Source organism: Phasianus colchicus, chromosome Z (genome assembly GCF_987193195.1).
Source record: "Phasianus colchicus chromosome Z, bPhaCol1.hap1.1, whole genome shotgun sequence".
In the NCBI taxonomy this organism is placed as follows: Eukaryota; Metazoa; Chordata; class Aves; order Galliformes; family Phasianidae; genus Phasianus; species Phasianus colchicus.
Genome location: NC_143476.1, coordinates 65,987,322 through 66,109,217, shown reverse-complemented (window position 1 = coordinate 66,109,217; position 121,896 = coordinate 65,987,322). Strand labels below are relative to the sequence as shown.

General features: G+C 43.2%; 1 protein-coding gene across 13 annotated transcripts; it reads left to right on the top strand.

Annotated features, from left to right (window-relative positions):
* Positions 1 to 1,135: 1,135 nt before the first annotated feature.
* On the top strand, positions 1,136 to 118,803 carry KANK1 (KN motif and ankyrin repeat domains 1). 13 transcript variants are annotated; one of them, XM_090132149.1, is made up of 14 exons: positions 1,196 to 1,212; positions 28,389 to 28,440; positions 29,326 to 29,458; positions 68,229 to 68,345; positions 89,936 to 92,581; positions 103,340 to 103,558; positions 104,353 to 104,461; positions 105,977 to 106,186; positions 106,529 to 106,616; positions 109,241 to 109,460; positions 112,085 to 112,227; positions 112,785 to 112,985; positions 115,028 to 115,126; positions 115,760 to 118,802. In XM_090132149.1, exons 4-14 carry the CDS (start codon positions 68,309 to 68,311, stop codon positions 115,820 to 115,822), a joined length of 4,035 nt encoding a protein of 1,344 aa, XP_089988275.1. In that variant the 5' UTR covers positions 1,196 to 1,212; positions 28,389 to 28,440; positions 29,326 to 29,458; positions 68,229 to 68,308; the 3' UTR covers positions 115,823 to 118,802. The 13 variants fall into 13 exon arrangements, with proteins under 13 accessions (XP_089988277.1, XP_089988275.1, XP_089988278.1 ...); XM_031610315.2 differs by lacking the exon at positions 1,196 to 1,212 and adding an exon at positions 4,538 to 4,554; XM_090132151.1 differs by lacking the exon at positions 28,389 to 28,440 and having other exon boundaries at positions 1,136 to 1,212.
* Positions 118,804 to 121,896: the final 3,093 nt, after the last annotated feature.

Genomic DNA, 121,896 nt, shown 5'->3' with positions numbered 1-121,896 from the left:
GAAGAAATACTGGAAATGATGTGGATGGAAATATCACTGAGTGTGTCAGCTTTTCATGGAACAAGAAAAAAAATGTAATTTGTTGTCTGTTCTGCTTATACTGCTCCACTGGGAAAAACAGAGACATTTCAAAACTTCCTAAGTGTCCTCCTTGCTGTATCTTGGGATCAGTACTCATGGCAAATATCCTTGCTGTTCTTCATTCATGAGCTTTGGGCATCATGTCTGCAAAAACAAAAACATCTAGAAATGGGCAGGTTTTAAGGAGAATTACCTGGAGAAGAGCAGAAGGAAAGCAGAGCGATAAGGGAGGGATGTGGGAAGGGAGGACTGGGAGGCAACAGCATAGCACAGGGAAGGCTGCAAGGAGCATGGAGAGCACCAGCATGGCATCACCACAAAGCGCAGAGTGTAGGCATCCTCTGTGCACCAATCCATACTGAACGCCCAAGTAGTTAAACCAAAAATCAGAGTCTTGTAGAACTGGGACTGTACCCTTTCATAGCTGAAAAGGCCCTAGGGACAGCCTGTTCTGGCCAGTACAGATCAAGGCAACAGCTTAAGAACACTGCTCTGAGCTGCTGAGCAGGTTTTCATAGAATCACAGAATGGTTTGGGCTGAAAGGGACATTAAGGATCTCACAGTTCCAACCCCCTGCCACCAGCTCAGGCTGCCCAGGGCCCCATCCAACCTGGCCTTGAGCACCTCCAGGGATGGGGCACCACAGCTTCTCTGTCAGCCTGTGCCAGTGCCTCACCGTCCTGTGAGTAAAGACTTTCCCTCTAACATCTAATCTGAATTTCCCTTCTTTTAGTTTAAAGCCACCTCCTCCTCGCCCTATCACTGGCTATCGCGGTCATTTCCTAACACGCCGCGCTTTCCTACAGCCCCGACGACGATCCCACTGCCCACATCCCAGTGCCGAGTGACCCCGGCTGCAGGACGGAGGCAGGAACCCCCTTTCCGTCATCCGACCCCGGCCCAGCAGCGCACTCGCAGAACCGCTCCGAGGCGGAGATCCTCGGGGGCGCCGCGGCGGCCGGGGGCTGCCGGGGGGGAGGCGGCCGCGCGGCGCCCGTTTGGGCAGCGCGCAGCCGCAGTGCGGCCGCCGGCGGGTACAAAGCGGCGGTCGGAGCGCTCCGTGCCGGCGGCGGGGCCGGGCGGCAGCGCCCGCCCTCGCGGCGGGGCCCCCCCAGGTGCGGAGCCCGCAGGTGAGCGGCGGCAGGGGGGCGGCGGCAGGGGGGCGGCGGCAGGGGGGCGGGAGGTGTCCCGTCCTCCCCGCCCCTTCACTCCTCGGGGCAGGGCCGAGAGGTGGGGCGGGCGCTGTCCGGCGGTGCGCGTTCCGCGGGTCACGGCGATTCCCTCCGCGCGGCTCCGCGGGCAGCGGTACGTGGCGTGCTGCGCTGCGCCGCGCCGCGGGGTTCCTCTGCGCGCTGCTTTCGGCCGGGTGATGCGCGGAGCTGCACCTTGCTGCTGGTCGGGTACCACGCGCGCTCCTTCCCCGCCTCTCTGCGCGGTGCGTGCTCGAACTCGGAGCTCTCCGCCGAGCGCGCTGATGGCGGTTTCGCGGCGACCTCCGGGCGGTGGGTGCATCGCTTCTGGGCGGCTCGGCGAGCGGCGGAGCGGAGGGGCCGCGTGTGGGCGCGGGGTGGGGTGCGGTGGCCGCTCCGGTGCGGGTCGGGTCCGGTCCGTGAGCGCTTTGGGCGTAAAGCGGTGATTTTTACTTTTCTTGCGGTGGACGTGGGAGGCTTGGGGGCTTATGAACGTGCGTCAACTTTGGGCTGCTTTTCGCGGATCTCAAAAAGCGCTCAAAGTCATCGTGATGTGTTTGAAAAGTGTCTTATCCTTTCTGTAACGAAGACCATCTGTTTTTGGAGCTCCATAGGCAGTACGCTTAAAAACTTACTCAGGCATAATTGCAAGCCTCCGTGCGTACAGTGACTGTCCTGTGACTTCTCCGTCCCTGGGCTTTGCATAAAGCCAGGTGACGTTCAGTCTTCTCGCTAAGGTCAGCGGCACTGTGCTTTTTGTTGAAGGGAGCTCTCAAACATTTAATTAATGCTGTGGCCCTTCCAGCAGTTCCACAGCATGGTTGATGAACTTGAATATTATTTGGCTAAGAAAGGGGACCGTGACAGTTTGCTAATTGAAAACATCAGATGTGGTACTCACTGATTTCCAGCCTTCTGGTGGGTGGACTGGACCTGATCCAGGGATGTGTGTGCACTGCGTGGAAGGGAAAGCACGTCAGGTGAGAGGAGACTGATGGATGTAATGTGAATTTCAGGAAGGCTGAGCCTCAGAACAGTAACTGGGGCTGCAGAAGGAAGCCCTGATGTGGTGTTCCAGTGTGTCTTTAGACTGGAGCTGGGTTTCCAGGGGCATTGCAGGTCAATGAGGATGGCCCCTGCCCTCCCAGGGTGGCTTTTCCTTTCCTATTGTTGGAACTCTAACCAGAGGAAAATAACACCATTAGGGTGGATGACTTTCCAGTGGCAAACCCAATACTGCCTTTAAATTGCTGATGATTGCTGTGGCTAATTTGTTGATGGCTTCTGTAGCATTCTAGCCTAAAGAGGAGATCCCACTTACTAGTTCTCAAAGTTGCATACACCAGCTTTCCTTTGACTTCGTGTCTTTCTTAAGAATTTCACTGGAAATATAAGGGCAAAGCTCGGTCCTTATGTTGAAACAGCATGGCTCATGTAGGTGGCACTTCAGCAGGTTTCTACATGATGCTTCCATGGGCAGGACTAGCAATGGATGTATTTCTCCTACTGTAAATGGTTTCTCTGCAGGATGAGCCTTCCACATCACTCAGACGCTTGCATTTTAGGCAGTTTTCATGGTCTTGTGAGCTCCTGATAGTGCCTGTGGGCTCAGTTTCTGTAGTGCCCTCTGCGTCTAAATAATGGATGCTAACAGTGAAATGAAAACTTCTAAATGAGGAGTCTCTCTTGTAAATGACGCAAAGCTGTCAGAAATGGGCAGCCGGCTGTGCTTTTAGTTACCAAAGCATTAGTTAATTGAGGATGGTTGCAAATTTTCTTGTGGTGTCAGCACCTATTGTAGTGGTAGGTCATGGAGAAGGAGGCTTTTTTCCTATTTGTTTAGCTAATGGAATTGGCTAATGGGGCATGGTGGGAGTTTCAGGCATCACTGGGCTGTTTGATCCATCTGCACTTGCCCACGCACCTTGAAGAAGGAAGAAGTGCAGAACACCGAGGGTGGCTTGAAGGCTCTGTGTGCATGTGTGGGTATAAATCTTATCCAGGTTTTCGTGCATTGTGGCTGGATGGCAAGAGTTAAGTTAAAAGAGTTAAGCTAATAATGTGCCTCATACTAATGAGTTCAATTGGAATTGCAAAGTGGACAACTTGAGGAAACCTCTGGTTTCCCTAACATTCTGAAGGTGCAATGTGTACAGCTTATGAATAACTTGATATTTTTTTAGGATTTACTCAAAGCTTTTTTTGCATCATGTTCTGACTTAAAATCTTATGTATCTTTTGTGAGTAATGGGATCAGTATGATCATAATTCTAGTCAAGATGAATCTAAAACATGTTTGGGAAATGATTTGTCTTAAGCACCTTAAAAGTCTCTGGTTTTGAGGTTGAATAATTGGCAGTGCTCTAAAAAAGGCATCTCAAGGAGGCATCTCATTTAAGCATCATGGAAGCCACTTAGGCTTGTCAGCTTTAATACTCCACCATTATCTTGTGCTGCTGTTACAGATGCTACGTATTGAGGTGCAGTAATGTGTGTGCATATGTACTTGTACATATGTGATGTCCCAGCTTGTAGAAGACTGTGGTATAAGGGGAAGTAGTAGTACAAGTCAGGAATAGAATAATTGATTATTTTGCAATTCAGGTTTTTTGCAGTTCACTCCTTGCAGCTTTGTATTATGAGTTATAGTCATCATTCCTATTTCATTTGCTGCCTCTGAATGTTGCCTGTGTATTTTGCTCTGGGAAGCTGTGTTTGTAACAGTGATGTTGAGACTGGAAGAGGAACCTGAAGACTGGGTTAGAGCATATTCTTATTCCTTCTTATCCTTCGCAACCTCTGCAAAATAGCAGAAAGATGTACATTGTCGTAGTCATCTCTTCCCCATTAAAATTGTACTTTTCCATGCTTAGGAAACAGAAAATGACTTCTTGGGTGCTGTGGTGAATTCTGGAAATGCTTTCTGAGCTTCACTGGTAGTGTAAAGACTTCCAGATCAGATGCTCTTGCAGTTCCACCCCCGTACCAGGCTGCCGCAGTCCCGAAGCTCATACCTGTGTATAAAACCTAGCATGTAATACAGCTAAAGTATGAGTTAGAAGAAGGCACCCTGTTAGAGTTAAAATGCTCCTGCAGGCTTGCCTTGTCAGCTTCTGCATTCAGAAATGTTTCTGATTCTTAATTAGAGTTGTACTGGAAAAGGACACCTGACAATTAAATGTAAATCATAAGTTTGTATTTCAGATGCCCCTTTCATTCTTCAGATGTGTGAGCAGATTAAGAACAGAGGTGTCAGACACCAGCAGCTGAAACTTCCTTGGGGTAAGTAGATCTGCTGGCACAAGTCAGGTCCATCTGCAACCCAGACGAGTGTTCCCTTAGTTGTTTGACATGCGTGTTTCCTGTGGCACACAGAACCCAACCCTAAACCCTGATATCTCACCTGAGAGGTGGTAACACTTCCCAAAATAAAACAGGTTTTCTTGAGGAAGTGTTCTGGTGTAGGTGGGGCTGTGGTTGGCTGTATTGGGTCACCCTTCCTGGCTGTAAGAACCTGAGCTCTGCTGGAGAGTGCTGGGTACCTCTTGTTTTCTTTCTGAGCTGCATTCTTCTATGTCTGGAGACCCACGGAGCCATGTGAAGCAGCAGTGATGCTGTTGCTGTGCTTCCTGCTGTCCTGTTATTGGTCTGTGCCAACATGCCACAAGTGTGGCTTGTGATGGATTTGGTGGTTCCTCTGCTGAACCTGGTCCTCACAGCAGAAGGCAGTTGAGGAACACCAGGGAGAGGGGAAGGGTGGCAGTGGGAAGATAACAAAGAGGATGTTGGTTGAACTGTAAGGCTCCAGACCCAGTAAGGCTGCTCAGTGTGGAGGGATTTTGTACAGAGGCTTTGAGAAATATGCAGTATTTAAACACTCTGGGCTGATAAATGCTAATCTGTCCTCTGCCTTATGTCTTGTATAGGTCTGTAATTAGCCAACATGGTCTTATGTAGCATTAATTCCCTGGGCTTATTTGTTTTTTTTTTTTTCCTGAAGACTCCAGTTAGTATTTCTGTGTGTAGCTCCAGATAGTGCTGTTACCCACATATGTCCAGTCCTCAGCCTCACCAAGCTGGTAGCCTTCATGGATGCTTTGCAGTGATGATGACTTTGTAGCATGTGGTCTGTGTGCAGACTTGAAGTGGGACCAGTCCAACAGTTGTCTTATCCTGTTATTTTCACCTCCTCATTGCATAGCTTGATCATACTTTGTCCTTGTGATAAGAACAAAGCTGTGTTTTATGTTTCATAGCCGTTCCATTCCTTATCTCAAAACAATTTGCCAGCTTCTCCTGAATGCTGCTTTTTCTTTCTATTGAAAGCTGAAGGGGTTTTTTAAGCTTTTTTTTTTTTTTTTGTTATTTCTGTGAGTTTCCAATCTCTTTCCAATTCTTTGCTATACTCAGGTAAGCATTGCTGAGGTTGGCCGTGATGGTTCTGCACCCACTGATGGGCTCCTGGAAGCTAGCATAACTTGTTCCAAGGTTTGGTCCATAAATGAACATCCTCTCACATGACAGGTGAGAGCGTTCTGCTCTGCACGTGAGACTCGGAAAGCCTTGTCCTCCCCTCATGTCCTGCCCTCATCGTGCAGCCATGCGGAAGCAGAAGAGCGAAGTTTAAAATAGTGACTTCTCAAATTATCCTTTTTGCAGTGCAGTGGCTGGGAGAGCTGCCCCCGGCGTGAGGCAGTGTCAGAGATGTGTCTGGGTCTTCTGTCAGGGATTTAATTCACTTCTGAGCTGTTAAATGAAGAAAGGAGGGGTCTCTTTCCAGAGCGTTTTTGGAGCAGCTGCGTTAAGTATCCCCAGTGACTGCAGACAAGTAAACTTTCTGCAAATGTTTCTCTTTTCATCCCTGTCTCAGCATATGGTAACGCAGAGGACCTCTGAGGGTTACTCCCAGCTAAGCCGGTTTGGACAGAAAGAGCGATGCATTGGGGCTTTTTGCAGCTCGTCAGTGCTTGGCTGAGAACCTGCCAAGAGGTGTTCTGGCTGGAGGAAAAGGGGGGGGGAGTACATTCAGACTGTAGTCTCTTTTGGCTTTTATGTTGGCTGTCCTTTGTTACTTTTTATATTCCGAGTTGTTGATTTTGGACAAAAGTAAGGGGACGTTGCCCAGGCATAATTACTGACAGAACAGTATGGTGAATTTTGCCTCTGGTTTTCCAGGCTTCCAACAGAAAACCTGGAACAATGAGAGTTGATGGGTCTCTTCTGTTTTACAGTTTGGCAAAGTCAATTTAAGCCCGTGGGGTTTTCTTTCTATTTTTTCTTTTCCCTTGTCTCAGCAGTGCTTTGCTATTATGTGAGGTTCTACTCTTTCAGCTCCTTCTCCCGGTCTCTCTGATGGCAGCTGGATGCATTACACTGAGGCTCAGCCTGCTTCCCACGGTGGTCCTGGCTGTGGGAGGGCTGCATTGGAACAGAGCCCTGCTTTCTCCCATGTGGTGGTGCCCGAAGAGATGCAGCAGAATACATTGAGAGGTGCTCAGCTGAACCATTCTTCAGAGTGGGAGCTGATGCTGGAGTTGGCTCCGCTGTTTTCCTATCAGTGTGCTGTGGTGAATGGTGATTTCACTCATTGGAATCCAACTTCCAACTCCAGTTACCCACAGAAAGAAAAACAAGCTGTATCTGGTATTCTGTGGTAGATAGCTTCAGCACACCTTGTTGCAGTTACCAAACCAGGGTGAAAACTGGGCTGTTAGTTTACTGCAACTTGTTGTGCAGCTGAGTTTCCCTTCAGGCTCCATCAGTGTGTGTTGGCTGTGTTACTGGGTGAGCAGGGACCGGAGGCAGAGGGCACTTAGCATGCTAGGCTTAGGTCTTTCATTCTGCCCAGTGCAAAAGAGCAGAAGTAAAAGCTCAGAATAGCAGGAGGAATCTTAAACGTAAGTGCAGGATGGTTCTCAAAACTGCATGTGGATGTTGGAGGAAATCATACAGGTATTCCAAGTTGGGATTTAACAGCTGTGTTGAAGGATTCCTATAGCTCCCATGCTTTCTAGGACCCTTCTCCTATTTTTTTTGTACACTCCTTGACCTCTGTCACTATTGACCTCTCTGATGGAGCTTAGCAACCAGAAGTTGGCTTGGTGAATAAAGAGCAGCCATCACTCAGCTCTGAAGCCACCTCACAGAAGATGTTAATAGAAATGTGCATTTTAAGCTGGATAAAATTCTGTTCTTCTGTTTTCTACAAACCAAGAAGCAGAAAGTTTCCAAGTTGTCAGTCATCTATTGTAATTCTAGCCCTCTAGCCATAGCTCTGTCATAGAACAAGTTGTTTTTTCTAAAAAATATTTTTTTTAAGTGTTAACTTGGTAAAATGTTGAGGTTTTAAGTAGAATAGTCAGTATCTTGGCTTTTGTGAAAGGCATCTTTGCAGGTTTTAAGTGTGGATTTCCATGAATGAGATTAGAATTAACCTGCTTCATGGTGTGTGAGTATAAATATATATTTTTTTTAAACACTTAACATTTTTTCATTAGACTTTGCTTTTAGAACAACAGTCTTTCTCTGTCTCAGAGGAAGATTTACAGACAGGCTGGAAAGGAAAAAATAAAGTATTTCTAAGATTAACAGAAAGCAACATGAGATTTAAGTTCCATTTCTTCTCCTGACAGGTGGCATTAAGAAATTCCTAAACTTTTAACCAGTTTTTTCTTTTTTTAATGGAAACCTCTTGACAAGTTTCCGGTTTTTTCAGATGAATGCAAGCCTTACACTGACCTGTGAGCTGGGCTGGCTGTTTTTTCCACAGATGCACTGTGGTGGCAGTCTGTTGGGATTCTCTTCCATGCATGGTCAGTTGGTGACATTGCCAGATGGCAGAAGTCACCAGCAGGGATACCCTGGCAGTGAATCTCCGAAAGCAGGTGTTGCTGGAAGTGATGGAGGTGCAATTAGCTGCAGTTCAGTTTGTCCCATTAGCATGGTTTAGCTGGGCTGACAAAGCTCGTGCACATTTCTTACACTGTTCTAGTGTTGTGGCTTTTCTTTTTTTTTTTTTTTTTGAGCTAGACAGGGGCTCATCTATGTGGGATATAAGCTTTCCCAGTCTCTGTCCCGATACCCTCTGATTTACTGCTCATTGCTGATTTATTTGTCTATGTGTTCGCTACTCCGGTTCCTCACCCAACACCACTGCTACTAGTGAACATGTCACATTTTTAAGCAGTGTGTGAGATCAGTCACATCCACAGAAATACTCGTGGCTGCTAGGAGCTTTCTCAGCTGGGAAAAGTCAAGGCAAACAAGGCACACAAGCTTTTCATTGTGCCAGCACACGCACTACAGCTGTCACGAGTTGCTGGGTGGGTGTGCAGAGGAGATGCGCTCAGTGCTTGTGGCAGCATCGAGCCTGCTGCTGGGCTGGGGCTTACTGTGGGAATGATGTGGAGTTCTTTCATGAAATAGCAGGTGACCGAGTGCCACTGTCCTGCTATGAGGGATTGTTGGTTTTTGCCAGAGTAAGTCTGGGAGAGTGCCCCGCGTGGCAGTTCCTCCTGTCAGCGTGGGAGAGAAGGGATGGCGGGGTTGTGCTTGCAGAGCTGAAGGTAGGCTTGCTGCCTGTAGAAGTATTAGGTGTGTGCGACGGTTACTCCTGATGCTGGTATGCCTTTGATGTCGGCAGCCAGCCAGATGCCGGGGGGACCTGCAGCCCCGGCAGACAGCAGGGATGCCGTGTCAGAGCTGCGTGCGGGCTTTGCACGCTGAAACGCACACGCACGGGCAGGGTGGGACGAGACGGCACTCCTCCGTCCCCCGGGACCCAGCGAGCCCCGCAGCAGCCACAGCTGCCTCCTGCTGCCGTCGTTCCCCGGTACCTGCCCGCCCTCGGCCCGCGCCGCTCCGCATTGCTCGCATTCCTGCGTGCGGGCTCAGGGCGGCGGGGGCTGCGCTGCCGTGTGCGGGAGCCGTGGGAGGTGTCCGTCCGTCCTCCCCGTGCCCGTCGGAGCCCCCCGCCCGCATTGCTCGCATTCCTGGCTACTCGCGCTCGGAAGGCTGACGGGGCTGCTCGGAGGAGCGGTAGCGGTGCGTTTCTGGCCGCGTCTCCGTGGAGAGGCGGTGATTTACGACCCGTCGCCCCCGGGGTTTAGGAGCAGCTTGGCGTTTTGGCACAAGTCTCGGGTTTTGGCACGGCTCTTCTTGGTGCGTGCAGGTCAGCGGTGTGGCAGGGGCACGGGGGGTGAGAGGAGAGCAGGAGGGAGGGCTGTGCGGGGTCTGGAGGAGGGCGGTGGGTTTGGGGGCACGGTGCGGCCCGAGCTGGGTGCTGGCGTCTCGGTGACTGTTGTGCAGGGAGGAAACTGCCCTGCGATTTCACTGAAGGCCTTTTTTTCCTCCCCTTTTTCCTCCAAGCAACTTGTTGATTTGCATCACAAAGCGGACCGGGGCTGTCTCCTTAGTGAGCTGCGGGAAAAAAAAGATCATTTCAACTGTTGGAGTAGCTATGGGGTGACTTGCGGGTTTCTTTATGCCTGCTGGTGCCTTTGTGAGCAGCTGCTAATTGAGACGGTCAGTGCTGTATTAGTGAAACATCCAGTTATGGCCATTGTGGTACAGCGCCTGTGGGACTCACATCTGCGGAGGAGCAGGGCGGGGATGGAGGGTGTGCTGCCCTGCATCCCCCCTCCGAAACACCAGCTGGTGTTCCCCGTGCCCAGCTCAAACTGCTGGAGGTGCCGAGTGAAACGAGAATTGCAGTTAATAAATTTATGTATAGCTAGCAGAACAACAGTGCTCTTGCTACTTTCTGTCATCCAACAGCTCTTTATAAATACGTATATATATATATTTGTATTGCCATGGGAGTTGTGTTCCCATGCTGCATTGCAAAATTGTGTCATTATGCTCTTCCTAAACATGTGGAAAGTGTTCCTCCAGTGACCCTAACAGTTTCCTCCCTCTGCAAGATCTTCATTTGGACTTGTGCTTAAATACCTAAGCAAGGCTGACTGCATTCTGTCAAAAGCCAGAGAGGCTTTCGTTGCCAAAAACTGAGGTAAGACCCAAATAAAACTTAACATGTGATGAGTTATCTAATTCCTTTAAGAATTGTTCTCTCACAATGAGTTACTCACATAAAAGCAATCGCTAAACCATGTCTAGACTGCAGAGTCGTGGATTTGACTGAATCTAATTAAAGTGATAGTGGCTTGCAGGTGAGGTATTAAGTGCAGTACATCATCCTAGCTCCTGCTGTGAGGAGACCAGCCTTATCTGGGATGGGTTTGGACTTGCATGCAGAAGTAAATTAAAGTCAGATAGCTGAAATAGTGCTTCCTCACCTGCCACACAGTGAGAGGCATCTGCCTGCAGCAGAGTGACTGAGCAGCCTGTGGAGATGCCATTTTCAGCACAGTGTCCTTAAAAAAAAAAAAAAAAAGAAAAATCAATTTCCTGCTAGTTCTGGGGAATTAGGAGGGTAATAGTGGAGTACCAACAGGATGCTTTTGCCTACATTGTGCAACTGTGCATAGTAGGGCAACTGGAAGTATGGGATCCATCCTTAGGGTTAAGCATGCGGCCCTTGCCATTTGGCCACCTTCCTGATTAAGCCTGAATTCCTTTGGTCCATCTGTGCCATTGCCTCATGGTGACCAGTTAAGCCATACTGATCAGCAGCTATTGGCTGAGAAGGATTAGGAGAGGCGGGATGCCCACACATCTGGTTCCCCAGCTCTGATGCAACACTGATGTGGGGGCCTGCTGGGAGCTGCCCAGGGCAGTTTCCTTGCAGAATGAAGCACAGAGCAGCTCTTGGTTACTTTACTGCTTGGCCTTGAATGTTTGCCCAGAAGTGTCTGTAAAACATCTCACAGCTCTGCTGTTCTCATGCCTTTGCTATTCCTTTCTCAGCTCTCCTAATCCATCTACTTTGTGTAACTTCTCTGGCACGTTTTATTTGCTCCCCATCAAGTTGTGTTGCTTCTACTCTCCATCTGACCCTGAGGAAGAGGATGCAGGGAGAAAAAGAGCTGGCTCTGACTGAACTCTGGTTCCTCTGTCAGGTGAAAGTAAAGTAAGGCTTTGTCTTGAGTAACTCTTCTTTGCATTTTCAGTCTGTCATCAGATTTCTGTTAATCTTGAATTTTTGTCTGAAGGGGATATCACAGAAGTGATGACTAGACTTAGACTATGCTTTCCTCCTCATTGCAAGATGGGGGATGTGAGGGCAGGGCAGACACAGGTGCCTTATTGTGACAGCAGCAGGAGGCAACTGCTACAGCATCTCAGGCTGATGCAGTGCTAAAAGATGTTCTGGTTTGGTTATGGAAAAAAAAAATGTACTGGGCTATTCTTGGTACCAAGTTCAGCTCTCAGCATTGCAGGGAAAATTTATGTGTACCTAATAAAAGAGACACGTGCTACTGTATGGTGACTTGCAGAGAGAAAACTTTTCCTGGAAAGGAATGTTGACCTGAATTTTGCCTTGTCTGTGTGCCTGAGAACTTGCATTTGTTGTCATCTTGGAAATAGTGCAAACTCAGACTGGTAGGGACTGAGGGGTGGGGAAAAAAAAGTTATGCAGCTGCCAGGAATCATAACCTGTCAATGCCTTACATGTCACAGGTGCTTCCATCAGTTCTCCTCTCAGCTGTTTGCAGCTGAGCAGTGTGAGCTGTCCCATCTGTGTCCGCCTTAGTATGCTGCACTCTGGTGTTTTCTTAGCTGTGCATACTGATTTATATTATTTTGAGCTGACCTGAGTTCGTTCCTTTCATTAGCATGTTAACTGAGAACTGATTCCTACGAGGCTGCTAACATTCCGGGGGAAGTGTAGTCACAGTTCGCTTTACATTCCTGTAGGAATTATGGTGTTGGTTTTTTTATTGTGGGAAAGAAAAGCTGTTGTGCTCCATGGCTGCCTTATGATTCACCTTGGATGGCCAGTTGGGACTGAAGTCAGATGAGGTGAGTGGCGGTAATGGTACTGTCAGCACTGGTGTTGAAACTGAAGCTACAGGAAAAGAAGGCTTCTAGTTATCATGAGAAAAGGATAATAGTCATCTTGTTAAGCTGGGATGCTGACTTCTCCCTGATGTAAGAAGCCCTTATTATCTCCATCTGTTTCCTTGGCTGCTTCTTCAAAACTTCATTTAAAAGTCCTAGCCCATGACTCTTAAAAGTTAATTTCTGCTTGTGTGGAGGATTGCCCTTCTTGCTGCTACCTTGCAGACCATCTGCAGTGGCAGGAGTTACACCATGAGCAGAATGCCTCGTGTGGATAAGCTTCTTTGTATGGCTCTGGTGTTCATCCACAGGTTGCTGCAGTACTTTAACTCCCAGTTCAGCATCTATGAGCAATCCCCCTACTCCTGCTGGGCTCGGTTGTCTGGCCATCAGCTGGGGAGCTGGGCTGGCACTGGCTGTGGGCTGCATGCCGGGTGACATGTTGCTGCTGTTTGCCTTGTGACCAAGTGTTGGGCTGAGCAGGAGGCTACAAGGCTGGAGAGTACCATCAGTGCATGCTCTGCATGGGGAAAAAGGGAGGAGGCTGCGCTGTGCATGTTGCCTGTGTGTGTACTCGTGCTCAAGTTGCTGTGAGGCAACCATTTCTAGCCTTCTCCTCTGTACGCCTTTTCTCAGAGATCCTTCTACACCTGCCTTTGCCCGATCTGTGTGCTTCTAGCTCCTCGTGCTGGCATGGCGATCCTTCTGTGCACAGGGCTTGTATGATACTTGCACAGCAACAGAGCCCTTGTGACTTGTGACTGATTTGTGGTGTCAGTCCTTGGTCTAGCTGCAGGCAAAAGTTTATTAAGGTTTTGTGCTTTGTGCGTGGGGCTTCAAGACAGCATTCAGTCAGACCTAGACAAGTGGCAGGTCAAACTGCACATCTCAGAGCTGTTCAGCCACCAGAACTTGTCCTAAAGAGGTTAGGAGAGCAGCAGGTTTGTCACCAGGAGAAGTTTCAGGAGAAAAGAAAGTTAAACATCAAGGGCGTCTCAAGGGTTCCTTTTGTCACACTTTGTTTTGTGTTCTGTGTTAATTCCATCCAAGATTGTAGAATCAATTTCTCAAAGCCTGGTGATAAAATGCCTCAGTTAAATGACAGTGAAGGCTGGGAGAAACTACCTCGTATGTGGACTGTTTCTTTCAACACCCTCAATTAATAGTGTTTTTAATTAAAGGTTCATCATACCAGAAACTATGTAGCAAGCTATACCTCTAATCTGCTTCTCTTCAAGCTGCATTTCTTTGTAATTGCTAAGTTTCATATATACTGGTAGAAACAGAGGAAAATATGAATATATCTGTACCAGTATGATTTCTGAGGGAGGATGTTAAAAACAAGCGTCAGCTTTCTTTCATTTTCTAGGTTAGTTATGGGTAGCCATGAATGCTCCCTTTTAGGTGGGATAAAAGGAGAGGGCTATTAAACTGCGATTCTGCCTTTGCTTTTCCCATCTGGTGTCTCAGATCTTTGTTCGGCTTTCTACTTGTTTCTCTCAGCTCAGGCCCAAAGGTCCCAGAAGGGTCACTGTGCTGGGAGCTCTGTCGGTGCCTAAGCATCCTCTGGAGAGCAAAGACAAAGGCAAACCATCTCCCCTTCACCCCCTGCTTGTAACATCCAGCAGTGTGTGCTGCGTTTCAGTGATGTCAGAATCCCCTGCAGCAGCTGTTGGTGAGTTTTGGTGGGCTCCCCTTCTGTCAGCTTTTAGCAAGATGCTACATCTGAAGAAGGAACACACTGTGAATGCAAATGGCTGTCTGCTCCCCTCCCACCATCTCAGTCTTCTCCCTCTGGCAGTGCTGCTTTAGTGCCAGCTCCCCACCCAGTTGTGACAGCTGGTTGATGTCCAAGGTCCTTTGTGCTGTTTCAGCTCCTGTCAGGAAATGATTTGTCAGAGGATCAAAGCGCTGGTGGCCTGAATTAACTTTTTTTTGCCAAATCACAGGCTTGACGTTGTTGTGGTCTGGTACTTACAGGGGTTGCCAGTGCTGCTGATAAGGAGTGATTTCTGACTTCCCCACGAGTTGCAGTGATGTTGGCATGGGTGATCTCTGCAGAGCCTCTAGGGTGTGGAAGGCTGGTGCTGTGGGGTCTGCAGAGTGGGGGCAGTAAGATTGCTGGTACCTGGTAAGCTCTGAAGTGTTTTTTTGTCTGATGCATCTGAGGGCAAAGCTGTAAGAAAATGGTAGTGTCAGGATGCCCCAAGATAGGAGCAGGGAGCTGGTACTGAGCTGTTAATCAGTAACAAAGTAAATTGTCCTGCAACAGCTTGTGATGCCAAGTAGTGATGTACGCTGTATAAAAGAATGTGTTTATCCCAAGTGGAGAAGGACTCGCCCTTGATCTTACCCTCAGAAATAAGAGGACTTATCTGTTGCTCTTGAGAAGGAACAAGAAGGGAAGAAAGGGCTTCACCTTTATGCCTTCTCTTCTGTTCTGCCCCCTGCTTCAGATCTCACAGCACTGCAGCAAAATGCTCAGTAATCATGAGGATAGCTGCATAATTTTTTCTCACCTAGACTGCCTCCCAGCCACCAGCAGTAGTCCAGCTTGTCTTCATGTCCCTCTGGCTGTTCTGGCCATCCTCTTCCAGGTTACCAGCATGGAGAGGGGCTTGTGAGCAGCCGGTCTGCCAAGAGGAGCTTTTTCATGGGAACTGATTATACTACAGCAGAGCATCCTCAGTAGATGGTCTCAGCTCAAAAAAAAAAAAAAAAAGAAAAAAAAAAGAAAAAAATCCCTTCATTTGCCCAGAGCAAAATTTGGTGTGATTAAGAGAACATCTGTTCCTGACACTTCCATTCTTCTTCTGTTAGCTCTGAATAGCACACCTGAGGGTTGAACCGCAGGTGTCTTCAGATTCAAACAGAGTAAAACATTCTTGCTTCTCTGATTTCATTGATGCTTGTGTTTGGTGGTAAGGCCAGAAACTGCCGTCCTTTTCTCAGGGAAAGAATGCATCTGAGACTGCTTGGGTGGGAGGGAAGAAAAGCCATTTGAGGAGGGGCACAAAAGGATAGAAAGCTGATGCGAGAAAACACAGCTGGCCAAGCTGCACATCTGCTGCAAGCTCAGTGTGATTCCACGTAGTAAAGCCCTTTGCATTGTGATTGTTTGTCCAGCTGTCCTGCTGACTGCTTTGACCCAAGCAGTGTGAAGAGAGGGATCTCTGTTCTCCGTCTTTGCTTTGAGCTGAACAGGTAGTAAAAGGGAAATTTGTGCTGAGAGTGCTTGAACAACCAAAAAAGGATGATGGGACTAGAGTTGCCCTGAGTTTGTAGGTTGGAATCATCGGAAATCCCCGAACAAATTCGGGTAACTGCATGCTTCATTGTGTCCTAGCCAAATGGAGGGACAGCAGTCACAAATAGAATGGGAACTGTGAATGTTGTTTGGATTTTAGTGTGTGTTCTTGCAGGTGGATTTGTTCTTCAGATTTTCAAGTGCTGCTTGGCATAGGGCAGTGTGTGCTTGGTGACAGACAGGAGTTAGCTCCTGCTGCTGTGGCTTTTCTTGTTGGTGTTGTGCTTGCAGAGCAGCTGTGCTGGGCAAGCAGACTGCTGCCAGTTGCAGTCAGCTTAGGATCTGTGCTGCTGTGGGCTGAAAGCTTTGTGAAGCTTGCTGGTGTTCTTCCATTATTTCTTCTCATCTCTTGTCATACTGCTAGTTCCAGAGGTTTTGTGGACTCTTGTTAACTGAGCACCTATGACTGCAAAGCCATCTCTCCCTTGCTTCTGGCTGCTTTAGCTGCTCGTGTCTTGCAGTGGCGTGCACCTGCAATCTGTGTGGGTTGTGCCCTTGACAAGCAAGGCCTTTCTCCTTCCTGCAACCTGTCTACAGGCTGCTTATTTCAGGGCAATCTGTTTCCCCAAGAGACAATGCAAGGGCTCTTCCTCACATAGTCATCCTCTTAAAAGCATCTCTGTGCTGACTGACCCCCTAATCAAAATATCTGTGACAGATTAAATTAACCTGCTTCAAAATGAATGTAGCCAAGAGTGATGCTGCTTTTCTCTCATCTCTTCTTGCAGCTGATGGTGGGACTGATTCTTGTGAAATGTTTCTGTCCTCTGATGCTGTTCTTCTGAATAAGTCAAGCCTCTTAACTTGCGGTGTTACTGAGCACTTGTTCCTAGATCAGCACACAGTCTGCAACCAGAAGCTTTGCACTTTGCATCACTGGGATGAGGAGGAATTAATTAGCCTTCTTGCTAGCGGGTGTCCCCTTTCACGCTTCTCAAGTTGCAAAGAGTAAGAATGAGGAGAAAAAACCTCATCTGATAATCTCTTTTCATGGCCTGATGTTAGCCACCCTGAGGCTATTTATACCATGCAGGCTGATTGGAATTCAGTCTAAATTTTCACCTGCTGTCCTCCTGGGGCCCAAGGCTTTTGCAGAGCACAGCAGTGGCAGTCACACCCTGACTTTTCTGCTTTCCCCAGTGCAGTCCCTGTGGGTCACTGCTGGGGATGGCATGGCCACCTCAGTATCAAGGGCAAGAAGTAGCATTACTGCTGCCAGGCGGTTTAGTTTGCATGTATCAGGAATATCCAAGGATTTGCTTTGATGTGCCTAAGAAGAAAGGCTGGGGGCTGAGGGGGGCCTAAAACAACAATAAGAACACATCTCCCCCTAACCCTCCCTCTCTCTCCCTACCACTCGACTGTTGGAACAAGAAATAGCTTCTCTGCTTCATTTTGTTCATTAGTAGTTGCTTTAAGGAAGCACTCCTTTGTTTCTTTTACTGTTTTGATAGGGCACGGGTGTTTGTTGAGAATAGAATATGGGAAGTTTAGAGTCAAGTCTTTCTGCCTAGCAAAAATGGAATTTCTACCACTGTCTTTTAGAACAGCTTTTCATTAACAGCCGCATAGATGTTTTGTGGCCCTCTTAGAGAGAGAGTATGTGAACATCCCCTGCCTTGGTCCCCCTGGAAACTTGTTGGTCCTGTTGTTACTGGAGGCTTACGCTGATAGCTCAGATGTATGTGTTTTGCTACAATGCTGGTATAAGCTTCTCTTGACCCCTGAGGTTTCTGTGTAAGGTCACAACAGAGAGGGCTGAATTCCTGTGTTAATCACATCACAGCGGGCTATCCAGGATGGTTTTCCCAAAAGATTAACTGAAGGATACAGCATTGCTTTGAAACATGATCGTAGAGCATCCAGCTTTTGAGGACAGTTTCTTTCATGTTTAATCTATGCATTGATTTCATGTATTTTTAAACCATGTATTTCTCACTGCAGTAAAATGTGAATGATGGCCTGTCACGTTAGCTGGCTGTTTGCTACTGCTTTGTGACGCCAGCAGGTTCGGTGCTCTTCTGTTCAGCAGCACTGCAAAGAAAGCTCTCTTCCTTAGTTCTGTAGAGGGTATGTTCTGAGGTAATCAAAGTGCATCTGTTAAGCAGTTGTTGAAGCATGCAGAAACATACAGCTTCTTTACACTTTCAAACCTATAGAGAATTGTGCCTAGCCAGCGAGTAGCAGCTGTGATTCTGCAGGCATTGTAGCAGATGAGGCTGAAGGTGCTGATGTTGTTCTAGGACTTTGGGATGGTTTTCCAAGGAGGGCTGTAAGCCTTACCTTGCTTATAGCTTGATTTATGCAGCAAGTAGCTCTTGGTTTAAATCCAGATGTGCTGAGAACTGTAGTACCAAAGTATCTGCTGCCTTTTGAGCAACTTGCTCATTAATTATGGGCTCTGGCATACACAGAGGCCTTCAGTGCTGCAGTTGTTGCATGCAGATACTGTGGCTTTCAGAGCTCCTGAAAACCTATGTGGAGGTGTACACCAGCATGACTTCAACACTGTCTTAGGTTCCGCGTGCTCAGAACACTTCCAAACAGGACTGTACCTCTAGGGAGATGTAAGTAGGTGGTTCTTGCTGCTGCTGCTGCTTCCCCCAGAGCAGTCATCTGTACCGTTCTGGAAACAGTCTCTTACTAATGATGTAAGGCTCTTTCTTCCTCTCAGAAGTGAAGCACTGATGAGTAGGTTTGGAAGAGTTTGTGCACCTGAGAGCCCCCCTCCCCCTTTCCTCCCCAAGCCCTGGTGTATGTACAGACAGGCTATAGATTACAGCACTGTTGGATGGACGCCCTCTGTAATACTGTTTTCTTTCTCTCAGGGAGAGGTTTATGAAACAGTGTCATGAAGATGCATACTGCAGGGCTAAGGGGGAGGTGTTCACATTTTTAGTGGGTACTCCAGATGTTTATGTAATGTGCCTAAGCTTGCAGCGGAATATGAAATATTTGTGTAAGGCCCCCAGGTCTGTCCACGGATAAGGTATTTGTCTGGGCTTTGTGAACAACGCAGGGGAGAGAGTGTAACTGACAGGCCCAAATTAGTTCTGTGTTCCAACTACTCCTTCCAGGCAGGATGTCTTGAAGTTGTTATCAAATCACTTCTAAACTGGAATCTTAAAACTACAGTATTGACTTTCCCTTCTCCAGTATTTACTTGAAGAGCAAATATTGAAAAAGGCTGTAGAAATTCCTGTCGGTTGTAGCAAGGAAATGATTCCAACCAGGGCTTGTTGTCAGCTTGGGCCTTTGCTCTGTAGGGATTTCTGTCCTGTAGGTGCTAATTGTTTCTTGGCTACAAACCAATGTATGGCTCAGTCACTTTAAGCAGGTAGCCTAGGTGAGGCTTAGGAAGGCTGCTCAGTCCTCTTTTTACTAAGTCATAAGAAGGAAAGTGAGAAATAAAGCTCCATTTGGTTTCAGAAGTCTAAAAAAAAAAAGTGTGCATGATCTAACTTCTGAACAAACCACTCTTTGCAAAAGCTAAAGAAAAAAAATCCCCAGTTTAAGATAGCTTGACAATCTTGTCTTGCATTTTCAGGTGCATGTGAAATGAGCTTCTTTTAAAAACAGAGTTTTTACTTTTTATGTGATCACTGTGACAACTGATGTTCCCTGACAGCGATGCTTACCCTGCATACAGGAGAAACACATCTTGGAAGCTGTGAGTTGTATCCAGAGCTGACTCTGAGACCTTGAGAGGCAATTCAATATGTTCATTGCTGTGACCTTCAAAAGCTTTGGAAGTCTACAAACAGAAATGGAAGAAAGAGTTGAGCTGTTTGAAATACAAACAAATTGTTCTAGAATAATTAATCTGTCCCTCCTGAACTGGTGCTCCACAAGGACACGTTGCCCACAGAGTATGGGGAATTAGCTGAAATAAATACTGTGCGTCCCACACTTGTATTTCATTCTCAAGATGGGCTGAATTAAGAACACAGCCTCCTTTGTGGGAAGAGGATGAGCGAGCGAGCTGCTCACATCAACAATATGTGGATGTGACTAAAATAAGAGGTGAACTGAGATCACGGCAGCTGTAGGTGTTTCTGCATCACCCTAGTCCAGGAGCATGACGTAGCCTTGATTTGAAGGAGTAGGAGGACTTAATGCGGCAGGAGAACTCTGGTTAAACGTGTGTGCAGTTTTCCTCTGTCACTGGGAGCTGTTGAGGGAAAAAATGTGTTGTGTTCTGTGAGACACCTGTAAAAATTGGGAAAGCATGCATTTCCCTGGACTCTGACTGGAGCTACCGGTTCACAGCAGTCAGCCTTCTGGTTCTGCCACCCAAAACTCGAAAGTGAATTCTGCTTTCCTAAAAGGGAGAGGAAGGCTGCCTGCACATGGCTGCACTGAGGAGAAGGTAAAGGTGTGTGGGAGAGATGACACCGTGCAGGAAGGGGTGGATGATTGGCGACAGGATGGGCGGTGTGCTGGCAGGAGTCCCTGCTGGCACTGTACCCATGTGTGTCCGTGGTCACTGAGGAACAAAGCGGTGGGCTGAGCTGTCGCTGGGCTGGGGAGCTGCAGAGCCCTGCTCTGTGCCGGAGGTGCTGGCATTGTAACTGTGAAGTCCAGGGAAAACTTCTGCTCTAAAAACTTTTGTTCTCTCTCAGGGCCTCGTGAGAAATCTTCCTAATTGATGGTTTGGACGTCATCATGCCTGGAGTGTCAGTGTGACTTTTCCATTCGTATCTGTTCAAGGATGAAAGGATGTGTAGCAAATACCCGGCGTAATTATGCATGTTTCTAATGTTTCAGCTTGTATAATACCGCCCACCTTCCCGGGGAGGTCAAGTTACTGTTTTCAGGCGTTGCACTTCAGTGATGCACCGTGTGTTCAAGGGAAACGGTGGACTAACGACCCTGTGAGTTCAGTCGTTTTTTCTTCTTGTGAAGTAGTGAGAACTGGTGGATTTTGTGTTGCTGAGTAGGTTTAAGCGTTGCAATCTAACAGGCGCCTTAATTATACCTAAATGTGAACATGCTTGTGGCGTGGAGTGGCTTGTGTATGAATGGCTGTACATTACCAATGGAAGTATTGCAAACTGTGTGTGTGTGAGAAACTCTCAGCAGTGCTCTGTGGGGACCAGACTGTGCACAGCCCCGTGCAGAGCAGCCTGTGGGGTAGGAGCCGGTGCACAGCCATCATGGTGTGTTACTTTCCATCTGCAGCACTCTGGCACAGTAAGCAACACTGCAAAGCTCTACGCTGCCTTCTCTCTTCCCTTGCCCTCTCCCTCCCCCAGCTCTGCTGGCTGCAGTGAAAGTCTAACGCTTTACAGGGAGAGTGGGTTGGGGCTGCTTTGCTTTGTCACCTCTGTATTGTGTGGACTGTGTGCATAAGAGAGGATTTCTGCAGTTTTGCATTACTCCTCCTGGCTGCTTGAGGGAAGTGTGTTTTAAAATCAGTTTGTGTATGTGTTTCCTTCCTCCTCCTATCTAGTTTAAGAGGTTAGGTAGTGTCAGACTACAGCCCCCAATGTTTGGAACCTGCAAATCCAGTGTGTAGTGTTATTATGGTGCTTGTCTCCCTATTTTATATTTTTATGAATGGTACAGGAGTATTGAGACTTGTGCTGACCTTACTTATGAACAGTTTCTGATCTGTGGCATTGCTGAACATGCTAGACATGATAACAGTTTCAGTAAGAGCATCCAGACTGGTGCTGCATGTGTTATTCCTATTGCTGCTCTTTTCACCTTCTTTTAGGACTAAGACTAGCTACTTGCTCTCATACTCAATTTCTGAAGGATGGACTCAAATGTCTCATTGAAATGTCAAATTTCCCTTGAAATGCAATTGGGGAAAACTTTTTTTAAGAGCTGGTGGTGAGACTCTGGAGAATAATCTGTCTATTCCTTCAAAGGCCATGCATTTATTTGCTTACTGCTTCTGGTCACCAACTACATAAGAATGCCCCCTTTTTTTGTCTACAACCCCTTATTGGAAAACCCAGCTTATCTAATTAATGAGATACATGCACATTTCTTAGTCTGAATTAGTTTTCTCCACAAATGATAAATGTGGAATGAGTTTAGTCTTAGCTTTTCTTACTCAAGCCATTGATTCAGACCATCTCATGAGACAGCTGTCTTGTTTCTTTTTTTCCTTTTGCACAAGAGAAGCAGCATTACCATGGCAGGAGTCCTCAGGATGTATAATTGTTCATACTTCTGCAGATTAGTTACTGTGCAGCTCAGGAGGTTCACTAATTCTCTGTCTTCAAAGGATTAGGCTGCAAATATAACATACTCACATCTTGGTTCAGTGTGAGATGTTTCTTTGAAACGTAACAGAAGTGTGTATACGATGGGGTGCTGAAGGATTTTTTTCCAAGAAGTGCTTGATCTGAGACCATTCAATGGCCCTTCTAAAAATCCTACCTGTTAGTGATATGCCAAAACATATATTCCTAAGGAGATGGCGGTACGATCTATTGGAGAAATCCCACGAGTACCTGAGGAAGATAAGTATGAAAAAGCAGAGTGACTTGGCTGAGGTTTACTTTAATGCCAGAGGGAGACATTAGTCCTGTTGCCTTTTCCTGCCAGCTTGAAGCCTCGGGATGTTGCCAGAGCCAAGGCAAAGGGGAGCTTCAGCCTTGGGAGCTGAATGTAGAGATGCATGCAAGAGACATGGATTCCCTACTGTACAGCTTCTTGAAATGGGTAACCCACATTAACTGCTTTATGTATGTTTTATTTTTAGCTGCAGCTGTGTTACACCCATGAATATATGTGGTGATACCTGAAAGCTTGGAAGTTTCTCATTTCCCTTGGGTATGGGGAAAAGAGCACAAAGGAAGGGCAGTTTTTACATAGGGTTATTTCTGTTGCTTGAAGTCCAACAATTAACAGCTCAAGCTCTTGTAAACATTATGGGCCCCAAAACTGTTATTTCTGGAGATAATGGCAATCAGCTCTTCATTATGACTGTTAAGATTGCTTACTGAAGCATCTTTACACTGACAAGCTGACAGAGTTCTTCCCCTCCCCTCCTGTTTGACCAGCTCTGATGAGACCAGGGGTTATGCAGGTGGGCTGCAAAACCCCTGTCATCAGGAGCAGCCCATCTCCCTCCACCTGTGTTTCAACTGCATGCAGTAATTGACCAAGCAAGATAATGTTTTATAGCTCCTTTCGTTTCATTCTCCACCCTCCCAGTTCTTTTTCACTTATGGACAAAAGGATGACCTTCACACCCTTTACTAATCTCTGGTATCCTCAAAGAAGCAAAACCAGATTTTATTAGGTACTCCTTTGCTTGTCAGAGGAGTTTCATGTTATGGTAATGTAGCAAAGCAACTGATATAACTAGATAAAGGGTGTTCTTAAAAAAAAAAAAAAAAAAAAAAAGTAACTAGTGCATAGATGCTGAAGACAGATTAAGTGAAGATCATCTCAGTTTAATTTATTTCTTGAACCACTTCTGGGCAAATTGTTTCAGTTGTGACACTCCTGAAGTATCCTGTGGATACTTGTGATGAATCTTTCCAGAAGTTACTTTTTTTCTGGTTAAAGCTGAAGATTCTGTTTACCTTAACTTCTCTTAGCTTAAAATCTCCCCCAGAGCCCTAGTTGTGTCTCAGAACAGTTTTTTCTTGTCAAGTGAAGATCACACTTCAGAAAGACTGAGATGAATTCTGCTTTTCATCATGTGGGTTGTACTACTGAATCTGGACCAGTTTTGTTGATTAGAGACCAGCCCAGACCTAACACTTTACTAAAGTGTTATTGTGTATCATCTGCAAATTTTCAGCCTTTGGTTAAAAAAAAAACCTAGATCTCTTCAAAGAGACAGTTTTTTTTTTCTGTTGTCTCTGTCATACATATGCATTAAATGCCTGTGGAGTGAAAACTTCTTGAGAGTGATCATGTAGCAAAGGTGTTTTTGACATCCTTCAGTTTTTCATTAGCTGATGCACTTTGCATCCAAGTGTTAGAAGTGCTACTCTAACGCATACTTATCAAATGTTATTTAATTTCTAGTAAACTAATGATTGTTTTTTCCAATGATGATTTTTCCAGTAGCGTAGGATTGGTATTTGACAGTGCTAGACCTGGTGGTTTTGAGTGCTTGTCCTATCTGATAAGAGCAAAGAGAGCTCAAGAGTTTGATGTGGCTTATGTGGCTCCATGCTGTAGGAAAGCGGGGTGCTTTCTGAGAATAACAGCTGTCTCAGTGCTTTTACTGAACAGCCTGCTTGTTCAAACTGATCACTTTCTCTATGGGTCTGGAAGGTTTCAGTTGGATACAGTGCAAACCAAAGACCAAGATGAAGCTGTCCTTTCAGACATTGCAACCTCTACCTGTGCAAACTAATTGAAATGTTAGAACCTGGCAGGCAGGACTGGCTCTTGCTTGTGTATCCCACTTACCAGCAATATGAGTCCTGTTGCTAAAGTAACTCATGCATAAATTCATGGGCTGTGCTTTGCAGAAGGTATGCTTGGTTTGAGAGAGGCCATCCTTCCAGTCCTGGACTTAGGACTGGCCAGGAAAAGTCTGATTTTAGGTGTGGATTGAGGAGTGAGGTATGGGTCAGGGGCTGTTCAGACAATGAAACTGCTTGTTCAGATAAGCAGTAAAACACTTTTCTCTGACTTATGCTTGCTTTGTGCCGCATTAAATGACCTTTGTATATCCATTCTGTGCTATTAGGCTGGCTGTGTCCTGTTGCAGGTTGTATTATGTGCCAAATGTTCCTCTTTCCTCTTTCTGGTTGTTCAGAGGCTAGTTCCTATTGGAGCAAGTGCTTCAAGCTGCTACCAAGCATGTTATTCCTTATGGTGTGTTCGAACAAGTAACAAAAGGTTCAAAGTCCGTTTGCAGTATGTGAAGAGCTGATCTCTGTTCCAATAGGAGGCATCAGTTATAACAGATAAGGTAGCTTTGGCTTTAGCCCAAGACTTGTTTTATCACCATAACATTAAAAGGAGAGCCGTGGAGTTTGGCAACACTAGTTTTTTTTTTTAATGCACTAACAACTACAGCGGCTCCTTTATCTGCTATTTGGAATGTACTAGCGTGTGAACATTTACATGAGCACGTACGAGCATACCACCTCGCTCTGTCTTGAGATGGGGAATTGAGTTGCCGTGGAGCAAATGGCTGTAGCTGAAGGATTGGCAGATTGTCTGCACTGTTAAAGCTGGCCTCTGAGGTGCTGCCCTGAAACTTCAGTGCTGAGGACGAGGAGACTGGCCACAAGCACACTCTCATGACCTTTCTCCTAGTTGCCCAACATCCTTCATGATACAAATTATTTTGCTGTTTGGTAAGAATTAATGTAACATAGGTTGGTGTTGTCTACTATGGATTTTATTTAAATTTGAGACCTTTGTGGCATCTCCTGAGAGGAAATGACCTTCTGTAGGGGCTCGTCCTTGGTGTGAGACTCCTCTTTCATGAGGAGACAGTGCTTGGAGGTGTGTTTGACCAAACAGCATGATACCTTGGCAAAGGGAGGTACCCAAGGCATCAGTGTAGTTGTGTTATCATGGCAGCCTGCCCAGATTAATTAGTGTCTCCAAGATTAATTAGCATGGTGCTTTGTGCCATGCAGACAGAGCCTTTGTTATTTTCTTTAGCAATTACAAGGTCTTATGCCAGTGAAGTATACCAAAATTGAATATTGCTTTTGGATATGTGGTGGCTTTCTGTCCATAAGTACCACATATATTCAATAGGAGACAGTGTCTTTACCTTGGGAAATGCTACCTTCAAATATGAACTGATTATATCAACTGACTTCAAAATGCTTATTCCTCAGCAAGAGTATGATTTCCCATTTGGTGCTACGCAGTGCATCTTTAACTGACTTCAAAGCGTCTGACACAGTATCTAAGGCATATCTCAATATGTTATCCAGGTGCGTCTCTGCAGTTGAGGAGGTTGGTGTTATTTTAGACCAGCATAAATTCCTTTTCAGGTAGGAGAATCTGAATGTGGACCCCTGGAAGGAGCATGTGGGAAGAGGTGTTGAACAATATTAAAATGGAAAAGACGACTGAGCATGTGTGTTACTGATCTGTGGAGAACTTCACAAGCTGGAATATGCCTGTGAAATACGTAGATTTTCCATGAAAAGTTGTCTATGCAAGTTTGCAGAATCTCTTACATAGCCTGATTTGTTTAAATGCGAAGTATTCTCAAGGGTAGAGCTTCCTGTAAAGATGACAGCTTTATCAGCAGATTTGCTCCTCTTGGTATATGTAATATCTCTGCTTAGTTGTTTTTCTGTGTCAGGTCTCATTTCTGCTTTTCTTTGCCTTTACTTAGCACACAGTTCTGCTAATCAGTAAGTCAGTTTTCTTCCTGGGGTTGCATTTAAATTGCCATTTGCAACGCAGTTCAGAAGAACAATTACTTTTTGATACAAGAGACATAAATCCATTCTATACAGATTTAAATCGTGCTTGCAGTGTTGCATATATATTTTTAAATCTCCATTGTGTCAGAATGTTTTCTAATGTTTGATGTTTTGATTAACACCTGTTAGGTGTGGTTTATTCTGTCCTTAAGGGAAAATGGGTGTGCAGCACGTTTTTTGTTTTGGTGGGGCTTGGATGTGTAGGAGTCAAATGATTGCATTTGTTGTGATTATTTGGGCTAAAAGGCAAAACTGAAGCTTTTTTTTCCCATCTGGCATGGAAAATGACAAGGTATGTGATAAATCTCATCTCCCAAAGGATTTCTGATTATCTTTTCCAGTCTGCTTTTTGGGGAAGCATGATTCTTAAAGTTGTCACTTGTTCATCTTGAAGCTGGAGCTACGGAGTCCTGGCTTTTATGGTCATGTAGTTTTGCTGTCAAACTGATCTGCCCCAGACGCTGACATAAAAACTTGCTTCAGCTGAATTACACAGACTACCTGGTACAGATTGACCTGATATGGATATGATGGCTGTGGGAGGACAGCCAAAGAGAAAATATTTTGAGGCAAAATTGACTCATGAGTAATATCTGAACAATCTTGACATCATGTTGTGGGCACATAACACTCTGGGTATGGTAACAGATGTTTGAAAGACAGTCCTATTGCACCCTTTAAACATCAGCCTGCATGTGTAACTGTGACTGAATCCTCTTGAAGATGAAGGTGGAAATCTTGAAGTACCAAACTGACGTTCTTACAGGAGTGTGTTGTAATATTGTTTTCTACAAAACATGACTAGGAGGTTATACAGAAACACACTGATTGGTGCTTCCAGTTACGTATGTAGTTCCAAGGATGTAACTGTGTTCTGTGGTCAAGTTTCCTTGTGCATTACACTTCTTTAATATTAGGTGGATGAATATATTTTTAAATAGTCTTGGAATGCACTCCTATTGAAATGTAACAACTATTTTTAGAGTGAGTAGGCAGCATGCATATAAGCATTCATATTTTGCATGAATGGTTGAATGTGTATTTGAACATACTGCAGAATTGTTAAACGGAGGGAAGAAGAAATGGACTCTCACTTCCTGAGGGTTACTTAAGAACACTGAACACCATTTTAAAGTCTACGTAAGGGAACATCTGGGACTTTTGGATTCCTGTCTTTTTTTTCTTCAGCAGATGTTGCATTTAGGGATTGCTTCCCATGTGGAAGGTCTTCACCTTGAGTTTTCCTGCAGACTTACTGCACACTCCCATCTTCTCAGACAGACCTAAATGAAGCTACATCATTTAAAACTATAGAATCATAGATTTGATTGGGTTGGAAGGGACCTTAAAGACCCATCTAGTTCCAACCCTGTAGACACCTACCTTCAATAGAGCAGGTAGGTCAAAGCTCCATCCAGCCTGGCCTTAAGCGCTTCTGGGTTGGGGCACCCCCAGCCTCTCATGCAGAACGGTGTCAAAGGCTTTGCGCAAGTCCAGGTAGATAATTCCAGTTGCTCTTCCTCTATCCACTCTCCACCAGTGCTGCTCCTGTTGCAGGAGGCCATGAAACTGAAGGTATTGTTTGTCCACAGTGAAGTCATGTTGGCAGTCACAGATTGCTGCTTTGTTCTGTGCAGATCCAGGATAATCTGCTCCATTACCTTTTTCTTCCTTATTAAAAATGGGTTATAACTTTCCTTTTGCAGTCATCAGACCACCACAGCTTTTCAAATATGAGGGATGGTGGCATAACAAGTTAATCCAACAATTTCCTCAGAACCCTCAGATGCATCTCATCAGATACTATGGACCTGTACGCACTGTTCTTTTCTTGCAATGGCAAGTTCTTCATTCTCGCAGTCACTAGAGTTCAGATCCAGTTGCACCTTCCTTATTCTCTCCCTGCATTCTCAGACCACATCCTTATAATATTCACAAGTTATGTATTCCTGCCAGCACTACCTATGCAATTTAGTTTTGTTTCAGTTGGAGTTTGACTTAACCCCAGTTAATTCAAGGCATTGACTTAACCCAGTTGATTTTCTGCCACCCCTGTGCAACTTCTTGCATGATAGGATTGAGTCTTGCAAGTTGGGATTGTCAGCTTTTGTGTCTGAAGAAAAATAAGTGGCATTTCAGCTTGCGAAGACAGTTTCCCTTAGGCTGTTCTGTAAACAGTGTGGGATTAGAACAGCCCATATGTGGATGCACTGATATGTTTTGAGGACTTGTTTTGAGTGCCGGTGTATTATAGTAAAAATAATTATTTTGTATTCCATAAAACTACAGAAATGTAAACTTAACAGGTTGGGTCAAAAACTTATGTTCTCATACCAAAGCTTTAGTGAAACATGCAGTTAAAATGTGGATGATAAATGTCTTCTGCATGGAGGTGGGGGGAAGGGAAATCTTCAGAACTCCTGAAGCCATACTCAACAGAGATTGTTCTCCTGTCTCATCTCTAGGTAGCTATCAGATGTCCTCCCAGCATTGTGTAAATGTCAACATTTGCATATGGTGAGTCTCCAGCACTGCCTTGGTGTGCAACTGCCTTGGACTGTACCTGTGAATGATTGCATGGTGGGATGCATCAGTGCCAGAACAGGGGTCTTGGTGTCTCTGTGCACCCATGGTTTTGAGAAGTTTGCTTTTTTGAGTTAAAACAGGCCAAGCAAGTTGGAAGTCAGAAATAAGTTGTCTAAACGTTGTTGGCAGAACATCTTATCTGAACTGCTGTGGAAGAAAAGGAAAGAACTGTCCTACATTCCAGAGAGTGGTGCAGGCATGAAGTTAACTGCAGTCTAAGCGTCTTTATAACCATTGGAAGTATGTGCAAATCCCTGTAAGATAAGAATTCTAATAAAGGCTGCTCAGGGAAATGAGACAGCAGACAATCATCTCCTCTTTTACTGCAGTCTATAAAATGCTTCCATGTCTTTCATATGCAGAGACATCCTAAATTAAACTGTTTTACTGCTTAGCTCACATGGCCTTCTACATTTCCCAGTTCAAATCAGAACTCGGTTGCCATTCTGTACGCTGCTGTGTTTCCCTAACTGACATGGCTGGTGTATCCTGTCGTCTCCAAGCTTTGTTTCTGTGCATTCACATGGACTGTTGTTTGAACAAAGAGGATTTAAACTGGGAAAGCACTACAGAATGATGTCTTTTGCAAGATGTGTGCTTTCTCTTTAGGGTGTGGTAATCAAAATACTGCTTGTGTGCGCTACATCTTGGAAGCCAAAAATGATAGGACAGTCACAAATATGAAAGGTTGATTTTTTTTTTTTTTATTTTTTATTGTTTAGTAGCATGGCTTTACCAGGCATTTGCAGCTTTAAGCATGTGATATATTGCCCAACATGTATAATGACTACTTGCTTTTCATTTCTCTTCTTGTAGGATGACTTTCGGGTTCCTGAATGTGCTGTCAGATGCTGAATTACCGAACTAGATGAATCTTCTGCATTTATTTCTGATCTTCAGAGAGGCCTAAAAGAAAGCAGAGGACTGGCATTTGTTACAGCATTTTAAGGTAAGATGTGACTTCTTTTGCTGGGGGAAAGAGGGAAGATAAATATGAAGATATGGTCTCATGGACTGTTCCAGTCCATCTCTGACTCCATAGTAAGTCTGTACTGTGTGTAACACTGGACCGGACTGTCAGTATTTGCCTGTAAGGATAAAATATCACCTCAGCAAGCTAAGAAATGATGCAGTGAAGAAATAACTTATCTTTCCCTGGATGACCAGTTCTATTTATACATATACCCTTCCATTAGACTGCCTTAATGCTTTACCTACATATTAATAAAGTTTCAGTAGTGAAAAGATTTAGCCTTCTGTCTCTGTGGGATGTTGGGTTGAGAGATGTTCTTCACCAACAAAAGTACAGGCAAGAAAAGCTTAAGACACTAAAAATCAAATGAAACTATAGAACTATAGCTGACTTAATTGACCGTTCTACTCTAACTAGAGGTGCTGCATTGTCATCGCTTTCATTAATTTATACATGCCTGTATTTTGCTCCTGTCAGTTCAGGTTCATATCTGTATGTTCTGCTCCATGGTAATGCTGCTGTGCTTTTTGACCAGCTGTGTTGTGCACATCATATGCACAACACAATCTTTTCACTGCAGAGGCATCTGGGTAAGCAGGGGCTGTGCCTGAATTAAGCTTGTGGTAAGCCAAGTCCAGAGAATTAATTGCTTCATGAAGGGCCTCTTTGCTACTGAACTCCTGGGTTCCCTCTTGTTTAGCTGTTTTCTAGAGTAATCACGGACTCCTTATTTACTTTAAGGAACTACTATCTCCCTCTATGTTGCATGCAATGTAATGTGCTGTGGGTTTGTGTGAGAGACCATCTAGAACTTACCTCTTGAAGGGTAAATGTGTCTCTGGTCACTGCTTGAGGTAGCTCAATGCAATTTAAGTGGTGTCTTATGCGGGCAGACAGACCTCAGGCTAGCTCCTTTTGCACCAGTTCTGGGTTCTCACTATTCCTTTTCTTTAGGAAAGATGCTTAAGTCTCTTCTGCTATCAAGTAACTGCTTTCTTCTAGGTCAAAACACCCACGACTGCTTGTAGGCCCCATGGCGGGGCTGTATCTGGCAGGGAGAAGAAACTCCTTAGAAAAGGCTAAATAAGGAAACTTGTCACTGTGCTGAGGTTTCTCCCAGTTCCTGTGTGGCTGTGGGCCATAGCCATGCCCTGGCTGTGGAGAGGTGCACACAGCCAAGCACAGCCTTCTGGGCAGAGGGGATGGGGATGTGTTGGATGGCTGTGCTCATCCCTGACCTGACACCCTGTGCAGAGTGGGAACTTCTTTACAGAAAGGGTTGTTAAGCACTGGAATAGGCTCTCCAGCGAGGTGCTTGAGTCACCTTCCCTGGATGTGTTTCAAAACCGTTTGGATATGGTGCTCAGGGTCATGATTTAGCAGAGGGTTGTTACAGTTAGGGTAGTATGGTCAGGTTGTGGTTGGACTCGATCTTTAAGGTCTTTTCCAACCTGAATGACTCTATGATTCTGTATGATATGAGTAGCTGCAGCTTGGTTGTGGGGGGGAACGTGGGAGGGTGTATGAGGTGCAGAGTGGGAAAGGAAGAAATTCTAAGGAGGTATGCAGACCAAGGAGGAGTGTGAGTGCAGAAAGGCTGGAAAAATTGTGCCAGCTGTCACAGAGCCAAAGTAGCAGTGACTGCCTGGCTCCTCCTTGGGAATGATGGAATGCAACGTCACAGCTAAGGAGCAGACTCCTCCAATTTCAGTTCTTGTCACAGGACTGCAACTCCAGAGTGTTCATCTCAGGTCCACACAGGTGTTCTGCTACTCTGACATACTAGCATGGCTGCTGTAATGCTGGATCTGTGAGTTGTTAAGTCAGCATCCCCCTTACAGAGTGCTTAATGATGGCATTTGGTGCTTCTCTGAACTGTGCTGAATTCCATGATCATGTGTGGTAATGAGGGGAGAAACAGCAGGCTTCATAAAATTAACTTTTATAAAGCCAAGGTTACCTCACTGGGATTGTCTGGGGCTTTTCAATGGCTTGCAGCCTTCATTTAAACAAGTATTTTATTTCATTCCAGTCTCCTCAGACTTCAGATTAACAGTTTTGTTTTTCACAACAGGATCTCAATCTACTAAATGACAAAAACCTTGTGGGTTCTTTTCCTGGCCAGGTTTAACTAAAAATACTAGCAGCTACATTCCTTAGTGTAGGTTTTTACATTTCGACTTGTTCATGGGGAAAACAGACTTAATAACAAACATGACTAGATCTTGGTACAACATAATCCAGGGTAATTTCTGCCTGCAGACATTGTGCTTTCACAGGGGTACAGTGGAGGAGCAACTTCAGCAAACATGGAGTCATTTGTTGCTGTGGCACAGGCTGTACTGAAGTTTAGTCAAACCTGATTCCCTGCTTCCAGAATTTTCTGGGCTCACTGGAGCAGTTAAATCCCTTTCACAATGATTAATGAAGCTCTGGTTATCTCCAGAGTTCTCTGAGTTTTGAGAAAGCATACCTATTGTAGGTGAAGTTAGATTTTGTTACATAACAGTACAGACTTGCATTAGAAAATTCAGTTTTGCAAATCTAGCTGTCATTGATCAGTTGTCTTCCTCTTCGTGCCCACAAATTCAGTGACATCTCTTATTTGGCCAGACATATCCACACAATTAGCTGGTAAGAGGTGTGACACAAGTACTGTCCTTTGCATCCCTCCTGCTCATAGCTTTGGCTGTGCTCAGTGTGCCACAAACCTGTTGCACAGCCCAGCTCTGCTGTATTACTCTTCACCTTCCCACACACAGAGTTTTCCAGGCAGGGATGTTATCTTATCATACCAGCTATCTGGAGAGACCTGTGGGCTCCTTTCTGAAGTGGATCATTGCTTGTATGAAGACCATCCCAAATATCCTTGCTGATGTTTCTGGAGAGATGATGGGTAGCAGAAACAGCTGCGGAAGCTTGCAGTGTGACCCAACCCACCTCATGGTGAAGCTGCCATCCATGCTGTGCACTTGACTAGGCACTGAAAGCCAAGATAAAGAGATTTGAGGCTTTTTTGGTGGCTGCGGTAGCAGAGCCTGTGTGGAACCTAGATGCACGGACTTGGTGGCAGCATCCTTTTGCTGCAGTTGTCCACTCTTGTGCTCAGAGTGCTTTAATGCTCATGTTTCAGATACGCAGTGTAATTCAGTTACGTGCTGAGACTGCTATGGCATGAAGACATAGGACCGGCTGAACATAACTGCATTGTGCTGTACCATCTTTTGCATAAAGATGCCTGCTGAGGAACCGCACTTCCAGCTTGTCTACAGCTGCTGTAAATGTAATGAGGAAACTTCAGTATGATAACAAGTTCTTTATGCTAATAAAAGCCCTTTGTGTGCTTTTCTGATTTATGATGTGTGAAGGATTAAAAAAAAATCAGTTATCTTTAGGGCTACCTAAAGATTCTTAGCTCTCTTGTTGTCAGGACTTGAGCAGTTCAGGCCCTGTCTTAGGATTTCTGGAGACTTGTAATCAATTTCTAGTACTGAAAATAAATTCTTCTCTTGCTTCAGGTTTTAATCTAAATAAATTCAAGGTTTTGAGTTGTCACATGTATATAACCTTTTAAGCTACATAAAGCTATTTATATATGTAAAGCATAAGAGCAACTGATCTCGCCTTCTGCTAAATGTACTCTTACTTTTCAAAAGGAGATGCTTTGTCCACTGAGAGCCATGGCTCAGCATGCTAATAAAATTCACTTTATGCCTTTAAAATGTTTATTCAGAGTGGCCTGGCTAGCTTACAGTAGCTGTGTGGGTGGACTGTCCTTGAATTTTGTAGACTTAATTTAGTACTACACAATACCTAGTTATGGAAAACAGCTATAAATTGTCTGTGCGCAGCCATGCATTATTGATAAAGGATAGAATGAGCTCCACAATTCCTTTACTTGATGTTGTTAGTGCAACAGCTGGCTGATTTAAGATTTTTTTCTTCTCCACTGGCTGCAAAATGTCTCTGAATTTGCTCTTGAATCTTGATTTGTGTGGGTGGGAAGTTTGCTTTTTCTCCAGTGCAAGTAAATACAATAGAAGTGTATCCACAGAGAAGAAACAAGCTCAGTGCTTGTTTCCAGTGCTATGAAGACAGTAAGTCTGATTGTATGCAGAGGATAGAACTTAAAATTGTCACAGTACTCGGAAGCGCACAGGGTGTTACAGTAAATTTCAAAATAAATAAATCCTTTAATATACATTTGACACATGCTTGGAGAAAATGCATTACAATGAGCCAGGTGTGCTTTGTAATTCCAGTGTTCTTTCAGAGTTTGAGAAATACCAACAGTCTTAAACTTCTCAAGATATTTTTCCCTGTTGACATCTAAGATCAGTAGAGTGTCTTCAGAACTTGATTTACATGTAGAGCAGTGCTAAAAACTGAATGGTTCTTTCCCTGTAGTTGAACAAACATACAATGAGCTGCTCAACAGACTGGAAGTTGATAAATAAATGAAGTAGTGATAAAATAAATAAGAAACTTGCTGGCAAATCTATCGAAGTCTTTCTAGCAAATAACTCTGAAGCATCTTATGGTATAATTTCTGGAATGATAGCTTCTCACAGATTATTATTATTCCTGTATCACAGTAAGAATGTACAATTTCTGGCAAACAAATACTGACTTTGAGTAGTGATTTATTTTGCTCTTTTTGTCTGAGTACTTCAGTATTCTTCAGTAGAATCATATATATTCTTCAGTAGAAGTGTTCAAAACCCCTGTGAACAGATTTTTTTTTTTCCTTATGGAATGTTAAGATAGCAAAGCACAAATGTACATGATCTTTAGAAGCTATACTGATGTTTATAATGCTTTATTCTGTAGGGAACTGCTATGTATTACTTTAGCTTTCTCTATTTTTACAGCCTTGAAAGATGAAAAGTTTTAAATAATGAAGGAATTAGGCTGGTTGCGTAGCTTCAAAAAGGAGGTGGGAAAAATTAACAGAGGGAAGGCCTGACATCAGTTTGAGAGTCCTGCTAAGGATTTACGTTAAGAATAATTCATTCTTAAAGTTTATTTTCTGATGGAAATTGTAGGGTAAATAAAATGCAAATGATTAAAAAGCAGAATTCTTACCGACTTTGTAAATCTTACTCCTTCAGTAATAATACAGTCATTTACCTTAAGGAGGTCATGGGCTGTGAGGATTTAAACAAAAGCTTCAACAATTTCAAGTAGATAGTTTTGATGACAAAGATAATGAATTCTGTGACTTGTTTAGAAGGGTCTTGTGGAAGGGGAGTCAGGTTTTCCAGAGATCATCTGATTGAATCCATTTATTGCATCCCACAGATGAAATATCTGTAACTCACGCACAGTGTGGGCAACTAAAAATTCTGTACTGGTAGAAAGCTGATTTGATTGTACAGAAGATACAAGCAATTGGACACTCGCATGCTTCTAAAACACTGCTTGATTTTTTTTTTTTTTTTTTTTTTTTAATGTGGTATTGCTAGTTCCTTTTCAGCTGCATCAAAATATAGGAGACTGACTTTTTTATGTCTGGTATAGGAATTGAAGACACACTTCAATTTTTTTTTTGTTTTTTTGAAAGACACTGAATCAAAGTACTTTTAAAAGCATGGGGTAGGAGGGTAAAACCTGTGTGGTCGCATCCATCCCTACCCAGGTGTAGCACCAAGTGCTCTGTCTGTGACAAGTTGCTACATGCTCTAATACGAGGGGGAAAGCACCTGCTTTTTCCATTCTCCTTTCTCTGGGTACAAAAAGATGCATAAAACTAGTTTGGGTGGGACAAATTTCAGCGGTCTCTTTCTGGCTTGATCAGCACTGCAAAACCTGTCTTGGTTGCAATGCAGCCGCCTTGTGCACTGGTTGCCTCCCTGTTTTAAGCCTGCAGCGTGGCAGCTTGTTTCTTTACCATCACGTGAAGCCCTGGGTGGGATCGGTGCTTGTTGCAGAGAAGAGCTCAGTTCTTGTCTGCTGCCCAAGCACCAGCTCTTCCTGCCAGGTGATAGGGTATCTTGTGTCTCACAGGTACACCTGCAAAATCTGGTCTTTTTCTTTATATGTTGCATTCCTCTCCACTAAATTTGCAGGATAGTGAATTGTCTGCTTATTTTAGGGAATTATTATGACAGTAATGCTGTTACCTGCTGAGAGGACTCCTGCAGTGATGTAAATTGATTCTTAGTAAGAACCTTCAGTAAATACATAGCCCGAACTAAATTTCAGCTGTGAGAACAGTGAATTTTCTGCAAAATTCTGTCCCGTGACCTTATAACTAACCATGCTTTGTCTTTCAAGAAGCTACATTTGTGCAGTGAAGTTGGTGAACCCTTTCCTTTTGTGGAGAGTAAAGCAGTTCTCAGCCTTGGAGACTCACTGGTCTGCCTAGGAGCATTACCCATCTGCTAGGTAGTACATACAGCCTCTGGGTGCTCTCTAACTCCTCGTTTGTCACCTTTCCTCCTTTTCATGCTACTTTTAATGAGGTGTGCTAGAATGGTTGCACAGATTTTCCCAGTGTGCATTAATACAAACATGGCTAAGCTGTATGTAGTATAAACAAACGTGGTTAGAAGTAGCAGGAAAAGTGCTGCGTAGATAGAAATTGAGCTGTGTTGTTTGAGAGAAGGGCTGCACCTCCAACTAATTACAGAATAATTGAATAAGCAGTTATGAGTTGCCTCACTGCAAATTAAGTATCTAGAGCATGATCTATATTTTTTAGTTGCTGCAGTTTGCTTTCAAATGGAAGATGAGTAAGTAAGTTCTGGATCTAGCTTAATCCTCAGATGTTTTTCAAGGTTTCTTACTCATTTCTAGTTTAATCCAGGATATCTTGTGCACCTGGAATATTGTGCTGTCAGTGCAGACTTTTATTTATGTTGCTCTGTTAAAACTGTGTTTTTGATAGGTTTCTGTAGTACCTTTACAAGAAAGGCACAGGAAAGTAAAGCTAAATACAGAATAGATTTTTGAGGCTGGAAAAATCCCATGTTAAGAGAACATCAGTAATGATAATGCTTAGTGCGTTGTGAAGGAAGTTCTTTCCCATTAATTTTGAAATAAGTACAATTTATGTGGAGTCATTTACCTGGGCAATCAGCAGTGGTAAAACATGTTTTCCTTGATAACAAAGGCTATACAGGGAACAGATGCATGCTGTTGCTTCACAGATATCTGTGTGAAAGTCCAGATGTTAACAATGCCACATGCATGCCAGAAAAGATCTAAGCACAGGGATTTAAGAGTTGTCATACCAGAGTGCAGGCAAGTCACCACGGACTTGAGGCTCTAGCTGTGTTCTCCAGTAGCTTCTTTGTTAGTGGTGTGTGTTGCTCTGCTAGTTCCTCTTGGAGGACAGAGAAGAGGAGCATTTGCACAACAATGTGCAAAGGGCTCAGTATTAGGAGTGACTAGTAGCCACTAGGCTTATAACATTCTCCAAAACCTCTGGGTTAATTCTCTGAAAAGTGAGTAGGTTAATACTGTCTTTCTGACTTTCTTTTTTCCCAAACTAATTTTCAAGCTACTGAACGCCTTCAAAAGAGTGGGTGGAAAATATATTTTCAGAGGTGCTGGAATCTGGCCATGACTCCCAAAGGGGAAAACAGTTCTCATGCCAAATGCAGAAGGGTGGCAAGACATCTCATTTTAAATCTGCCTTTGGGGAAGGATGGATTATTGCACGTTCTGGCCAAATTAAAAATTGTAGAAAGGAGGGGAAGGTGTTTTCTGACGGGTTACTGCTCATTGGTGAGTAATGTTGGTATCTCAACTTGTTTCTGTCACATCACTTCATGTTAAGTGCTCCCTTCATTTTGTTCTGAATTCTTTAGTATAAAATTAAGTACCAGCTTCCCTCTGTTTTAAGAGGGGGAGAAAATGATGTATTTCAAGAAGGTTCTTGGCACTTTAAAGAGAAATGGAGAAGGCAGGAGAGTGCCTTTCAAACTTGTAGTAATTAATAGAATTTCTAGTCAGGGAGGAGTTTGGCTTGTTTGATGTAACTTGGCAGCAGAAGCATGCATCTCATTTTCTATGTGTGTATTTACTTAACTTTCAGCTGTGCATTAAATGTGCCTATAAAATAGCTTTTAGTCATGGCTGAGATCAGATTAAGTAAGTAATGTGGATTTAAATGTGTAATAGTGTAGCTTGGTTAAGGCTGGCTAAATCGGATTGATTTTTAATTGAAAGCGTACAGGTATAAGAATCAGTCACTTCGAGTCGAATCTCTCTTTGGACAGCACAGCAACATTCATGTTGAAAAGGGGAGATTGCTGAGGGGTTGTGTCCTTTGCAAGGTGTCTGAAACAAATTATGATCTGCCAGTGGTTGCTGAGTAATTGGATGGTACTGGAAATAAGCTTTCTCTTTAGATAGTTAGGAAAATGAAGTGTTCAGAAGTTCAAGGAATCTTGATGGCAAAAACAGTCTCACAAACTAAAGAACACAGGATGTGCATAAGCAATGAACTGTAGTCTGAACAAATTGAGAGAGGAAACATTTTCTTCTGCTGGTTCACTCCTCAGACTTACGCACCTTTTTTGCATCAGGTTTGCCCCCCAGAAGAGTATCTACCTACTCATGAGAGTCCAACATCAGCTGTGATGTTAACCTGTCTGCACAGAACTTTTTTTGAATGCAAGTGGAATAATTCTGTGGAGGTCTGTACATTTGCTTTAGAGATGGGCAGTTGTTCTTAATTTTAGGATTGCTAATATACACATGCTGTAAAGCTCAGATTTTGAAAGGAATATCATACGTTTTATTTCAGCGTCAGAGGCTGACTTACATGCTTCTTGTGTGATTGAAGGTTGCCTCACTGTATGACAAGATTTTTTGTTCGTGGGTTGGCATGTCTGAAAGGCTGTTTGAGGGTACAGGTACAGATAATTTGTACAGGTCAGATAAGCTGACTACAGCAGTTGTAATCCAGAGAACTCTGAACCATAAGCTCCAGATGCATGTACTCTCCATATGAACAATAAATATTCAGGAGGACCACATAAAAAGAGAATCTTAAGACCTTGTATAGAGAGGAGTATTGATCAAAGGCTATATAGCGGATAACTTCTGTGAGTTACTAGCAGTGGAGAGGATACATCCTCGGACAGGAATGGCTGTCTTTTAATCAGTCTGGGGAGGAATTCATTGGAAAAAGTTTTCAAATTATAGAAAGCATTTAATTTGTTATAGTTTTTAAATCCAAAATATAAGTTATGGGAGTTTCTCTGTAGTAATAATGTGGTTAAAATAGTTTATGTAGGGAATGTGTTGATACAAAGGTAACCTGTATAGCCTACAGCTGTTTTTGTGTCTGTAAACTTCAATAAATACAATGGTTGGAATGGAGAAATGAATAATGGTGGAAAAACAAAGAGCTGCACTGAGAATACAAGAAATGTACATCTGATGTTGCTGGTTTGTTGAGGATGGCGCTTGCTGCCTCATAAGAGAATTTAGATTTTTATATATTAAAAAAAAAACTTTGCTTTTTTCCCATTCCTTATTTTTTTCTTATTTTCTGTGGGTTTTTTTTTTTTTTTCTTCCTTGTATTTCCTCTACTGGGTCCTTTGAGAGGCCTTTTAATTCAATAACTCTATTCTATCCACAGATATTACTACAGTGTCTCTTCTTTTTCCCTTTGGAGCAGAAAGAAGTGATGTCCATGAAGTGGATTAACAATTAAGTGAACTCTGCTACTACCACATCGCTCCTAATATAGCACATCACAGAGCAGATGTGAAGAAGGCTTTTAAGGAATCTCCTGTCATGAGCAATCGGCAACAGCTTTGCTGCGCTGATGACACATGGGGTTTGCTGGGTAGCTTTGGTTAGGGTGCTGGTAGGACGAGGCTGTGGGTCCCAGGACTAGCCTTGGTGTTGGCAGTGGGTGGTGGATGATGGAGCCATGTACCACAGCACTTTCTGGACTGTTCTTTGTGGTGGTGGGTGATAGTGCTGTGGTGCATGGCTCCTTCTGGACAGTTCTTTGTTCTTGAGCACATCCATGGCGTTCTGTCACACCAACAGCACTGTAGTTACAGGGTTATAAAACATGAATCTTTCTTTAGCATGAGGTTTAAAAACAAAAAGAGGGCCATTATGTGAATGCTGTGCTGCAGGCACTTCTGTAGCGAGGAGCAGCACAGTGTGGGCCTGTGCTTGGTATGACACTGGTGGCACAGATTGTTAACTGGCTCCTTTGTTAGCCAGTGGCACCTGTGAAAGTAGAACTTCTGTACAACACACCACTCACAGGCAGTAGTCAAGGTGCCTTCTGGGCAAGGGGGAGAGGATCGGGCTGTGGGTGGAAGATGTAGGCCGAGTGCTGTGGTAGCAGCAGCAGCAGTCACAAAGGAGGCACCGCAGCCTTGTTTTCTTGGCTGGCACCATGCTTGTGCCTTTGCATGGGGAGAGGTACAGATCTAGCTGTGGGACTGTGAACTTCTAGTGGTGGAATTTCCTTGTCTAGGAGATGGGGAGTAGTCATGGCAGGGCAGTAAGAGTTCAGAAAGGGAGCTATGCTAAGTGCAACATACTGCAGCAGAAACCGACCTGCCAGAACAAACCTGTGCTGTGGTGAAACAAATCAGATGAGCAAGACTTAGCCAGAACCTATGTAAAGAACAGGACAGAACTGTGTGGTAATAGCTGTTCATTTTAATTGTTTTGTTTTGATACTCACTGTTTTGTTCTTTGCACAGGGAAGTGTTGCATCTAAGGTTTCAGTGTACAACTGCAGAAGCAATTTTAATTCTTAGGCAATAGAGAGGAAATTATACAAGTAATTTTAGGAGGCAGTAGTTGTTCACGCACAAGACCATCAGCATATTCTGTTAGAGAGAAGAATGTCCAAAGTCCTGCATTCATTCTCGCTTATCTGATGTAAGTGACAAAAGCTGTTTCTGACTGCCATTCATCTTGGGTACCTGTGACCTCTTCATCACACAGCAGAAGTTAGGATCCCTGCAGGAAGCTCTTCAAGCACTTCTGGTGTACACAGAGTACTGATGGAGCATAGTAAGTAAATATCTAAAAGCGTTGCCTCCTGTGCTATGATGTTGGCCCACCATAACAGAGGCAGATGGTGGAATGGCACAGAGGCTGAGACTTCCCAGAAGTGTTCCATTACATGTTGTTGCCGTGTGGCAGATGGCAGCAGAGGGACACTGACAAATTGGTGTCTGACAGGGAAGTGTGAATCAAGCAAAGGTGTGTCACAGAATTCTTCCATGCAGAAAAAAATAGCACCCACTGACATTCATCAACATCTGAATTCTATGGATACCAAACAGTGTGTGTGAGCACAGTGAGGAGGTGAGTGGTGTGTTTCAGCAGTGGCAGCAGCAATGTGAAAGACAAGCCATGTTCCAAATGACCATACACAGCTGTCACACTGCAAAATGAAGAGCGTCTTGATCAGCTCATCTGCATGAATTGGCTAGTGGTGTTGACTACACGGAGAATGTTTTGCAGCTGAGAATTTGCTCTATTAAATAGTGTTATTGTGTGCTTTGTACCTGTTGAACTTATCATGGAAATAAATAGGAGGTATTACTTCAGCAGTCACCTATAGACTTGAAATCCGATTGCTTTTGTTCTTCTTTTGAGAAGGAAGGTGTTCTTTTCTTTACTGTAGCATTGTTCATATAAAAGTGTACTTGTTTAAAAAGGGAAGTCAGCTTTTTGACGGCAAACTACCACTGTGCTTTTGTTGCTTAAACTGAGTTTCTTTTCTGAAGTGGCAAATTATTGTGCAGATCAGGAGGAGATTTTTGCAGTCCAGTTCCCAAAGTCACATGCAGCTCTGCAGGAGAAAACCATTGTTATACCCACTATTTAAAGAACTCTGTTCCAAGGATAGGATTTGTGCTCAGTGGATGTAGCCTGCAGTGCCCATTATGTGGCTGTGTTATGGTACATACGCCTTCAACTGTGTGCAGGCTAAGATTAAAAGGCACTAGTTGTATTTGTGTCCGGTCACACAAATGAGAACACAAGAGGTCAGAACTTCAGACTTCATCAAACACCAGCAGGTTTTTTTGGCTGTTGAACAGCTCTGCAGTACTTCCTTGTATCATCTTTTGTCTGTTGTTTACAAACTGTTTTCTGTTATCTCTGCAACTGAGGTAGTAAGATATCAAGAAAATAGCACTATTGTCTGTTCTGGAGGCCCTGAAACATGAATATGTTGTTCCATTATGAAAACTGTCCTTTTCATAAGAAGCTGAAAAGGTAGTGAAAGCACTAGAGAGGATTACAAAACCTATCTAAGTGGAGCAAGTCTGCTTTAAAACTCAGTGCTTGCTCTTAAAATTGAAATCTGGTACAGAAATGAGACAGCCCCATTCAAAGTAGCAGTGGATACATGTGCTTCTCAATCTGCGGGCACACTGGAGCAACCACTGAGTGGAGTAATCTATCCTGTCCCATTGCACGAGCAACTCTGAAGAGTGATTACAATTCAAATATCTGATAATAATTGGGTGGACTGTTATATGCCTTGTCTGTCCTGGCTAGGCTAACTGTCCTCCCTGCAGAGGGAATGCTGCTGGACATGGACGCTGCCACTGGTGTCGCTCCGAGGGTTTGGGAGAGGAGTAAGATTAAAGCTGTGCATGATATTCCTCCCCAGCCTTACCCATCAGGCAGCAGTACAACACAGCTTTGGGCATTATTTGTAGGCGCTATGGATCCCTCTTTCAAATTAGATTTTTGTGGGAGCCCACAAAAAACATTGGCTTGCCTAGGCCATGTATTACATGAGACAAACTTCCACTTTCTGGAAGAATGAAAGGAGGAGTAGCACACTGTCCTCTCAGGAGCTAGAGAGTATAAGGAGGGCTAGACGGCAGGTCTGGCAGTTTGCTTTGCCTAACAATGCTCTTGCCTGTGCACAGATCACACTTAATAGGATTAGAAGTTCTGGAGGAAACTGGAACTTGTCTCTTTGGCCACTTCTATCAAATGTCATTCTGAAGGAAAGTTGGACTGCTGGCTTAGGTTTCTGTAAGGGAGGAGATGAGCTCTAGAGAATCTGAGATCTTGAAAAGCTTCTATCGGTAGCAAAGCAGAGATATGCTGCAAGGAATAGTGCTGTTTCTTGTGGCTTTAGTGCCTCCATGGTGCCTTACAGATGGTATGTAGATAACCTTTTTATTTCAGTGGACATAAATTTTTTACTGGTGCTGATATGTGTGATTCCCCTTGTGTCTTCTGCAGCAGTACGTGCAGGTTCACGGTATTTAATACTGATGGAATGCTATAATTTTTGAAGGGCAGTTTGTGTGCTTAATCCTTACCTGATACTGCAGTAAGTTTGCTGCATAGCTTCAATCATTGCAGACTAGCAGCTGACAACTATTTCACTGGACAAAAGGGTGGGTTTTTTTGTTATGAAAGCGTTAACAGTGTTGTGGTTTATGCTTGAGAGTATTTTCATAAATCTTTGTTATAAGCCTGTCACCAGGTGTATATGTATATGATGTATGAAAAAAACAGAAAACCTTAGGCACGCAGTCATTATGGGGAAATTAGTCTAAACTCTGTCTACACAGGAAAGATAATTTGGCTGCTATATTGTGCTTGGCTGGGTTGAAAGTCTTTTTTGTTGTTGTTGTTAACATTGTGTTTACTGCAGACTTTATTTTTGAAGAGGATTACGTGTTCTAAATTATAGATAATAGCAAGGACAGAAGTAGAACTCCTTGTACCTGAATTTTTCTGTCAGTTTTTGCCTATATTTGTATCCATGTCTTCAATAGCAAGGTTAAAAGTTTCATCGTAGTGTTGGCTCTTCCTGAATGTTGGTGTCTTGATGAATTCCATTGGTCTCTCTACTGTCTCCTCGTATTTACACATAAAAGCACAAGGATCTTCCAAAATAATAGTAAGTTTTCTAACTAAACTGCAGGGTGTCAGAAGCTTGGCTTGCTTCATGGATGAAAGCTTTAAAGGCAGAGATTTATGATGGGAAGGATCCTAGGGTTTTGGGCTTTCTATATCCACGCTGCCAGAAACGTAATTGCTGGGGAAACAGGGAGCAGGCAGACCTTGGCACTCATATGTGCTCTGTTGATGCCTACAGTCTGGAAATACAAGAAAGACAGAGATATGCTGTGGTACCTCTGCCAGGGAGCACCCAAGTGGGCTGCATCCCAGCCTGCTTCTGCAGTCATCCCTATAGGACCACTACAATCCTTCTACCTTCTTGCTCTGTAGGAAAGATGGCCACGTCATGCTTTCACAGTTTTCTTCCTAATTCCGGCTGCCTCCCCTGAGCTATGGACAGAAACCTCCAACAGGCACAACAGCCATTCACTGGTTGGCACTGTTCATCACTTCTTCTGTGCCTGCCTGCAGAACAAGTCTGCAAACCTGACAGGAGGCAGCATTGGCTTTTCTTATCTCTGTGTGACACTTTCTGTTAAGCAGCCTGCATTCACTATGTTCCAGTTGTGTTCATGCACCTTCTAGCATGCTGCATGGCCTCTGCTGTGCTAGTGGAGCATTGCCTCTTCAGCTTGGCTCAGCAGTATCCACTCAGTGCAACGGTAGCCTGGGGTGCTATACACCCTGCTGCCACCTCAGTGCTTCCTTCACCCCCCCAGCAATGTCTGCTTCGCAGGATCAACTATCTCTTGGTCAGTGTTCTCAAAATGTGCTGAGCAAGTCCAGGGAGGAGTTGCAATCCCTCAGAAACATACTGCATGTGGACTGGTCTTTAACAGGCAGGTTGCGCTTGATCTCTTGAGGTTCCTGTGATCTGCTGGTCAGGCAAAGCTTTCAGAGTTCAAGGCCCTGTGGAAGTGTGACTGCTCTTAACCAGCCTGCTTTGGGCTGTAAAAGGTAATAATAATTACTTGTGGTGCTAGTGCTGCACAAAATTACTTCTACATAAATAATTTTCCTTTGACATCATCAGTACCATTTATGAATGAATTAGTCTAAGGAGTAGGATGTGACACATTCTGCTGGCTTTGCTGTCTTCTGGCATGAAAGCCACAAGGGGCAAACTGGCCTGAAGAGTGAATACAGGTGGGTTTCATAAGTTTGTGCAGTGAGTATAGTTACTGGATCTGGATATTGCCCTGTGGCAATACGGTGATGAATTGTGATGGGGACACAATTAATGTCTGAGAGGCAGTGCTGCGCTCTCTTGCTGTTTGATGCTCTCTGCATGCAGAGCTGCTGAATAGCTGGTCTGAAACTGGTGGCCTGTGGGCTGTTTTGAGCCATGGCCAGAAAAGTGCAGCCCTACATCCCCAAAGAGTTCTGGATTGGCTTTATGTGACAGCTGGTCAGAGGGCTGCAGCACTGTCCTGAGCACAGGGAACAGGTAGCCTGCAGGTGATATGGGCAGAAGAAATGTGTTAAAGGCTTTGCTTTTTAAAATCTTAGAATATTCTGTGCAGGAAAATGTTGCTCTAGAGGTTTGGCTTTCCCATTCCATGGGCTCTACCCATGCCAGACCAAAAGTCCTGGCTCATGCAGTAGGTAGTTCAACAGAAAAAAAAAAAACAAACCCACAATCCAAAACACTGTATGGAGAAATGATTAAGATACATTACTTAGTGAGAAAGAAAAGCCGTGAAGTAAAAAAAGAAAGTGTTAGATGTTCCCAACAGTCTCTGTTGGGTAACTGCTGTGACATGAGCAGGAACTGCAGTTGGCAGCAAATGCCTCTGTTTTTCTCAAGAGCTAGGTAGCATTAGGACTGAGCTATCAGGTAGTATCTCTGTAAATCTGCCCCGAAGGATGTTCTCTCTGTTCAACAGGATGGCCTCCTTTGCAAACACTTTTTCATAACATACTGTGTATATAAATAAATCATGCTAATTAGAAAGATGAGCAGATTTTCCTGTCATCTGTCTATGAAGAACAGATTTTCTATACAGCATCCTGTGGGTGCAGGAAAGGCCTTTATTTACTAGTCAGTGGTACTCCCTATGCTGAGCTTCTCTCGAAAAACGTAACTTTGAATAGGTGACATACCCTATTCGTACATACAATCGCCTGCCCCACAAGACAAGTTCCATCTGTGGGCACTCTCGTACAACCTGACAGAGCTAGTCAAGTATTTCCATGTCTTTGAAATTGAGTTAGCAATTCTGGATAAGTTTTGGCATGTGTCTGTGGAGATAGGATAAAAAAAATTGCGCCTCCTTTGAAATGTAGTTGCAAATGATATGGAAATGCTCTGCTTGTTTAAAAACAAAATAAAAAAAACTAGCTGTCTGGGAAGCCCTGAGAAATACAGTCTCTTCACACTATTTTTAGGATCTTTCCAGACCTCTAAAGTTAAGCATTTGGCCATAAAAAGATGAATACTCAAAAATAATACAGTAACTTTAATCCACTTCTGTTAACGCCGGTGGTGGAAGAAACGAACCAGAGTGGTTGTTTGTCTCTGTGATGCCAACTTGCTCCGTAAGGTTCAGTCTTGTCTGACAGTGACCAGAGCACCCAGGGCACACAGGAACAGGGCAGGCACATTTTGCATTCCCACTATAGATTCCAGCCTCCAGCAATTTGTGGTCTGGAGCTTACTCAAGCCAGAGAAAATAAGTGGTTTTATTTTTTTTTTTTTCTTTTCCAGTAGCCCTTGGTGTACAAATACATTGTGTTTTTTCTTCTATCCATCTTTTAAGTAGACGTGGGCTTTTTATCTTGCTCAACAGCTTGTAGCAAGGGCATCTGTAAGTTTATCTATGTGCTGTGTGAATGTGCTTCACTTTGCAGTTTTCTTCATCCTGCTTGAACGTCCCCAGGTTTGGAAATGTGGAAAAATTCAGTTCATCTTTTCCAAAGCACACACTTAGCATCCCTTTCCATTCATATAAATCAGTTAAGTTTCAAAGTAAATTTTAGAAGTCTATATTCATACTGAAAATAAAGTGTCTAAAGTTCTGTATAGTAAGTATCACCTCTTCCCATTCTTCCATCTCTCTCTCCCAGCTAAGTACTGGGAAAAATACCTGGTTATCTTTGCTGTCGCCAGAGGCTTGTTGTTAAACTGGTAAAAACATGATCAAGAAACTCTTAAATACATTTTTTATTCCATTTTGAGAGTTTCTAGCCCTGAAAAAGGAGGAGGAGAGCAAGGATCAAGGAGATCCTGTTCTTTTTGTGCATACATTAGCAGAAAGACTGGGGATTTTACATACTTAACAAAGAGCTGCTTTTCTTTTCATAGTGCTTGGTAAGTGTGAGAGAGGAGGAAACATTACTGTCTGCCAGGAAATTCCTCTCCCTCCTTGCTGCTCAGGCTTGGTCTCTTAATTGCTATGATATCATCAGTGTCACCACTCATCAGCTCTGCCTTCAGATGGTGAGACCTGAATTTCCAATGTGGTGAGCTGGGCAAGGAATTACCAAGACTTTATTCTTACCAGACCACAAAACTGTTTCCCTACACCTTTGTCTGATCACCTTTAAAGTAGGACTTGTCAGCTGGGAGAAATGCCACTGAGAGCCCTTGCTGCCAGGAGATCCAAGTAGTGTCCCTTTGTGTGGTGGCTCAGTGGCCGCTGACTGGCTAGCGTGGATGCAGGTACAGCAGAGTGGAGCTGCAGGTGAAGTTAATGTCTCCTAAAGTCATGATGACAGCTGAGTGCTGTGACTTTGGCTGTAAGAGATGACCATGATGGCCCTTAGAGCTGCCTCACAGGACTGTGACTACTTCCAGGGAGCTAACACTGTCCTCTCCCCATAGTGTCTTCTAGATGGACCTGTTGGCTCCTCCTTCCCTTCTGTTTCACTGAGTTGGGAAAGGTGAGTTTTTAAGAAGAAAGACTTGACTGTAAGTGATGGATCCATTCAATTTTAGACAGCTTTTCTGCTGCTGTAGGAAAAGACTCCTCTAAGCAGAAGTGACTCCTGCCTTGTCCTCCTAAATCAAGGCTTAGTCTCCTGGTCATGGATGTGTCTGGATATTTCCAGTGGCTGTCAGTGCTGTGGGCTGCTTCATTTCCCTTTCTGTAGTGCCATTTTTTTTCCCTGAAGGAAGCTCTATCCTATTACCAAGTAGAAGAGCTGGAAAGGAAAGTGTCAGACTGGTGCTTGTCCACTGATAAATGATTGGGCTGCTTAGTGATCAAGCAGAGTGAAAGCAACTATGTTCCACTTTGTTCAATTGTACAGTTTTTCTTCCCAAGGATTTTTAGAGTGCTACCCAAAACTTGTAGCAGTTGATCACAATGCACTCAGACTGTGCTGGTAGCAAAGGTGGTTGTTTTTTGTTTGTTTGTTTCTCTTTTCAGAAAAGCTTTAGATGCCTGTTAATACAGGCCCTGGTCTTCAGGCTTCTTTCCCTACCTTTGTGTTTTTGGTAAATTGGTGGAACTTGTTTATAAGGGAGCCAAAGAGCTTTCATTTCTGCACTGGAATGCCACTAAGAGACAGATAGGCACCATAGGGAAAGCCAGGAAGAAGGCTGTGGTTCTGAGGAGCTTCCATTCAGCAGCAGGAAAGCCACTCTGGTTGCTCTCCGAACAGTGCTGAACAAAGTAACTGCATGAGCACTGTGCCTGAAAGCATCTGATGGGCCGGCTTACCTGGGCACCAAATCTCCTTGTACAACTTCAGTGACTAATCTGGGGCATAAAAAATAAAAACAAAGGCATTGAGCAGGCTGCTGATTTAAATAAAGCTTTTGCTGATACAGATGTCTCTTTCCAGGTGTCTCATTACCAGGGGTGAGGGTGTTGTGTTCTATACACAAACACTCCTGCTGTTCAACACTGAGACAGACAGCAATCTGCTAAGAGCTGAATTCTTTCAGTTGTTCTACAGAGGCATTGCTGTACACAGAGTGAGATGCAGACCAGAAGGGATATTAACATCATGCAAGTCAAGCACCTGATTTGGAAATGGGTTTAATTGTTTTTCTCCTTTGCAATTTGGTAGAGTGCAGTGGGGAAGTTACAGCATTTACTATATGGTTTAACTCTTGGTGTTGATTACTTCTGGCAGCAACTTCAGCCAGCGGTGCTTTGGCATCAGACTTAGCATAATGATTACTGTAACATGCAAACAGTAATTTTGTCGTAACATCTGCCACCCTCTTGGGGTGAGGCTGCATGTTTTTCCTCTGGGCTGACACTTGCTGAATGCATTTCATTAGGTTCCCAGACACACCCTGGTTTCTGCGCAATTGCTGTGCTTATTAAAAAGGGAACAGAAAACCTCTTCTGTTCCCAATACCCAATTTAGTAATAAACTCTCATTTCTGTCTGCAAACAAGTTTTTATCTCCTTTGTGCCTTTAAGTGCTGTGGTCTGCAGTTAGCAAAGGAGAGAGATCTCTGTTGGCCACTGAATAGAAAGAAGAGGAAAGCTGTACAGTTCTTATCCCCTTTCACTGGTATGTGTGGGAGAAACACTGGCAACCTTCTCCCTTAAAGCTAACAGTTACATCTTTCTTTTAGAAAATGAACAAACAATGAAAAAAGCCCCACAACTCTTTGCGCTAGGTGGCAGTATGGATAGCTGTATAGGAAACCTGTTTTAATTGTGGGAATCATAAGAATGACAGTAAATACTATTCAGCATAAAAATCATTCTGCAGTGATTGTGAGCATCTCTCACTTTGTCTGATACACACTGACTCTGAGGAGTGGCGATTCCAGGTCTGAAAAGCCTTGACAGGAGGCACCTATTCTCAAAATTGCAAGTTGTCGTTTAGTTTGTTGTTTTCTTTGCTTTTCACTAGCTACTGTTGCCTTTCCAGACTGCTGAAGTCCTGTTGGGCTGAGGATTCATCCACTCGCTTTTGAAGATGTGCTGATGCTGCCCTCCTGCATGTGTAACCCATGAGGAGGATTCTAGTGAAAGAGTAGGGACAAGTGCTGAATTGCTTAGAAATGCACTAAAATTATTGGCTGTGATTGCAGATTCCTGGCCGTGCGTTGGCCAGTAGATATACCAAGCACAGATATTATGAAGGAGCTATCTCAAGTCATACTAATGAAAAATGTTTCCATACATAAAATAGTAAGCATAATAACTAAACCCGGTTAAGTAACAAGACACTGTCTTATTTTGAGGGTCAGTATGAGATTAAATTACCTATGAATGCTGCCAGTCTGTCACTGGAAGAAACTGGAAGAGCAGACCTGAAGTGAGTTTCAGACAGTGGCAAAGTTAAAGGTCTGTGTTCTTCTGAGCCATTCATGACAAAGCATTTCTATCTTTATGATGGCTAAATTTGCACTTTTATATTTTCTCCTAAACAATACTTGGGATTTTTCCTTGAAAGGAACCTATAGAATGACAAACCTAGTTGTATTTTTATTTCAAGCTAGGGGAGAAAAAAACAAGCAACAAGCTGCTGTCAAATATAAGAAATTGTTTTGAATTATGTTCAAGAGGTTGTTCAGACAGAAAAAATAATATGCAGGCACCTCAGTGGGAAACTTTTATTTGTCTTAAATATTTAAAAGTGTGTTTCACCAGGTGTTTTGTGGTATGTCCTTTAGCTCTTATACATAATTCAAGTAAGAAATTAAGATCAGTGATTCGAGACTTTATCAGGAAGGTCTAAGGCCAAGTTGATGACATTGGTAGAAGAATGAATTATGAAATCTTTAATCACAAATAGACATCGAGTATGCAGCTGCTCTTATGCTGTACTGAAGGAATCTTTCCTGGAGGACTTCTGCAAGCTGCATGAGATAACAGAGAACAAACGTAGGCTTGCAAACTATCAGATCTATGAAGCAAAAGCTAGTTAATATATATAATATTATGTCTACATATTAAAAGCTTTCAAATAAAAATGCACTTTGTTTTCAACAATACTGAGAAGAAGGCAAGCAGTTTTGGGAAAAAATAAATGAAATAATTGATGTTCTTGATCTTGGCAATGTATTTACTGCAAAATGCTTTTAATACTTACAGCTTACAGTAGAAATAGAATGGTCAAAAGGAATTTCTTTACTGAAAAAGCTTTGTTTCTGTATTTTCATAATTTGTATTTTCAGAATCTGTCTTTTTTAGATGGCTGCTGGTTAACACGTTGAATTATTCCTTAATTTGAATGCAACTGAGAGTTTATCCTCAAACTTACACTGTTGGAGTGACTAGCTATTTCTCTGTCTCCCATTCCTCTTTGGCCACATCTCTATTAAATGTCTTGGCTAATGAGGCAAAAATTACCATGTGATACAGACTGGATTAGCAAATAAAAATTGAATTTCTTTTAAATGGGGAAAGCAAGTTGGATTCTATTTATGCACAGTTTGTATGATTGAAGGGGGCACTGCTGTAAATTGGTCTGGTTTTCCCTATAAAGAGCGAGAATTTATAAATACTGATATGCTACAGCTCAGCTCTCAGCAGAGGTTTAAAGTATAGCTCTAAGAAGACACGGCTGGCAAATTAGGAGCACAGACTCTACACAGGAACTTCTTGTACAGTTGCCCTATTTTGAGCAGCAAAGTCGGAGAGGGCTATGTAAAAGAATTGCCACTTGAATGTGAAACTCTTTATCTTGCTACTGCGGGGAATATTTGTGGTTGGAATAGGACCTGCTTCTTGTAAGAAGAAGATAAGTGAAACATAGACAAAGATTAGCTTCTTGCTGAAGGAGCACGTCACTTCTAAACATAGCCTGTTTGCTACCTTACTTAACACTTCTGGCAATTCTCCTGGCTGCTAGTAGAGTTGCTACTGCTCTGTGATACGTGGGGTACCCCCCTGATTCCCTGTCCTCCAGATGTGCCTGTCCAATTTGCAGTCATTCTAGAGGCTGCAGTCCTGCATGCTATTAGTAAAATTAGGCTTCCATCCCCCTGTAAAATATCTTGTTTTTCTAAAATGTTAGTTGGCCTCGTGGTTTAGTCAATTTCTTCAGTGCAATTTGTTCAGCTGTAATCATTGTAAGAGGCTGTGTTTTGTTTTGTTTTGTTTTTAATGGACGGGATTTTGCTTAATAAAACAAACTGATATACTTACTGTTTTGTTTTGAGATAGATAAGCAGGATGCAGCCACAATAAATGATAAGTTCAGTTTACATTTAGGTAAGTATCTTACTGTCCTTCTGAAATGAATAAATAGTGATATGTTTCATAGAAAAAGTAAGAAAATACAGAATTGTGAGGTTTGGAAGGAACTTCAAGAGATCACCGAGTCCGCTCCCACTGCTAAAGCAGGTGCTTTTCAATAGGTCACACAGCTAGGTATCTAGATGGGTCTTGAATATTCATCTCCATAGAGGGAGACTCCACAGCCTTCCTGAGCAGCCTGTTCCAGTGCTCCATCACCCTTACCACAAAGAACTTCTTCTGCATGTTTTTCTAGAACTTCCTATGTTCAAGTTCTAGGCCATTCCTCCTTGTCCTATCACTGTGCACCACTGAGAAGAGCCTGGCCTCATCCATTTGCCTCCCACCTCCCTTTAGACATTTATAAACATTACTCAGATCCCCTCTCAGTTATCTTTTCCCCAGCCTGACAGACCCAGGTTACTCAGTGTTTCCTCATGGGAGTTTCTCCAGTTCCTTTATCTTCTTTGTGGCTCTCTGCTGAACTCCTTCTAGGAGATTCCTGTCTTTTCAGAACTCTTCCACCAGTATACTCTACAGTATTTGTTTCCTAGGGCTGCTTATTAAGAATCATTGCTTTTTATTTCAAACAAAAGCATCCTCCAAATTTAGACCAGCATATGACCTTAGAAAAAACTAACAGTGATGATGAAAAGGTTGTGGTCTACCAAAGATAAATGGAAATACAAGCATACTATAATATAAAAGTTACAGAAAATTGGGTAATAACTGGTTTGCATTATGCAGTAACCACTGGGCTGCTTTAAGTGCTTTAAGTCACATATTTCTGTGAGTAACAAAGGAAGAATTTTTTTGAGAGGAACAGTTGCTAAACTTACGTGTTTCAACCAGCAACAAAGGAAAGCTTGAGTTGTGCAGTCATCTCACTGATGAGTGGTTTCTTATGGTAGTGAAGCCTTTGGAAGGATAACTTCATTTATGCCAGAGAAAACTGCCTGGTGCTCTCAGCACAGACTTTTAGGACATTTTCATTGTTGGTTGAACTAGTTTGAACAGACTGAAGGAGAGCAGAGAGTTTCTTGAAGCACCAGCCACAATGCTGGAAAATGACATTTTTGGTCATTTCTATCTTTGTGTTAATTATTCACCATTTTTCAGTATATGATATTAGAATCACAGAATGGCTTGGATTGAAATGGACCTCAAAGATGATCTAGTTCCAACTCCCTTGCCATGGGCAGGGTTTCTGCCCACCAGATAAGGCTGCCCAGGGGTCCTTGAAACCTAGCCTTGAGCAGTTCTCAGGATGTGGCATCCACAACCTCTCTGGGCAGCCTGTGCCAGTGCCTCACCACCCCTTCAGTGAAAAACTTCCCCTAACATCTAATCTAAGTCTCTCCTCTTTTAGTTTAAAACCGTTCTCCCTTGTTCTATCGCTATTTCCTATGTAAAAATCATGGAATCACAGAATGGCCCGGGTAGGAAGGGACCTCAAGGATCATGAATCTCCCATCACCCACCCCCACAGATAGGGCCACCAACCTCCACATTTAATACTAGACCAGGCTGCCCAGGGTCCCATCCAACCTGTTGATTTCCCTCCTGTTTATAAGCTCACTTTAGAAATGGTAAACCTGCATTGAGGTCTCTCTGCTGCCTTCTCTTCTCCAGTCTGAACAAGCCCGGCTCCTTCGGCTTGTCTTCATAGGAGAGGTGATCCTCTAGACCCACTGCAAAAACTATATTTTCCTGTGCTGGGGGCCCCAGACCCCAGATAGAGTCTCACGAAGACAGTGTGGAAGGGGACAGTCACCTCCCTCTACCAACTGGCCACCCATCTCCTGATGTGGCATGGGGTACTGTGACCTTCTGAGCTGCAAGTGCTCACTGCTGCCTCATGTTTTTTGTACACCAAGGCCTCCAAATCCATCTTTGCAAGGCTGCTCTCAATGAGTTGTTCTTCTAGTCTGTACTTACATGTGGGGTTGCCTCAATAGACGTGGAGCACCTTGCACTTGGCCTTACTGAACCTTGCTAGGCTTGCATGAGCCCAGATTTCAGTTACTGTCTAGGTACTATCAATTTAATGCTGACTTTGCTAGTTTTTAAACTGTGTTGAAGAACTCTTGTTTTACAAGCTGATCAGGGAAACATAGATTGCTAGCATTATTAAGGCTGAAAAGACCACTAGGATCATCTAGTGCAACCATCAGCCCATCCCCACCATGCCCACTAGCCATGTTCCTCAGTGCCACATCTGCACGCTTCTTGAACACCTCCAGGGATGGTGAATCCAACACCTCCCTGGGCAGCCTGTGCCAATGCTTTACCACTCTTTCTGAGAAGAAATGTTTCCTAATAAACAATCTCATCCTCTCCTTGTGCAACTTAAAGCTGTTATCTCTCATCCTATCACTGTTATGCAGGAGAAGAGGCTGATTCCTAACTTTCCACAACCTCCTTTCAGGGAGTTATAGAGAGCAATACCGTCTTCCCTAAGCCTCGTCTTTTCCAGACTGAATTATCCCAGCTCCCTCACTGCTCCTCATAAGACTTGTGCTCCAGACCCTTCACAGCTTTGCCCTTCTTTGGACATGCTTCAGGGCCTCAATGTTTTTCTTCTAGGAAAAAGCACAAAACACATTATGAATGTGCATGTCTTATATACACATATATACATTCTCCTTCTTTCTCTCTCTCTCGCTGCACCCCTCACCTTGTGTTTGGAAGTGTTGAGAACCAAGATGGCTCTGTCTAAGCTGCTGCATCTTGCAAGTACCAGAGGCACTGGCAGCTGGCTGAGTTGAGTGCTTTAAATGCTTTGCTAGAAGGACTGACCAAGTGTCGAGAGTGAGGAGCAGTACTAAAGAAAGCAGCTTTGAGGATTTGTTGTTGCAAGGCAGCACTTTCCAGAGCATAAATATGGCCTGTTTTTCTAAAAATCTATTAAACTTTTAAAAAAACTAAGCCCAAACCAACCTCCCACACTCTCAAAAAATGGAAAAAAGCCCCACAGACTAACAACCTAACATATTCCTGTTTGAAAGAGGGAATAAAATGCTCTTCAATTTTTTCCAATATTTTTGGCCTCACATAAGAGTCCAATCAGTCTGTCAGTTGTTGGGCAGTTAAAATACTTTCAGTGTTGTTATATGGTGAGAAACATGCCAACATGGAACAAACATGCTGTTCCTGGGAGCTGTGGTTGCAGCCCTGAGCCTGGGCTCGGCACTACTGTGAATTTCCTGAAGCAGTTCCTTATCAGCTGGCGTCAGTGCTTGCACATTTCTATTGCTAATGCATGGGAAAGTTAGGTGTTCTGCATCCTGTACTTGCCTATTGTTAGCATTCTCTATGACACCCTGTGAAACCGTGGCACTTGGCATTAGCTTTCAGAGCATGAGCTCCCTGACTTAAGCTGAAAGAAACATCTGGGCTGGACAGCAGTAATTGGAAGTGGGGCTAGTTGGTAGAGTTGATGTCCCATTACCATCTTTTGTGAAACTCTTCCCCTAAAGCCAGAGGAGACTTATAGGCTGTTTTCCTGCAGCTGCCCTAGGAAGGACTAAAGCTAGAAAAGCTGCCTTCCTCAGCTTGGGGCTGAGAGTCCACCAGCATTGCTGCTGAGCCCTGCTCACTGCAGCACTTGACAGAGCCACCATCTCCAGGTTCTGCCTTCTCAATCAGCTTTACAGCCATTCCTTGCCCATTAGCTTAGTAAGAAAACATGGATCATACAGCATATAGGTGAAGGCCTGTCTGGTGACAGCAGGGTTTGTTTGGGACATTCGGTCTTGAAAGATCAATGTTTGCAAAATCAAGTGATCTAAATTTAGGAAATGCCACAGTTGCATACTCTCTAGTGTCAAATGATATGGAGCAAATAGAGTCACATATAAATGCCTCTTCAGGGAAAAGCTGACTTGTATAATGGCTTAACCCCTAAAAGATATGGAAAGCATATCTTGTAGATGGCTGGGCCAAAACTCAGAGGCTTTTGACAGGAATGTAAAGCTGCAGAATGCATATTTAGCAGGTTACTAGCCCAACTCTGTTAAGATTACTTTATAAATATGGTGCAACAGCTTTAGTGGAGTCATATCTGTTGAAATTCAGATAAGATCCTCATCATTCCAGCCCCTCATCAACTGAGGAGTCTCCATATGTGGGTAGGAAATGTTCTTGCCAAAAATGTCATGCCTCTTGGTTTGATATTCACCTCCTCATCCAGTTTTACTTGGAATTGTGCTGCTACTGCAGCACCTGTGGTGTAGGGGCAGGAACTGTCATCTAGCCAAGAGCAAAGGTATTTGCCTGATTGTACCTATATAAAGACTAAGTATTTTTCTCAAGAGAATTTGTTAAAACTAGCATAAGTCTGCTGCAGGCAGACTTCACAATATGCTTAAATAACATTCCTCTAATCAGCACATCTGATAAGGTCAAGAATAGTCTGATTAGGAAATAAAGACAATAAATTAATACAATTAATAAATAATCTTGTCTAGAATTAGAGGTTGGTGTGGGAGAGTTGGCAGGAAATAATTGAAATGCACTCACAGGGAGATTTGGATATCTTTTATTCCTGTTAATTATTCCTCCTACTTCCAGCCAATGCAAATTTCCACCCATGCCTGCAGTAAGTGCGAGCCAGTGCAATATCCCCCGGGGTGTTTTAAGAAGTCTGATGTCTGTTCCCCATCAGTCCTTAATAGCTGCTATGCCCACTAAGAGTTTGTAGCAGATTTGGAAACAAACTGTGCCGGTTCCACCTGACAGTGATCAGAAGTCACCTGTCATGACACCTGGAGCTGAGTTACAAAGGTAGAGGCCCACAAACAGGATTTGAGTGTTGTGGAGAGAGGTTGGCTGCCAGTGGCCTTGTCTGGATTCTGTTGGGATGAGCTCTGCATGGTGCTCAGCTTTGCAGCAGCTCATATCGGTAAGACTTAGCACCTCTCAGCACCGTGCAGGAAAAAGCTCAAGAATGTGTCATCCTCCTAACGATGATGACACAGATGAGCACGGTGGCTTGTGAAACATGTTTTTACAGCATTTTGCACTACAAGATGAATAGGTGAAACTAACAATCTTTTTGAAGGAGTGCCCTAGTATCTTAATGCTGCTTCTTGTTTCTTGGAATATGTATCAGCATTTTCCACTGAGATTTAATTTATACTTGCAGATAAAAGCTACACGCATATTAAATCCTAGAGATTAGTTGTTTTTTTTTTTTTCTTGTGAGTTATCACTATTGCTTTTGAATGGTACTTCACTACTTACTCATATTGTTGCAGTGATGCCTCTCAGGTCCTGAGGCATGTGTGCTGACAGATCCTGAGAGAATGGGAAACAGCCCTGCCATCCTGCACATCAACTTGGGAGCTATGCGGTGCCTACTAGGGCTGACCCAGCAACAGCTTAGATCGGTCCTTGCTTACCATCTAGTTTCAAATTGTTTTGGTGGGAGAGGGGACAGGGCAAAGCGAATATGATTTCAGAGGAATTTTGCTATATAAGTGCCATTTATCTCTCTTGAAGATACCTTTTAAGGAGTGTGCCTTACCTCACAGCTGCTCGTGAAAAGAGCGCCTGTCCATGTGTCTGTGTAGGCTCGTGCGCCTTAGCAGTTGTATGGTGAATTTTAACTATACTTAGAAGGGAACTGGTGCTGGATTTCACTCCTGAAAAACTTTGTTTTGATGTGTGATCTAACTCAGCATTTCTCATTCTTCGTAATGTCCTATATTGATATCAGTCAGTGCTCAGTGTGATAGCAGCAGGTAAGAACTGCAGTCTCTTAGTACACTTGGATATGAACGTCACCTATTCCTTAGTTCTTTTTCATGATTTTTTCCTTATTCTAGATATGCTGTGAAATAATTATCATATAGCAAAAATTAATGCTTCCAGTGTATTCAGTTACATAAGTAAGTTTTACTTATTTTAAGCCTTGATTAAAGAATTTGCACACTGTTTTCAACACTGCATTATGTAATGTGTCTGTTCACAAACTTCACCTAAGCCCTGCCTGGTAGCTTTTCTCCTCTTTCCATTTTTCTGACTTCTTGAATGAAGCTGTTATCTTTCAGTGTGTTAGAGAAGTTGTCCTACTCACCAGCTGGTATTTTTTACCAGTAATTCTGCACCAGTGGAGGTAAACTGCAGCTGGTTTGTACTTTGCTCTTTTGTACACATTAAAAATCAGTGTGTTTTTCTGAATGTGTCTCCCCAGCAGAAACACTTGAAGAGGGAGCTTCAGCCATGTGACAGCCTGACTCACAGCGAAGGAAATGGCTCTTCTGAGTAGAGAAATAAAGAAACGTAGTAGATGTATGTAAGAAGTATAACATTGTTTAAAAATAGAGAACGGAAAGCAAAATTTTTGCTTAAGGAAACTTTGCCCAGCATACCTTTTCAGCTTTGGAGTGTCCTGCAGGCTCTAACATCAGCATGCCGTTTTGCTTCAGTTTCTTGGCAATACGTTACTACTAGTGTGATGTCAGAAACACTGTCAGAAACAAAGGGCAAAACATGGATTAATAATTAGCAATAAATATTTCAGCAGAAGTTCAACTGTAACTTATGTGCTTTGTTTTGGTCCTGTATTATGAGGGAAAAGATTAAAGTCATTCCAGTGCAGTGGCGAGGAGCAACGGGTAGAAGGTAATATTTCCCAGTATGGAATTTACATGGCTTTAGAAAATTAAGAGATGAAAAGTAGTAGTAGGAATGTGTCATGGTTTGGTACTTGGAAAGCTCTTTAATCCTAATGTATCGTGCTGCCTTGCAACATTTTTGGTTATTCTTGGCTTATTATCTTCCCTCTCAGTAAAAGCAAATAGAAGTGTATGAACTGATGTTCCCATTACCTGCTTTTTGGCACGGCACTTGCTGCTCTGAGGAATATGAGCAGGTGAATACTGGTGTTTGTTATGTCTGTATGTGTCCTTGATGACAGAAATGCTGAAAGTAAATAGTTTCTCCAAATGGGTGAGGTAGGGGAAGAGATCTTCAGCATGTTTTGGAACAAACCCTGTGAGAAAATTTCTGTGTTAGGATTTTCCTCATCAAAACACTTATCGAGGCTTAAAATCAGTGTAAGATTATCACTAAAGATACCCTCCTTTGTAGGGAAATTGGAATGGATATATAGCAAGGAGCTTTATGTTCCACTTTGATCCACGAAACCGGAGCCAAAGTCTTAAAACTTTTTCCCTTTTCTTTTTCCTGATGGACAGACCTTGTTAAAATTTAGCTGTTCCATTCTTCATTATACGTGGGATAAGAGTGAGGACAGAGAGATACTGGATACAAACAAGTTGTGTGTGTATATATGTGTGCATATATGTATATATCTGTCTGTCTGTACATAGACACAATTCTTGCAGTTCTTCCAATTAGACACAGGGATCTGCTTTTAGCTTAGTGTTGGTTTGTTCACTGGGCAGCACAGGGCTGCATCTCAACTACCAGTTCATAGATCTTTGTGTGTTGGGATTTGGGAGAGCTTGAATGATAACATGGCTTAGATTGTTAGGGAAGCAGCATGTGAACGGGAATAACATCAGCTGAGAAAGACACCCTCTGGTGGGGCCTTGCTATAGTGTGAGAAGGGGAGGGTGTAGATAATAGTGCAGAGGATTATCTGTTGTATCCAAGCCATCACACCAGGAGCAGGACTTTGCTAGAGCTTCTAAGTGAAAGAAGTAATGAATGAAGTTCTAATATCTGGCTCCCAAATGTAAAAGGTTCTAGGGTTATTGATGAGTACACCTTCCTCTGTCCTGGCACTTCTCAGAATTTGCCACAGTAGATGTCTGAAAAAGAAGGGGAGTCTGAGCATGAGAAGATGCTCTGAGTAGTTGATACGAGCACCAACAGAGTATGAGAACTGGATGCTAAGCTAAATTATTCAGGTTAAATGACAGAGTCCCCAGGCATAGAGAACAAGTTGTTTTAACCTTGGTTTGATGGAGGAAGAATACCCCTCCAAGGGACAGGACCCTTGTTCCAACTTCTGGTCCTCTCCTTTGGTGGGTAGATGCTCCACTTGTTTTTGGCTGCCTTCAAGGCCGTGTGACTTTTGCAAATAATTAAGTCTTTCTCAGTGAGCTGTTGAGCAGGAAGCTTTTGAGAATACCCAGCCAGCCAGCCAGCCTCTGGTGTGCTCTGTGGCAGCTGCTTCCAGGCAGCCTCCAGTTAGCACATTCCAACTCTAGGCCAAAGCGTTAGTTAGCTCTGTGGCTCACTGCATGCTCAGTAATAAGAGGCAATTTTGTATGCAGTGGGATGGCTCACAGGTTCTTGTTGCTGTGAAATTCCATCTCCCTGACACAGAAGTGTGCAGGCTCAGTGCGGTGTGGAGATGGCTCTGGAAGAGGAATGTGAGCAACCTGCACGCCCCTGGGGTGAATGCAAACTGTAAGATGAGCATCTGCACTGGTTTGCTGCCAGCTGCTGCTTTGAAGGAGAGGGAAAAAGCCTCAGAGAGATGGTCTGTGGCCAGGGGAGGAGACAAGAAGCAGCCTGCACACACTAGCTGTTCCCAGGGGATGCTGCATTGGGGTGGCTGGGGAAAACAGTGTCTTGGATGTGTTCCCTGGTCAAGAGGAAGCTGTGTGTTTGTGGCCCCAGTGCACAAGAAGAGTTGTGGGGAGGTAGATATGCTGGATATAAGTCAACAACTCTCCTGACACATCATGGTTGCAATCATGTCACCAATCTGCCCTAGCAGATTTATTGTTGCTCTGTGTATAGCATCTCAGTCATAAAATCAGATGAAGGGACAGACTGAGATTTGGCTGTCTGTTTCTAAAATGTGTTTCATGTTTGTGCTGATCATAAAATGTAAGTGAAAACTAAACATTTGGGCACTTTATACAAGAGTTAAATCTGTCTGTTTAGCAGAGTTTGTGCATTAAAATACTTGCAGCTTGTCTTAAATGCATTTCATGTTTATAAACATCCATGATGAGTGCATTCACCTCAGCTTTTATCTACCCTTTAAATAAGCAAAAACATTTCAAAGTATTGGGATGTACACATGTGCTTTATTCCAATTTTACTGCTTAAGCCAAGATTGTGGAAATATTAGCGTTGTCTACTGCCTCACTGAATGGACAGATGTGACTGGTAGGTCATGTACAGCCGGAGAGCAGAAAGTGGAGCTGCTTGTTGTGCCAGGCACAGCAGCTCCAGGGTTGTCAGCACCAGGGAGGTCGAAAGTGTACTGTATCTGATGTGTGCATGGCCCCCAGTATGCATTCATTCCTGTCATAGATTAACACTAGTTTTGGAAGCCATTTTCCTTTTTTATTGATGCTGTATTTGGATCTTTGTCATGGTGGAAGAAAACACTGATAAACCTGTGTTTTGTTCCTCTCTAAAAGGATGATCAAACTGGACTCCCTCAAACCCTGCAAGTCTTATCTCTCCCAGTTCAACACACACGCACATAATGCTCCCTGTCACAGCAAGCATTACAACCTATAGCAATCTTGTACCGGCCAGAATTTATGTATTTTAATGTGACTCATTATTTATATGCATGAACTAAAGGGAGTGTCTTCTGCGTCATGCATTAGGAATTTCAGGTATAAAAAAAGTTGGTTTTTTGACCCTGGATTACGTTTTTTTTTCTAGTTGACTTGGTTTTTTGCTCTAATATAAACAGAAATTGGTTATTGAGTTACAACAGTGTACAGACTCTGGAAAAGCTTTTTGTTCGTGTAATGCAATGACTGTAAGGTTGTTGGGAGTGACTTCTAGAAGAGTGTCTTGATAGCACTGTGTGATGGGTATCATCCAAACATAGCTGCCTGTGCTCAGGCTTGCAGCAGCTGAGGCGAGATCATACTCTCGCACGTTGGTTGTAGGCCACCAAGTCAACAGACTGGGAGAAGCAAGAAGATTTTAGCCCAATTCTATCTAGACTGGGTGTTGTCTTTGCCAGAAGCGACAAATGTATGCCACCTATAGTGTACACAATCCATAGAAATACTTCCTTTTATTAATGGATATTGCCCCCCATAGTGAGAACTGCTGCTTCTGGGTAGCACTGGGTTTGGTGGACCTTGAAGAACAAGTGTGCTTATTTAAAGCCCATTAGATAGGCCTCCCTCTTGTGCACTTAAGGGGCTGTGTCTGCTCTCTGGCTGAGGTAAAGCTGCTTCTATTGCAGGTAGATTCTGTTATAATTCTTTTGTTCATTCTCAAAAATCACTAAAAGTGAGATTTTCGTTCCCATATATTACTGGGTCCTATGGCCAAGCTTGGTTATGCTAAGTATCATATGTAGTCCCATTTTATGAAACTATTCTTGCAGACTGCTTTTTAGTAATGTGCTGTTCGTGATGAGAGTCTTCCACACAGTTAGCATATGTGTAAAGGTACAAACAGGACGAGTAAAATGATCAGAGGATGGAGTTTCCATGTGAGCAGTGAAAAAAAAATTGAGGATAGTAAAGTAACTGAGACGTTGGATAAGATGGAATCTGAGGTGATCTTCACAGAGTCCTCTAATGCAAGAATTTGGTGGTACTCAGTAAAGTTTGTAGGACACCAGTTTAAAACAGATAAGAAAGTACTTTTTTACACAGAGCTTCCTGCCCCATGATGCAGTGAGTTTCATGTATTAACAGCAGCAGAATAATACTGGACAAATTCTGAAATGAGGTATGGGAATGCCTTCTGAAATTTCCAGTCTATCAATTTTAGGTGCTGGGAGAGCACAAGAAGCATGGACATTAATTTATCTTCAGGCATGAGTACTGTCTTTAAACAGTGTCTCCTGTTGCTGCTGTTGGAAATAACTCTGGCTGCGCCATTTGTCTGTCCCCATGGGATGCTGCTTATATTTGTGTCTGCTGGGTACTATTTTGAAATCGTTCCCCTGTTGCTTGGTTTATGTAGAACAGCTGATTTCTTTTCTAGATCCCTTAGACCCATGTGGGGTAACTCCCTGTGAGGGGAAGCGAAAAGTTAACAGCTGGTATTAAAGAGCACTGCTGTTAATGATGGTGACAGAGCAATACTGGGGGAGATTCAGAAAACTACTGGGTTGTTCAGAGTCGTTAGATGCCTTTGAAGATTCCCATATTTGTCCATGTTCCAAGGCATCTTCTGTACTGAAAGCAGTCCAATAAAGCCATGCTCCTTTGCAGTAGATAGTTTGGAAGAGTGAAGCAGAAGCTCTGGAGAAGTAGACAAAAGAAAACCACGTCAGACTCTGATGATAGTTAAGGCTGTGATTTTATTCACTGCTTGTGGAAATAACATGGCAGGCAGATCACTTAACACAAGTCTGCTTGAGTGAGGGGAAGAGAGTTCAGGACATCCTGATGGAAGTGACCAATGGTTAACTCCAGTGTAATTTCAAAATTAGAGCCTGGCATTGCATTGACTGGGAGTTTGCTGTTCAAAAGCAACAAAGCTTAGAATTGGTCTGATTTTTGTGACACAAGAGAAGCATGAGCCCTGTGAAGGAGCTCTCTGGCTATTCTCTCCTCCAGCTAGCTGACTCAGGTCTCAGAGTTTGAGCCATCGCTCTACTTAACAGAGCTCAGCCTTTGCCTGTACAGACCTTTTAAGGCCAGTGCTGTAAGTGGAGGGAGCGAGGAAGGCAGGCAGGTAAATTCATGATGACCGTAGCTGTATCTTATTAATTACTGAGCCTCCTGAAAGGATTATAAGGCTTTTTTGCTTCTTTTACTCCCATATTTCTGCAGATCTTGGAGGGAAAAAAATGGATATCATTGTAAGAGTTGGATCTTTTTTGATTACCTGCTTAAATATAGTCCAAAATCAATTGCCTATCCTATCGAGCTTTGTAAGAATAATCTCTGTTGTTAGAGGAGGCTGAATCACAACAGATTGTTGCCTAAGAGAGTCCACAGGAAACACAGATCTCAGGGAATTATACCTTTGCATTTTAGGGTGGCCTAGGCAAAACAGCCCGTGTAAGTGATTTATTTTCTTAAGCTAGTGAGATTTAAGTAGGATCTGAAGTTGCATGGTTTTGCTTGTGATGTGGATAATAACATTAAAAAGACATTATCTCTGGAAAGAATGTGAACACTGGTTAATTGCTACATAAAAGTGAAACTTAAAATTTTTCCTAGTCTACACGTACCTGCTCTACACCTGACCTGAAAAAAAATTCTCACGTAACTGCGTTCTTACTTCATTTTTATCTAATTATAACGAACAGCAACAACAACAAAAATGATTTCTTCCTTACAAGCCTTGCCTCTCTACTTTTTTGCCATCTGCACTGATAAACATATGGATAAAAAGAACTCAAACACAGTAGGAATAGGATTGAGAAGAGCATATCAGTGATCTATGGAGTCATTCTCCCAGGGCAGATATCAACCACAACTCCCCACATTCCTTCTCTTGCTGCTGCTGGCTTTAGTCCTTGCTTCATTTAAACTGCACCTGGCATATATATTGGAATTAGGCTGCAGATGTTCCCATTTCCTGTAGAGCTGCACAGCTTTGAAAAGTGCTTGCCCCTCTGGCTGAGCAGGAAGAGGGTTTTCCAGTGCCAATTCCTCTTGCAGTTAGAGAAATTACCATCCATATATTTAGATGGATCTTGTATCTTGTGTCTCGGTTCTTTTTTTGCAAATGTCATCTGTCTTGCAGAATGAAACGGGACAATTTCCACTGCCAGGATGACCCACATGTGACAGGACAGCGTCAGGAAAAAGTTTGGTACTAATCCACAACAAAAATAGAGCAGTGCCAGTTCTTAAAGTATTCTATCTCATGGATGGCTTGCTCTGTTAAATCCTTTCCCTGCTAAATCACTTCTTTGTGCTTGCTAAATAGATTGGTTTTTTTCTCCTGAGCCCACCCTCTGTAGTCTGAGTGAGTCCACCTGAGGAACTGGAAGCCAGTACCTTTGGATCCTGCTCCACTGTGTCCCACTGCTCTGGGTCCAGATCTTAAGTAACAGTATCTTAATGTCCCAGCTGTACTCACTCATAGCAGTTCAGATTATTTGCAGATCTGGAGCTTCTATTCAGTGACTGGTTTGTCCATTTAATTTTAGCAGTTCATGCATGCCATAAGAAGAAAGGAAAGCTATATGTGTACCTACTTAGACTAAGGCTCTGCTGGCTGGAACGCCAAGGTCTGGCTTGCTGAATCCCACAAACAAGTGCTTATGCATCACCATTTCCCATATGTGACTGTGGACCCTGGTCAGAAAGAATTTATTTTTTGCTTTTCTTGGTTAAGAGCAGAGTTACCTTTCTCTTCTAATAAGTGTTGCCACCATGCCATACTACAGCTGCTCTCAGATCTAATCAAAATGATTTTTTTTAAAAAAGCATCTCATGTCAGCATCGGTGGGAGCCTGTACTTTCTACACGGTCTGTGCCTCTGTGTCAACAGGTCTGCTGTGTAGATGCCAGGACTGGTGTATGCTCAGGTATTTCAGGCTCAGAAATACTAGCATGGGTGTAGGTGTCCTGATGAGATGCAATACAAAGGAGGACTGTGGTTCCTATCCCTTGTGATTAGGACATAGACTTTGTTTTGCCTAAGGAATCGCCCTTCTGGAAAAACCTGTAGAAGCTGGGGTGTCGTGATAGTGTGTGGAAACTAAGGATTGTGTGTGTGTAAGGTTGCTGCTATTGAACCTGCGGGAAGAAGAGAGTCTGAATATCTAATTCAAAACACTTGAAACAACTGTAGCACTGAGCAGAACTCTTGGTGTAGCCAGTCTCTGCTTGTTTTGCATTTGCCCTGGGGCCTGTAAATCATAGAATTCACAGGCAACCATGGGGTGAGCATGTAAAAACACATGGGCAGAAAGTTGAAGAGATGGGAAGGGAAAACATAAGTACTTCTAATTTTCTTGCGTAAGATGACTCTACTGCAGAACGTGCTGTGGTAGAGCAGGCTAAGTTTTTCTCTTCTGTGTATTTTAAGTGACCTTCAGTGTTGTCCTGTGCCTTGCTGATACAGAGGCTTCTGCCAAAGTGCAGCTTTTCTGGTGTGAGTTTCTTTCTAAAAATGGTGTTGTACTTGCAAGAAATTCAGTTCTCTGCGTTGCTACAAAAACAGCATGAATTCCTTTCCTCTGTGGGCCTGCTAAGCTTGGCTGGATTTTTCTTCCATACCTTGACAGCTATTTAATATGCAGATTTATCAACACAAACAACAAAACACACACACAAACAATTCTTCCAGTTACTTCACGTAGTAAATGATTAGACCTATATGCATATAGTGCTTTTTTTAAAAATTATTTTTCTGTATTTGTTGGGCTGAGTTTACATCCTAAATTATTTTCTTTATCCTTGTTTAAGCTCAGAAGCAGCACTGTCTTAACTAAAGGCAAGTTTGTCACTTATCAGAGGCACTTAAATCTGCACAGCCAACAGAAGAGAACTTGTACTAGGTCAGTTATGTCTCTAAGCCACAACTGTAGACCTGAGGCCCTGTTTTGGCTTTCAGCAGTGTCTTATTAATTTTGGTATCTCTGACCTCAAGTGCATTTGCCTCTTACTGTCAGAAAATTCTCCTTGTGCATACTTGTGGTGATGACTGCTGTTTTTGAAGCAGGTCGTCAGCTCTGAAATTGCACCTTTAAAAAAACAACCCAAAACCAAAGCCAACTCCCTCCAAAACAAAAGCTCTGCATGTAGTGCTGAATGCTGTTTCCCTAAGAAGCAGTGAGGAGAGCAAGACAACCTGACTAAGCCATGGTCACATGGAGCTACCATGAAGAATCTTGGAGATGGGACCTTGCAGGGCTCTGGCTAGGTGGATGCAAGCCTTGCGTCAGGCTTCCTTGCAATCACCTTTGAGCATTCCGTGCTTCCAGTTTCATAGGAAGTGGTGGATCGGTGTGACATAAGCTGCCTGATAAAGCTGGTTGCTTTGCAGTGCTGCAGGCCTCATTCTGCATAGCAGAAGGATATAGTAGGCTTGTTACTGTGCTGCTGAGTAGCACAGAGAAGCAGAACAAATCCAGAGTGTGTGAGATCAGTTCAGCCCCATCTACCCTTCAGTGTGCTGCTGGCAGTGTCTGGTGTCTAGCTACATACAGCCTGTCCTGAGATAGGGAAAGGAAAAAATGATAGTTTTTCTGTAGGTGTTCATTGTGCCTCACTAAAAGCTGATTTTTGAACTTACAGCATCACTTTATCTCTTTGTTGCAGTAGCAGAGACAGGAATAATGCTTTAGAATTCCTCTCTTTGGAAGGAAGTAGTTAATATTTTGCTAAAAGCTCACAGATTTCAAACTTTGATCCCAGCTGCAGCACAGCCAGCTAGATACTTCACTGTATTATGTCTGCAACCTTGTGATGGGCCATTTTGCGTCATAGGCTATGCTGGAGGCCTTCTTTTGTTTTTATTTTATACTGTTCTAAGCCTTTTGTTGGTGCGGTCTTTCTGACAAATTTGTGTCCCTGCCATTTTTTCAACAAGAGATCATTAATTTTAGAATATATAGCAGAGGTTGGGGAGGAGGACTTGCAGTGGAGGTCTTTCTGCATTCTTGCAAAATTAATGTCAAGACTGTACTAAAAATGAAGTGATTTGTGCCTGTGTTCCCGGAAGGGGAAAGCCAAGCTATATTAGGTTTTGTGATGGAGTGTTATCACCTGTAAGAGGCAACTAATTTCTGTCTGCCAGTGTATCTTTGACTCAAAATACTCATTGTTTCCACTAATTCTTTCCTGGATTTTTTTTTTTTTTTTCCTGGGCTAATCTTCTTAGCTTTTAAATACTTCCATGCATGTACTGTCAGAGCCAGATCAAATATAATTGGAAAAATGTGACTGGAGCTGTCAGCATGAGACTGACTGGGGTCGTAGAAGCATGGTGTTTTCCATACACCTAAGCTCCACCTTTCTGAGTCAACAAAATGCAATGCTGTTTGGATTGTTGAAAGCTTGAAGAGAAGCCAAGGAGGAGGCTTCTCCACAGTATGGGCTGAGTTAAATTCTGTTGCTCTGAGGATGAGGGCAGTAAGCAAGTTACTTTTGCAGTGGACAGAAAGAAAAGCCTTTTGTTTGGTTTCTGTTCTGCAGCCACCCACCAGGGCCGCAGTTATCCTCTCCTGCAGCCTGAGCTTCAGATGGGCTCCGCTTCTTAAAGCAGCCTGTGGCCAGAGCTTATGTGCCCCTGTTGGGTCTGCCATATAGAGGCTAGAAACAAAGCATCCAAATTCCAACAGCACTGGTATCTCAGAGCTGGTCTTGCTGTGCACTTCCCTGGGCAGGAGTACATGCCAGCTCCCTGTGCAGTGTTTCAGGGGCTCTTGGCCAAGTGGTTGATCAGGTCACAGCTGTGCCTTTGGCAGGGATCTTCTGTCCTTACCTTTCTTGGGAGACATATGAGTTCAGAAAGGGCCATCAGTCCTAACAATCATCTAGCTGTGTTGGAATGGATGTGGGAGCAGAGCAGGTGGAGGCACTCTTCATCTAGCACCCTCTAACCCCATAAACCACAGGGCAGTCTAGAACTTATGGGGTGCAAGCAAACGGGAGGGACCTTTTGTGTAGAAACAAACAGCAAAAAATGCTGAAGGTAGACCCCCCAAAAAAGCTATTTGAGCTGGTCCTCCTTGGGTGCTGTCAGCATGTGATAGCCGGGACTAATTAAGTGCGTGACTGCTATGCTGAAGCTTGCACTGAAGATAAGACTTTAAGCACTCAAGAATGCCAGCTGCTTAATGTACTTACCTTCTAAAACTGTTTGTTTTTAACTGCCCTTTTCTCATTTGTTTCAGGTTGCATGTCTGGTTGGACTTGATGCATGACATTTGCATGACAGCTAACAACCTAGCTCTGGATGTGTCACTGAGCAAACATGGCCTACCCAGCAAATACTAACGGCAGTGCTGCAGGTAACTCATCAGATGTTTTTCCCATTTTGTATCATTATGTTTTCTGGCTTGCCTTTTTTCTTACATTGTGAAAGCAGCAGAAAGGGGAAGTGGCTGGAGTCAAACTAAACACTGAAAACTACTTTCCAGGTCGATCAGAATCTGGCTGCCCCATCCTTTGTCCCCATCCTCCCAGTAATCTTTTACATATTAAGGGTGAAAGCTGTATGTGAAATGGTAGGAGTTGGTAACTTGGTCTATTGGTTCGCAGCACGGTTCACTTTCACAGCCCTACACAGCCTTACACGCTATGAGAGGGCTGGGGCTTTGTTACAGGAAATCGTGCGGTTGTTATCCTATGCCTGTAATTGCTTTGAGAGATTAACCAGCATAGAATATCCAGCCTTTCCTGATTGCCCATGTGGGTTTGGCTAATTTAAATTTACTTTATTGATTCTAAGCAAGCACCATCAAGAGGAGGTCTTCATTTTTTTGTTATTTCAGGAAGCTGTTGTTTTGGTTGTGTGATACTCTGGAATAGATGGTTGGCATGTTCAAAGGTTGCTGGGAATGCCTGGTAGGTCAGGAAAGGGCAGAGACTGCAGAATGACTGATAAAAACACAGCAGCCGTGTTCTTCTTGCAGTTGTGTCAATATTTTCCTGCTCTCCTGATTGCTGCACAAACATAGTTTTGTCCCACTAAAGCTCAAGCTTCCACAAGGGGGATTATATGGAAAACTTCAAGTGCATGGCAGGAGCTTGTGGGTGTTCTTCTGAGACCTCTTGATATAGGTATGGTGGGAAACAGATTTATCAAGACAGGCTTGGGTGGCTGGAATCTATCTGAGTGTCTTGGAGAAGAACCTTAAATACCTCTTTTATTATGTGCATCTACACAAATTTTAGCTTTTTTATTGGTGAGGCTCATGTACTCACATTCTAATGATAGTTAGTGGATCATGACTTGCAGGTACTGAGAATTGGCTTATCTGGTGGTTTTTAGCACCAACCTCATTAGCAGGTATGCTCTGTTATGGAAACAAATCCTAAGTGCTGGATATGCTCACTCTAGATTTTTTCTAATTAGTAGAAGGGATTAAAGTGTCCCTTAAGTAGAAAATTTGAAATATGGAGTGTCATTATCTGCAATTTATGCAAAACAATAAGTCTTTTTTTAAAGGCTAGTGGAAGTTAAGTGAAAATGTTGAAGCCGTCTATCTGCAGATTATTTAAAGCTAAATCTAGCAATAGTATTAAATCTTGAAAAAGTGAATTTTCTCTGTCCCCTCCCCCCCCTTCCACATTCCTATGCAAGTAGAAGTATATTTTCTAAGAAAGAAACTGTCTTTTGCTAATTTTTGTAGTGTTTTTAGAGAAGGCAGACTTCTGTGTGACATAACTGTAGCTGTTTACTGCCTAAGCCCTCTTATAATTTGCTTTTTTTTCAGTAGTATGTTTTTAACTTAAGTCATGCAGAACAATTCCCTCTGCTTAAATGGAATGAAAAATTGTGCACGGACTCTTACTGACTGGTTTGCTATTACTCCATACGCATTCCCCCCTCAATAGAACGGTCTATCAGAAAAGATTAGTAAGCAGGTACTTAAGAATAAAAAAGCCAAGTACTTGTATAGGGGATGTGTTAATGCAAGATTAAGTTTTAGTTTCAGAACTGTTATGCAAACAGTGCTTCATGCAGGATAGGAGCTGTTTGTTCCCTTAATCGCAGAAAGACGCTATAATGAATTGCAAGTATTTAATTGAGAACTAAATAGGAGAACATTTTGCAGAGACTGTCAGGACTTGTTGGCTTTGCAAACCCTTGAGGCCAGCGTTCTAACATGCAGCTACGTATGCCTGTGTCTCCAAATCCTTAGCATTTCATAATGGACAGAGTATTGGGCTACAGGTACGCGTGATTCGTTATCCTGCTGAGTGCCTGGGAGAGAATGCCTTTGGATGAGCAGGAACTGATATGGGCGTTGCAGGTATTGAAGCAAGCTCCTTAATTGCACAGAGCTCTAAGAGTGGAAAGACAAACTGCTGGTGTGGTGTCTTCTGCACCCGCGGAATCAATCAGCAACAGGAAGAGAATGAGAAATACTTGTTATGGACTGCTAACCTGAACGTTACTTGAATTTCTGGGGCAAGTTTGACCACATGTGCAGCTGCGATTCAAGTATGAAGTGACTAAGGAGCAGTGCTTTGCTTTGGTTAACTCCAGGATGTGAGTACTTTCACTGTTTAATGGTTATGCCTACATGACATTTTGGCAATTTTTTTTTAATTATACAAGTCTAAATGGAAAACTGCTGTTTCAGATAAAATCTGTAGAGGAATGCTTGGATTTGGAACTCATTTTCAGGAAGGGATTAAGCTATTTTGCATTTGTATAGAGGACTTTTTAAAGGATGTTTCTTGAAAGTACTTTTACTGTAAATATTTTCAGTTGAGTATGCATGTGAGATAAGGTACAAAACAGATCATGGCTTTCATGAAAGAATCGAACATAAATTTGACTGCCTCTTGCATATTTCAGTAAAGGCATGTACATTAAATATGGCTAGGAAATAACAGAGGCTGTGATATAGACTTCAGTGCTGTTTGTCAACAGTTTTGTTTACTGCTGAATTACTGACTTAAAGTTTAATCGCTCTTTTTCTGGATTTACTACACAAATGTGGGCTGTATTTCTATGGGCTGCAAGCGTATAGTCTCTGCATTTTGGAAACTGACTTACAGACTTCTTGCTGATGTTTGAAGTAAGCTCTGTCAATGTTCTGCTGTATGCTTGGAAAATTGCTTAGATCCCTCTAACATTGCTGGCAGATGAATTGGTGCTTGCAGAAAAAGCTTTATTTTAACAGTTAAGTGCTGAGTAGTCACAACTGTTTTCTGCTATCTTCCTGTCTCAGTGGCATGCAAGCTGACTGCTCAGTGCAGGGCTAAGCAATGCAGTAAGTCCAAAACCTGTCATGTTCTTGTCCAGGGAGCTACAGCAAGTTCTGAGACATACTCTGCATCTATGCAGGGCTACTGAGGGACATACTTAAAAAAAAAAAAAAAAAAAGTGTTTGTTTTCCAAAATAGGATTAATGCCTTCATTAATTGCTAGGTGAAACTTCCAGTAATTGTTAGCTTCTGTGCTTGCTAGGACTGATGCATAAATCGTCTCATCTAATGAGATTCTGCAAACGTTTGTGTAAGTGATATCTGTAGAAGGGTTCTCAGGTCAGCTCCAAAAAGCACAGTGTGTACCTGTCTGAAACTTTTGCCAGGCAGTTTAAAATCCAGCCAGAACTATTTCTAGTTACTTTCACTAATATCTGATTTGCTGAAACTTTGTTTTCAAAATCCTTTCTGAAAGGCACAGAACGGTGTGAAACTTCAGTGCAATTCCATTTGTTCTGTTGTAGAAAACAAGGAAGTGGCAAAAGAAACATAGGAAACTGATTTACAAAGATAAAAGTTTAAAAACCATATTTGTTTCTAACCGTAATTAAAACAACTGTTTTATTTGACTGCCCTAAGCACCTCAAGCTCTGTCTTCAGAGCTCGCAGAATTGTTAGTCACCTCTTTAACAAGGAGTGACACAGAAAAGCTTTTTAGCAGAGGAAAAGCTTTTCTAGTGTTTCTCAGCAGGATGGGCTGCAGGGGTCAGTATAGCAAGGCTCTTGCACAAAACTTTTTACTTTGCTGTAAAGCAGACACATATTGTTTACTGGACATGAGATTTTCCTCATCTCTTCTCTTTTCTCCCTTTTCTCCCAGCCTTTCTCCTCACCTTTTTTAACGATTTGTTTTCATGCCTTCCCATCTCACTTTCAACAAGAGAATACTTCTTGCACAGACTCACTTGAACTGTATGTTTAACTTACATGCTTTGCCTCCTTCAGACTCCTACACAGTTCTCAAAGCCAACAGCATCACAGCAGTTCAACATCATTGTCACTGTTCCCTTTGCATTGGTAAAGCAAGCTATTCCCTTTTTCCTTCTCTGCAGGAGCCAGTGTTCAGGCATTGAGTGCCTGTGGAGGGAGCTGCAGGGTGGTAGCCCAGGCTGCTGGGATCTGTCACCTCCACCAGATCTGGACTATGGAGCTTTGGGGCATTTAGTGGTGGACATATAAAGTGGAAGCGTTGGTCTCCATGCTGCAGCCTGGTGTCCTTCTGATTTTTTTTTAATATGTGGATGGTTACTCTGCAGAGCACACACCTGCTTAGAGTGAATATTTTTATCATTCTCTGCACTGATTTGTAAGATTTCATAACATTTGTAGACACCCTTTCAGTTACAGGCTTATTTGAGTTTCTCTTTCATGATTTGATTTTCCTAATGCAAATAATTGTTGGCAGTGTGCATGGAGTTTTGCATGGTTCCCAGCCTAATGATATGAGGTGCAGCTGAAGAAGAAAGAGCTGTGTCCTGGAACATTGCCACTACTACCAATTTTAGCTAAATATCCACTATTTTTCATTGACTCTCAGTCAATTAAAAAATTAATGGGGGCACATACATGCTGAAGGTGTGCTTCTGCAGCTGTAAGACACTTGTCATTGAAGGGCCATTGAATTGCCACATAGCCTAGTACTTTCTGGATGGGCAGATGAAATGCAGCGCTGTCAGTGATGTCCTGTTCCTGCCTCGCCCAGGAGTGATTTGGTGAGTCACTCTGGCCATGCCCAGTATTTAAAAGCAAGCAAGGGAGGGACCCTGAAATACTGAGGGTGAAGGGTGAAATAGCCTACAGTGATTTCACATCAGCTTTATCATAAAGAGTACCAAACTTCCTTCATTATGCTATTGTATGCCAGACCCGCCTTCAGGACAGATGGCTGGAGATGCAGCTCATGGTCTCACAGCCATTGCCAGCTTTCTAATTGGGCTAATAATTGTTTATTGTGCAATTGCTAGTTGATACCTGTAATGCAAGGTTGCAGCTGCTTCCACAATAGAACAGTTGAAAACACAATTACTTGTATCTGTCCAATTGAGAGGCTTTCGTCAGACCTTAGAGGAGCAGGGGTCATCATGCACCTTCTTTTCCACGGAACTTGTTGCCTTTGGGACTGAGCTTGGAGTCTGCTGGAAGGGAAATGGGCAGGAGGAAGTCTGAAAGGGTGCCATAAGGAGCTGAGGATATAATGGTCTGGATGAAGTACATCCAGGTAGGCTAGTCCTTAGAAACATTTGGGTGTGTTGGGAAGCAGATGTCCAAAGCACAAAGCCAAGTCAGATACTGATGCTTTAAAGAAAGACAAAGTGCCACAAGAAAAAGAGCAAATTAATTAGAGCTGTCTTATGTTATTTGCTGTAGCTTCTAAAGACTTCTGGCATCTCATCTAGACAGAAGGCTGTTTTCATACCTGTCTGATGCAGGCTCGCTCATGGATGCTAAGATGTTCCTGCATGGGCTGTATCTACGCTTCCTCATGTGGTCTCTTTATGCTGCCAGTACAAGCCCTCCACACTCCCAGAGGCAGAAAAGGGTGCTAATACTTTATTTTATAGCCAATGATGCTCTAGGAACATAAAGAGACCCACTTTGCTGTTTATGGCACCCTGTAATTTCATTGAATTGGTGGTGATTAACAGTTGTCACTTGCTCTATGTCCCTGCTGGAGTGGGAGGTTGAACTGGATGACCTGCAGAGGTCCCTTCCAATCTCAGCCATTCTGCAATAAAAGCCCTTGCATTTTTGTAAAACTCAGTACTGATGGCTGTGTGGTGAGTGCTTTGGATACAGAGGAGCAGCCTGTGGGGCTTGGGTGAGGGGCAGGCACCATTATTGGGGCGGGCATGTGTCACAAGAAAAGCTACAGCTTTCCTAGCTATGAGAAATTCTCTCTGCATCTTATTCCTTCCTTTCATACAGAACTTGGCAAATCCTCCTGTGCTCATTTAACCTAAAAGAATACATTTTTGTCTTCTGCACTATTCCTCCCTACTATCCCAGATTCTGCTGTAGAAAGCACCTTGGGAACAATTTCTATGAAACTGAGTGCCTGGTGTTCCTGTGTGAAGGGAGGTGATTCTGCAGTCTTTAAAAGTATATAGTCCTCCAGGGAAATTGTTTGGATGGAATAACTTCATTACAGCTGGTTGTCTTCTCTCTGTGAATGATGAATTCATTCAGCAGGCACTCCTTGCTGAGTAGGCACCATCTCACCAATTACAATCTCAGATGTATGGTCTGATTTTTGGGTGGTCTTGTGTGGAGCCAGGAGTTGGACTCAGTGATCCTTTTATGGATCCCTTCTAACTTGGGATAATCTGTGATTCTGTGTGCCTTGCTGGGCTAATGCTGAGGCAGGAGTCCTTGGGAAGCTTTCTCCAGCAGCTACCTTACTCCTCCTCCTTTCTGTGCCATTTGTAAGGCTTTGGACCAGAGATGACAGAAAGGCAGTGCTTCCCGTATCATATTTTCACAGCAGCTTTAGGAGCTGAGAGGCTGCCCACATTGGCACAGATGCACTATCTCCATTTCCTTCCTCTGGAAACATGACTCCCCTTGGTAGCAGAGCATGGGTTCCTGCCAGGGTGTCCCCAGGTGACCAGCTCTGAGCTGCCACACTGAAGCTTGCTTCTGACCATCCTGCCTTTTATTTCTTCCATTCTTTCTAATTTCATCTAGAAATCACACTTGCCACGTTGATTGAATCTGATGGTTGACTTCCCCTATCTGATGGATTTTGCAGCTTGCACTGGATGCGGTACAGCAGGTCAGCCATGTACAAAAATGGCTTTCCTCTTTTCATGTTGCTTTCTTTTCTAAGATTCTTCATAACATACTAAGTTAGCTTCTTGAGTTTTGTTTTTTTTTTATCTGACTCTTCACACAGATTTTAACAAAACTAAGAATGCAGGTACGCTGAAGTGGCTGAATGTGAGATTCCATCGTCTTCTTTAACTCTTTCAGTCCATCCCTGCACACTTGCATCCTTCCCTACTTTCTGCAGAAATTGTAATGTGTCCCTTGCCCCCTCCCCAGCCCTTCTGTTTTCTTGCTTGATTTCTCCTGCCTTGTTACTTTCCATTGTAATACATGTTTTATGTAATTAAGTCTTCTGCTTTTTAATTTATGTGTTTCTAGATATTTCTCCTACATGAGAATATTTTGCTTTCCTTGAGCATTACAAATCCTGCCTGTGATATTCCTGTGTTGTCCTTCAGTACTTGTTTGAAAGTAGGAGTGGGCAGGGAGGGTGTGGAAACAGCTTTTAATAGCTTGGTTTGGTCAGATTAGAGTGAGGATCAAATTAACTGATAATTGGGAGCAGATTGTTCTCCTTATGCGAACCAGACATTGATGGTGTGGAGTAGTTATTTATTGCTGAGGGGCATGTTTGTTGATGTACTCCTAGTCCCCTTCCTACATTCTCTTCAAAAGAACAATCCCTCTGCATGAAGCACCATTGTATAGATTGCAGAAGATCTAATAATAAAAACAAAGTGCACTTGTGCAACTTGCTTGCTGTTACTGGAGTTTCAGATCTAATCCTATTAACTAGTTCAAGTTTTAGTCCCTTGCTTATGCTACCTGACAAATTTAAACTGTGATTTTTATTTTATTTTATTTTATTTGTAAAGGAAGAAATAGAGTACAAGTAAATATAATAAAATGCATGACTGTGCTCAAAGAAGTAGACTGGTATTGTATATGATAAAAGCACAAAGATGAGATCTTGTCTTAAGGGATTATGAGGATCAGCCATCAATCCTCAATTTTTTTTTTTTTTTAACTTCAAGCAGTCCTTGGCTAAGCCTTTTCTTCCTTTCTCCCTCCAGAATTGTGATTTTGAAATTTAGTTAAGTTTGTTTTTCTGTATCTGAAGTTTAAAGACTGGGAAAAAAGCACAATTTAGCATTATTCTCTTCTGTATTTCTTTATGTTTTTCTTCATGGATACAAATGTTAGTTTTTAAGCTTTCCATTACATTAATGTGCTTATGAATCTATGCATTCACTGTGTTGCCCTTTACACTTCCACTGTTGTCTTGCTGTTGTCAGCTACAGAGTTCTTTTCCATTCCTCTGCTCTCAGACAGGTGTCTGCCATTTTCCTTTTTGCTCCCTGACCTCCATTAACTTCACAGGTATGGTCTTCTTTTAATATTCAGCCTCCACTCTCAACCTGGCTTGACTGCTGTGCATGGTTGACAGTTCTTGAAGAAAGTTGCTCTCACTTTGTAAGGATGCCATGATTCTGGCAGCTATGTGCATGGCTTGGCCACAGCAACCTCAGCCCATACCCTTGTAGCACAAGACACCAGGTACAGTGGCGTTCTCAGTGGTAGCTCCCAGAAATATGGGAGATTGTTCATCACTTTACATGATACATTAACAAGGGACACGTACAGTCTTGCCCGTGGGTCCTGATTAGTGGGGTAGCGCATGCCTTTTCCCTGGGTTGTGCAGCTGTTTTCCTTGCATCAATCTTTTGTGTAATCATAATGTTTTTCAGGGTAGAAGTGTAGTGTGTCTGGATTAGCAGTTACTATAAATCCATGATGTTTGATTGCAGAGTATTGCTCCAAGAAGAAAGCAAAGAGATGTTTTAAAACAGAGCCTGGATAGTCTCCCTGGCAAAGCTGTCATTCCTTCCTCCACCTTCTGCCTTCGCTAGCTGAGGAACTGGGGGTGACCCGGAAGGATCTAGTCACGTCCCACACTGTCAGGATTGGCCACCTGTTCCCAAATGACAATCTGCTGGTTTCACAGTGCACCTGGAGACAACAGCTAGACATCTGAGTTCCCAACAGACAGTAGTTCAGTTTACATATTTGTATGTCCAAGGCCCAAGAAGTCTGTACACACATGCATATTTGAGAATATATTTATTTCTTCACATGCATTTTCTCTTGTGTTCATGCTCATTGTGTCTTCCGCCTTCATTTCTGCAAAATAAGGATGCTAATCTGATGTGTAAAAAAGCCCAGCTGGGAGCTGCAATGATGAGTTGCTAGCTTGCTTAGTCCCAAAACCAGAATAAGATCAAGCAACTATATTTGATTACATCTGTGCAAAAAAGAAAAAAAGTATTTAAAGTGTTGCAAAGACCTGATTGGCTTACTCATTGCTACAGTAGGACTACTTTCTTGTAAGCTTTTCCAAACAGTTGTATTAGGACATGAGTCGAGGTCACTGGATGCAATATAGGACCTGTGAAAAATCGAATTGCTGACACTGTGTGAAATTAAACCAGCTGGACAGTTAATAATTATATAACTTTCCACTTGCATCCTCTCCCTGAGTAGATGTTAACTAGTAGTGAGGGATATACCTGTAACTTGAAAAGTCTTTCTTAGAGGTTTTGAGTAATAAGTAGCAATTGGGTCAGATTAATCTCCAGCTTTATCCCCATACATGTGACCAGTAGGTCTCCTTACAGTACTAGTGCATCAGCTGCAGACTGACATTTTTGGTGTAGTTACCGAATCCCTCCCACCTATCCTGAAAAAGCACATTTGACACTGATCCATCCTGGATAGCCAGCACTCCCCCTGGCCAACTCAGGAAGTCTCCAAGTTGCAGACGAAAAACAGACAAAAAATGTTGCTGTATGTCTGCTATATTCTTATGCCTTTCCAGTGATACCTGCTAGGTAGGTAGGATAGATCAGTCTTGGGTCTGAACTCTGCCTATAGCCAACTGACTTTGAACTGTTCAGTGGAAACTAGCTGCCAATTAAATAAAACTAAACAAGTAAACAATACACACACACACAAACAGAAAAAAAAACCAGAAGAACCCCAATCCAGCCCTAAGACATCTGTATTTTTGTAGTATGAGCATAAATCTAGCAGTATGGGGCCAGGCTAAGCTCTGCACACACTCCCCTGCCTCAGATTCATCACTGTGTTGGGTCAGATAACTTCCTTCCACACAGCTATTTCAGTGCTGAATAAATGGTCTCTTGGTGGCAAGTGTTTAAAGGACTCTGTCCCTTCCAGGTCCTTAATATCTCTCAGATCCATTCTGCCATCTCTGCCTTTTTTTTTTTCTCCCCCCCAAAGAGGTGTTAAATAACTTTGTTTTTAGATAAGGACTTTTATTGTCTGAATGGATGCCTGTGCACCAGATCTTATATTTGTTCTGCTACAGACCATGTCAAGTCTTTTTGGTCACTGGGGAGCTGTGCTCTGACCTCGGTTTTGTTTCCACTGTAAACAGTAGCTGAGTGAGTTTATTTGGCACCATAATGGTCTTTAAAGGCTAGGAAAATAAATACATTTGCCTTCAGGCTTTACCAGGGCTGACCCCAGACGTGTGCTTCCATTTTGACTTGCTGGACAAGGGATGAAGTGCAGATACAAAGTTTAGGTTATTGGTTGCATTTTGATAGGTGTTTCTCAGCCTGAGCTTTGAGGAGACTCCTCTGGCTGTGCATGACTCAGTGCAGGGCTCGTGCAGATGTCAAGTCCTTGAAACCACAGAGTAACAACAAGTGGACGAACACATGGAGGCAGATGCTAAAATTTATTCTTCCCTAAGCAGGATTTCTGTCTTGTTTTTAGAAAAAATGAAATCATAACACATTAGAGCATCTTTTTCCCTTCTGCCTCATTCGAGCAAAACCCCTGATTCTTAAAAAAAGGCACACTGGCTCTGCCTTCTATTCTGTTCTCTTTATCCAGGGCGTCACATATCTTTCACAGTAGAAAACTCTAGATTGGTATTGTCGTGTTCTCCCCCTCCCGTTGTGAAGGTGCCCGCTCATCAGACCTGTAGCACGAGGGCTGCTCTGCATGGCTTCTCCTCACGGCTAGCTGCTCGCTGTGTGGTCAGGAGCTTTTTGTTGCTCTGAACTGTGGGTCTAGTTTCAGCTGCCCTAGTGTTTTCCTCTTTTCTAGGAGAAACTTCAAAATGTGATTGGAAAATGTTCCTAAGGAGTTGTTATTTATAGAGAACAGCTTTTTCTATGCATAGGGTAGTTGGAGCAGCAATCAAATCAAACCAGGTTCACTTAAAATTCAGTAATCTAGAGACCCTCTTTGGAATGACTTTTGGGAGCGCTTGTGTTGCAGTGTATGCACAAATGACTTACACTAAAGTGTAAAATTGTCTATAGATAAATCTAGGGGGAGGGCCCAGTCCTAGTGTGACCCTATTTGGAGTATTGTGTTCAGCTCTGGGGCCTGCAGCATAAGAACATGGAGCTGTTGGAGCGGGTCCAGAGCGTGCCACGGAGATGATGAGAGGGCTGGAGCACCTTTCTTTTGAAGGCAGGCCGAGAGAGCTGGGCTTGTTCAGTCTGAAGAGAAAGCTCCAAGAAGACCCCAGTGTGACCTTCCAAGTGCTACAGGGAAGGTGGAGAAGGACTTTTTCAGAGTATAATGATAGGACAAGGGGGAATAGTTTTAAACGAAAAGAGGGGAAATTTAAATGAGTTGTTAGGAGGAAATCATTTACTCTGAATATGATGAGGAACTGGAGCACGTTGCCCAGAAAGCTGTGGTGCCCATCCCTGGGGGTGCTCAGGGTGGGGCTGGATAGGCCCTGGGCTGCCTGGGCTGGGGATTGGAACTGGAATGTTAAGGTCCCTTCCAATCTAAGCAAAGGCTAATGCCTTGCAGTATTAAATATTATTTTGCTTCCTATTAAATACCACTGAAGCCACAAGACGTGTTCGGGAAACGTTTTATTGGAGGTCTGTGCCATTTTAGCTGAAGGCACTGTTGGAAGACTTGGACCTCTCCTGTCACTTCAGTGCAAGATCCCCCTTCTGTCTTCAGCAAAGCTCTTTCAGCATGCGGTGATATTGGAAATTATTTCAGCAATCCATGTTATTATTTTATTTCTATTTTTTTAATTGTTCTTGGGAATCTGAACGGAAATCATAGTAGTAATTATTTTCCTTTAGTCCTATGAAGTCTTAGGACTGTTATTGTTGTTAAATTTGCCTCTCCCAATGCTTGTTTGCTTTTGGAATCCTTGTACAACAGTAACCATTACTGTAAGAAGAGGTGAAGAATTTCAACCTTCAAGAGTCTCTTTATGATGCTGATGCTGAGAAGCGTTTTGGTTTGGGTTTTTTTCTTTTTTCTTCTTTCTTTCTTTTTTTTTTTTTAATCTGGAATTCCAGTTATCTTTCCTTAAGTTATTCATTTTGTTCTGTGAAAGCAAGAACATTACATACGGAAGACTCAAGTACATCATTTCATACATGCTTGTACTAGTATTTTGAATATGTTTCAGAGAAGAAAAAATGTAACTTCACATTATCGACTTTTTATCCCTCAAATTATAAGTTGCATTTGAGAAGAGTAAACAAGAAGGGACTGAATGTGACACAGACAGATTTGCAGGCAGCACTAGTTATAACCAAGGTAATTGTTCTACCCAAATTATATCAGTGAACCTTTCTGTGCTCCCTGTGCACATGTGGGTGTGAGAGACAGGGGGGCTAAAGGCAAATGGCTTGGGGGGGAAGAGTGGTTAGGAGAAAAGTCACCTGAACTTATAATTTCCCCTTGGGGATTAAATCTGTCTTCCATCAGAGAACAGTATTTTATTTTAGCATACAGTTAGGTATGCCCTGTTTGTGCATCTGTCCATTTCATGCATTTAACCCTTTGGGAGCAGCCTGAGGCACCAAGCGCCATCTGAAATGACGTGAAGGAAAACTGGTGCTAAGTTGCACTGGCAGGCAGACTAGGATTTTGTCAGGAAATTCCAAATGAGTATAAATAAATTCTCTGTAGCAACCTCTGGGCTCCTTGCCTGCTGATGTGTCAGGGGTATGCATTCCCTTTAAGGCAAAGGAAAGTGTGTTTCAGACTTAATTTCCTGAAAAACTGAACGCTGCAGCGTTCAACAACTGCTTCTCAGCGGATCAGTAAAGGAGACCCTAGCGCAGAGCAGGAGAGGTGAGATGCGAGACGCTGCTTGCTGGCACTGTGTAAATCCATGAAAAGGGTGGGAGAGTGCATAACACAGCTGAAAATCTGCCCTGACTGTTTTCCTGTGTTGGGTAATGCATGTCTTCCATGTCGGATGCTTATTCTTTTCTGACAGTGCTTGTTTTCTCGGTTCTCTCCCGGATGTATGCTTCTAGGCTGTCACCTGAAGGGACGGTGCACCTATAGTTTGCTGCACCTCTGGCAACCCTTTGTTTGTGTCAGTATGTACTGAGGAGTTTCTTTTCCTCAACAAATGCCAATTTTCTAGTTGGGGATGTGCGTTCTGTACATTTAAGTGAATGGAGTCTTATGTCTGTTTACACAAAGCCACCTTTCTGGTAGAAGAGTGGTAACTGTTACCCTTCAAGTTGCTCCATTTCACTGTTGTTCATAGGCTCTCAACTGTAAGCCGCTGCTTTTAGCTGTTTAAAATGCACATAAGAATTATTTCTAAACTGGCATTTTCCTTATTTTCTGTTACTACTGCTTTTTAACTTTTTGAACAAAGCTAGTTTATCAGTCTGAACTATTTCAAGTGCAAAGAAAAAACTCTTAGTGTCTTTGGAAAACAACAGATCACACAGACTTCTGAAGTTTGGAAGGCAACACATCATATTTCACACAATTAATCAGTATGAGATTAATATCAAAGGGGATAGGAGAGGACAATTCCTGGTATTTGAAATATCTTACCGATTATGTAGCATAAAGCATTTTCCTTGTGGAGAATAAACATGCAACAAAATGAAGTCCTTCCAGGACTAATAAATACAAATTCTTATAAAATTATTCTTGCAGAAGACAGTTCTTCCATTTTTTTCCCTACCTTTTGCACTACAAGACCAAACTGAAACTGTAAATCAGTTTTAATATGCTGTGGGAGGTTTATACCTGAGGAATATATTCTTTAAGGATGGTTACTCCTGTTACAATAACTATGCATCTCTTCTCTGCTTCTCATCTCTTCAGAAATTTACAGACATAGAAAGGTAATTTATAAATCTAAATTGGCAAATGAGTTCTCACAGGCCAGAAAGCACACAGCAACCTTCTTTACTTGAACCTGAGGCTGAGACACTGTTGTGCTGACACATTTTCAGGGACAAGCTTGGCTTGCATCCATGACTCCTGTGGGAGCTGTGGAGGTTTTCTGGATGAGAGGAGAAGTAAAAGAAAAATTTGAAGATTCGCCCTCTTTTGCTTTGCAGATGCTCCATGAGGATTTTGTGAAGTACACATACACAGTGTATGAATGCCTTGGTCTCTGTCATCCTTTTTTCCACAGTGATTTTACTGGTGATAGTGACGTGAAAAGATGTGCCACAGTGTCAGAGGACATAAGGGTCTCTCTTCTGCAACAGAGGGCAGCAAGCTGCCATACCTCGTGTTTAGCAGCATCACCAGCTCAGCCACTTGGCCCGGATCTGTTGGAATGTGCTGTCAGCAAGGAGGGCTATGCTGGGCTGACACCTGGTGTCTCCCACTGTCGTGGCAGAGCACATTGCAAAGCTGTCTCCTAGGCTATAATTTGGTATTTACTGCTTGCCATCACTTACATCGCTTTTGCTAAGTTAATCTGATTTGGGAACCATCTTTAAATTGAATACTTTTCATTCGAAAACCTGTGATTCTGTGATTTGTCACAGACGTGTAGCTGTCTGCATAGTAGAGAATAAAAGAAATGCTTCAGGGAATGAAGGGCAATTCTTAAATAGACAGTGTAAGATGCAGAAGTAAGTGTACATAAAGTCAGGTGCTTGGCAAGCATAAATTCATCTGCTTTGAACTTGTCTTGTTAATAGCTGGTTTTCAAAACCCAGTAAAAGGGGGGACTGAGATATGCCCCCAGTTTCAAGCCAAGAAGGAAAGCACAGCTGTTGGCTCACATCTTCGCTCTTACTACAGCCACAGACTGATCTGTGCACTTTACCTTCTGTTTTTATGGCTCACCCCTGAGCAGCCTCCAAAATGGTTTCTGCTGAAGCTTTTCCTTACTGCCAGTGGGGCAGGCTGGAATAAGCTAGCAGCTTTATCCCTTGCCAGCCTTAGTATCATTTCCCCTGGGATCTATGAGTCAGAAACTGGGATGGGAGCAAAACAGACCAGACTGTTAGTTCTGTTTTCATGGTGAGCAGCCCTGAGGTGGTAAATGCACAAGCTGTCCTACCACAGAGCGTCCAGAACTAGAACTATTCCCAGAAAGTGGCAGCAGTTGAAAAGGAGTCTTTATATTTTAGACCTCAAGTAAGGGAGTTGTCAAGCAAATAAAGGTTTTGTGAATTCTGATAAAGGGACATCTTACAGTCATTCCGTAATTTTTTTCAGAAACGGCTTTCCACAAACAAGGTCAGCTTTTTATTCATGGTTAATTAATACATTTTGTGTTTTTATTTTAATTGAGCTGTTTGAGCCGCAAGTTTCCAGTTCAGGAATTATTGAAGTAAAAAATTCGCACATTAAAAATATTGGAGAGTGAGGAGGGGGATGTTTTTTGAAATGTCTTTTATATTAAGGCTTGCAGAAATAATTGTTGATTATCGTTACACACTGTTCCCCTTCAAACTCTGTAGATAACTTTTTTATCACGGGAAAGAAAACTATAACCATATATTAAGAAAAAAAAAATCATGTGACCTTAAAAGGCTGTCCTAATACCAAGAGGCCTTTGCATAGCAAGCTGGTGAGCATTGAGTGCTTTTTAATGTTAAACCAAAACGCCCTGTTTTTCATAGACATGAACAGTCTTTAAGTAGATGCAATAGGAGAAGAGTAAGAAAATCCAAAACTATTTCTGTGAGACAGTGGTTTAGGAGCTGAACCTTGAGGAGCCTGTGGCAATGGGACATTCAGGCTACTGCATCCGTCTGATTTCCAGTACAAAGTTGAAGTCTGGCTCATTGTTTTTGCTATCACACTAAGCAATCAAAAATTTTATTATGTTTTTATTATAATGATAACCTTACTGTAACTCTAAGCAACTAGGATTTATCATCTTCAGAGTAATTTAACTGCCTGAGAAAGACTTTATCCAAAGTTTATCCAAAGCCCAGGTAAGTCAGTGGAAAGACATGAATGCTTTTGCATTGTGGCTATGATTTGAGCTTATTCCTGTGTTACTGTAATGGTCCCTGTTCTTCTAGAAAAAGTATTAAGCAGTAGATTAAGAGAGCAGTTGCCTTCTGCTCTCACTGACCTGTGGTGACTGTGACTTTGTAGCCCAGAAGCCTAGTCTTTGCATTCACAGTGCAAACAAACATGGCAGTGATCTGAGCCATTTTTCTTAAACACTGCTGCTGTTTATGTTCACGTGTTAGTGACCCACAAACCAAAATGTCTAAAAACGTGATATTTTACAATCCTTCTGCTCCTCATTTTTCTTTGAAATTATTTGAGAAGCTGCAAATCTGTGTATTTCTAGCTGAAAGAAACCTGATTGTTCGAGTATACTGCAGACTAATGTCTGTTCTCCACGTTCTTTTTTTAATTTAAATTTTATTGAAAGACTGACACCTGAAAAGGAAAATGAAAGAACGCTGGCTAACTCTGATTTTTCTTTTTAAATAAATACTCAGCTTCACATGTGTTGGTTATTTTCAGAAGACTGAGACTCCATTTGCTGAAGATCGGTGGAAAAAAAAAAGAACAAAGCAGTATGAGGGGACAGAAGAGAAGGGCAAAACAGTTAATTTATTTTCTGTTGCAGTAAAGAATCAAAAAGGTCAGAACTTTTATTCATCTCCTCTTCTTCTTCCACAGAATATTTTCAGTACTGAAGCTAAGCAACAGAAAGACATGGAATCTATTTTATTTACACCAGCTATTGTTTCTGCCTTTTTTCTCTGCAGCATTCTTTATGAATTGTCTTATGCCATAACTCTGAGAGGAGACTCTGTTACTCATAGTGCTTTTTCAGTGGAAGAGACTTCTTTAATAGCAGTCAGATCCAAGATAAAAATGCCTTAGAGCAGATATCATAACCAGATGGGGAGAAAAGGCTTTAGATGTGAAGTCTGTATTTTTTAAGGCACCTTAGCCTTTTTGCTTCATACTTCTTCAGTTGCTTCTTTTTGCTCTTTCCGGACCCTGCAACGTGGCCTTACAGTACAGCTTTCCTGTATTACAGAACCAAAGCTCCGGTCTGCTCATATTTTCTCTACTTTGCTCTTTTCTCTCCCCAGAAGTCTTTAAAGCACGTCAACTGAATGTCCTGTTTTATTCCAGTTCTCCTGGTCTGGGAGCAGGCATGATTAGTGTGGACTTGGGTAGAGCTGACTCAGTATTTGAATATACTGATATTCTTGTGTAGAGCACTGGATAGGATATAATTTTATGGAAGATGGCAAGATGGGAATGTTTGGACAGAGCCAGTCCTAGCAGTGCAGGAGACGAGAACAGAAGTGCGTTTTTTAAGTGTTGCTTGTGTCTTGTCCATGATTATTGTGGAAGTCTTACATACTTTAGGAGAAAGGTATTCATAATGACAATAACACAACAAGGGTTCTGTGGTGCACACAGTATCTTTCACTGTACTCACCTGAAAGTGTAATGTCTCTGTGTCTCACTGCATTTCAAAACACATCAGAAGAAAATGTATACATTTTCACAGTGTGTGTGTTTGTGTGTCTTCACATCCTTCTACAGCCAAATACAATAATGTGATTAAAATTAGCCTGATATACTGTAGGGACTGGGGAAGTCATTTCATTAGTGCCTGTGATCAGCTGGCCAAGGATGAGACAGGAAGCCTGAGAAGAGAATTTGTCCTGCTGTGGCATTGCTGCCATACTTGTGTGTTGGAATGGATGGAGTAGGAACCTTGCTCACTTGAACTCTCTCTGCATGAAGATTTGCCATTCCTTCACACATAGATACAGCCTACACTGAGACTCCCCTGAGGTACTGCTTGTGCAGCACTTGGTACTCATCTTCCAAGGCTAGAGGATAAAGGCATCCATGGTTTATCCAATGGCTGAAAGGAACGAGGTCTGTACTCTTATCAGGTGTTTATCCATTTCCTTTCTGTGAGAACATTTTTCCTTTGGAACCAACAAAACCATTTTTTATTGCCTGAAAACAGCCATCTATTTTGCTTTGTTATGGGCTTAGCAGGCACACCCATTCTGGCCCTTTCTCTTAAACAGCAAAATGCACAAAGGCTTGGCACAGCTCCTGTGTGCCACATCACAGTGCGTTGTTGTTTTTAGATTACATTCTTGATCCTCATTTGTCTTAACATATCAAGAAATGTCTCCAAAGATCTACTTATAATGCTGGGATTGTGTTCATGGAGTGTTCATTGTGTAGTTTTAAGGAGAAGTCACATGCAAAGTCAGCTCCACACGCAGCCTTGAGCTTATGGAGTGGCAGATACGCACAGTGCGCACTGACAGGCTAAGCTGAGGACCACATGAATTTGGTCCTCCTGGATGGGACATGAGCCAGCAATGTGCCCGTGCAGCCAAGAAAGCCAACTGTACCGTGGGCTGCATCAGAAGAAGTGTGGCCATCAGGATGAGGGAGGTGATCCTGCCCCTCTCCTCTGCACTGATGAGGCCTTACTCGGAGTACTGCATCCAGATGTGGAGTCCGCAGTACAGGAGGGACATGGACCTGTTGGACCATGTCCAAATGGGGGCCACAAAAATGATCCAGGAGATGGAACACCTCTCCTACAAGGACAGGGCTGTTCAGCCTGGAGAACAGAAGGCTCCAGAGAAACTTGGAAGCGGCCTTTCCTTATCTAAAGGGGAGCTGTAAGAAGGAAAGGGATGGATTCTTTAGTTTAGTCTCTTGTGATAAGACAAGGGGAAATGGTTTCATACTGAAAGAGGAGATTTAGGTTGGATGTAAGGAGGAAGTTTTTTACAACAAGAGTAGTGAGGCAATGGAACAGGTTGCCCAGAGAGGTGGTGGATGCCCCACCTGGAATGCCAACACTCAAGATTGGGCTAGACAGGGCTCTGAGCAACCTGGTCTAGCTGTGGGTGTCCCTGTTCATTGCAGGGGAGCTGGACTAGATGCCCTTTAGAGGGCCCTTCCAACTCAAACAACTCTGTGATTTATTTCATTGTGAAGCTACTTAACTGCTTCAGGTGTTGTGGAGACATTTAATGAGGGTTTCAGATTTGCTGTATTCTTTTAGTTATTTGTTATTGATGTTTTCTACTGTTCCATGAAGGAGAGAAAATTATTTGTGATTCCAGTTTGGTGCTTATGACTTAACTTGCAATTGCATGTCTTTCTAGAGAGTTTTTGAATACTTTTTTTTTTCTGTAGATGCATTAATTTTTAAGTCCTGGGACTTTCTAACAAGACTTTCTGAAGAGCCTGTTTCTTCCTTCCTCATCATACACTTATGCTTTGAGCCCAAGGACAACTTGTCAGAGGTTGCTTGACTTCAGTGGTGTAGATGGGAGAACCAGGAATGTCATCGCATAGGAAGGCAAGCAACCAGACAAGCAGAAGAAAGGGTCTGGGAAGAAAGGGAGAACAGGAAAGTTGGTACAGTGGAGCTTGAATTTGCAGGGGCTGAGTGAAGGGACTCATCATCCAAGGCCAGGATGAGGGATGAAGGTGTAACTATTTGGGATTAGAATTTATGGAACAGGCAAGTGGATGCAAGTTGAGAAAATGGAAGAGAAATTCCAAGTGTGGGAAGAAGGTAGAGAAAGACCGGGAAACTACAGGCAGCAGCAGCTGGTGTGAGAGTGGATGCAAACCTTAGGGCTGGAGGGAGAAGGAAGAGTGACTAGCCCAGGGCAGGAGCCATGGAAAGGTGACATTGCAAATGAGAGAGCCAGGAGGAGAATCTGGGGACAGAACACTGAATTTAGGGAGGAAAAGCGGTAATGTGGGGAGCTGCTCTGTCTCATTTGCTCCTGCTGGTGTTCTGTGGAGACCCTTCCCCTGCCTACCCGTGAGGCAGACCTGCTGGAAGGGGCTGTGTGCTTCTGTGCTTGGAGTATGCGTGTATACGTGTATTTTTGCTTCCACTCTGGCATTCAGTGGCTATTTTGGGTGCATCTATAAGTAAATACCACTCGGCATACCGAGACTCTGGTCTTCCAGCAGGAGCATGCGGTCTGGACCGGGAGGGTTGTTTGTTCCCTCGAGCAGTCGCTACACACAGGCAGTGCCAACAGGACCGCGACAGCAGCGTGCTCTCTGCCTGCCCTGGTTGGCGTCCCACGCTCACCTGGTGCCGGGGAAGGCAGCGTCCCCACACAGCATCCTGCTTCGGGGCGTCCTGCAGCAGCCAGAAGCGTTAGAGATCGTCATGAAAGCAGTTACGCTGTCTGCAGACAGAGCAGCCTTCCTTAAGCATGCCAAGGAAACTGGAAAAACAGGAGCCTTTTTTTTTTCCCCCTCCTGAACTCTTTCAGTGCAACATTAAGTCACTTCCTGTAGTTGCAGGTTTTTTTTTTTTTTTTTCCTCCCCCCCGAGGCTTATATTCCTTTAAGAGGACGCGGCGCTCCGAACGCAGCCTCGTTAGGAACAAACCCGTCGGCAGAGGCTGCTGGCGGACAGCAGCGGGGTCTGGGGCGCGGGGCGGAGCGGCGGCGCTGCGCCTTGCAGCCCCACTCCGTTCCCCGGCCGCCGGCGCACGGCGGTGCGGAGTGCGTGAGGAAGAGCTGCTTTCCAGCGGTGAGAGCACAGCCTATGAAATCGCCTTGCCCTGCCAGGCCGGGTTTGCGCCGGCGTGGGAGTTTTTTTTCCATATGGGGTGAGGAAGGAGCGAGTGGGAGGCTCTGGGGAACTGGTTTGTGGCACACGCAGCTGGGACAGCACGGAGCTGTACCGGAGGCCTAGCGATACGTGGCTGGAAATTTACAGCGTGGGGGCAGAGGCATGTGGCTAATTCAGGTAACCGGAAAGCTGGCTTCTGTTATTCCTCCGCTGCCGCTCATAACTTGCAGCAGTTGTTTTTCTCAAGTGGGACGGGAGCAGCAGGCTGTGTAGCAGCGCTGTGCATAAATACTCAGCCTGCAGAAGCGCAGCAGACCTGGTGCAGCTGCGTTCAGAGGGCTGCGGGGACGGGTGAGTCCTGTATCTGGGCTGCAGGCACTTCTGGCTGTAGAACCACTACTTTCTCTCATGGCTGAGAGACTGGGGACTTGGTGCTGACCGGGAGCACTGGTAGAGTTATCCAGCAAGAGTGAACCGGCGTTGCTGCTCCTGCAGCTGTGATTCTCCAGGCAGTAGAACAACTGCAGATCTGTCTGACATCTAATGGCACCAGAGAGGGTTGGAGTTCTTGTTCCCGCAGCCTATGTGAATGTGCCCTCTGGACAAGTTGGCCTCCGGATGAGTCACGCAGTGCAGCGTGCTCCTCGGGTCTCCATCTGGTGGCATACTGTGTGTGAAGGTGGTGTTGCACGGGAATGCTGGAGGGAGTTGGGGAGTGATCACTTCCATTTGTGTGTCACTTGCTGTACGGCTCCGGTAGCAGAAGCTATCAGTGTGTACATGTACATATGTGTACTTGTGTGCACTTCGCAGCATTTGAAATACTATTCATTAGCTTTTAGGAAGTTAAACGAGATGTAGTGCTGAGGGTAAATCAGCAGGATGCTGTTTTGCTCTGAGCTGCAGCTGTGTTTCTGCCTCTAGTGCTGTGGGCACCCATCCTGGTGTATTTGTGTCACTGCCTACTTTACTGAGACGTAGTTTCTTACCCATGTGCTCATTTTGTTTCTTTTCTTCCAGAAAAAGAGGAAGTTATTATAAATGGAAAAGATGAAAATGAACGGAAATACCCCTATTTTGTGGAAACACCTTACGGCTACCAGCTAGACTTGGATTTTCTGAAGTACGTGGACGATATACAGAAGGGGAATACCATTAAGAAATTAAACATCCAAAAGAAGAGGAAAGCAGTACCAGCCTCCACAAGTACCAAGAACTCTGGTGGCCATTGTGGCGACTGGACTTCCACAGAGTCTCTGTCTTCTTCGAACAGTGATGAGAACAAGCAGTCTTTCTTGGCAACAAGGAGTCAAGTAACCTCATCTGTGGCTGTGAGACCATTGGCTTCCCTTGAGGCATCTCCCTCCTATTTAACCGTCCCCGAGAGTAAGCAACTCCCTCCTCCTTCCCCACAGCTTCCTCGGCACAACCTCCATGTGACAAAAACCCTCATGGAAACACGCAGACGACTTGAACAGGAGAGAATGATGCAGGTAATGCCGGGAGACGTCCGTAGGCCCCGACTTTCCAGCTTTGGGGGCATGGGCTCAACAAGCTCCCTGCCTTCTTTCGTCGGGTCCAGTGGGTACGGTCACTTGCCTCAGCAGCTCCACAATGGCTACCAGGGGAATGGAGACTTTGGAGCCTGCTTTGGCTCCTCCTTGGGCAGTTCCATCCGGCACAGCCCAATGAGTTCAGGAATTTCCACACCAGTCACCAATGTGAGCCCGGTGCATCTGCAGCAGATCAGGGAACAAATGGCAATTGCCCTCAAGCGCCTCAAGGAGCTTGAGGAGCAAGTAAAGACCATTCCTGTGCTGCAGGTCAAAATCTCAGTGTTACAGGAGGAAAAGAGGCACATGATGGCAGAACTCAAAAGCCAAAGGAAATCCAGTCAAAATGACATGTATGGCTTCAGAAAAAGATCGTACAGTGCAGGAAATGTGGAGCAGTGGGAGCACCTGTCTCAGGTACGAAGAGGAGGAGAACTTTATATCGACTGCGAGGATGAGATGGAGAGTGCGGAGCAGAGCTCTCGGAGGGTAGAGGAGTTCAGGCAGTTGACTGCTGAAATGCAGGCTCTGGAGAAAAAAATCCAGGACAGCAACTATGAGGTTCCATCGAACCTTAAAGAAAGCCTGACAAAAGAAAGCCGATCTGTTGCTGTTGGTGCTGATGAAAACATGAATGATGTGGTTATCTACAACAGATCTTCAAGGCAACACAGAGAAGTAGCTGTGGGGACAGAGAAAGAAATGAGAGAGTCTGGGGTTGGGGTGACGGAGGCCATGCTTGGCTTGTCAACAGAAGTTGAGAAAGAAATAGAGCTTCAGCAGCAGACCATTGAAGCCCTTAAGGAAAAGATTTACAGGCTGGAGGTGCAGTTAAAGGAGACAACATACGACAGGGAGATGACCAAATTAAAACAGGAGCTGCAGGCGGCTGGATCTAGAAAAAAAGTAGATAAAGCCGTGATGGCTCAGCCTTTTGTCATCAGCAGAATGGTGGAGGCTGTGGTACAAATGAGAGACCAAATGGTGGGTGACCATGTGCATGTTGCTGATTCGTCTGTAGGCAGCCATTTGGAAATGAGCAGCGTGGGCACCTCCTGCAGGCCAGCGGTACGGAGCATAGCGGCGGGCCCTGAGCTGCTCATGAGCCGCTGGCTGGTGAGGGAGAGGGCAGAGATGCGAGATCAGTGCACGGGGAGGTGCGTAGAGCTGCTCGACAAGAAGGTGGGTGTGGAGACCAGCGTCTGCGAGACGGGTGTCAACACAGAGGAGTCTGTGGGTGACCTGAGTCTCTGTAGGACAGTGCGGGAGATCCGGGAGACGAGGTCAATCGGCTGCGGGGACTGCTCAGTGGATGTGGTTGTTTGTGCCCCGAAGGAGTGCGTCTCCCGCCAGACGGCCACAGAGACTGTGTGCAGGGCAGAAGCCACAGTCATGGCTGTGCCTTCCACAGCCACCCAGCAGACCAGCACGGCTATGGAGATGGTGAGCCGGTGCACCAGTACGGAGACACCGGTGACGGTGGATTGTGGCACCAACACTGTTCCAAGCAGCCGTGACCAGCAAACCAGCACAGTGAGTGTGGAGATGCGGACCGTGGCAGTTGGGGACGGCCGGGTGAAGGACATACATGCATCTGCTAAAATGCGTTCAGTTGGAGTAGGGACCTTGCTTTCCAGTCACCCTGGCTTTGAAAAACTCTCTGTGACAAAAACCAAAGACTGTGGTGTTGGGCAGATAAACATTAATGAGAACTATCTAGTTGGTCTTAAAATGAGAAGCATTGCCTGCGGTCCCCCTCCCCTGGTGGTTGTACCGACCAGTACCAGGAGCATTGGTGTTGGGGGTGAGCCAGTGTGCGAGTCCGTGAGCGGCATCCTGGAAAGCCCACTGCCTCCAGCTGAGCTGAGGACGGGCTTGGATCACTATATCGAGCGTGTGCAGAAGCTGCTACAGGAGCAGCAGATGCTGCTTGCCGAAAATTACAGCGAATTGGCAGAAGCCTTTGGTGAGCCACACTCCCAAATTGGATCGCTCAATTCACAGCTGATCAGTACCCTCACATCCATCAATTCTGTCATGAAATATGCCAGCACGGAGGAACTGCGGAGCCTGGACCTTCAGAAACAGTGCATGGAGAAAAGTACTGCATCAGGTAAGCTGAGTGTTTGGCGTATGTCTGTGCCACTCCTTGCTAGCACGGTGGGTCTGTCAACTGTAAAAGCTTGCCATGTAGTGTTGAAGCGAGTGTGTAGTCCTCTCAGATAAAATGCAGAAGGTGGATTTGGTGGACCTTTTCATTGTTCTTTCCAGCCCACTGCTGGGGAGTGGATCTCGAGAGCGGGAGGCAGTTACCCATCTCACAGAAACAAGGCTCTGAAGGGGCAGATGACTGGGTGATTGAGTGCAGGACATACAAGAGAAGCATCTATAGGTACACCACTCAAGGCACGGACTCCATTTTATAACTAAGCGTATCAGAGTTGTTGTCTGTCTGGAATGCTGTCTTTGCCTTAAATTTGGAATGCAGTTTTAAAAAGACATGTAAGTCACATTCAGCATTTGTGTCAAGCTAACTTGTTTCCACAGAGTCTGCAGCGTATCTCCCATTTCCTCCATTTCTTATTCTTCGGAGCCAGGAAGCTGTGGAGTGCTTTCTCCTTTCTAGCAATTGCTTTATAATGGGCAACTCCAGCGTGGCTTCATAGAAACCACATCTTGCATTTTCTCTGTTCCAATAAGTGTTTGTCCTAATCCCTAATTAGGGCCTAATGTTTGAAAGGCATAAAATGTAATTACTTTTGGAGGTTTTGGTGACAATCAGGAAAGGCCAGAATTGAGGTTTAAGTATTCCTTCCATTTGATGTATTAACTGTAGAATCCATACAATTAATTTGAGGGATTTCTTTGTTTCCTGGGGTAATGTTGCGTTCTGTTTGGTTTTTGCTTGATTGCTTGGATTGCTTTGGTTTGGTTTTGTTGGTGTTTCTGGGGGGGAAATGGGGGGGAGAGAAAGGGTCTGATGGTAAATTATAAAAGAATGCTTTGCTGGTGAATCCAGCCACATAACTATTATGTGTATGAGTGTTAGCTTACTGGACATGAGGCTACCAGTGATTAGCAATGACTTAGAGTCTTCTTGGTCTCACTACAGTGGGAAGTTAAGGAAATGGAAAAAATGTGAGCAAACGCATCTGTATGATGGGTGCTGAATTGGAAAAAAAAATTGAGTAACTACTGTATAATGTCAACATAATAATACTGGCTAGCACACTGCTATATAAAGCTCTTCCAGCTTATTTACTGTCTTAAAAGTTACCTGTTTTTGTTAAAAGGCAGCTTGGTACATCTGGTTATTTTCAATGTTCATGTGCTAAATTGAATCATCCATTAATTCTTTGAAGTAAAATGTTTAGCATCCCATAGAAAAGCAGTAAGCAACATTTATGTAGCAGTAAAGAAAATGTATGATACCTGCCTATACAGGTTTAATATGATAACTGTATCTGCAATACTGCTATCCTCCTAGTATTCATTTTATATTTTGGGCTTTTTATAAATAATGAGTATCTACCAAATAGCAAGAATGTCCTTAAAAACAGTGAAGAAGATTTTTAATAGCTGTAAATCCTCAGTTCCCTTCCCCTACATTTACTGCACAGTATCAAATGTGTTGTCCGGAGACCCAAAAGTATTTAGACACATGGAGTGGAGTAATGGTTCAAGTTTTACTAAAGATATTCTTGCTTGGATTCAGATTTCACGTCCTTGACAGAATTCTTTGGAATAATTTTATTTTAACATGTAATGCTATTATTTTTAGTGGCATATGCTGAGTGTAAAATCTCTTTTATTTTTAGTCCCTCATGGGAAGTAAAGCTTTGACTTAATGCATAAATCATGCTTTGGGTTATAACAGTTTAGACCCGTGAAGAATTAGAACAAGAAGAGGTCATAAGCCTGAAATGTTTCCCCATCTGTTCCTATTAATTTTCAAAATACTCTGTTTATTACAGAGCATTATTATTTGAAAATACTCTGTTTATTATGTCCTTTCTGCTTATTTCTGTGGTTTTACAGGACTTTTTTTTTTTTTTTTTTTTTTGTAAAAGGCTTTTTGCTGAATGTTTACTTCTGCAAGCAGCAGTGGAACTAATAAAGTTTGTGCTCACAGATTGATACCATACAGAACCATCTGAGCTCTTACAGTGTCTTTCCACTTGGCTAATGTTTGGGATAGGGCTTTTTCGACATCTTGTGTATGAACTCATCCATCACCTCTTTTTCCATGCCAGGTATCTCAGCCTGATGTATCTGAAGCTTGTATAAATGCAAAAAATTAAGTTTGAATTGTTTAAAGAAACATGACCTCACAAACTTTGGCTTCTTAGAAAAACAGGCTGAACACAGAGGCAGAAGCTGCTGTTTTCGAGTTAGCAGCAGGAGTGTCGTAATTAATGTTGTATTCAAAGAGGTTCCTTAGGAAGTGCCTGCTGGAGGCAGGTACATGTTGGGCAAAAGTACTGAAGCTATCTCTGAGGCATATAGTTTTGATGCAGCAGCGTCTGGACAGTTTGCTGCGTTGAAATTAAGAAGTTACGGCTACAGATACAAGTTTGCACATCGGTCAAATTCTGTTCTGTGTACGGATTTTTCTCATTTATCTCTGTGGAGAAAGGCCAGGGGTGCCTCTGATCCCACAGTTCATCAAGGTTTGTGAGCAGTGATGGTAGTACAGGTGATAGAGAGCTGGACCATGTGAAGTGGGGCATGGACTGCATCTGTGACTTCCTTTCCTGGAAGCAGGGGATTATCTCGGAAGTGGGTCTGTCAGCAATCTGTGTATTGCTTGCTGCAAAATAAACATCTTCACTTTCGTAACTAAGCAACTCCTATTTACATAGGCACTGTCTTTCAGAAGCCCTCGTGGTGTCAGGGAAATTAAACCTGCTGCCCAGACAAACCAATTTCCATTCTGCATGGTGATTTTAGCCAGCATTGGCACCAGGTCTGTCCAGCTGTATCATACAGATGTGGGTTACAAACCTCGATGATTACTGATCTTTATTCTTTGTGCAGCCAGACTATGGGTCTAGAAGAGAAGAAAGTGGGCTTTGTTTCTCCATTTATTGTTAAAGACTTGTTTACAAGTTTCAGAAAGTTACATTTGACTCCATGTGATGCATTTTTTAAAACATTAGCTGGAAGCTTAATGTGACTTTAGTTTTTTTATTACACGAACTTTTCACAAAGAAGCCTTGTAGGTGAATGTCTTTCACAGGCAAGTAATTGTTAAGGTTGTTTGTTTAAAGCAACTGTTCTATTCTTGCTGTGAAAGATTTCCTGAGCATATTTGATCTGAAAATGACTGATTCTTGGGCTCAGAAATTTTACATTCATTTTATGAAACAATCACTGGTATTTGCAAGAAAGGAGGCAACTTCTTCAAGTAAAGATTTGAGGGAGAGAATGAAGTGGGTATCGAGTGGTTTTGAAGAAGCTCATGGGGCTTATGTAAACATGACATGCCATTTGGTGAAAAGATCTTCCTGGTTTTTCTACTCCAACTTTCACTGGGAGCTGAGAAGGCAAGCAGAGCAACAGTGGAAGAGTGATGGTATGAGATGCCTTTTGTTGTCCAAAGCTGGTGTGTATCATGAGTGGTACACAGGTATTGAAGCCATGATTGTCTCACTCTTGGCATCATTCATCATACAAAAACAGGAGTGAACTGGAGAAGGGTGTTTTTACTTCTCTACCCTTCTGCATGACAAATTTGTAGCCTTCTGTCTTAAGAGACTGTCCCTTGGTGATCACTAGCCCCAATCCTGGCAGTTTAGGTCATGGTAGTGCAGTTGAGGACTTGAGGCTTGCCTGATTCACAGGGGCATGGGTCTGCACAAGGTGCTGGCATATCACTATAGATCACAGTAATTACCTATTTCTAGGCAACTAAATGAAATCCTCAGCTTCGGCTCTTGACACAGATGCGTATCTTAATCAGGTTTAGGTTTCAGTACAGATGTGCTTGCTTACCTCCGCTCTCTCTGCTAGGAAGAAAGGGAATGATGTACATGTTTTTAATATTCCATGAAAGGCAAGGCATAGTGCAAAGCAGTCACACAGATGTCCCATCTGTAATCCAGATGAACTGTATTTCTTCACATGTGTCTGTCTGGCATCTCCAGGAATATGGTGCCTCTTGTACGTTTTTCTGCATCTACTGACGGGCTGCTAGCGGCAGTATGCAAAGCTTGAATTCCCATGTCATTTGAAAATGGTAGTGACCTCTGTATTAGGAGTTGAGGGGTTTAGCTGGGTTTTGTTCTGTTTTAAATACCCATCCATTTGTATCAGAAGGCAGAGATCTGGTCAGTAATTGTCCTGTAAAGATATTATTCAAGTTAATCTCCATAAACCTCTTTAAAGAGGTTTGACATGCCATCCTTGGTCATGTGTTAGCACAAGCTTATTGCTGCTATCATTATTATTATCAGAACATTTGCTGTTTTCTTTCAGTAGCAGCATGAAGTGTTTAACTATTTCCACATTTCTACTACAGCTAATAAAAAGTAGAAATTGTAAATGGTAGTTTTGTTTTTGTTTGCTTGTGTCTTTGTTTCTGAATTACTGCCTTAGAGAGAATACCAGTTTCTCTGCTGGAGTGTCTTTGGTAAAATCCCTGTTTCCTCCCTCCATTGTGGCACAGGAACACGATGTTCTGACGTTGAGCTTTGTTCAGTGTTCAACTCCCATGGTAATGGGCACAGCTGTGCGTATTTAATGTGAGAAGATTGCCATATTTCCAAGAAAGGGCTGTCATATTCAAGATACAGTAAAGCATCAGCTGAGACGATAAACTGAGAAGAACGTAAAGCTGAGGAAGGAAAAAAAAAAAAAAAGAAAAATCAGGCTGATTATTGCTGTGCTCAGCATCATGAGATGGTTTGATCCACCACTTGTCAGAGAAAATAGGGTGGTTTTCACTTTGCTCCCCTTATTCTGTCCAAATAAGTGTCATTTTTTTTAGTTGTTTAGTTCGTTGAACTAAAGGAATCAGTTTCCAGTTTCAGCATGCCAGCTTCACAACCAAGTGTGGGATGAAAAGCTGCTTCTCAGCATGAAGAATATAGCTGATGTGAGAGTGACAGTGAAACTGAGATTCGTACAGTTGGACAGGCTAGAGCCTTTCTATGAGGCCTACTCCAAAAATACTGCCTCCCTTTTGGTTGGTCCATGATGTCAGAAGTGGATGTTGGTGGCATGGCAGCAGAGGCTGAACCTCCCCATTACTTTTTGTTGCCATGTAACAGATGGCAGCAGAGGGGCACTCTGACAGAATGGCATGTGACATGGAAGTGCATATGAAGCAAAGGTGTGTCACTGTGTGGAAAAAGTGGCATGCACTGACATTCATCGATGTTTACTGATTGTTTCCAGAGACCAACCAGTGGAGATGAGCACGGTGAGGTGGTGAGTGGTATGTTACAGCTGCAGTGACAGTGACATGAAAGCCATGTTCCTGATGGCCATGCACAGCTGTCACAATACAGAATGAAAAGCATTTCAGTCGGCTCATCTGCATGAATTGGTGGATTATGGCCAGAGAATTGTGAATGGAGATGAATATTGGCTTCAGTGCATTGCAGACAATGGTGGAAATGTTGGAATGTTGAAATGTTTGCACCAGGTGGGTCCCATGAACGCTCACACAGGAACTCCATATGCAGATTTGTCAGGGCCTGTTGAGCTGATACAAGGCTGAAGGTAACAGTTTCTTGGATCACATTATTAGCAGTGCCATGATGTGGTATCACCACATGAGTAAGAGTCAAGACAGTCCATGGAGTGGTGATGTGTGAATTTCCCTTCAAAGAAAAAGTTCAGGATGCAGTCCTCAGTGGGTAAAGTGATGTGCACTGTCTTTGGGATAGGAAAGGGATAGTGCATCCAGACTTCACGGGACCTGGACAAACTGCTGCATCACAACACTGACTAAGCTTGAAGGCTCGAGCTTTCGGAGTCCCGCCAGAGAAGACATCATTCTCTTGCAGCATGATAATGCCAGGCCCCACACCAGTTTGAAGACCAAGGAGCGTGTTGCCAGTCTTGGCTGGACTGTCCTACCACACCCACCATATAGTTTGGGTTTGGTGCTCCTAACTTCCATCTGTTCAGGTTGATGAAAGAAGGACCCTGTGGGCGACGTTTTCTTAGCAGTGATGCTGTCATAGCAGCTGTGAAACCTCTGCTGAAACAGATGATACCAGATCATCTGAGGTACTAGACCATCATCACCAGATGATGGAGGTATTACTTTCAGAGCGACCTATTGAAAGGAACGGTGTCCCTGGGAGCAGCTGGTAGTTACAACATTTTGCTGTGACAGGGCTTAAAGTGACTGTGTCTTCTTTCAGCTCATCACATAAGAAGGCCAGACGCAGCAATTTTTCAATACAGTTATTCTTTTGAAGATAACACATTTGCGAGATTGATGGGTTAATGTCAGTTGTTGTGAATGTTTGAACAGGGCATGTTTGCTCATCACTGCCTCTTTATTTACCTTAGTAGAATGTTGTTGGCTTTCTTTATTTCCATTAATAGTTCCAATGCATTGACTAAATGGAAAGTGAACTAAAGCATGTGTGAAAAAATAACTTCTTAAGGAGAAAGCAGCGTAGTAAATTTTAAGACTGCTGTAGAGCACTTCTTGACTGCCGTAATTTCATAGTGAGCTGAGTGCTGTAATGAAAAATTCATGCAGAATGTTAGAGAAATTTTGTTGCTATACATACTACAGACAACAGTCATAGTGTCTTTAATGGAGTTTCAAAAGTTGGTATAGACCAGGCTGCCTCCATAAATCCAGGGAAGAAAAGTACTTCTTGTTCCAGCCAGTTCTCTCAATCAGCCTACCACATGTCTTCGTGGCTGCTTATGCTGTGATAGATGGGAGGTGAGGTCTGCAGTCAGGAAAGGAAGTAGCACGTTAGTAACGAAAACAGTTCTTAGGTGCCAGAGATGGCATGTGTTAATCTGATGTTGATGTATGGCAGTTTTGCTGTCCCTCTGGCTTAAACTGATGGGTTGTACCAAAAGAACACAAGTGATGTAGGAAAGAAAGTTCCTTCTGAAAAATTAAAAACAGGTGTTCTTGTTCCTTCGAACCACTGGGACTGGACCAGTGAAAAAACTTTAGTCACCTGTCTGCCTCTGAAATTGATGAGAGTAGCTTTCTGCATGTGGGTTTATGAATGATTGAAGTCTGCAAGTTTCTTGTTTTATTGTGCTTCTAAATGACCTCTGAACTTTTCAAAGATCCTTTGTTATATTGCAGAGTACAGTTACAAATTCCTGGAAGTTACCAGCTGTGGTTAACTGCACTGTTAGAACCTTATGTAGAATTTGCCTTGTTTGTCCACAACAATAAACAAACACAAATCAGCATGGTAAGTGTACCTGAATAGCAGCCTGGCGGCTGGAATGGCTGTGATCGATCTGTCGGCAGCTGGGAAGGATTCTGTGCAAGATCTTCACTTATTTCTCTGACAACTCCCTCGAGTATTTCTTGTTGAAGAGGAAGGGCAGCGTTCCTTGCAGACAGAGCGAGATCAAGTGGGCATGCCTGAGATCTGTGTGAGCTGAGATGAAGAGTCTATTTTAAGGCCCATGTGGACTCATGGTAATCTTCAGTCAGGGCTTCATTTCCGCCCATGGGGAACTTGTGGCACATCCAGCCTTGTCTCCCGCCTCTGGCCTGGCCAAGGAAGGGGGGACTTGGCTCATGACACTTTCTTATCCTTGAGTTGTTGGCTGTGGTTCTGAGGAGCACAGCAGCTTCCTTAATCCCTTTTCAGCTGCTGCTGTCAAAGCATCTTTTTCAGGATGCAGGCTGTTTTGCAAAGGGGAGCAACTGAAAGCTAGCTCATAGCTAACAACATTAATGCTGTCTTGGGTTCTGAGCTCTCTTTCCTTGAACCTTGGGTACTGTAGGCATAGAGTGGTTGTGTCTTACAGCTGAGTTTTCTAAGGCGAAGTTATTTTTGTGTACTTTTCCTCACACCTTTGTGTTAAACCCTTTCGTCAGGTGCAGGCAGCCGAGCAGGGCCCTTTTCTTCTTCATTACAATTCACAGATAAGATCCCCCAGATAACACCTTGAATGTGTCTTGTTCAGATTTTGTTCTGTCACTGGCAGGTTTAGCCAGGAGAGAGGCTGTGACACAGAAGAAGGAAGTCTGCTCACTGCCATTTTGCTTTTGAGTCCTACCCAAAGCTCTGAAGGGAAGCTCCTGAGAAGAACCCATATGGGTCTGAATCAATATTGCCGCTGGGCTGGACATGGCTTATGGATATAGCAGGTTGCACCCAGGTGCCATCTGTTCCCCTGCCAGAGCCCTACTGCTTGTCCTGATGCCTGGCAGAGGCTTCAGCTGACAAACAAGAGTGACTTTTGAGGCACTGCATCTGCATAGATGCAGATCCTACTTTAAAGCAGTCTCACTATGTTCTTTCATGTCCTCCTCACAGTGGTCAGTGTGTAAAGACTGAAGCACATGGAGCTGCTTGGACTTATTTTTCCTCTTGCCCAAAATTGCTGCTCTGCTTTGCAAGTCCAGCGGACCTGCCTTCTGCACCATCTGCCAGAGGAGCTGGGGTGAGGTTGCATTGGAGGAGAAGCGGCAGCCCAGCCTGTGCCAGCCTCACCGACATCCCTGCCATGCATCCTCCTGCTAGGTGTAGTGCGTCTTGGTGCAGAGGGGATAGCTGTGCTCAGCTGCCAGGGCAGGGCTGTTGGCTTAGCACCGGCGTTGTATTCATAACCTACCGGACAAGGCTGGCCAAGGCAGCCAGCAGCAGTGACAGTGGGAAGTGGTTTTGCAGTCTTTAATTGCAGCTGTCACTGCTCTAAGCAAGTGGACAGAAAAGAGGTGGTTTCCTTGTTTTTCAGTTTGAAAATCTATTGGTTTTGGCTTAGTGTTCCACACATTAATGGCTCCCTCTTGTATGGCTCTGTGGCTGGTTGATGAGGGGTGATGCTCACCGCCGGGAAGAGATGTAATCTCAGTCACTGCTGTGAAGTGAGGATGGGTGGGGAAGCAAGGCTGGATGTGGCCACATGGTGTGCCTTTGAGTTTTGGAGACTGCTGCTCCAAGCCTGGGCATGCGGGAGCATTGCTGCAAGGGCTAGTGCTTCTACTGGGTTTGCTCTAGCCTTCACCCAGTATTTCAGTGAGAGGACAGAAGGTTTCAGCCCACCTTGTGCCTGATATATAAGCATCAGCTCATCACTAGAGGGCTTGAGGCTTGCAGAGACCTCCTGCTCTTGGTGAAAGGAAACTCATCCTGGGGAAAACCTTGCAGCTTTTCGCAGGGCAAAAAGCTTTTTGGTGTCTCATCAGTGATCCAGCCTGTAGTGAGGTGTTTGCTGATACCACACCACATATATCAGCAGACAGCCTGCCTGTCTCTGGTAGTGTTCAGATGGCAGCAGGGTGAAAGCTGAACAGCACTGTACTAGTGCTAGTTGTTGCTGGGCACTAGCAATGGTAGAAATGTGATCAAGGGTCACTTCCATTTTACTGGAGAAGCTGTAAGCAGTGGTGGAATTGGCAATAGGTCCAGCGATAGGAAGAGACACCTGAGAAGTGCATATTGGCTGAGAATGCAGAGCCTGGGGGATGTGGATGGGAATTGACCAGAGGAAAAAACTGTAGTGAAGTCACAGGATTTGCAGAGATGAACTATGCTGTGTCCTTTCACAGAGGAAAGAAAGTGGAATGAAACCAGAAGAGGGAAAGGCTGTCTAGCAAGAGCAATGAAGATGTCAGATATGTTTTGTTATAAAAGAGAATAGTTGAAATTTGCATTAATGCATCATGTTTGCGTCCTCTTCGGTGTCATTATACTATCTGAATGAGGAAGCTGTAGCTTAATTCTTTATAAATACAGAGAAGTCATTTCTGCCTCCCCTGAAAGTTTAAACAAGCTTTGAAACAGAGCAGTAACATTTCAAAGTAAGTTAAATCCCAGGATTTTTTTTCCCCTCAAAATACTAGGAACGTTACTTAAGGAATAATGTGTGCGTTTAAAAAAAAAAAAAAAAAAAAAAAAGTATGTTTTGCAAACAGAAGTATTTGTGCAGCTTTGCAGAGCAGTCATAATAGCACAGCTGGAGGAGCTCCAGGGGAATCTATAAAAAGGTCTGTGTGTAATTAGTGCTGCCTTTTAAACACACAGAGGGAAAAAAAATGAGAAGATGCCAGCAAATTAGAAAAAAATGTACAACCTAAATCTTTGGGATTTGATTTAAATGTGACTACTAGCCCTAAATATATATAGATAATGGGTGTGAATTTGTTGCAGTTATCTCAAAATTTAATAGGGTATGTAACTTTCAGCATTGCTGGCATGCTAGCAAGCAGGAAAGCTTCCTGAAAAGTTTCTGCTTCTGTAGAAAAAGGAATTTCTGAAAGAAAAAGTAAAGAGGATGCAGCTCTTCCATGAGGAATCCTGCTTGTCAGGCACATCAGCAGGGAGCAACTTAGTGAGTCTTTCCTGAGTCAGGTGGCAAGAGCCACGCTCCATGCAAGAACTGAGAGAGAAGGAAAAGGGGAGAAATGTTCCTGCCATCCCTTTTGAAGATAGTATCTGTGTAGTTTTTCCTTGCATTGTATGTTTTCTTGGAAAGAAAAACTTGGAGCTATTTTTTCAGTTTCTGAAAGCAATCGTCATTTTCCTGCTGTGTCCTCGTAACAGGGTATTATAAAGCACAAATGTTGCCCCACCCCCCCTTTTTTTTCCCCAGTTTATTCTTCTTTTTTTTTTTTTTTTTTTTTTTTTTTAATGCTGATGATAGTGTTGCCCTGAAGAATTTGGTCTGACTTCTCCATGATCCATGCTGTCTTCCCCAGCAGGTGCTACCGTGGAATACATCCCTCATGGCCAACTTGCAGACACCCACTTAACTTCAAATTTGCAAGCACTGAAATTGGAGCAGGATGTAGTGCCTGCTCAGGGGGAGAAGACTCCTCTGGTGGAAGCTGTTCGGGGAAGGAAGTCCTTTTCTTCTCAGGACAAAACTCTAGCTGCAATTAACCTGACAGATGACCAACTTGCCTCTGGCCTTTATGGTAATAACTGGCTCGCATTCACCTTTCGTCATGCTGATGAGTTTGAATATGAAACACAGTTAAAGCAGGCCTTCAGGATTCCCAAAACAGGCAAAAAAAACTTGAAGTTACAGGGAGAATGATGCCTTTCGTATCCAGACACTGGTTAAATTTTAAGTGAAAGAATTCAGTCTGTCAGTGAAATACCATTTAACGCTTTCACAAGGAGAATGTACTGCAAGAAAAGGGGTTAATAAAATAACTTCAGAACAGAACTTGAACTTTTATGGAAGTTTCTTCTCTTTTATGTCTACAGACTGGTGTAAGAATTATTTTGGCTAATGCTAAAAATCTAAAAAACCAACCTTGACTAAAACTCCCCACACACAGATTATTGTTACTCATGCTGTTCATACTAATGAGTTGCTTCTGGTAATAGGCTGCTGTCATTTGACACCAAGAATTAAGATTTTCTTGACAGAGCAGAATAATCCATTTCAGTACTGAAAATCTCCCTTGGGCAGCAAATTAAAAAAAAAAAAAAAGTTTTCTAGAAACATCTTAAAGATTGTCAGTGTGTTGGAGGGTAAGAAAGCTAGACTCTCTGAGTCTTCTGGTTACAGAGCTGGTTTTGAAATGTTCTCTATTTCCAGTCTGCATATAATGCCATGACACTATATATAAAAGGATCTCGAAGACCTGCTCAGCTGATAAATTAAACAGTAAGCTGATTGTTTTGAAAAACTGAAAGCTGCAGCCATCAAAGCTCACTACAGACTTGTACTGAAATATATGCTTTGCCTGTCTTTCAACAGTATGTAGTAACAGTGAAAACACACTCAAGTCTATCATGAAGAAAAGGGATGGAAAAAAGGATTTGAGCAACACCAAGAAGAACCTGCAGTTTGTTGGCATTAACGGCGGGTAAGGGGCCTGTCTTAAAACATTGAGTAATTACAGTGCTGTTGCAGTGGAAAGAAAAGTCAGTGAGTTTATGCATGGGCTTTGCCTGTCCTTACATCTGAGGTACGTCCACTGAGTTTAAGGGTAAGAAGACAGAATTGAACACTTCAGCTAATCTTAATCTCCCTGAACCCTTTGTGCGTATGTGTGTGTGTTATCTAAAGTGGAAGCTGCAGGTCATACTTGGAGTCAGTCTGGAGTACCTGTACCTTAGGTCACTGCCAGATTTAGTGGGAAAATAGAGCAAATTCCAAGAGCCACGGGAGTGCCTCTCAGTAAGTCAAACTTACGTCTTTGGCAGCTGACAAGAGCAGCATTGTGCTATTAAACAATGCAGGAAGGAATGGCTTTGCCTGAGAATTAACTTCCCTGGTCTGGGGCTAGATAAATACAGAATCTCGATGAAACAAATAAGGAAATATTACTTCAGCTTTGCAAAGACCTTTGAAGTGGTTTCATCAAGTTGTTTTTATATAGTTGTAAGCTCTTTCCTCAAGTTTTCCTTATTAAAGTGCTTGGTACTGTATATAGCCTAAATATTGCAATTACTTCATTTCATACATATTGGCTAAAAATATTATTACTTCTAGTGGAGGAATGTTGTGACTCATTTATCACTGTTGTGCATTAGAAAAATAGCCATAGTACATCAGTTTATCAGGTATAAAAGTTGGTGAGTTAAATTATCAAATTCATTTTATAATTGTAATTATCAAAATCATTTATTTTTCGCCTAAAGCATCAGCATGTTTTTCATCTTCACAGAAAAAAAAAAGTTAAGATTATGACTGTTGTCTTTAGAAAGCTCCTCTCCTACTAGCCTACCAAGACAGCAATATAATTTACTCTTTTTAAAAAAGAGTAATTCATCTGTGAGCTAAGGCAAGGGTGACAGGGTGTAAAGACTTTCATTTTTAAAAACTTTTCCTTCTTTTCTTACGTGTCATGCCCCTTGTAATCACAGTGACAGAATGAAGGGATCTGTGAAGAGATATCAGTTGCCAGTAACAATTTAATAAGTAATCTCTCAGATTTAAAAAAAAAAAAAAAAAAAAAAGAGTAATTTGGTATTGTGTTTTCAGGTAAAAAAAAGCATGATGACAAGAATGGCTTTCCCTTGCTTTCTCAGTATTCCCATTGCTAGCAGCAACGGATGTCACACTGTGGTTTCCAGTGTCCCATTGTGGTGGTGTTTTAAAAATGAGCTTTCACATTGGGGTGGCTTATGTTGATTGTACTTTGTGTGCATTCATACCTTCTTAAGTGCTTTTTGCAGTGAGTGTCTGGTAGGGTAAGCTTTGGGAAAGTTATTTGACTACCTGTTGTTTTTCAAAACATGAGACAAACAAACAAAAGCCCCTCTAAGCTGCCTTAGTGTTTAATAAGGGATTAAGTGCCTTTGTTTTTCTGAAGAGAAGACAGGTGAGTACCAAACATTACTGAATGCAAATGAACCTGCATTTTGTCCTACCCCAGGTATGAAACTACATCCAGTGATGACTCCAGCTCTGAGGAGAGCTCCTCCTCGGACTCAGAGGAAGAGTGTGATGGCCACGTGTACCCCCATGGCTGTGGTAGGGATGGGGAGCACCCTGTGCTTGGCCCCCCAGAGACAGGTGCTGCAGGGACTGCAAAGGACGGGCCTCCCCTGGAGTGCGAGGCTGAGGAGGTGGAGATCAGGGAGAGGTAGGGTGCGCCCTGCAAAGGGGTGATGGTAAAGAGGGCACTGGGATGGTTTAGGTGGCCTCATGTATGTGAGAAGCCCATTCTTTTCAAGCTGGCTGCTTGGTAGAGTTGTGTGAGAGCTGGCAGCCCGTGGAGCCACTTGGGACTGAGCACGGTCCATGCAAGCTGGTAAGTGGAGCATCTCCCAGCCCTGGAAGGGGGGCTGCCAGAACAGCTCCTACCTTGCAGCCAGCCCAGAAATTCACATTTCCCCGTAATTCTCAGAAAGGCAAATACTTTGATGTTGAAATGCTGAGAGGAGAATTTAAATATGCCGTGTGTTATGCTGTGTATCTCTCTCAGGTATGAACTAAGTGAGAAGATGCTTTCTGCTTGTCACCTGCTGAAAAACAACATTGATGACCCCAAGGCATTGACCAACAAAGATGTGGTAAGCAATACAGTGCAAAATTCTTGCTGTGCTACACAGGGAAATTATAGGGAGGTTTAGCTTCCTGTTTTATATGGCTGGAACCACTGTGGCTAGACAGAAAAGGATATCTTCTTTCCTGGAGGAGTCACTAAATGCTTTTTCTATCAGGAGACATTTGTCTACGGAATGTGCTTGTGCTTGATGGGCTGCAGTGTCGTTGTCCTAAAGCACACGTGTAAAAATAGTAATGTGAAAGTGCAGTTCAACACATCCGTGCATTCCTGTGTTATTTCTGTAGTGTTGCTGTAACCCTGCTGCAGATGGTACTCAGTCCTCAGACTGGGAGGCACACAGGATGAGGGGGCTGTTTCTGCCAATGACAGAAGCCCAGGGTCTGTTCTGAACGTAAACAAGCTGCCTCTTCTTAAAGACAGAGATGTATACTTCTTTCTGTCTTTCCAGCTATGCTGGTAGGTTTTGTGTAGTGTGCAGCAGGGACAATGGAGGATTTGTTGCTTATACTGTCTCAAGAAACAGAGTTGTGTTTGCTGCATAAGGAGTTGCCTGTGCTGTTTTCTGAGGATGATCTCAAAGAAACACTGGTCACCACTTAGTGTTGTAAAACTACATTTGCCATCTGCTGCAGTGGTGCTGTGATGTAAAATGCAGGAATCCAGTGCCAGTCTCCTCTACTGTGAGCTTCTGCAGCTTCCCAGAGAACCTAATACTATGTGTGTATAGTTCGGACACATATGTGTCAGGAACATTTTGAAAGGTGGTTTAATATAGATGTGAGGGGTAATTTCATCCTGCGTCAGTCCTTCAGGAATAGTTTAGGCATTCAGAGAACAAAGGCTTTTGGGCCCAGTTGGAGTTGAAAGTGTCAAAATTGCATAATCAGGTGATAATCTCTGCCTTCAAAGCGTGATACGAATTTACACATTACTTTTTTCTGCTTAAAGTATTTGCCAACACAAGTGGTGCTTTGTAGCTGGAAATGGCAGACTAATCAGCTCTTGTTCTCTGTCTGGCTGTTGATAAAGAAGTCTTGTCCAAAAAGGGCAAACTTTAGTACAGTTAGGAATCTGTATAAACTTCCCCAGCCTTTTCCAACACCCTCAACACTTGCAGCAGCTGTTCGCATCAGAAAGAGCTGAAACCCACTCCTATTGGGATGTCATAGATCACTGGAATAAAAAATTGTCCCTTTCAGTTATGCTTGTGATAATACTGTGACTGCAGAGAATAAATTCCAAGTGATACTTTGAACTAGATCATTTATGAGATTTTAAAAATAGAACCAAAAGAACCCAAAAGTTATACTGTGTCACTTTATGACCACTTTCATATTTCAACTCATGATATATGTGTTCTTAATTCAAATGAGTTGGACCTTACAAGCTTTTATGAAGGAATACTGATGTAGATGAAAGTAAAATATTGTGCCTTCACCAGACATGATCTCCCTCTAGGGCTGCTGGTACAGATGCTCTCTCTTGTCTCTAGAAGCTTGAGAAGCACACTGAGTTATCTTCTCTGCAGAATTGTTTTTAAACTCACTGGTTACCTTGCAAGTAAGAGTTGTGAGAAGAGAGAACAGACATGGTGATCCTCACATGAATTCCAGCTGCTGAGAAACTGGTTCAGAAAATAAGAGCTGGCTGCGGTTGCAGAAGCCCCTGTGGCTCACGGCTGGGACTGCTGTAGCTAGATGGTTCCCAGCAGACAGCTGTCTGGCCTATGGGGCTCCTGCTCCTTCGTACCAGTGGGAAAGTTTATCCTCAGTGTCTAACCTGCATCTCTTGTTGCAGCTTAAGTCCATTACTACTTCACTTGCCCATCCGGGAGGTGAAAAACTGGTTCTTCTTTTCTCATTACACCAGCCTTTTTCACTGTGAAAATGTTACTGTGTTCCTTTCCCTGGTTGTTCTGTCAGCAAAGCATCTCCAGTCCTTCCATCTTTTCCATACACCAGAATTCCTTAACTAATAATCATTCTTGTTGCTTACCCTTGGAACCATTTTGAGTTAATATTTCTTGCTGTTTGGTCATCAGGCAGGATAAGGTCGTCCAACAGTTGCATTTGCAGTGTAAGGCAGAGAAAAGGGACTCCACTGCATGCTCTGCAAAATATTAACCTGTTTATTTATCACAAAACAGTGTTTGCCTGTTTCATGGAAGGTTCAATCTATGATCACCTGCAGTGCTCAGCTCTTGTGTTGCAGAGATTCTGTTCAGCCAGTTCTCCTATACTTTGTGCATTTGATACTATATTTGATATAATAGATGGGACTGCACCTTATTGGCTTTGTATGCTGTTGTTTTAATACCTGCAAAATGTCTGTTCCCATTGCTCTTGCTCCTGGTATTGTTCTGGGGGTAACCCCATCCTAAAATGCAGTGCCTTTGGAGATGTATCAGGTTTGAAAATACAGTAAGTGAGAGGAGGTGAATTGGTTTATCTTGAAGAGAGGTTTGGTCAGAGGAATAGCTTCAGTCTACGCATATTGTTTGTGAACTGAATACTTTCTTCCCACGTTTGACTAAAAAAGGCCTAGTTTCCCACATCACTGACTTGTGGTATGGCAAGTCCTTTAAATGGAATGCCCATATGTAAATTTTTCTGTCTTCCTTTTTGGCAGAGGTTTTGTTTAAATACCATCCAGCACGAGTGGTTTCGTGTCTCAAGTCAGAAGTCAGCTGTTCCTGAAATGGTTGGAGACTACATAACTGCTTTTGAAGAGATTTCTCCTGCTGTCCTCAGACATATCATCAATGTGGCGGATGGAAATGGGAACACAGCTCTGCATTACAGCGTCTCGCATTCTAACTTTGAAATTGTAAAGCTTCTTTTGGATGCAAGTAGGTTGACTGTTGGTGTATTTTTTTTATTCTCACAGGTGGAAGTCTTGATGAGCAAGAGATAAAGTTCAGGCTTCCTCCAGCAGCAAAATATTTTACTATTAATAATTATATGGTGTCTTGCTTAGATACTATAGAATCCTTGTTTCTGCTGCTGGCTTTGGAAGTGATGGCTCTTGCAGGGTTAATGAAACACCTAAGTAAACCCCCCTGCCTCTCAGACTGTAGTCAGATTTAGCAGCATCAGCCTCCAGCATTTTCCTTTGGAAGCAGTGCAGCTGCTGCTCAGCCAAAAGTAGAGTGCTGGTAGGGAAAGATGCATTCAGATATAAACATCCGTGTTAAACGCTCAGATCAGTTTGGCCTTATCTCACTAGAGCAGCATAGAGCTGTTTCTGGCCAACACTGTGGCACAGTTTTTACTGCTCTCCTGAGAAATGTTGTGGCAGTTTGCCATACAAGAGTATTTCCCTGTTAGATGAACAACATGATGATGCCTCATTTTGTTGTTTTTCATTGTTGCTGCTTTTCTCTCAGAAGCCATGCAACACACATAGTACCACACAAGTGCTAAACCAGGAGGCAGTGAACAAGAGGTGTCACATACTGGAGCAGATTCCAAGCAGGATGTGATCTGTTTAGGCCTAATTTTGCTCCCTGACTGAAGTGTCTTTCTGAAAGCTAGGTATAAAACTTGTCATGGTTGTGTGGCTCAGCTAGGCCCTGCAGCATGGCTGGATTGAAATGCATTGCTTGTAAGCTGGAAATGTTTACAAATCCAAAAGTGCAGCACTGGATAAACAAGGACCTTAATCATACAGATCTTAGCTTTAAGAAGCTTTAAGAGTCCATCTTGTCTGTCACAGAGGCAAAAACTTCCTCAGCTGTAAAGCAAACACCACTTTGAAATCCCTGGATCTGTGTGAAGGCAGCCTACTTAGAAAGAGTGACTCATGGTAGGGGAATGCAGGGAATGTCAGGGGGATGCTGAAGTGCAGCAGGAGGGCTACAGGGGAGGAAGAAACTGCTCATCTACTTCAAGGAGTCTGTCAGGGCAGCTTGAGCATGATTATGTTTTGCTGAAAGTCAGGACTGCTGTGTTTTGTAGCAATCTTGTATCCATATGCAAACAGAAGCTCTTAACAGCAAAATACAAGCATGGCAGATGTCAGGTGAGCAGAAGCATACTGCAGACATCATCACTTGAAAAATGATTTAAGATGTTTTTCCTTCAGCTTCCAGTCTTCACCTATGTGATGTCTGAGTGGTGACCACACTCAGCTTTGCAGTCTGCACGTAGCACAGGCAGCTTCTTAGCCCAGGAGCATCCATGCACTTGGTGAGAAGAGCAGTTGAGACAGGAGGTTCCTGCATCACCAGGCAGCGCTACTCAGAAACTAAATTAGGAAAATACCCTTTCTCTTTTCATTAGCCACATAGAACAGGAGCTGAAATGTGACCTCAGGAAATACATCTCTGCTGAAGTAGTTTAGTCAGGGAAGGAGAACATAAATTTCAACAATTATTAATTACTCATGAAGTAGTATGTGTAGGAGAGTACTATGTTCTGTGGTTTGAATGGCTTCCCAAGAGAGACTTCTGAAAGGAAAGTTGTGTTACATGTTGCAAGGTAGGACAGGTGATGGTTGTGGAATATGGAAAAATTTTCTTTTCTTAGACCTATTTTCTTAGACCTGCACTTGAGTGCTTCTGCAATGTTCTCTCTCTTTTTTTTTTTTTTTAATTTTTTTTTTTTTAATACTCTTGGCAATAAATCTGAAGAATTTCCTGAAACAGGTTTTCTTGTTGAGGTGCTCTTTAGTCCTAGGTCTAGATATATAGTTTATGTGAGTCTGAGTCCTTGCTTTCCATTACACTGAAAGCCCTGCTTTCTGGTAAACTCATAAGACCTGCTGGATTTCTGCAGAATGCTAGGAACAGAGATTTGGAGGTTAGAAGTGACTGAAAAGAAGAACTCTTGTCAGCTTCTAGCACTAGTCAGATGACTATTGTATTTGTTGTATTTGCTTATATTTGTTCCCAGAGCATCTTTTTTTAGAGTCAAATACTTGGTGGAGCTGGAAGCAGCCTTTAATTGTAAGGTCTTTTCTATAGTTCCAGAACGTGTCAAAGTACACTTGCAGGTCTTTAAAATAGTACCAGTTTCAGGAAAAATGTTTGCACTGATGAGAAGTGGCTTTTCCACTGACCATGTCACTGGACTGTTTTGACTTTGCAGTGGTCTTGCCCTCAGGAGAGGAGCTTAAAGACTGTACTGATTGTGTTCCTAGGATTTGGACCCATGACCCTGAAGGCTATGTCAAATTTCAGACCACTTGTTTTTATAAAAAAACATAACTCTAAATGATGACATATAAAATATCTTTGTGTACTCCTTTGTGTCACGCACGTAGTATAAAAGGATCCTTTTCTTCCTCAGGCTCAAGAGCACCCCTGTTTATTTTTTCCTCTCCACTTTTCCTTGAATCACTTCCATTATGAGAGCAGTTGATGCCCTTTTTTTCTGTAGTAGGCTGCTCTACTAACAGTTTGCTCGGTTCATTAGCACAATTGCTGCTTTTTGGGTTCATACTTTCCAAAGGAATTATCTCATCCCTCTGCAGATGTCTGTAACGTAAACCATCAGAACAAGGCCGGCTATACCCCCATCATGCTCGCCGCTCTCGCAGCTGTGGAAGCTGAGAAGGACATGAGGATAGTGGAGGAACTGTTCAGCTGTGGGGATGTGAATGCAAAAGCCAGTCAGGTCAGCCAAGACAGTGTTCCCACTCCTATGCATTTTTTCTTTTTTTCCTTTCCTTCCACATTCCATTCCTTTCTCTATTGGTATGGTTTTTGCACTCATTTGCTCACCCTTCAAATATTCAAATGCTTACTTTTCTTATATTTGTTGATTTTGTTTTTTTTTTTTTAATTGCTTTGTACAAAATGAAGCCATGGAATGACACTTGAGCATCAATTCTGTATGTCTTCTGTAAATATATAAAGAATTATATGAAAGAGCCATTACAGATTTTTGGGAGGCATTTCCGAATTCTGCAGTATTTAGTTCCTTCCAAGGAGCTCCACAAGTCTGGAAATGAATGTGATGTTTTCATTGATTTATTAAATAGCTGTGCAAATGTTAGATATGTATAAGATGTTCAAATAGTGGCAAGCAGAGACCTGATGGTCCTGTACAAAGAAATGTTTCCCGTGCCACCCCCCAAGAGAAAGCACAGTGCCAACAACAACAGCAGAAGATGTGAATGTTTTGCCACTGATTGTCTTTGCAGTGATTTGTTTTCTTGTCATTTTTTACAGGCTGGTCAGACTGCCCTGATGCTTGCTGTGAGTCATGGGCGAATAGATATGGTTAAAGCTTTGCTGGCCTGTGGTGCAGATGTCAATATCCAGGATGATGAGGGTTCTACAGCTCTGATGTGTGCTAGCGAACACGGACATGTTGAAATAGTCAAACTTTTGCTGGCTCAGCCTGGGTGTAATGGCACCCTGGAGGACAATGTGAGTTGCCTTTCCAGATGGTGCTTCATCAGATAGTTCTCTGCTCTAGAATGCTTTTCAGATTTAGTTTTTGGACTCAGTGAAAAGCTGCTGAAGTCTACTGACAGGAATCTCTTGACTTCCAGCACCAAAGTACCAAATGTATGAATCCTGTTTTGTGATAGAAGCTGCTCTGATCATTTGCCTGGTTGTTACCTTTGCTTTTCTAACTGACCTTCCCAGCAGCTGTTTTTGCGGGTAGCTGTAGGTGTACAATGACCAGAAGAGAAACCATTTGCTAGGTAAAATATCCCTCTCGCTTCCCTTTCTTGTTTTTCAGGAGTCTTCCAATTTTCAAACAGGATTTTATCTGGCGACTTAATGGCCATGTTGCTTTGTTTTTCTGTGTCATGGCAAGTAGTTCTCACAGGATATTCACTCTGTAGGCACACCACAACTTCTGAGAGTACAGTTTGGGACTGCCACTCATTACAGTACATTATCCTGACAAGAAGTAGATATGGGATATGGCCTCAGTGCCAAGTGGCATATTTCTTGTTTGCAGATACCATTACAGCCTACACTGTTAACAGACAGAGAATTTGATGTGTGGAGTTCTCAAGGTTGAAAATGTTGGCTTAGTTGGTTTCTGTGTTCTTGTTAACATCACCACCTTTTGGGTACATTTCAGTTCTTCCTGTTGCTCTTACCCCTCAGAACACTGAAGTGGAGCTGGGATTTGGGAGGGTTTGGGTCATTACTGGTTGAAACTGTTGTAGAGAAGCAGAGACATTACTTCTTAACTGCTGCATGAGCCTCTGCAGTGTAGTTGCAGTGTGCAATAGCTGCCTGAGGGAAAAATGTAGAAAGGGGTGTACTGTAAAATGTCCTTTTTAGGACATCTAGATTAATGTAGCCTCAATGCTGTTAGTGCTGTTAATCATTTCAGTAACTAAAGCATTTGTAGGGACATGGAATTTAAATATTCCAGTAGGCAGCTTGATGCTGTTGCCTAAACACAGCTTGTCTGCCACTTACTTGCTGCATAGTGAGTTTGTGCTGAGATTTTTAGCATTCCCCTAGCTATTCTGAATGTGACTGACCCTTCTATAAGCAGTGTGGTTGATAGTGAGCTGAGCTTTATTTTACTAATGTGCACCACTCTCGTAATGGTTTACCACACCAAAATAAGTGAGCCTTGTTTTTCCTGGTGTGGGCTGTGGAGTTTTGTCTTGAATTTGTTATGCATTATGTCCTGTCTCCCAAATCTGCACAGGACAGTTAGGTTTCTTCATAATTACTCCCTGTAGTCTCAAAAGGAAACTTTCTACTTGGATGCTGTTTATCACATCCACAGCTGGAGAAATGGTTTATATCTTCCTTAAACTGGTGGTGACCTTTCTGATAACATCTACAGCAGTGGCTGGAAATGGTGCTGCACTCAGAGAGCCTACGTAAGAGGCAGCCTCTATAAGAGTACTCTGCTTTTAGCAGCTTCAAGGACTGTGGTTTCTGAAAGAAATAGTACTTCCTGAGAAACTGAGGTGACTGTTTGACCAGTAAAATTCATTTATTGTTTTTTAGGTTGCCATCATTTAAAGCCGTGCATTTGGAACTATGAATGTCAGTGTTCAAAGTGTTAATGGCAGTTAGAACATAACAGTGATTATGATAATACAACAGTTACCATATTTGATGAGCACTTACCCCTCCCTTCTCTTACTCTCCTGATACTGTAGTTTCTCTCAGACCAATCTTCGAAAATAACAATTCTTTCAGAGCACTACACATAACGTTGTGATAATGGCATGCTTATTCCTGCTCAGCAATAATCTCTTCTCCTCATTGAGAGAAATTATGGCCTCTGACAATTGGATTGTCTCATAAAACAGCAGTGCAGAGGTTTGTTGTCACTTAATTATAAGAAGTTGAGCAAGACTTAAAATTAATTCAGCTATCTGAGCAGTAGGATCTCCGCTTCTGTGTGAGCTCTAGGGCTTTTAAGAGAACAATGAGAGGACACAAGAACAAATTATCTTATTTCTTACCTTTATTTCTTTCAGGATGGCAGCACAGCACTTTCAATAGCCCTGGAAGCTGGACATAAAGATATAGCAGTTCTCCTTTATGCACACGTCAACTTTTCCAAAACCCAGTCACCGGTAAGTACACAACGCACTGAATTTTTCACATGCAGTTTACATTTTAACTTGCTGTTCTGACTGTATTAGTGAAATGCGAGCAAAAACCGAAACCCACTTAATCTGTACAGCACATGAAGTTTCAGGTTTATTCATGGGAAAATTTTATGCTGGTAAGTGAAATGTATATTTTTAAATGCAGACTAACTCCATTAGCCTGATTCCTGGCCAATTATACCACCTTCTGCCTTGTTACCAGCAGTAAAAGCAGCTCACCACTGGGTCTCAGAAATCTGGCTAGCATGCAGAGGTGCTTTTGCATCGTTGTAATACTAATTATTGACCTGGTCATGAAAACAAAGCTGTTTCTGGAGTTAGAATTGTCCTTGATATTCTGGTGGATGCCCACTTGTTCTTAGAGGCCTGACTCAATCTCTTGATCAACTATTGCTAAACGTTTCACTGTCTAAACAACTTTCACTCCTGGTTAATTGGTTGTATGATAGCTAGTACTGTTCTTCCAAAAATGGGGAGAGAAAGAAAAGATTAATTGTGCAGTGGAAGGGAAGCAATCAAACAGAGAGCTTTGTGAGTGCTGTGTTTGGCTGGCTAAAATATTTTCCTTGTGATTAATTGTTCTTTCCTTTTTCTTAGGGCACTCCTAGACTTAGCAGAAAGACATCTCCCGGTCCTACCCACAGAGCTACATTTGAGTAGTGCTGCATGAATACTTATAAAAATTGTAATGCCATCTTCAAGCTGCTAAATTTTACTGTTTTACTGGGACAGATACTGAATGTAATTGTCTTGTGCCTGAACTCACCAGCAAAGTGAAAGCAGAGACCTAGTGCTAAGGATAAAAAACCCTTAAACTTGAAGCAAGCGTATAGTTAGGTAGTACTCAGCTGAGAGCCTTAGCCAGAACTATTCTTTTTGCTCACTTACTCATCTTTCCATACACTGGCATTAATGCTGTTTTTCTTTTAGATTGTCTTTCCCTATGTTATGTGCTGCCTAAGAGGTCTAAAGCTATCCTTGCAGGGGGTCCCGGTGGCTTGTTTTAAATCGTTCTAAAACATTTATGTTTACTGTGCCTAAACGTTATCACAGTAACCTTCTCATGAATTTCATTCCAACACAGTTTTGATGTTTTTAATTATTCTGAAATTGAGAAGTTGCAGTTGCTTATATAGTGAGCTCCATGAAACTTGAGCTGGTGGGTGACTGGATTAGATGCTGGGGATAGATCCTCTCGTGAGTTCAGAAGTTCACTAAGTAACTTGTTGCTAATTGGGGATAATATATAACTTTTATATGAAAGATAATAATGTCTATAAAATTAACTCGCACAGTATTTTCAACATTTTATATTCCTTAGTAATTAAAAACTACATGAAGAATTACATGTCACGATACCATATTTTTATTAACTGTGTCAGTGTATAAGCTCCATTCATGTTTATTGGAGAGTAAAATTAGAGGTACCAGCTGTATATTCCCCATGAGTGGAAATGAGTGTAGTTCTCGGTGCATATTTATGGAATGCTACTACCTTGTCACATTCACTTTAGTCATGTGTATTTAAATGTTTGAAGTGCCTTAGACTCTTGCCATATTTTCAAAATAAAATTTCATTATGCTGTTTTATTTCTCTCCTGTTTTACATATGATTTGTCATCATCCAGAAATGCTGCAGATTATACATGCAGCAGCAAAACAGGATGGATTGGTAAATCAAGGCAGGGAGGACTGGATAGTTTCAACCCTTGGGGGTTGCTGATGCAGACACCATCAGTGCCCATGTTGGCAGAGTGAAAAGCTTTGCCTAATACACCTGCCTTCACTAGTCTTGTGCCTGCTGTGAAGGCTGGATGGACAGCCTCTTTAATGTCCAGGTGAAGCATTGTGGGGAGGCAATAAAGAACAGTGCTCAGGTGGTTTAACATAGTTCTTGTAAAGCAGTTACCAACTGAATAAAACCTTTGGGTTTTATCTTCCAAGAGTTTATGTCTCAACATAATAGTCCCAAAGAAGCTCCCCCATTTCAACATCAGTCAGTTTGTGCTATTGCACCTTCTGTATGTTGTACTTCTCATTCCACTTAGCATCCAATTCTGTGTGGATTCTTAGCTATCTTACCTATCTGCTAGTTATAGAGGTATGACACCAGTTGGCCAAATTGTTGTGAAATCAAGATGTTCTCTCTGACACCAGACTGACAGCAAGCAGCAGCAGCAGTTAAATAAGTAAGTAAATAAAACAGTAAAAAATGCTCCATGCTTTGCCAGCTGCACTCAATTGGAGATGGTTGGTGCCTGATGTCATGTGTGCCCGAGCTGGGCTGTGCCCCACATGTGCACCTGCCACTGGTGGCACAAAGCAGCACCCACTGTCACCATGGCTGGGGCCTCAGACCAGCTGCCTCACATCCTTAATGCAGTAGTGTCTCTGCCTGAGCATCGGACACATGGAGTGCATGACACCAGCATGGGCTTCCTTACAAATTTCACACTCATGTTGGCACTGGGAGAGCTTCTGGTTCAACAGAATTAGTGGAAGTTTGATCCCTTCCACAACCCTCTCTTGTTAGAGCATGATAAAGCGAGTGCTTTATCCCCTTGGATATGTCCATTTGTCCCCTTGGACATTGCCATTTCCCCTCCCAAATACACCAGGCATTGGTGGTGGTGAGGTGAAGGAGAATGATCATTGAGGGCAGGTGCTGCTGTCTCAGACCAGGTTGGGTCAATGAGGCACAAGCTGTTGGTTTTAGAACTGTTGCTGTGCCACTTCTTGCCACTATTTGGACAACAGGCTGGAGAGCACACTGGAGTCAAGATAGTTTGATTTGTCCTTAGGATTTTAAGATGAATGCTATGATGCTGTTAAACAGATCAACCTGATGAAATGGAAAAAAAGGATGACTGCTTCAATCTGTCTCCAGAACATGTTCTAATTAATGTATTTCTGATTTCACAGAAAATCCAGGCTATTTATTTATATGTTTGCCTGAATCTAATGGATTAAATTCCATCCAGTGGAGAGACATTGTGTCAACAAGACAGAATCTGGACCAGGGACAGGTTCCTACTTTCTGTTTTACCAAGAGTATAACTTTTATTTAGTGCTGACCAGAAGCCATTTAGTTGTGCTTCCTTAAGGAAATTGGTAATCATACCCTTAATTCTGGCTTTTAGCTCATGACAGCAGCTTTAAAGCCTGTTGATCACTCCAAAATCTGACTTTCTCAAAGTGTTTGTTGAGGCATCTGACATCCTCTTGGGTACTGTCTGTTTTGCTGTTGCAGATACCTTTCACAGCAGCGTGTCCACCAGGTTTTTGTCACCAAAACAGTTTTTCAAACATTATTTTCTGTGCTGCACTGCTACCATGGATCATACATGCCTTTTCCTATGTAATGTAGCTTGAGGTCGAAGAAAGATTTGAAGCATGTGTGAATTTAGGTTTCAGAGTAGAGGACTCTAACTGCTAAAATCTGAACCGGTGTACGTTCCCATCTCTCCCACCACAATTTAGTAGGAGTCTTGGGCAAGCAGCTATCCTAGAAGGGTTTAAAATAATTGGTTCAGTGAGTTTGGTGTCAAATGAGAGAGACAGACACACCAAACCTACCTTTATCATCTTTTTTTTTCCCTGAAGGAGTGCAGAAAGTGAACATGCCACTCTCCTTTTTTTTTTTTTTTTTTTTTTTTTTTTTTTTTTAGGGAAATGTAGAGAACTGGAATGTCAGAAACAAGTGTGTTAGGGGATATAGTTGTTCAACATGATTGTATTGCTTTCTGATGGCACTGGCTGGCAGAAGTGTCAGGAGCAATCTGACTCTTCCAACTGCATGCAATAGGAGGACTACACAAATCAGGCTTATTGGGTTAATTTAGCTATTCCCCCTTCATAAGCAATAGGGTTGGCCTTCATTGGCCAACTAGAGTTTAAAAACCTTTAAGGGAAGCTCTGGATTTTGCTTTTCCATGCAAAGTCCAGTTTCTTCCCAAAGGCTCACTGTCCTGGACTAAGATGTAAAGCAGACTGCTCCCAGTTTTATTTGTATGTTGAAGTGGACCATTGTGCCATGTCACCTCAGGAAGAATGTGAAAAATAACCGTAGCTTTGGATGTTTTTATGGATTCAGGTGAAAAGGACAGAGTAAGGAGAGTGCACAAACCTCAAGGAGAATCAGGTAGGGGTTAGGAAAGGGTTCTTCACCAGAGGATGGTGGGCACGGAACAGGCTGCCCAGGGCAGTGTGCACAGCCCCAAGTGATGGAGTTCATGGAGTGTCTGAACACCACTCAGGGTCTGAAATTTGGACTGTCCTGTGTGGAGAAAGGATTTGGACTTGATGATGCTTGTGGGTGCCTTCCAACTCAGGATATTCAGTGAGTCAGTGCATGTTATTTCTGGTCAGTGCATGTTATCTCAGGTCTCTGTTATCTCATTTGGGGAGATGTAGTATGTTCAGAAGCATAAGCAGTTAAAAAGAAGAAAAAAATACTATTTAAAAAAAAAACAAACATTATATAATAATTACTTCTTCTATCATTTGTTCTCTTTGATGGCCATCTTGTCCCCAGGAGGTTGACACCTGAAGTACCTGACGCTGTGAATGTCAATGTTTTCCCCAGTAAATAGTGGGGAGGTTCCCAAAAACATTTGTATCCTCCTGTGCCCTGTGCCAGCCGAGTTGAATTCCACCTTCTAGTGCTGGATAGCGTTTATCACAGGTGCTGGGATTAGGGGGTTTACCATGCATACCAGCTTTGAATTTAACTCCCCCCACACACACTCCCAGGCATTTGTTTTCCAGTTGAGATGAGATGATGATTGACTCTCGGTATATCAAAGCGTGATATTGTCTTCACCTTTGAACTCCAAGCCTCAGTGAATACATAAAATCCCTGACACTTTTTCAAGGCTGTAAAGGACTTTACTGTCCTATTCCAGTTAGACTGTTACACATGAAGTGAAGCTCAGTGCTGCATACAATCGCCCTAAGAAATAAGAAGTGAGATTTTTTGGTTATTTGTACCAATCTTTACGTGATGGCAATTGATCTAAATGCATTTTTGCAAGGCACGCTTTCAGAGTTATTCTAGAAATAGACTTCTGTCTGCTTCTCCTGGTATCTCATGCTTTTGGCTGAGAAGCTGGGCTGCTCTGAGGCCAGTTCAGCCTGGTGTGAGTAATACAAGCCTTGGCATCAGTCCCTAACATAGGCCTGGCTCAGTTTGCTAGGATGGAAGCAACCCAAAGGCTACAGACATCTTTGTGCCTTTGAACAGCAGCAGCAGAACTGGCTGTGAGCAGCTCTCTGCTGGGCTCTGTCTGCATGCAGGCTTTATCCTTTCCTCCGTTCCAGACCCACTGATAGAAAGATTAACCACAAACCCTTCCCAACGAAAAGGAGAAGTGTCCAAACTGGGTCTGCATCCCTGGGATGCAGGTGAAGTGTGGGCACTTGGTCTGTCCTTGAGCAGGGAGCAGAGGCAGGAGACCAGGCAGGAGTGCCAGAGAACATGCAAGGAGAATTTGGGGCTAAGCATTTGGGGAGGTGACAATAATGAGATTAGAGGAAAGGGACTCTGAGATTTGGATTTCTTTCATACTCCAGTTGGGAATTGCAGAACTGTTTGACCTCCTGAAGGTCTGGTGTAATGCAGAGTGAAGTTAATGAAAAGGTCCCTACTGACTCCTGCTGAGTTTGGCAGCTGTGATTCTGCACGTCTGTTCTGAACCCCAGTGCCTGGTCAGAGTTCAGCTACCAATTGCTGTCCATTTCTGCCAGTTGCTCCACAGTTCACTTGGATAACATCACTCAGCAGATCAGTACTTTTCTGCTTCTCTGTAAGTACTTGTGGGCAGGAATGTGCTCTTACTGGCTGCAGAACAGTGACTGTTTGGGAACCTCTGTAAAAGGTATTTTGCAGAAAACACTACAACTACTTTTTTGCAGAGATGTCTGTAGCAACTTCTTAGAAGTGTGTGTGGAGCAACACATCTGTTTCGTGCCAGGTTTTTAGGCAGTGGAGCAATACACCAGATTCAGTGATGGTGGAAACAGTTCTGCCTTGCAAGCAATGTATGCATATATCGATCAGTGCATTGGATAGTTCTTTGTTAGGAGTGATTAATGAATTCAGTGCCTCAAGAGCTCTGTTGGAAGTGTTCCGCCATGATATGCATCTCCATCTTCCACATTAGAAGAAAAAGATAAGCCTGTTTCCGCACACACCCATTCCATGCAGGTCCCTGGCAGACTCTCATGAATAAGATGTTCATCAGGAAGAATGGGAGCTTCCAGACAGCACCTGTTGGCACCTTTGCGGGGTCAGTGTGGCACAGGGAAGCATTATCATCCTGTGCCATTTTATCCACCCGCTCCTTCACCCTTTGCTGCAGCCCAGATGAGTGATATACCTTCCCTTGGCCAATTCTCCCTGGACACCATTTTCATGCATGTTTTGTTTGGTTAACCAACACAGCCAGCACCAGCAAAGACAAACTGCCTTTTAAATAATTCTTGCTATATAAAACTGCCCTTCAGAGACCTCTGCAGTAGAGATCTGTAAATAAAAGCACTATTATACTCTTAAGCAGAGTATTATTAAACACCTTCAGACATGAAGAGCAGAAGTCAATCGCCATGTCTTTCAGACACATCTACAAGCCACCTGTTGTGTGTGGTGAACAAGCTGTGATGTATCTGTGTTGCTGTTGGGCATTTCTGGGCCCAGGGAGCCACGTTTTTTTGGTCCCAAGGTGTGTTGGACTTGC

Coding starts and splice junctions, on each gene's coding strand:
- KANK1 (XM_090132147.1), top strand. CDS start 88,889: ATGAAATCGCCTTGCCCTGCCAGGCCGGGTTTGCGCCGGCGTGGGAGT. Junction 92,582..103,339: donor GGAGAAAAGTACTGCATCAG/GTAAGCTGAGTG, acceptor TGTCTTCCCCAG/CAGGTGCTACCGTGGAATAC. Junction 115,127..115,759: donor TTTCCAAAACCCAGTCACCG/GTAAGTACACAA, acceptor CCTTTTTCTTAG/GGCACTCCTAGACTTAGCAG.